The sequence below is a fragment of the Delphinus delphis genome, chromosome 1 (assembly GCF_949987515.2).
Source record: "Delphinus delphis chromosome 1, mDelDel1.2, whole genome shotgun sequence".
In the NCBI taxonomy this organism is placed as follows: Eukaryota; Metazoa; Chordata; class Mammalia; order Artiodactyla; family Delphinidae; genus Delphinus; species Delphinus delphis.
The window spans coordinates 17,167,469-17,292,856 of NC_082683.1; the positions used below are offsets into that span (position 1 = coordinate 17,167,469).

The following is a 125,388-nucleotide window of genomic DNA, read 5'->3' on the forward strand; positions in this document are numbered from 1 at the left end:
TGTCTATCATCCCCATTATACAGATGAGGAAACTGAGGCATAGGGAGTTTGGGTAACTACCAGCAGATGCCCGGCTCTTTAATACTGCATAAGCCATTCTGTCCCCCAGATGCTGGCGGTACCTAATGCAGCCCAGATGGACAAACCCCAAAGGGGGAATCTTGGGTCTGAAAGTTGAAAGCAATAGAGGCAAGGAGGCACAAATGCCTCCAGGCGTTCAGAACCAGGGTATTAGGGTGCCCAGGAAATGTTGCTGTTATTACTGTTATTCATAACATGCTCTATTATTATTGATGCTATGTAAGAATATACTATAAACTTACTTACATTGTCCTGCCATGTTATAGTTTTCAGAGCCCTTTTGCATGCACAACCAATTTTTCCTCACCAAAGTCCTTCAAGATATGCAAGGCAGGGGTTATTATCACAACCTTACAAAGCAAATAGCTTCGGAGGAGTTAGGCGAATACCCCCAAGGTCATATAGCTAGGAAGTGATCCTGGGTCCCAACCTACCTTTTTCTGACTTCTGATCTGTGCTGTTTCTCGCGTACCTGCAGCCTCTCTGAGACCCTGTGTTGTGTTGCAGGAGTATTGTTTAGTAGGTTGATGGGAGTGTCGGCAGAGGAGGATGGGAGGAGAGAAAGTAGGACGAATTGGGAGCTCAGAAGGGGGAGGCTCTGTCCTGCGCTGTGGCATCAGGACAAGACAGAACAGGACGAGACAGTCCAGGCCCCTCTGGACCCCTCCCCATGTCCCAGCCTCTGCTCAGAGCTGTATGCCAGACTGGCGATCCAGATGCTGCCACAAGATGGCGCCCTTGGTTAGGGAGCTGACTGGAGTGGTGTGGGGAGCAGGCTGGGGACCGGCAGGACAGCAGACAAGGTGACAGGCAGTTTCCACCCAGCCTCTGGTGAGGAAGGGCTGTCTTTCAGAGAGGCTCTTCCCAGTCTCCTCTACTGAAATCTTAGGCAAGTCCACTCAAATCCACAGACAATCGAGCCACACGCTTAATCAGGGGTGCACACTTACAAGCAGTCCAGTGCATCCAAACATTGGTGAATGCAGATTCTAACCACAGTCCAGGCGTCCTAAATGAGGCCCCAGAAGTGCAAGGCAGTGGGTTTCAGCAGAGATCTTTCTAAAGTTTACTGAGCACTTCCAAAGGGACAGGCACGATTCTAAGTGCTTCCTCTGCATGTAAGGTTGTCAGATAAAATGCAGGACACCCAGTTAAACTTGAATTCCAGATAAACAAGGAATAATTTATTAGGATAAGTATCTCTAATTTACTGTATGGGACATACTTATACTAAAAAATTATTCCTTGCTTTCCTGGAATTCTGATTTAATTGAGCATCCTGTATTTCTATTTGCCAAATCTGGCAACCCTAATCTGTATTATTTCATCCTTACAGCCCCTGAGGAGGAAAATTCTGCAACCATCTTCACTTTAACCTGCATTGTAACCAAGCTTCCAAGGAGTGAAAGAACTTGCCCACATTGCACAGCAGGTGAGCAGAGGGGCTGTAATTCCAATCCAGCTTCTGCCCAGTGCCTGAACCTGCACCCTCACCAGTTTCCTCTCTAATCAACACAAGGGACAGAGGGAAAAAAAGACTGAATTCCTGTGGGGCAGAGGGAAAAAAAGACTGAATTCCTGTGTTCTATCGGGGAAGTGGCCAGTTAAAGAGGTCTCTGAAGGCACCAAATGTGAATATCCTCAATGTGAGAATAATAGAGGTTCCATTGTAAAAACAAGAAAGGGTCGAATAAATCATCCACCTGAGAGGCAGTTGAGCTTTGGGGCTAAAGTGTGGTCTTTGGAAACACACTGTTGGGTAAAAGCCCAGCTCCATTCGTCACTTGCTGGAAGACTTTGGGAAAATGATTTTTTTTTTTAATAAATTTATTTATTTATTTTTTAGCTGCATTGGGTCTTCGGTGCTGTGCGCTGGCTTTCTCTAGTTGCGGCGAGCAGGGGCTAGTCTTTGTTGCAGTGCGCGGGCTTCTCATTGCAGTGGATTCTCTTATTGCAGAGCACAGGCTCTAGGCGCATGGGCTTCAATAGTTGTGGCACGCGGGCTCAGTAGTTGTGGCCCGCAGGGTCTAGAGTGTAGGCTCAGTAGTTGCAGCGCATGGGCTTACTTGCTCCGCGGCATGTGGGATCTTCCCGGACCAGGGCTCCAACCCGTGTCCCCTGCATTGGCAGGTGGATTCCTAACCACCGTGCCGCCAGCAAAGTCCCCACGGGTAAGTGATTTAACTTTTCTTTGCTTTGGTTTCCTCATTAAGAATATGAGGAAATACTAGGGTTGTTATAAGGATTAAATGAGGTGATACACGTACAGCACTTAGAACATTGCTGGGCACTTGCAAGCACCCAAAAAATATATATATCAGCTCTGTGTATGTAGTCCACCCACTTTACTTCATGAAGGACACCATCGAAGCCCAGAGAGGAAGATGCCTTGCTCAGGGCCACACAGCAGGTGAGTGGCCAAGCTGAGCCTCAATGCCAGGTCTCCACATTGAAGGTGGTGATGTTCGCCTCTGAAGAAGGGAAGAGAGGAATCGGCATCAGGTGGTAGGGAAGAGCCCAGTTCCAAGAGTGCCAGCAACAGGCACTCAAATCAGGCACTAGATCTTCCAATCCTAGTTTCTCCCATGACAGTTGGTACAAAGGAATCCTACTGTTTCTGAGGTCATTCACACAATTTAAATCTTCTGGTTCTTTTTCTCCGATACAATAGTGTAAATTCATTTCATTCCCTCCACAAACATTGAGTGAGTGGCTGCCACATGCCAGTCCCTGTGTTAGGCACACAGGATAGAAAAGCAAATAGATACCAAGAGACACTGGTGTGATTAGCACCAGGAGTGGGGAGCCCAAGGCCTGTGGAGGTCAGAGGAGGGCCACCTGGCCAGCAGGTGGGAGTGACGGAGAGACAAGTGATAGTTGATCTGGGCCCTTCAGGACAAAGGTGGTTGGCCAGGTAAAGAAGGGGCAGGAAAGGCCTTCCAGGGTGAAAGAACAGCCTATGCCAAAGCCTAGAGGCCAGACCCCAAAACATGCCATCCTCTGCGTGACCCATGACAAGGAGACTGGAGTTATATCCAAGTGAAGCAAACGCTCCCCACACTGCCCTGACCAGGCAGTGTAACAAGCTCCCTCCACTGGGATGGCTGCTCCATGGTGAAGAAGCAGCCAACACAAAGATGTTCTCATGTCATAAAGAAACCACTGCTCACCCAAACTGCTAAGCGGGACCCAAACCAATGGCCCTTAAGGAGAGACTCTGTCTTGGAGATGGGCTTGGGTTTGCCCTTTGTGGTGTTTTGAATATGAATTCATCCCCCCTTGGGTAAATGAACCTGGGATGGAGGCCAGGTATCACATCACATCTAAACAGTCATCAGAATAAAAGTTGGGTGTCAGCTGAAGGCAGATCTTCAGCAAATCTCTACTTACTTCATCTTGACATGCTCGATGCAGAAGAAATATTCTAATTGCTATCAGGTCAGAGAAGCGGGCAGCTTGGCACTTTGAAGTCGGTGTGGCTACAGCCCCCGGGGTCGCAGAGTTTCCTCCAAATGGCTTTGTGCTAACTTGGACCTTCCTCTGAATGTCATTACCACCAAGGTCATTGGCAGCATTGCATCCCTGAGGGGCCAGGGGTATTTGCTGGTTATTGGATGATATTTCTTCCAGGGTCCTAAGGGAGCCTCAATTGTGTGAATGCCAGGAAGTCTGAAATGCCTGCATTGCTAAAACCATTGCCCATAATCTATGCCCAGCAGCTCCCTCCCCTGCAGGTGCTCTCCCCTCTGCTGCTGGGAGTCATCCCCACCTCCGCTCCCTAGGAGAGAAGGAGGTGGATTTGAATGTGGAATCAGTCTTTACTTAGTCAGTGTCTTCTGGAGTCACCAGGGCGACCCCAACACCATTCCAGTGGGCTTGCGGTTTCATCTGCGGCTGAAGGCGGGTTTTAGCCACAAGTTGTAAATGGAGTCACAGCCAGCCAGTTGTCCAAGTCAAAACTATGGGGGCCATCTTTGACTCCTACCTGTCCCTCAGCGCCCCCTGGCCATCAAGTCTTGGAGCTACTTCCCTTCCAAACCTCTCTCTGCCCACTTTCTCCACCACCACTCACTACCACTCTGCTCAAAGCCACCATCGTCCCAAGCCTGTGCACCATCTTAGCCACCCAGCAGCCTGCCCAATGGCCTCCAGTCCTATCCCGTAGTGATCTATTTGCAGTTCTACGACTAGAGTGATGATTCTGATATTAGAATAGCATCCTCCTGCTTAAAACCCTCCCAGTCTTTCATTCATTCACTCAGTCAGTTATTCACTTCTTCAATAAATAATATTTGGTCCACCACAGGCCAAACATTATTTATTATATCATTTGGAGTATGTCAAGACAAAGGCCCTGCCTTCATAGCATTTACCTTCTAGTGCATGTATACAGAGAAATATACAAGTAAACATGTGATAGATGTCAAGTAGTGGTAAGTGCTAGGAAGAAAAATAAAGCAGAGAAGGAGATAGAGATTGATGGAGAAAATGGCCATTTTCTCTAGGATGGTCAGGAAGGCCTCTCTGAGGGATGTTTGAATAGAGACCTGAGTGAAGTAGGGGCTCAGAGCTACATGAGATGTGTCCTGGGTAAAGTCTGGTTAAAAAGAGCAACAACTTGAGTGCAAAATATCATAGTTAATGAAAAACAATATCACATAGGAAACAGTATAACATTTTCTGAGTGTATAAAGCTTAGCCAAAGAGAGTAGGTAGGTCATCCTTGCAAAAACCTAGGAGATGTTTAGAAAAGTTTCCATTAGCTATATAACCTTCCTCAGCTGACTGAGGCACTCTGCTTCTGTTTTATCATCTATAAAATGGAGATTCTATCATTAATACCTACTCATGAGGTTGTTGTAAAGATGAAATGAGTTAATGCCTATAACATGCTTTAGCATGGCCCCTGGTGCATGTCAGCTATGCCTGGGACCATCATACCATCACTTTTTAATGGGGATCAGGATTCCTTTGAGATGGATGAAAATGTGCATATGTACACACACAACTCAGCCCACAAATTTGGATGTTCACAGATTCCCTGAAGCACATCCACAACTCTCCCCAGTGAACAGAGCTTGGAACCCCCAACTCCAGATTCAGCTAGAGAAGCTCCATGTTCACCTATTTTACATATTTGCATATTGTATTTCTACACGTGATTTCATTGGAAGAAAGGAGCTTTTTTTTTTTTTTTTAATATGAAAAGTGCTCATCTTTCCCCTCTCATTTTGCAGATGAGGAAAATGAAGCTCAGTGAGGGGAAGACACACAGCCCAAGGTCACAGAGTAAATTAGGGGCAGAGTCAGAACTAGAATCTAGATCTCTTGTCTTCCAGGTTAGTGGGAAATATGAAAGGGAAGCTGGCAGAGCCCTCATTGGGTAAAAATGGTCCCACTGGACTGGGCACAGTTCAGTGGACGAGAACATGCGTTTGGGAGACAGACCTGGGTATGAATCCTGAATTGACCGCTTACTCACCTTGAATCAGTTTCTTAACCTCTCTGACCATCAATTTCCTTGTCTCTAAAATGATGTAAAAAATATTAAGGTGTCTCAAAAGTCCTTTCTCATGAAGGGGCAGTGCTGAGCATGGGATGGAAAAGGCAATTCATATAAACATGCTTGACATCACTTTCAAATATGTCTTAGAGCCCTCCTGACCATGCTTGTCTACGTTTCTTTTGGATAAAATCCTAGAGTGATAAGATAGTCACTAAATAAATCGGTGAGGTTGAAGGGAACAAGTGCTTGATGTGCAAAGAGCATCAAGTGCCCCTGGGGAACAGGTCGGGGGGGACTAGAAGTGGGGGGTCTCTGCAGGGGCTCGGCACCTGTCTCTTGTAGTGGTGCCTTGTATGCCACTCTCTGGAAACTTCTACCTGGGGCAAGATAATTCTGTTGTTTCATTTATTGCTTATAAACTGCATGCTTAGGGGAAAGAAATTTTGAGACACACTAATAACATCAACTTCATAGGATTGTTGTGACGTTTGAAAAAAATAATGGATGTAACGAAGTTCACTCTGTGCTTGGCATGGAGTAAACTTTTAGTAAGTGAATTCTGATTGAGGTCACTGTCATCATTGAAAGCAAAACCCAAAAACGATGGGGCATAGTCTGTGTCATTTGCCACAGATTCCCTCAGCACCTGGCACAGTACCTGGCACATAGTAAGAGCTCAATAAATTTTGGAAGAATGACTATATAGACAGGGTGGAAAGATGAACACCAGAAGGGAAAAATACTTATTGGATTCATTATAAAAAATATGCTGGACTCAATAGGAGCATAATAGAGAAGTTTTTACAAAACTCTTGAGAAAATTCCTCGTTTGTACAGTCAGTGGACAACTAATGAGGGCTCTCTCTGTTCCAGGCACTGTTCCCGGTGTTGGGTCAGAGCAATGAACAAAGGAGACAGGATCTCCTTTCTCATGGAGCTCACATTCAAGTGTGGGGAGACAGATAATAAATGAATAAACATATAATATGATATAGTAATAAGAGCTATGAAGAAAAATAAAGCAGAAGAAAGAATTTAGGGAGTAATGGAGATGCTGTTATAAATAGTGAAAGCCTTTCCAAAAAATGACATTTGAGCAGACACATGAGTGATGCCATGTGGGTATCTGAGGGAAGAGCTTTCCACACTTGGAAATAGTTGAAAAGAGAACAAATGCATTTCATCCAGTACCTAGGCCTCATTTTCAATCTACTGAAACAAAATAAAGACTCTTTGTAGTGCATCGCCTGAAAGTTGAACAGAAACTACTCCACATGAAAGGCAAACCTTTAGTTAATCTGTTTTCATTGTTATTGAAATCTTAAGTACCTCCTTTATCACAGATGGCTCAAAACCTGCAGGGAAATAGATGCTTTAGAAACACAATTCCAAATGAAAAACAAAACAAAAAACCCCAGCAATGATAATGGCCTCACAAGAAATAACTTGAAATTGTGGGTGTGCTGCTTGATAAGCTTAAACAGTTGGAGGCAAATGATGCAAGCTCCCAAAAGGAAGATATTCATATGAACCATTACGCAAATCCCATGTTGTAGCACATCAGACTCAGCAATTTTCTGTTTGGGAAATAGTCATCCATTCACTCAAGAAACATTATGGAATATCCGATTATTTGTAAAACTGAGTGATTGTTTTGTGGCTTGAAAGATTAGTTGAACCCAGATCTAGCTTACGGAGCTTTAATCTTGCCCCAGGTTGGCACATTTTTATTATTTATTTTAATTTTATTTATTATTATTTTTATTTTTCAATTTAATTTTTTCTTCCATTTCCAGTCCATTCCCATTTCCCCATAGCCACTGTTCTCAGGTTCTCTGCCCATTTTATTTATATTTATAAATTCATTTATATAAACAAGATATGATATTGCTATGCTTGCATATTTAATGTACATAAGTGATATATTGCTATATATCTCATTCTGCTTCTTTGAGATCTATTCATGCTGATTAATGTAGATCTAGTCCTCTACTTTTTGCCTGTTGCATTATATTCCATCATTTACACATATTTTATTTAGTAATTCCTTATATGGGAGTTTGAGATTAACATATACATGCTGCTGTATTTAACCATCAAGGACCTATGGTATAGCAGGGAACTCTGCTCAGTATTCTGTAATAACCTAAATGGGAAAAGAATTTGAAAAAGAATAGATACATATATATGTATAACTGAATCACTTTGCTGTATGCTTGAAACTAACACAACATTGTTAATCAACAATACTCCAATATAAAATAAAAATGTTTTAAAAGGCAAAAAATGAAATTTATTTCTAATTCTGTTATTATAAAGTAATGCTGCAATAAACATCCTTGAACATATATAGCCCTTTGCGCACTTAATCAAGAATTTCTCTGGGATTTATACACAAGACAGGATGTGCAGCATGAAGTAATATGCATTTTGTCCATATCACTAAATACCCCCAAATTGCTCTCCTAAATGACTGCACCAATTTTCACTCTCCCAACAATGTATAAAAGTTACATTTTCCCCACATCTTTGGCACTTTGATATTAGCCCATGTTTTTTCTTTGGCTGTAAAGTAGTTTCTGTTTATAGCTTTATTTTGTATTTCTCTGATCATTAATAAGGTTAAACATCTCTTTATCTGTTTATTAGCCATTCTGTTCTCTGGTTTCCTCTTCTGTGAATTGCTTGCCCATACCCTCTCCTTTTCACATTTTTATATAAAATTCTCCTCCTCCTTTTTTTTTTCCTAGGTTATACATTTCAGATATTAATGTCAGTCATATATGTTAAAAACATATTCTTCCAGTCTGTTAATTGCATTAACTCAGTCTCTGTGCTCAACTTTCCTTTCTTAATTTAAACAAACAAACTCTGATTTTAACTGGACACAAGGCTTCCTGGCATAAAGACTACATTTCCCAGCACACCTTGCAGGTGTGGCCATATGACTAAATTCGGCCAATAGGATATAAGAGAAAGTATTATGGGAAATTTGCAGAAAATATTCTTAAAGAGTAAGAGCTTCATTCTTTCTTTTTCTCCTTCTCACCATTTGGAGTATTGGATCATGAGTTGGGAGCCATGTGCTAAGGATGGGAAAACCATGATAGAAGGACTGGGTCCCTGATGCCAGCCCTGGACTTCTTACTTCTAGACTGCTTACTTCTCTCAGAGCTAAACTTAAATCTAACTAATATAAGCAAAAGTCTCATTAGTCAAATCCATCTGTTTTCTCCTTTAAGAAATTCTTGCTGATTCCAAAGTCACAGTGATATTTGCGTACACTTTTCTTCTAATACTTTTTATAGGTTTGCTTTCTCACATTTTTAATCCATCAGGAGGTATTCTGACATTTTTTAGGAGGCTACCTTCACTTTCTTTATATTATGAGTCAATTCTCTCACCACCACTTATTAAACAGTAATTCATTCTTTCCTCACCGTGTTGTGATACCATCTCCATTGTATACCAGGTTCCCAGTACTACATTGAACAATAGTGGTATTGGGACATATATGTGTGGTTTCCATATTAACTGGAAATCTATGGGTTTTTTCATTAAATATAGTATCTGCTATAAGTTTTTGATAGAGAATTTTTATCAGGTTAAGAAAGCTACTTTAATCACAAATAGATGCTTTTCCTGTATCTATTGAAATATTGATTCTTTTCCTTTAATCTGAAACACCTTGACAGACTCATCTGATGCTAAGCCATCTCTACATTCCTAAACTAAATTCTACTTGGGTTTTTTTGAATTAGGAATTTTGCATCGATAATTATAAGTAAAACTGGCCTGTAATTATTTTTTCTCATAGTGTTCACATCTGGTTATAATATCAAGGTTTAACTAGATTCCTTAACTGGTTGGGCAATTTTCCCTCCCCTCTTCTCTGAGAAAACTTGATATAATATAACTTAGTATAGAAACTAGCTGTTCTCTAAAAGTTTGATAGTATTTACCTGCAAAACCATCCTGGTCTGGTGATTTTTCTTATTGGATGTGGGAATTGGGGTGGGAGAGGGGGAGTGGTAGTGGCACTTACTATCACATTTTTCAACAGTGCCTAACACTTAATAGGCACTCCACAATTATTAATTGGATAAATGAATATTTTATTTAAATATTTTTCTTCTTCTTATACCATTTTGGGCATTTCTTATTTTTCCAAGAACATTTTGCTTAGGTTTTCAGTTTTTTGGCATAAAGTTGTTCATAACAAGAGCAGACACTATTGACCACCTCCCCAGTAGTCATTTCCCTACTCCTCCATTTTTCTCCACTCGGTCATATACTTCAGGAAAGTACAGTCCATCTCAGCCTTAGAGGGTGACTTGGACATTGACCCAGGTTTAGCCTATGCCAAACATTGTGGTCCCCTTTTCTTTGTCAGTGATTTGCTTAGATATGAGATTATAGTGTAATGGGGCAGAAGAGTACATAGTAGGGGATGAAGGTATATGGGGAAATATATTTTTTCTCTGACAGAATGGGAAACACAGAAAGAAACATTCTGCCTATGAATGTAGTTGTGATAGTGTGAAGCCTGGAGCTGCTACAGCTATCTTGTGTCCAGGAAGGGAGCTTGTCTATGCATGAGTCTGATGCACTCAGGATGGAAAAGTAGAAAGACAGAAAGAAACTTGACTTTGATGACTTAATGAAGGTGCAGTTAACCCATCCCTGAATTATCCTACTTTGGGGCTTCTTGTTATATAAAGTAATAAATTTCTTATTCTTGAAATCAGTTTAGATAGATTTCTTTTTTATTAATTGCAGCCCAAAGCATCCTGATACAATAAAAATCATCAACAGTTTTTTGGGTAGTTCTTTGGTTTTATTTTAATAGCTTTAAAATTAAAGTTTCTATTTCTGCTGTGGCTATACTAATTTATTCTTTTTTATTATGTATTTTGTTCATCTGTTCTGTCTTTCCTAAGTATTTGTCTATTTTAGTTTTAGAGATTTTTTTCCCTCAAAGACCAGCTTTTGGTTTTGTTAATTGCCCCCGTCCTCCCCTCATCACATTGATATTTGCTCTTATACATACTATTACCTTTATTCTTCAGGGAGATTTACTTTGCTGTTTTCATTTTTCAGCTTCTTTAATATTTACCTCATTTTATTTGCACTTCTTTGTTTTCTAAGAAATGTATTCAAAGCTATAATTTTCTCTATAAGAAATGTTTTAGTATCAGCTCACTGATTTTATATATCTTTGTCTTTAATATTAAATATTTCTTAATTTTCCTTGTCATATCATCTTTACCCCAAGGGTTATTCAGAGATATGATTTTTAATTTTCAGAAATATTTCAGTTCTCCATTTTGTTATTGATTTCTGCTTCTATTGCATTTGATTTAGATAACTGTTCAATATGATATCTGCCCTTAGGAATTTATTAATCATTGTAGCTTAGTATTATATATAATACATTTTTCCACATTTCATGTGATTTTGAGAATTGTATTCTGGCTTTGTGTGTGTGTGTATATATATATATATGTGTGTGTGTGTGTGTGTGTGTGTATGTATATATATGTGTGTGTGTGTGTATATATATATATATATATATATATATATATATTAGCTTAAGCTCATTAATTGTTCAAAAGTACGTTTACATGACTCAAACTTGAAATGATGTGTAAAGGTATACAGTGAGAAGTTGTGCTCCTACCCAGTTTCCATCCACTGTATGCCCGTCATCAATTTATCACCTCCCAGCTCTAAATTCACCCTCTTTATGTTGCTTTGTGATACTGGAACTAGACCCTGTCAACATTTCTCCTTTGGCAGATGGTATAATACTAGACCTTGTCAAGTAGAGGGGGCTGAAGGAAGCTGCAAGAGGAAGGGGCTAATCTTTTGATTCTGGTGCTTTTCTTTCTGGCTTCTATAGTGTGGTTGCCAGCAGATGGCTTCCTTGCTAGCAGGTGGCTTCTCTGTCAAAGGTGTGCAGGAAACCCAGTGGTACACACATTCCAGCATCCCATAGCCTATAGCCATACCTTCTCCAGTGAAGTGTGAATCTCAGCTTTGGGGTGAGGGACTCTTCAAAGTTTGTTCTTCCTTGAGTATACTTCCTCAGCCTTAGAGGTAACAGCTACTCCCTACATCTGTGTCCTATGTGGTAGACACTCTACAAATGTGGCTACTTAGATTCAAATATAAATTAATAAAGTCAGTTTTAAAATTCAGTTCCTCAGTCATTCTAGCTACATTTCAGTAGGCACATGTGGCTAGTGACTACTGCATTGGACAGTGCAGATGTAGAATATGTCCATCACTGCAGAATGTTCTATTGGACAGTGCTGCTTTGGCAGCCTCTCTATTTCTCTTAGGATTTAGTCTCCTTTATTAGTGAATAATTCTTTACATTGTATAAATTAATATACTAGTTACATTACTAGTTAATAATTCTTTATATTATTTCCTATTCTAATTTCCATGGTTTCTGTCTCCTGATTGACCTGTGAATGATACACATTCCATTTTTCATACGTATCTTTCCAATGTTTTTATGCAAGTATAAGCAAATACAAATATATATTCTTATCTCTACACCCCTGCCCCCGCCACAACACACACACTTATTTACACAAAAATAGCAAACTATGTATACAGAGCAGAAGTTTGACTAACTACTGCTAGCAGACCAAATATAGCTAAATCTGTCCACACCCATATGCTGTCTGATTGCTTTCATGCTACAATGGCAAGGTGAAGGTCAAGCAGTTGCAACAGAGACTGCATGGCTTGCAAAGCTGAAAATACTTACTGTCTGGTCTTTTACAAAAAAACATTTGTTGATCCCTGTTTTATATCTTGCTTTTTAAATTTAGCAATATATATAGGAGTTCTTTCCCTATAAGAATGTTAGCGCTTCCTCATTCTGCTTTTTTTTTTGAAGCTGTATAATATTCCATTGAATGGACACATCACAATATACTTAAGTTTGTTCCTTTGGTTTAAATTCCATTTTTTTTCCTATTTCAAGGATTATTTCAGTGAATAACCTTGTATATGTACCATTTTGTACACCTGCAGGTATATATACAAAATAAATACCTGGAAGTGAAATTATTGATCAAAGGGAAAAAGCATTTTTAAATTTTGATAAAAATTGTTAATCTACATAGGGATTGTACTAATTTACATTCCAATAAGCAATGGAGTGCCTGTTTCCCATCTCATTGTCAAACTTCCAAAATTTTTCGAAATTTGATAGGTTGAAGAAAAGATATTTCAGAGTAGTTTTAATTCACACTGCTCATATCATGAATGGATTGAGCATATTTTTGTGTGTTTATAGGTCATCTTCATGTCTTTTTTTTTTTTTTAAGTTTCTGGCCACACCCCACGGCATGTGGGATCTTGGTTCCCCAACCAGGGATTGAACCCATGCCTCCTGTAATGGAAGGCAGAGTTTTAACCACTGGACCACCGGGAAAGTCCTTTCATGCCTTTTTATGTGTGTGTGAACTGCCTCTTCATGTCTTTGCTCTTTTTTCTTTGATTTTCAGAAGACTTTTGGTCTTGTTCTTATTAATTTCTAGAAGCTTTTCATGTATTAGGGAAATTAGTCCTTTGTCTATAATATGTGTGGCAAATAAATCCTCCCAGGTTGCCATTTGTATTTAAACTTTGTTTATGAGTTTTAAATGTGGTTAAATTGATCAATCTTTTCTTTTTTGGTTTTTAGATTTTGAGTCAATTAGAAAGTCCTTCACCACCTCAAGGTTATAAAGAAATTTGCTCATTTTTTCCTAGTGCTTTAATGTCTACAGTTTTTTAGCTTTAGATCTTTGATCTATTTTTAGTTTATCCCAGCATAACATGTGAGGTATAGATAAAACTCCTTTTTCAAATGATTACCCAGTTATCCCCAAACCATTAATTATAAAGTTTATCTTTACTCTCACACCTTTAGAATATATTAAATTTCTGTATGAATTTTGGTCTATTCTTGGGCTTTCTATTTCATTCCATTGGTTTGTCTGTTTATGTGCTAATTACTCACTATTTTAATTGTTGAGGTTTTAGAATACAGTTTAATATCTGATAGGTCTGGTTCTCCGTATTCTTTGTTGTTTATTTTTCCATTTGAACTTTACAAATCAGCTTCTCCAGTTGCAGAAAAAATTCTGTTAGTGTGTTTGCTGAGAATTAACATTTTTATGATGTTTAGTCTTCTTGATATTTAAGAAATGATATATCTTTCCACTCAAGTTTTCTGTTGTGTTCTTCACCAATATTTTAAGTTTATACTTAAAATTTATTGATTATTTTTTGTTGCTATTGTATATATGGTCTTTTCTTCCATTATCTCCTCTACCCGGTTCCTGTATAAACTTTATACATTGGTGTATTACTCAAGTTCTCCAGAGAAACAGAACCAAAAGGATACATACAGCTACAAAAAAGGTTTATTATGGGAATTTGTGCTTGCAATTATAGATACAGATCTGCCATGATCTGCGATCTATAAGCTGAAGAACCAGGAAAGCCGATGGTATAATTCAGTCTGAATCCAAAGACATGAGAACTGGGGGAGTTGAGCTGGATCTCCCAGCCCAAGTCCTGGGGCCTTTCTATTCTAACTGCTTCCTGTATATTTGTTTAATTCCCTGGCACCACCTTGCTTTACCACCTTCTCCTCCCTCTCCCCACCATCCTTCTCTCTCTTCTTTCTCTCCTAATAGGTTATTCAATCAAATCTTTAGGGTTTTCCAGGTATATAATTCTATTATCTCTCTTTTCTCTTATCTTATTGTGTTGAGTAATATATCTAATTTAATGTTTAAAAAAAATAGTGGTGGAGCGGCCATGATTGTGTTGTTCCTAACTTTTAGAAGGAATATATCAGGGTTTCCCTGTTTAATAGATGCACCATGCTAATAGTTTTCCTCTTAAAAACCAATAAATTGGATTTCATGAAATTCAAAACTTCTGCTCTTTGAATGACACCACCAAGAAAACGAAAAGGCAAGCCATCGATTGAAATATTCATTGCCGAGGACCAGCTGGAGAAAGAGGATTTCACCGCCCAGGGTCAGAAGGGAAGGGGTAAGGAACTGAAGTAGCACCAACGAATGGGGTCAGAAAGACCAAGACAACTGATGGTTGCAAGGCAAATTTTATTATGCTACAGTTGCAGATTATATAGACTAGAAAAAGGAAGGTTGCCAATTGATGGTTTACATTATCTACAGACTGTCTCGGCTCAAGGTTAACATCCCTGGGAGAAAACCCATAAACCCAGAAGCATCAAAAATAACCTGCATGTGCAGGGGGGAGACAGCTTTGCTTGTCTCAGTTTCCATTCTTTCTGATCTCTGGGCCCTGGTCATTTATCTCCCATGGAATGAAACAAGGAGGGGAACAAGTAGGCACAGTCCCTTCGAGCAGCGGCGGCATGCCTGGCATGTCCGCAGCCTGCTCTCAAGGCTGACCGTTTCCCACAATTCATAATACATATATCTGATACAGGACTTGTATCCAAAATATATTTAAAAATTTTTATAACTCAATAATAAGAAGAAAACCAACTCAACCAAAAGCAATGGTAAAATATTCAGAAACTTCTCCCTCTCCCAAAATATTAATGGTCAATAAACATGCAAAGGGAAACGCAAAAGAAAATCAAAATAAGATACCACTTCACACTTGTTAAAGTGACTACATTTAAAATAACTGACATGGGCTTCCCTGGTGGCGCAGTGGTTGAGAGTCCGCCTGCCGATGCGGGGGACACGGGTTCGTGCCCCGGTCCGGAAAGATCCCACATGCGGCGGAGCGGCTGGGCCCGTGAGCCAGGGCCGCTGAGCCTGCGCGTCCGGAGACTGTGCTCCGCAACGGGAGAGGCCACAACAGTGAGAGGCCCGTGTACCTCAAAAAAAAAAAAAAAAGGATAAAATAACTGACAATACCAAATATTAATGAGGATGTAGAGCAGCTAGAACTCTCATTCACTGACGCTGGGAGCGTCAGTGGTACAACCACTTCGGAGAACTGTTTGGCAGTTTCTTATAAAGGTATGTAAATAGCCACCATATGACCCAGCTGTTGCATTCCTAAGAGAAATGAAAGCATATGTCCAAACAAAGACTTGCACACAAATATCTATAGCAACATTATTCCTGATATCCTAAATCTAAAAATATCCAAATTAACAGGTGAATTAACACACAAATTGTAGTATATCTATAACCATGGGCCCAGCAATGAAAAGGGATAAAGTACTGATAAATGCAACAACATGGATGAAACTCTACTACATTATGCTAAGTGAAAGAAGCCAGGCACAAAATATTACCTATTACATAATTCCAATATATGAAATTCTTGAACAGATAAAAAGTCATCTATACTGACAGAAAGTAGATCAGTGGTTGCTGGGGGACTGGGAGGGGGAGAAGGGGAGTTGAACTGGGAAGGGGCACAAGGGAACTTTTTCGGGTGATGAACATGTTCTAGAACTTCTGGTTTCTAGTCTGCCACGTAAGAAACTTGGAGGTCACCACTCCATTCTAACAAGAAGTAAAAGGCTGAACAAACTGAAAGATCAATAACTCTTCTTAGATCCATCAGAGAAGTGAGGTCACAGGTCAAACTGCTGCTCCCAAAATTGAAGAGACAGATAGGCTCATACACAGAATCACAACTCACCTAAGTAGAAATCCACCAACAGAAACCTCCATGGGAACCAGTACCAGAATAGGAAAACTAAACTGAAATAGATGCATTGCTAGAGGCTTAGTGTGGACAAGTCTGAGAGTTAAAAACTCCAGAGGGACCAAGTCATGGGGGGTGGGTGGTAAAGGAGGAAACACCACACTTTTGTGAGTTTTATCTCCTGGAGCTCTACTAGGTTCTCACAGTGAATAACAGAGAAAAATCCCCTAGTGCTTCTGGCAAGGGGAGGAGGAAAGGAACCATTCTGTAATACACCAGAGCATTCTATTCTTCTTAAGAATAAGGTCTTCCTTCACAGGAAACCATTTAACCGGAGTCTATCCTGCTGGCGTTTTGTCAGAGCCTAATTGACATGGGGGAAGGTAAATACCCAACTCCAGCCCACTCTAGCCATCCTGTCCCACCTAAGGTGTTTAGGGGATGAGAAGCACTGGTGAAGTTCATAGTCCAGAGACACAGGCTCGTCAAAAATCTGAGACCTAATCATAGGACTACAAAACACTTTCCCTCCCCCTATACCTTCCCACCCCATCTGTAAAGGCCTATTTGCAACAACTCCTTTACCTAGTACATCATGTCCACCTTTCAACAAAAAAATTACAAGGCATAATAAAAAGCAAAACCACAGTTTGAAGAGATAAGCAAGCATCAAAAACAGAGTTAGATACACCAAAGACATTGGAATTATCAGACTGAGAATTTGAAACAACTATGACTAACATGCTAAGGGCTCAATGAATAAAGTAGGCAGCATGCAAGAACAGATTAGCAATGCAAACAGAGAGATGGAAATTTTAAGAAAGAATGTCCAAAATGCTAGAGATCATAAACAATGTAACAGAAATGACTAATGCCTTTTTTATGGGCATATTAGTTGACTGGACATGGCTGAGGAAAGAATTTCTGAGCTTGAGGCTATCTCAATAGAAACCTCCAGAACTGAAAAGCAAAGAGAAAAAAAAAATTGAAAAAAATAGTCAGAATATCTAAGAACTGTGGGACAACCACAAAAGGGGTAACAGATATATAATAGAAATACCAGAAGGAGAAGAAACAGAGAAAGTAACAAAAGCAATATTTGAAGCTATAATGAGAGAACGTCCCCTAATTAATGACAAATACCAAACCACAGATCCAGGAATCTAAAAGAATGCCAAGCATGATAAATACTAAAAAAAAAAAAAAAAAAAAAAAAACCCTAGGTATATTATATTGAAACTTCAAAAAATTAAATATAAAGAAAAAAGTCTTGAAAGAAGTAAGAGGGGAAAAAACCCCACCTTACTTATAGAGGAGCAAAGATAAGAATTTCGTCATACTTCTCAGAAACCATGCAAGCAAAAAGAGAGTGGAGTGAAATATTTAAAGTGTTGACAGAAGAAACCCACCAAGCTAGAATTATGTACCTGAAAACTTATCCTTTGAAAGTGAAGAAGAAATAAAGATTTTCTCAGACAAGCAAAAATTTAAGGAATTGGTTGCCAGTAGACCTGCCTTGCAAGAAATGTTAAAAGTTCTTTAGAAAGGAGGAAAATTATATAGGTCAGAAAACTGGATATACATGAAAAAACAAAGAGCATCAAAGAAGAAATAAGTGAAGGTAAAATAAAAACTTTTATTTTTCTTATTCATACTGAGTTAACAGATAATGGTTTGTTCACAATAATAATGTCAACAATGTGTTTGATTATATAAGTATATAATATATATAAATATATATAAGTACATATATATTTATGTATGCTTATGTATAAATGAAGTTGATGACTGCAATGATACAAGGAACAGGAAGGAGGAATTAAGATTATTTTGTTATTATAAGGTACCGACACTACCTGTGAAGTGGTATAGTGTTATTTGAAAATGAACTTGGATTAGTTATAAACGTATATTACAAACCTAAGGCAACCACTAACAAAAGTACAATAAGAAGTATAACTGAGGGTTTCCCTGGTGGCGCAGTGGTTGAGAGTCCACCTGCCGATGCAGGGTACACGGGTTCGTGCCCTGGTCCAGGAAGATCCCACATGCTGCGGAGTGGCTGGGCCTGTTGAGCCATGGCCGCTGAGCCCGAACATCCGGAGCCTGTGCTCCGCAACAGGAGAGGCCAAAACAGTGAGACGCCCGTGTACCGCAAAAAAAAAAAAAAAAAAAAGAAGCATGACTGATATGCCAATAAATAAAAGAAAATGGAATAATATAAAATGCTCAGTTAAAACAACAAAAAAATGAAAAGGTGTAGAAGACAAAGTTAAGAAAAAAGAAAAATGACAACAAATAGAAAACAGTAACAGATATGAAAGATATTAATCCCACTACATAATAATCACTTTGAATATCAATGATTTAAATGCACCAACTAAAAGAGATCAAAACAACATACAAAAGTTAGTTGTGTTTCTAAACACTAACAAGAAACTATTCAAAAAGGAAATTAAGAAAACAATCTCATTTACAACAGCATCAAAAAGAATAAAATGCTTAGGAATAAACTTATTCAAGAAGGAAAAAACATATACACTGAAAACTATAAAACACTGATGAAAGAAATTAAAGCAGACACAAATAAATGGAAAGACATCTTGTGTTCATGGATTGGAAGAATTAATATTGTTAAAATGTCCATACTATTCAAGACAATCTATAGGTTCAATGTAACCCCTATAAAATCCTGCTGGCATTTTTTTCAGAAACAGAAAAACAATCCTAAAATTCATGTGAAACCACAAAAGTCCTCAAAGACCCAAAGCAATTTTGAGCAAAAAGAACAAAACTGGAGGCATCACACGTCCTGATTTCAAAATATATTACAAAGCTACAGTAACCAAAGAGGATGGTACTGGCATAAAAAAAGACATATAGACAAATGAAACAGAATTGAGAGCACAGAAATGAGAGTCTCTTCAATAAATGATTTTGGACAAACTGCATATTCACATGCAAAAGAATGAAATTGAATCCCGTCTTACACCTTACACAAAAACCAACTCAAAGTGAATTCAAGACTTACATACAAGACCTGAAACCATGAAGCTCCTAGAAAAAAAGAAAAACATAGGGAAAAAAATCTACTTGAAATTGGTCTTAGCAATGATTTCTTGGATACAACACCAAAAGCACAGACAACAAAAGTGAAGGTACACATGTGGGACTGCATCAAACTAAAAAGCTCTGTAGAGCAAAAGAAAAATTAACAGAGTGAAAGACAACCTACAGAATGGGAGAAAACATTTACAAACCATATATCTAATAAAGGGTTAATATGTAAAACATATAAGGAACTCCTACAACTCAATAGCAAAATAATAACGTAATTGTAAAATGAGAAAATATTTGCAAACTATATATCTGATAAGGGCTTAATATCTAAAATATGTAAGGAACTCCTACAACTCAATAGTAAAATAACAACAACAATAATAATAGTAATAGTGGCGGTAGTAGTAGTCATCATCATCATCTGATTTTAAAATGCGCAAAGGAAATGAACAGACATTTCTCCAAAGAAGATATAAAAATGGCCAACTGATACATGAAAAAGGTGCTCAACTCCACAATGAAATATCACCTCACACCTCTTGGGATAGCTATTATAAACAAAAACCAAAACAAAAAAAAACCAAGAGATAGCAAGTGTTGGTAAGGATGTGAAGAAAATGAAACCCCTGTGCATTCTTGGGAGGAATGTAAATTGGTGCAGCCGCTATGGAAAACAGTAGGGAGGTTCCTCAAAAAATTAAATAGAACTATCATATGATCCAGTAATCCCACTCTGGGTTTATATCCAAAGGAATTGAAATCAGGATTCTGAAGAGATACCTGCATTCCTCTGTACATTATATCATTATTCACAATAGCCAAGACGTGGAAGTAGAGCAAATGTCCATAAACAGGTAAATATTTGTATCAAACATTTAATTTGATACAAAATGTGGTATATACATACAATGAAATATTATTCAGCCTTTAAAACGAAAGAAATTCTGCCATTTGAAGCAACATGGATGAACCTAGAGGATATAAGGTAAGCGAAATAAGCTGGATGCAAAAAGACAAATGACATATGATTGCACTTATATGGGGAATCTAAATAGCCAAACTCAGAAGCAGAGAGTAGAGTGGTGGTTGCCAGGGACTGGAGGAAAAGGAAATAAGGGAGGATTGGTCAAAAGGTACAAAATTTCAGTTATGCAAGATTAATAACTCCTAGAGACCTACAGTACAGCATAGTAGTTATACTATAGTTAACAATATTGTATTGTATTCTTAAAAATTCACTAAGAGGATCGCTCTTATGTTAAGTATTCTTATCACAAAATAATAACAACAACAACAATAATAAAAGAGGGTAGAAGAAAACTTTTGTTAGTGATGCATGTGTGTATGGCATTGACTGTGGTGATGGTTTCACAGCTGTATACTTATCTCCAAACTCATCAAATCATATACATTAAATATGCACAGTTTTTGTGTCAACCATACCTCAAATAAGTGGTTTTTCTTAAAAACAGATTCTCAGAGTGTATCAAAAGACAAGGCATGACTATGTTGTCTGCAAAAAAACCACTTTAAATATAGACACATATAAATCAAAGTAAATGGATGGAGAAAGATATACCATGCTAACACTAGTTAAAAGTATGCAGAGGAAGCTATATTAATTTCAGACAGAGCAGACTTCAAAGTAAGGAAAATTATCAGTGATAAAGAGAGGCATTACATAATGAAAAAAGGGTCAATACTCCAAGAAGACATAATCATCCTAAATGTGTGCGCACCTAACAACAGAGCATCAAAATATGTAAGGCAAACTGAAAGAAATGCAAAGAGAAATAGATGAATTTATTATTATAGTCGGAGATTTTAAGCACCCCTCTATCACAAATGAACAGATCCAGCAGGCAGAAAATCAGTAGGGACATAGTTGAAATCAACAACACCATCAGTCAACTGGATATAATGGACATCTATAGACTACTTCATCCAACAGCAGCAGATGACACATTCTTCTCAAGTTTACATGGAACATTCACCAAGATAGACCACATTTCTGGGTCATAAAACAGACCCTAACAAATTGAAAAGGATAGAAATCATACAATCTCTGCTCTAAGATAACAATGGAATCAAAAAAGAAATCAATGACAAGAAAAAAAAAGATAGCTGGAAAATCCCCCAATACTAGGAGATTAAACAACACACTTCTAAATAACGCATAGGCCAAGGAAGAAATCTCTAGAGAAATGTAAAGACGTTTTAAACGAAATGAAAATGTAAATACAACTTATCAAAAATTTGGGGATGCAGTAAAAGTAGGGCTTAGAAGGAAATGTATAGCATTGAATGCATATATTAGAAAAGAAGAATGAGCTAAAAACCAATAATATAAGCTTCCACCTTGGAAAATTAGAAGAAGAAGAATAAATTAATTCCAAAGTAAGCAGGAGAAATGAAATAATAAAAATTAGAGTAGTAACCAATGCACCTGAAAAGAGGAAATCAATAGAGAAAATTAACAAAACCAAAAGCTGGTTCTTTGGGAAAAACGTTAATAAAATTGATAAGCTTCGAGCCAGGCTAAGACAGAAAGAGAGAGGACACAAATTTCTAATATCAAAAATGAAGGCGATCACTACAGGTCTCACGGACAATAAAAGGATAATAAAGGAATATTATGAACAACTTTATGCACAAAAATTTGATAACTTAAGTGAAATGGATCAATTCCTTGAAAGACACAATCTACCAAAACCCAAACAAGAAGAAATAGACAAAATGAATAGGTCTGTATCAATTAGAGAAATTGAATCAATACTTAGAAACCTTCCAAAAGAGAAAGCACCAGACCCAGATGGTTTCACTCATGAATTCTACCAGACATCTAAGGAAGAAATTATACCAAGTATCTACAATCTCTTCCAAAGATAGAAGCAGAGGGAATACTCCCTAATTTGTTCTTTAAGACCAGCATTACATTAATACCAAAAACAAAGACATTATAAGAAAAGAAAGCTACAGATCAATATCTCTCATGAACATAAATGCAAAAGTCCTTACTAAAATATTAGCAAATGAAATAAAACAATGAATAAAAATAATTATACACCATAACCAAGGGGGATTTATCCCAGGTATGCAGGGCTGGTTCAATATTTGAAAATCAATCAATGTAATCCATCACGTCAACAGGTTAAAGAAGAAAAATCCCATGATCACATCAATAGATGCAGGAGGGCTTCCCTGGTGGCACAATGGTTAAGAATCCGCCTGCCTATATAGGGGACATAGGTTCGAGCCCTGGTCCGGGAAGATCCCACATGCTGCGGAGCAACTAAGCCCATGTGCCACAACTACTGAAGCCCGTGTGCCTAAAGCCCGTGCTCTGCAACAACAGAAGCCACCACAATGAGAAACCAGTGCACTGTAATGAAGAGTAACCCCTGCTCGCTGCAACCAGAGAAAGCCTGCACGCAGCCACAAAGACCCAACACAGCCAAAGATAAATAAATTTTTTAAAAAAAGCTTATAAAAATAGATGCAGGAAAAGCATTTGACGAAATCTAACATCCATTTATGATAAAAACTCTCAGCAAACTAGGAACAGAGGGGAACTTCCTCAACTTGATAAAGAACATCAACAAAAATCTTACAGCTAACATCATAATTAATGGTGAGAAACTTGAAGATTTCCCACTAAGATCAGGAACAAAGCAAGGGTTTCCCCTCACACCAATGCTTTTCAACATAATACTGGAAATTCTAGCTATGCAATAAGACAAGAAAAGGGCATATAAGGTATAGTGATCAGGAAGGAAGAAATATAGCTGTCTTTGTTTAAAGATGGCATGATTGTCTATTCAGAAACTCTGAAAGAATCAACCAATAAAAACCTCCTAGGAGCTTCCCTGGTGGCACAGTGGTTGAGAGTCTGCCTGCCGATGCAGGGGACATGGGTTCGTGCCCCGGTCTGGGAAGATCCCACATGCCACGGAGCAGCTAGACCCGTGAGCCATGGCCGCTGAGCCTGTGCTTCTGGAGCCTGTGCTGTGCAACGGGAGACGCCACAACAGTGAGAGGCCCGTTACTGCAAAACAAGCAAACAAACAAACAAAAAAAACTCCTAGAACTAATAAGCAATTATATTAAGATTGCAGGATACAAAATTAATACAAAAATGTCAATACTTTTCAATATGCCATCAATGACAAGTAAATTTTGAAATTAAAAATGCAATATTATTTATCTTAACACCCCACAAAATGAAATACTTAAATATAAACCTAACAGAATATGTATAAGATCTATATGAAGAAAACTACAAGACTCTGGTAAAAGAAATCATAAAACTAAATAAATATATGATCTTATTTACAAAGCAGAAATAGAGACGCAGATGTAAAGAACAAACGTATGGATATCAAGGGGGAAGGGGAGGGGTGGGATGAATTGGGAGATTTGGATTTACATATATAAACTATTGATACTATGTATAAAATAGATAACTAATGAGAACCTACTGTATAGCACAGGGAACTCTACTCAATGTTCTGTGGTGACCTGAATGGGAAGGAAATCCAAAAAAGAGGGGATATATGTATATGTATAGCTGATTCACTTTGCTATACAGTGGAAACTACACAACATTGTAAAGCAATTGTACTCCAATAAAAATGAAAAAAAAAAAAATAAACTCACCCACTAATAGTGAATAAAAAAGTAAAAACTAAATAAATGGCGGGATATCCCATGTTCATGGATATGAAGATTTAATATTGTCAAGATATCAGTTCTTCCCAACTTATCTATATGTTCTATGTAATCCCAATGAAAATCCCAGCAAATAATTTTGTGGATTTTGACAAACTGATTCTAAAGTTTTTATGGAGAGGCAAAAGACCAAATAGCCAATGCAATATTGAAGGAGAAGAACAAAGTAGGAGGACTGATACTACCCAACTCCAAGACTTACCATAAAGCTACAGTAATTAATACTATGGTATTGGCAAAAGAATAGATCAATAGAACAGAATAAAGAGCCCAGAAATAAACCCACATAAAGTCGACTGATATTTGACTAAAGTAGCAAAGGCAATACAATGGAGTAAAGGTAGCTTCAACAAATGATGCTGGAACAACTGGACATTCACATGCAAATAAATGAATCTAGACACAGACCTTACTCTTCACAAAATTAATTCAAAATGGATCACAGACCCAAATGTAAAATGCAAAACATAGGAGAAAATCTAGATGCCCTTGGGCATGGTGGTGACTTTTTAGATACAACACCAAATGCAGAATCCCCGAAAGAAAGAATCAATAAGCTGGGCTCATTAAAATTAAACTTTCCTGCTCTGCAAAACACAAAGTCAAGACAATGAGAAGACAAGCCACAAACTGGGAGAAAACATTTGCACGAGACATATCTGATGAAGGACTATTATCCAAATTATACAAAGAATTCTTAAAACTCAACAATAAGAAAACAACCTAATTTTAAAATGGGCCAAAGACCTTAACAGACACCTCACCAAAGAGTATATACAGATGGCAAGTAAGCATACCAAAATATGCTCCACACCATACATCATCAGGGAAATGCATATTAAAATAATAAGATACTGATATACACCTATTAGAATGGCCAAAATCCAGAACACTGGCAACACCAAATGCTGGTGAGGATGTGAAGCCACAGGAACTCTCTTGCGTTGCTGCTGGGAATGCAAAATGGTACAGCTACTTTGGAAAATAGTTCAGCAGTTTCTTACAAAACTAAATATACTCTTACCATATGCTCCAGTAATTGTGCTCCTTGGTATTTACCCAAACAAATTGAAAAGCTATGCCTACACAAAAGCCTGCATACAGATGTTTATAGCACTTCTATTCATAATTTCCAAAACTTGGAAGCAACTAAGATGTTTTTCAGTAAGTGAATGGATGAATAAACTGTGGTATATTCAGAGGATGGAATATTATTCAGTGCTAAAAAGAAATGAGCTGCCAAGCCATGAAAAGACCAGGAAGAAATAAATGCATATTACTAAGTGAAATAAGCCAATCTCAAAAGGCTACATACTGTATGACTCCAACTATGTGACATTCTGGAAAAGGCAAAACTATGGAGACAGTCAAAAGGTCAGTGACCTCCAGGGATTTGGGTGTAGGGAGGATGAATAGGCAGAACACAGGGGATTTTTATTTATTTATTTTTTCAAGTGATTTTTTTAGCTTTAATTTTAAATTATAAACATAGCATGTGAACACATTTGTTAGAAAAATTCAAATATCACCAAATATATAGCAGAAAAGTGAAAAGCCATCCCCAAATCTCATTCTCTGCCTTATATATAGCATGTTAAGCGTTTGATGGGGTTATAATTTTTCATTTTTATAATAACTTTTAAATAGGAAATATATGCAAATAGTTCAAAATTCAAAAGTTACCAAGTAGTTTATAGGAAAAATTGTCTCTTTCCTTCCCTGTTTCCAGCAATTAAATTCCCTTCCCTTGAAGAAAATCCTATTAACAGTACATATATTTGTGGGTTCTTTTAACTTTTTATTTTACATTGGAGTATAGGTGATTAACAATGTTGTGTTAGTTTCAGGTGTACAGCAAAGGATTTTTAGAGCAGTGAAACTACTTTGTATAATGCTATAGTGATGGATACATATTGCACATTTGACCAAACCCACAGAATGTACACCACCAAGAGCGAACCCTAATATAAACTATGGACTTTGGGTGATAAGGATCTGTGAACGTAGGTATATCAATTGTAACAAATGTACCATTCTGGTGGGGACTGCTGGGGCAGGGGAACACAGGAAATCTATGTACCTTCCTCTCAATTTTGCTGTGAACCTAAAACTGCTCTAAAAAGTTAAAATATTCTATATCTTGCTATGGTGGTGGTTACATGGGTGTATGAATTTTCCAAAATGCACTTTAAATTAGTACATTTTCTTTTATGTAAATTATATTTAATAAAGTTGATTCTAAATGAGGTGAAAGATTACACTGGCCTGTTGTCTGCAGAACAAAGTAAAGGATAATTAAAGAGACTGCAGGAGGAGCATATACGGTAGGTGAGGGATAAAAGTCATTTGCACTTTGGCTGTGGAAATAGAGAGAGTATATTTAGAGGTAAAATCAACAAGACTTGGTGACTAGTCGAGGGCGAGTGACAGAAGTGTCAAGGACAGCTCCCAGCTGTGTAACTGCAGCAATCAGGCAGAGTGGTGGGTGGGCTGTCCTCTCTGAACTGAGGAGCTGGAGGGGAGGAGCAGGTTTGGCTGGAAAATTACAGCTTCTGTTTTGGATTAGATGGTTATGATGGGCTGTGAGCCATCTCCAAAGATGTTGATTTTGTCATTCTGAATGCAGCAGAGCCTTTTGTCTCAGGGGAAATTGGGGCAAGAGATTCATTCACAGTACAAGATATTGGTAGGACCAGACCCCAGGGAAGTACCCGAGACTCTCATTGGCTGGGAGCCCCTTTGGAGCGAGGCAGTCTCTCCCTTCTCCTGGTCTTTTGCCATCTCAGATGGATGAGCAAGCTGACCTTTCTGAGTCATTTGGCAAATTCTAACAGCACCCTCATCTGAGACTCTCTGGCCTCCACTGGGCAAGATCTGAAGACCAAGCTTCATTTGGATTGGAGAAAAGGGTAGGGAAAGTCTAACACTTAGAAAGCCAGGAAAAAGAATGCGAAGGCCCAGATACGTACTCTAGCAGATGAAAAGCATATGCTGAGCCTCTAGCAAACTTCACTTCTACAAATAACACCACCGCCTTGGGGAACAGCAGAGACATTTGACCAGGCAGCAGCTGTGCAGAGAGTGCTATTTAAAGACTCAGCTTTTGCAGCCCAAGGACTCCAGGCTTAGGATTTGATTGGAAGGCAGAGTGAAGATGGCAAAGACTGAGGAAAGAACCAGATTTGGGGAAAAACATCACCAGGTGGTTGGCTGCCGATATGAACACTGAATATGTTAAATGAGTTCATTTTAATAAAAATAGGTCTAACCATCTCTCTCTGAGTAAATTAAATGTGTTAATTCATAGAAAGCGCTTGGAACAGTGTCCAGCTCATAGTGCTTCTTGAAGGGAAACTGTCATTATTACCGTCATTATCTCCCAATCTACCTACCTACATATATTTGCCCAGAGATGGAGAAATGCTCATCTATAATGATATGTTACTGCTAAGTGGTTGGATTTATAGTGAGTATGTTTTTAACTCTCTTCTTTGTATTTTTCTTTAATCCTTGAATTCTTTATAATGAACACAAATATTTTGTAAAAACCACAAGTCATTATTCTGGGGGGAAAAAGTGAAGGCTCTGGAGTCAGACTTCCTAGGTTTCAACCCCAACTCCACTGATTAATAGCTGTGTGACCCTGAGCAAATTATTTACCTCCTCTGAGTCTGTTTTCTCCTGTATAGAAGGGGGTAATAATGTTACTTACCTCATTTGGTGGTTATGGGAATTAAATGAGATAATCTAGGTAGAGCTTGGCATGGTAACTGGCAGAGAGTGAGAGTGAGATAAATAATGACTGTTACTACTGGCAGTAGAAGTGGTCCTGGCTGTGTTATTTCCTTCTTGGGCAAGGATCATGTTCTATTTACTTCAGTGTTCTTGGAATGTAGTAGTCACTCTGGAAACAGTTGGTAGTTTAGCTGGGGCCACCTCAGGCATAAGCCTGGGAACATTCTTCGTCAAGGTAGAAAAAAGAGTGAAAAGACCTCAAGCACCTTCCCCCACATGGTCAAGGGTTGGGTCCTTCGTTTTGGTGATTGGGAAGCACAAGTTATTTCTCCAAAACTCTTGAGACTCTCCCAAGAGATGAGGTCCTTAGAGGGTCCATCATTGGTTTCTTTTTTTTTTCCTTCGATTTTTTTAAAACATCTTTATTGGAGTATAATTGCTTTACAATGGTGTGTTAGTTTCTGTTTTATAACAAAGTGAATCAGCTATACATATACATATATCCCCGTATCTCCTCCCTCTTGTGCCTCACCATTGGTTTCTTACTCTTCCATATGATGGCTAGCCAGAAGCCAGGGCCATTGCTCTCCATCACCTTATACTGTTCTTCATGGACTGTAGGCAAGTCATTTCCATGAGAATTTCTAATAATGTAAAACCTCAGGTGAACAATTACAAGGGAACTGCAGCCATTTTCCACTGACTATGTGTGAGTGTGTTGGGGAATGACATTCTTTGTTATGTCTAAAACAATCCCTCAACATACAGATAACTAATAGGCACATGAGATGCTTGCTCATCATCACTAATTATTAGAGAAATGCAAATCAAAACTATAATGAGGTATCACCTCACACCGGTCAGAATGGCCATCATTAAAAAGTCTACAAATAATAAATGCTGGAGAGGGTGTAGAGAAAAGGGGACCCTCCTACACTGTTGGTGGGAATGTATTGAATAAATTGGTGCAGCCACTATAGAAAACAGGATGGAGGTTCCTCAAAAACCTAGAAATAGAGTTGCCATATAATCCAGCAACCCCACTTATGGGCATATATCTAGAAAAAACAATAATTTGAAAAGATACATTGACCCTTATGTTCATAGCAGCGCTATTTACAATGGCCAGGACACGGAAGCAACCTAACTGTTCATCGACAGATGAATGGATAAAGAAGATGTGGCATATATATATATATATATATATATATATATATAATGGAATACTACTCAGCCATAAAAAAGAATGAAATAATGCCATTTGCAGCAACATGGATGGAACTAGAGATTAGCATACTAAGTGGAGTAAGTCAGAAAGAGAAAGACAAATACCATATGAGATCACTTATATGTGGAATCTAAAATATGACACAAATGAACTTATGTACAAAACAGAAACAGACTCACAGATGTAGAGAACAGATATGTGGTTGCCAAGGGGTGGGGTGGGGGTAGTGGAGGGACGGATTGGGAGTTTGGGATTACCAGATGCAAACTATTATGTGTAGAATGGATAAACAACAAGGTCCTACTGTATAGCACAGGAAACTATATTCAATATCCTGTAATAAACCATAATGGAAAAGAATATGAAAAAGAATATATATATATAACTGAATCTCTTTGCTGTATAGCAGAAATTAACACAACATTGTAAATCAACTACACTTCAATAAAATTAAAAAAAAATAAAATAATCCTTTAGAAGGAAAGAGTCCTTCCTATATTTTCTAAATACTCTACAACAAACATATATTCCTTTTAAAGTAAGGAATGAAAACTTTAAAAAACCATCCAATTCTTTATAACCATGGTCCCAGGAATTCAGCATATCCACATTTCTCCTGCTTTCTCCTTCTTGTCCCTATAAGATGCAGAGTCTTGTTAAGTTAAATAGGGAGGACAGATTGTGTCTGCACTTATTCCTGTTAAGAATGATAAGCATCAAGCCATCCACATTCCCATATAGTACATTGGCAATAATACTGCTTTTCAAAAATCCACTGATTAGATAAATATTTCCTGAGCACCTACTATGTGCCAAGCACCATTCTATGTGTTTGTTTGTTTGTTAAATGTGTCAAGCCGGTATTGAGGGCTCCCACTAAAGGACAATGCAGAGATGGTGGAAATGAGTGATTAGGAGACACAATAGCTGTAGGTGTGACTCTAGTGACTACATAAGTGACTGTTGTGGACAGGAAATTTGACCCTGAATGTGACAGTGACATGTGAGTATAATAGTGAAAGTGACTAAATGGTCAGTAACAAGGACAGCTGTTTACCCTGTTAGGGTCTACTAATATTGACTTGATTTTGTGGCAGTGAAAGTAGTTGAGTGATAATGATGGTGAAAACAACGGAAAGGGTGACAGCTGTGCACACATTCCAACTGCTATATTGTACAGAACTGTTTGAAGTTTGTGGTTATGGAGAGGGGTCGCATACTGGACAGTGACAGTAAAAAAAAAATGATGAACTGGATGACAGCAACAATGCAAATGACAGTTTTGCCCCGTAGATTGAATTTGTGATTAAAACGGTGATGGGAGTCAGTCCGACAATGACATCCCTCAGAACGACTCACTATCGACCCTGTGGATGCAACAGCTGTTACCAAAGAGGGAACTTGTCCTTGTACTGAGACAACTGGATTTGGGCGGCATGACTGTTAGTGACAGAAAAATTGCGTGTCAGGGACAGACAGACATTGTGAGGCTCAGGGGGCCAGAGCCGATGTGACTTAATTTGATACTGTATGGATATGACTTCATTTAATTGGCTGTGTGAAGGTGGCGAGAGGAATTCCAACATGGAACGTACAGGGTGAGACAGTGCGTAACAGAAAAACGGAGCACAAGCAAAACTAACGATTTTACCCACAAACCTCTACATCCCAAAATGGGGAGGAAGGAGAGGCGGGACCAAAATGCCTTCAAGACGCCACGATTGGTTGATACGGGTCTGTTAGCCTATTACGTCCGAGCCAAGCCTCTCCACCAATGAGAATGGGGCGCGGCTCACGTCACGTCTCCGCCTTGCACGTGAACTTGTTTTGGAAAAATGGAAAGAAATCTTTTGTGCTGTTGTTTGAGATAAGATCTCAAAGAAATCTTTTCTCTGCTGTTGTTTGAGATAAGATCTCAACTTTAGTGCTGCCCGGGCGAGGGATGGTAGAAACCCATTAGAACTTTCCTAAGGGAGTGTGGGGAGAAGAAGGAGTGGTCAAGGGTCAGAGGTCAGAGAAGCGGTTAGCAACGGGTTTCTCCCAGCGTGCTAGCATTGGTGGAGAGCGCGCGTCCCGCCCCCGTGAGGCCCGCCCCCCAGCACGTGACTGTGGCGCGCGGGGCAGGCCGGGCCGCTGCCTCCTTGCTTATAGCTCTTCCGCTCCGGCCTTAAAATGGCCGCCTGCTGGCGTCTCTGGCGCTGTTGAATGGAGAAAGCTTTATTGTTCCCTTCGGGCAGGAGTGTTCGTGTCCTTTATGGCGCTGTCAATAAAGAACCGCAGTTTGAATCGGTGCTGAACAGGTAACCATAGAAACGGGGCTGGGACTCAGCGTGGAGACCCCTTTTGCAGCTGTGGCCTAAGAGGCGCCCCGAATGAGGGGCGAACAGAGACCCCTCGGCGTGGCGAAGTCCGCTGCGCTCTGCCAAGTCCCGGCCGTCTCTCCCCGCCCCGGGACGTGGAGCCCCGGGGCGGCCTACACCCCGAGCGCAGGCTCCGCTGTCGTCTGTGGCGGGGAGAGGCCACGGGGTCCCGGCCGGGACGCTCGGCCGGGCCTACTCCCCGCTTGGGGCCTGTTCTCCGCCTGGGACCTGCCCTCAACCCTCGTCGCCTGCTACTCGGCGCGATCGGAGGCCACTCCTCGCAGCTGCTTCTCGCACTCTCACCCCTCCTCCCCTCCCGCCAAATCCCGACCCCGGGCCCCAGCAAGTTAGGGTCTTGGGCTAAATCCGCCCCTCCCCCTCCCCCGTTTTTGTCAGCCGGGAGCTAAGAAGGTTTTACATTTTTTTTAATGGCTGTGAAGAATATTTCACATAATTTGTGACAGTTGTATGAAATCAGATTCTCATGTCCGTAAATGAAGTTTTATTGGAACACAGCCGTGTTCATGGTTTATGTATTGCCTATGGCTGTTTTCCTTCTACGAGAGCAAAGTTGAGTAGTTGCAACAGATATCTGATGGCTTTGACCCCTTGGCGCACGAAGCCGAAAATGCTTTTGGCCTTTCACAGAAAAACTGTGGCGGCCCCAGCTCTAGACACAAGTAGACCGGGTCAGTGTTGTCTTTCAGGGATTCCTCAGGTCCCTTCTCACGGAGTGGGAAACTCGAGTTACAACTGCCCTATGCACCCAGAGCTCTTTATTTGACCAACCACTCTGGCTTCCATTACCTTTTCTGGTCTTATTGGTGTATTATTCAAAATGGAATTGTTTCTTCTACTTTGAATAACAATAATACCATTCTACCGAGCGCCTACGGTAAGCCAGTTGCTTATTTATATTCATACACAGCTTTTTTGTACCAATAACTTTTTAGAAGTGTCCGTGTCTGTTTTGCGTAAGAGGAGGAAGCCCAGGTTCTGAGAGGTTAAGCTGTCTAAGACTGTAATAGATTATAGGTCTGGCAAATTGAGCTCTTCCCTGGGAGCGCCCTGCCTGGGGACCCATGTCGTTCTGCTTGGACTTCATTCTTTCACATCTCTCAAACTGGGACTATTGGTTCTTCCTTGGAATCGAATCCAAATCTTTGTATGGCTTGTGGAGATTTAATTACAGCCTCAACTGAAAATTTTCTCTACTTGGCTAAATCATCAAACTTCTGCCACACCCCACTTCCTAATTTAGACGCTTTTATTTTTTATTTTTAACATCTTTATTGGAGTATAATTGCTTTACAATGGTGTGTTAGTTTCTGCTGTATCACAAAGTGAATCAGCTCTACGTATACATATGTCCCCATATCTCCTCCCTTTTGCATCTCCCTCCCACCCTCCCTATCCCACCCCTCTAGGTGGTCACAAAGCACCGAGCTGATCTCCCTGTGCTATGTGGCTGCTTCCCACTAGCTGTCTGTTTTACATTTGGTAGTGTATATATGTCCATGCCACTCTCTCACTTCGTCCCAGCTTACCCTTCCCCCTCCCGTGTCCTCAAGTCTGTTCTCTACATCTGCATCTTTATTCCTGTCCTGCCCCTAGGTTCTTCAGAACCATTTTTTTTTTTACATTCCATATATATGGGTTAGCATACGGTATTTGTTTTTCTCTTTCTGACTTACTTCACTCTGTATGACAGACTCTAGGTCCATCCACCTCACTACAAATAGTTCAATTTCATTTCTTTTTATGGCTGAGTAATATTCCATTGTATATATGTGCCATATCTTTTTTATCCATTCATCTGTCTATGGACACTTAGGTTGTTTCCATGTCCTGGTTATTGTAAATAGTGCTGCAGTGAACATTGTGGTACATGACCACAGTGTTTTGAATTATGGTTTTCTCAGGGTATATGCCCAGCAGTGGGATTGCTGGGTCATATGGTAGTTCTGTTTTTAATTTTTTAAGAAACCTCCATACGGTTCTCCATAGTGGCTGTATCAATTTACATTCCCACCAACAGTGCAAGAGGGTTCCCTTTTCTCCACACCCTCTCCAGCATTTATTGTTTGTAGATGTTTTGATGATGGCCATTCTGACCGGTGTGAGGTGATACATCATTGTAGTTTTGATTTGTATATCTCTAATGATTAACGATGTTGAGCATCCTTTCATGTGTTTGTTGGCAATCTGTATATCTTCTTCGGAGACATGTCTGTTTAGTAGACATTGTTCTTTTATAAGAGTTGTTCCCAAACCTAACTATTCGTCACTAGTTTAACTAACAAATAGATTCAGAACACCCATGCTTGCCTGCATACATTTGTTAATCATTCAGTATTTGTCGAGCACCTAGAACATACTAGCAATGATTCAAATCCCTGAAAGTACAGTGGTGAACAAGATCAACGTAATCTCTGCCCTTCCATGGAATTTAAATTCTGTAGGGGCTTGGACAGGTGGCATACAGGTAAACAAAGATAATTTCATATATAGCTGTCATTGCATCATAATAAAATCAGTAGTTAATATTTACTGAGTGATTCCTGTGTGCTAAGGACTTCACTATGTGCGTTATTTCCATGGCTTATCTTTTAATCCTCACACCAACACTATGACATAGGTAGTATTAATATTCCCATTTTAAAGATGAGGAAACAGAGTCAGGAGAGATGACCTTGGTCATAGCTAATGCATAAGGGAGCTGCGATCTGAACCTAAACTGATCACACTAACCACCCTGAATTATTCCATCTGTTTGTTATCTTTCCTGCTAACTTGGGAGGTCTTGAAGGGCAGGGACCACACTTCACCTCTTCTTGTATCAGCTGCTAGCCAGTGCCCACACCCTGGTATTTGGTAAATAGTAAATAAATCCAGGCCATTCACTGAACAAATATTTGAGTGTCTGCTATTTACCAGGCACCACTGTGGCTATGATTATCAGGGTGAAACATGGACCCAAAACCGAGTGTCTTAACACAGTAAAGAGGTACCAAAGTTACTCCAGATTGTGGCAACTGCTATAAAGCAAACAAAACAGTGTTGACCTGGGAGACCACCTATTATTACCAGGATAGTCCCCAAAGACCTCTCTTCTGTGTAGTTTAAGCTGAAACTTGTTGCGTGACCAGGATCCTGTCCAAAGGAAGGGAAAGGGGAGAGAATTAGAGAGGAAGAACTTTTCGGTAGGTTCAGAGACTGTGAGATGGCAAGAACTTGGAGAGTTACAGAAGAAAGAAGCCAGTGAATGTGTTGTGTTTCACAGTCTTGTGCTCTGAGTTCCGGCCCTGTACCCAGCTTTATTGCTGATAGAGCTGCATGGTCTTGGGCCAGTTACAGGTTATTGTCTAAGTTGTCAAATGTGGATAATGTTACCTTCTCAAAGGATTGTTGTGTGTTTTCTTTTTGTTACACACATATTGCTTAATTCCAATTAGAGAAAACTAACCCAATTTGACTCCAAATGGAAACTTACTTAAAGTGATAAATAATAACAAAAATTCAGAAGTATGTTACAGATGAGGGTGTGTGTGGGGTGTGTGTGTGCATGGGTATGTGTGTGTGTGTTTCTGTCTTTGGGGGGAGGAGAACAGATCTTATTTTTTTTCTTTATGTTTTTTTAAGAGAGGATCTTTTCCAATTAGGATTTAATTTTTTAAACAAAATTATACAACTGTCTGTGGAGAGCGTTTTTCATCATTTTAGTGTTTTAAGCTTGAAACTATTTGTATTCCTTCATTCTAAGAAAATGATAGGCTTCTTCTAGTTGGTAGTAATTTTAGAATTGGTTTGCAAATGATTTGGGGTTTTCTCTAAAAGTTTTCAAAATAATGTTGCATACTTTAAGCAGAATGTTGAATGCTTTAAAGCTGGTAGACTTTTTGAATAGGTAAAAATAAATGATGATGTTTGGGTTCATGAACATGAAAAATTACAGAGGCAGTAATAAATTGAGCAAACCATATAGGAAGATCAGCAATGTCAAGTTTTGTTTTAAACTGTATCCAGTAACCATATTGCACGTGTCATCAGAAGATGTAATCCAGCCCAGCAAATGGAGCAAGGAACTGGATGGAGAGTGGCATGTTAATGCAATGTTAACCAACAAGCCCTGAATTAAATTGCTATTTTAGATTTGGGTGGGGCCTTCACATTTAAAGTATTGCAGTTTTACTCTGTGATTTGGGTCTGTTGGATTCCAGTAAAGAGTAGGTGGTAACACTAGCTTTGAAGGATAATATAAAACTGCAGGAAGAGCCAGGGCATACCAATTTGTTTTTCAGTCTATTTTATTTCAGTTCAAAGCATCATTGCAGACAGGCAGCACAGGGAAACAAGCCACACTTTGGCAATACTCACCTGCTTTTGGAGATTGAGGAAGACTGGGTATAACCAAAGTGTGGCTTATTTTCCTGTACTATCTATCTGCAAAGGTGCTTTGAACTGAAATAAAACAGATTGAAAAACAAATTGGTGTGCCCTGTTGCCTCATACTGAGTATTTACATTACCCTTCTGGAGTACTGCCTGTACCAGCACCCTGGGGGGAAGCGGTGACCCTTCAGCCTCTTTCAACTCTTCAAGAGAGTGAGCTCTTTGATTTTCACAAGGAAACTGGATTGGGATATATTGTTTTCTGGATCTCCAATAGCCTGCCTTCTAAAGCCATCATCTTGATAATGTGGAGAAAGCAAGCTATAACCTGTAGAGGAAAGAATTAAATATTAAGGGCATTTAAATTCAGAGATGAGGTTGTCACTTTCTTTAAGTCATGCAGAGGGTGCGGTATTTCATTTGCAGAGAGTGTGCAGTTGTAAGACTCCTACAGCTCTCAAGGGAGAGAAAGGTAGGGAAAGAAAACTATCTTTCCTTACATTTCCCTAATGTTGTTATTTAACTCCATATTCTCAAAATCATGACATCAAGTATTTCATTTCCATAGATAAAGTAAATATGTTATTGCTGATCCACATTAGGTTGTTAATCTGGGGTAAATGGTCAAGTTGCAAGGGATCCATGAATCCTTTGAATTTGCCTGCAGATTTGTGTGAATGCCATTTTTTTTTCTGGGAAGAGAGCCCATTACAGGCATAGCTTGGAGATATGGTGGGTTCAGTTCCAGACCACTGCAGTAAAGTGAGTATTGTAATAAAGCGAGTCACATAGAAAATACTTTATTGCTAAAAAATGCTAACCATCATCTGACAATGCATGGTTGCCACAAACCTTTAATTTGTAAAAACTGTGCACTATCTTCAAAGCACAATAAAATGAGGTGTGCTTGTACTGTAGTCAGGTCTCAGAGGGGTCCTTGACCCTTCAAAAGGTACTGAGCCAACAATGAACATGTAACACCACTGAACCGAAACAGTGAGGAGAATCCCCCTAAAACTAGTACTTTCTATTGTTCTGGGACTTTGAACTCAAAGATGTAAAGTAAAAGTGTCTTTTCTTGCTTTGTTTCCTGTCTAAACTGGTCAAACATAGTTGAATGTTTGTGTATAATATAGGCATTCACCCAATGAGGTGCTTCAGGGATACCTTAGAGATCATTGTCATTATTTTACATGAGACTGGTGAAATGGGGACGTGTTGTCTCGACAACCTGGTTAGCAGATGAACGTATTTGTTTCTTCTGACAGGTGAAAGGAAGAGTAGTAGAAGCCCAGTACTTTGGCTCTAGGCATCAACTTTTTGCAGGTGGAGTCAGTTCCTCAGGGTTAGGAAAGTAGGGTTAAGAGGGAGAGAGGAGGAGAGGGATAGATTCAAGGAAGCAGAGACAGGAGGCAAGGATGCTTCCCCTGCATTTGTCCTGGAGACCCTCTGTATCTGTGACAGTAGAGCTGCTATTTTGAAACCAAACTTATCTCAGAACTTGTCTAATATTAGGACCTCTGAAAAAGTCAGTTCGTGATGTAATTTCTGGTTTTATTAGTACCTGAAAGGAAAAAAAAAAAAAAGGAAGGAAGTATCTTTTAAATCTTCATGTTAGAATATTTTGTGAAAATGGGACCTCAGTAGAAAATGGCTTAGGCCAGAGTTTGGCCCGTGTTGTGTTTACCAATTAGTTGCTTACATTTAAACATTTTACATCTGTCAGACCCCTGAAGGTGTTTGCATGAGTGACTTCTGCTATAAGCTCTAGAATCTGGTTCTGGGACATACAATAGGGCATGTTTTATGAAGGAAAGGGCCCAACTAGGTTGAGGGAGGTTAGAAACAAAGGATTGTAAGTGTGAATAATAGCTTTTGAGGCTCCAAGTACTGTTACTGTTACAAGTACTGGTTGGTTGACTTATTTTTTTAATACAAAAATGAACAGTATATGATTCTATTTCTGACTTTGAGAAAATTTTACAAGAGGTAATCTAACTCTGCAGTTTCATCTGTTTCTCAGCTTTCTAGGACTGTGGCCTGACAGTTGGGTCTTCCTTCTTGACTCCCTTGGCTCCCTGCCCCCACGAGGGGCTCTGGCAGTAGTGAACTTAGCAGTTTTCTTCCATATGGTACTTCTCTTGGGTTCCTGGTCTCAGTGGATGGCACCACGGAGCTGCCAGAGGCGGAAACCCAGGAGTCATCCAGTGTTCTTCCCCTTCTCTCAACTCTCCACCCCCTTCCACTCCCCACCCACAAATGGCACACATTTTTTAGACTGCAAGCCTGTTGATGTCCCCTTTCTCTTTGGGCTAAAGCCGCTGTAATCTCTTGTCTTGGATTACTGCGGCAGCAGTCTGTAGCTGGCCAGCCAGCTTTCCACCTTTGTTCCAATCCAATCTATTTTGTACATTGTTGCGAGTGATCTTTGTAAAGCACAGATCGGAACACGTTACTCTCCAGGCTAAAACTCCAAGATGGCTTGCCTGCCCTCTGTGTGGTTCCTTGGCATGGCTTGGGCTGCCCTCAAGCCCTGGCTGTGCCCACCTCAAGCCTCAACTCTTAGCGCTTTCTCCACTCCCTCTTACCCTTCTACTTGAGCGTCAGTCATTAACACTCAATGGGCAACGTGGAACTTCACCCTTCCTGGACTATGGGCCATGCTCTGGGGCTTTCGGGCTGTTCCTTCTCTCTGGATTTCCCTGGCCATGTTATTAACCCGGCAAGTAGCAATGCTGCTGTCTGTCCTGACCATTAGATTACTGAATGTTGTTTTAGTTTTCTTTGTGGTTCCTTTTGTCCTTAGAATATATGCTATTTGAGTTGTATAGTCAAACATTGTCCTAAAAGTCACTTCATGTAATTATTTTCTCTATGTGGTATGCCACCAACTTGATAAACAGACCCATTTGTTTTAAAACTTAAGAATTGATTATAAAAATCTAATTTTGTTTTTTTAACTATGAAAACCATTTACATGGTTCCAAAATCAAAACTATACAGCAAGGTATATTCATAGAAGTTTTTATTTCATGCCTGACCCTTCTTTTCTGTTTCTGTTGAGTCTTGATGCTAGAGTTTTGGAGTTTTGTCAGTCTGTTAGGTAAGAAATAATATTTCAGTATAGTTTAATTTTGTTTTCTCCTTTTATGAGTTACAGAATATCTGCCCAATGTCTGTGGTATAAGTTACAAAAATATTTTTTCCAGTTTGTCACATGTCTGACTTTACATATGTAATGTTATTGCTATACAAAAGTTTTACATCTTTACATAGTCATAATGATCAGTCTTTCAGTGTATTGCTTTAGATTTTGAGTCAGAGTTAGGAAGTTTGCGCCACTCTCAATTTATGAGGAATTCATTAATGTTTTCTTCTAGTACATATATGGTTTCACTTTTTTTTTCTTTTTTTTCCTTTTTTTTTAGTATCTAAGACTCAGATCCATTTGGAATTTATCTTGGCATTTGGTTTGAGGAAGGATCCAATTTTATCTTTTTTCCAATGAATGGCCAGCCAGGTGTCCCAGCACTACTTATTAAAAGCTCTTATCTTTGCTCCACTGATTTGAGATGCTGTCTTTAGCAGATACTAAACTCTTATGTGCATTTGGGTTTCCTACTGGATTTTGTTTTGTTCCATTGATTGTCAATTCATATGCCATTGCAAAACTATCTTAATTTTAGAGGCTTTGTAATTTGTTTTACTGTCTGGAGGGGCTAGTTTTTTCATATTGCTCCTTTTCAGAGTTTTCCTCACTGTTTTGCTTGTTTATTCTGCCATATGAGCTTTGTAATAAATTTGTCTAATTTCCGGATGAAACAACTTGATGGTATTTTTATTGAGATTATGCTAAATTTATAAATTAGCTTAGGGAGAACTGACATCTTCATGATGTTGAATATTTCTATCCAAGATCATGGTCTGTCTTTCCATTTGCTCAAGGCTACTTTTGTGATTTTTCAAGAGTATTTTGTGTTTTTCCTTATATAAAGTTTGTTTGCTTCTTGCTCAGTTTATTAGACTTTCATTCTTAACTTTTTAAAAAAAATAAATAATTCCTTTAAGAATCCCTCCAGAACTTCTCAGAGAAGTTATATACACCCACGTACTCAAAAATTTTTGCATATCGTTTCTGGTGGTTCATAGATACTCTCCTCCAAAAGCCCATCCCATTATATTGTCCCCTCAAAACCCCTTCTGTTGTCTGTCTTCCTCTCTTTCCCATTCTCAATACCTAGCTCTGTGTCCTGCATACTGTAGGCAGTCAGTACATATTTGTTGAATGGAATGAATAAAGCAGTAAGGGGAAAAAGTGAATAAAAGAGTGAGACCTGTAAGAGTATATTTGGGAAGGTTTTCCTTGCACAGTTGTTCCTCAGTTTGAAGTCTGTAGCCTTAATTCACTGGTTCATAGCATTTTGCTCTCCTCCTTATCCCCATCCCAGAACTTAAAAAAATACCATGTTGATAATAATAGTTAGCATTTAATGAACACCTAAAAAGTGCCACGCAGTGTACTAAGTGTTTTACACAATTTCTTGTAATCCTCACAGCAACTAAGCAATAGATACTATTATCCCCATTTAAAAAATTGTTATGGAAATTTCAAACATAAAAGTGAGAATAGCATTATGAGCTCCCATATACATGTTCACTCATTTTGCACTTGAGAAAACAGGTTTTGAAAGATTAAGTAACTCAAGGTTACAGAGCTAAAGTCAGGTGTAGAACCCAACTCTTTTTAGCTCCTTATTAAGATTGTTTTTAAAATTTTAAACTCCAGCTGGCCAGGGAAAAGCAGAAGCAAGGGAGATGGTCAAGAGCTACTCTTCTAAACTGTAACTGGTAGTAGTAGTATATTAGTCTTCCCTTCTAATTCACGTCACAAATATTTCCCTCACTTCTACTGTTTGCAAACAGTAAGCCCTCCTCTCTCTCCCTCTTTATTGCTTCTCTTATGTCCTCTGCTTTTGCTCTGCCTTCTCTTTATCTTAGAGTTTTGTTAGTGCAATCTGATCTTAGTTCATTTTTAAAGGCCTGTCACTGTTTTGAGTACCCAGCTCCTAACATGATGTTGGGAACGTAGTAAGAACTTATAAATTTAAACAACAGTGGAACTTGCTGCTCTTATTCATTTAGCCCGTAGGTTTGGTACGGTACTATAACTTCTGAATGACGCTCAGAAGCCCTGGCAGTCATTAAATTTGACCACCTAGACACAAGCTGCTCTTATAGCTGGTACTCTGCTGTCAACTGCCCTCAGTTCCAGTCAGATTTAAACCAGAGGGAGACTTTCTAAGGTCAAAGTCCAAGACAGCAGAATAATTGGCCCCTAAAGCTCCGGATTTTTTTTTTCCTGGGCAGCAGAAAATGAAGTTTTCCATGTATTTCTTTGAACATTTTTGAGCAAATACTATGGAGCCCCATAGGCTCTTTCCAAACGTTAAAGACAATAGAGAAGTTATCCTCTTTTGCTTTTTTTTTTTGGATGTTAGTTCCTTAAGTTAACCCTCTTGTCATAATCCCTGCTGATGGATGGGAGAAAGATAGAGATGAAAATAATTCCCACTTCTTCAAAGGCAAGAGAAAAAGCTTACAGTACTAAGGGGAGAGGAGAATGGAGTTCATGTATGAAATATACACAGAAGTGTCCTGAAGGCTGGGTGATCTGAGTAGGGTAATAGGACAGTCTCACAGGAAGTTGGGGCTCCATAGACTCTTCAGTGCTTCTGCTGCTTAACTACAATGTAGAAGAAAAGAAGAATTTTAAGCTGAAAGTGGTCTCTTCTTCCCAGCTGTGCCATAAACTCCTTGAGAGCAGGGAGTATGCTGATTTCTTCTCTGTGTAGTTCCAAGCCAGTTAAGGCCATTTGGCTGAGCTCAGTAAAGATCTGCTGGACAGACAAGCATACACTGTCCACTGACTAGGCTGGGAAATGGGTCTTGGAGGTTTGCTGGGACGGCATGGGCTCCACATCCCCCAGTGGCAATATTACCAGCTGTATGGCCTTGGACAAGTCAGGGGGCCAGAGTAATGTGTGTATGGTGCCTCATATAGCGGGGAATAAGTAGGCTCTAAATCAAGGTCATGTTCTTCCTTTAAAACTACTTCATTTACTGTGTATCTTTGCACTGCCTCTGAACAGAGAAGTTACCAAAAAAGTAGGAGAAAGACTCAAGGATCAAGCGCTTCACTGCTTTTTAAATTCTTAAGCTTGGGCAATATCCAGTGGTAAAGGTCCGGCTCCAGAGTCAGACAGCATGGGTTCATTTACTGACTCTACTGCTCACTGGCTTTATGATTTGGGGCAAGTCATTTAATCTCTCTAGGTCTCCACTTTCTCAGTTAAAGTGGAGTTAATAATAGTAACTACCTCCCAGGTTTTGCAAAAATTATATAAGAGCACCCATGCAAAATGCTCGTCACAGTGTCGGGGATATAATAAATCTTCATAAAATGTTAGCTCCCATTGTTAGGTTGCTACCGTAACTCTTCCAAACTATGTCTTTCTTTTCCCCCTTGCCATAATGTCTTCCTCATTGCTTTCCACTTAAAAAATATATATCTGAGTCATAGTTAACAGAAGAGTCTGATTTCTGTTATTAGTGAACTGGAAGATCTTAAAACACTTCTCAGGGCCTCAGTTTCTTCATCTACAAATAAGGGAATTGGAGCAGGTGATTTCGAAAGTTCTTTGTATCTCCTATTAATTTCAGTGAGTTAAAGGCTTTGTGTGAAATCTCTCAGATTATATAATCCAGCATGCTGTTATGAGAGGCCTAACCCTCTCCCTTTCCTAGCTTGACTCAGCTGTGAAACTTGCAATGTGATTGTCTATAAATTCTTTTTTAAAAATTATATAATATTTGACATACAGTATATAGAAGATATATATGTAACTTATATAAGTGATGAGGCAGAGTGATTAAAAACAAGTATATCGGACTTCCCTGGTGGTCAGTGGTTAAGAATCCGCCTGCCAATGCAGGGAACACGGGTTCGATCCCTGATCCAGGAAGATCCCACATGCTGCAGAGCAGCTAAGCCTGTGTGCCACAACTACTGAGCCTGTGCTCTAGAGCCCGCGAGCCCGTGTGCCACAACTACTGAAGGCCACGCACCTAGAGCCCGTGCTCCACAATGAGAAGCCGCTGCAATGAGAAGCCTGCGCACCGCAACAAAAAGTAGTCCCCACTCGCTGCAACTAGAGAAAGGCTATGTGCAGCAACGAAGACCCGACACAGTCATAAATAAATAAATATTTTAAAAAACGAAAAACAGTATATCTGTGAACTGATCACCAGCCAAAAACTGTAAAAACAAGTATTTTGGCAGGTGTATTTTTATGCTTCCTTTTAACATTTAATGAATATTTACAATGTTATAGGAAATGCCCTTCATGTGCATTGACTTACTAACAGAGGCTTATTAATGCTTACAGCTACCCCATGAGATAAAACTAATATTATCCCCATTTTACATATTAGGAAACTGAGGCCCAGAGAGTTAAGCAACTTGCCTCAAGTTGTATAGCTGGTAAGAGAGGCAGAGCTGTGATTCACCCGCGGGCGAGCTGTCTCTACAGCCTGTGCCCTAAACCTTTACTGTTAAACACACAGCCTCCGAAGTCACAAGGCCTGTTTTGGTATTCTGCAGTTGCTTGAGCTCTTTACTTTTACATTAGATGGGTATCTTTGATTTTGGAATTTGCTACTGTGTGGTTGAGATTTATTCCCCCGTGAAGAAAAGTGTATTATCATAATCAGATTGGTGAAAACGCAGAACTCGTCCACATTTTCAGGTCAGGACAAAAGTGTCAGTGATGAAGCCAAGGGTCTTTTGTAACACCTAAGAGGTTGAATGTGAAAGCACTGAAGTGATGATTGCTTGTTGAGAGTCTTGACTGCAGGATGGAAGAGTCGGCATTAGGTGTAATGCAGTCACAATCCCCAGCCACTCATTAGATGAATATGTTGCTCAGGAGATTTTGCAGTTTGGCCTGTGAAGAGTCATCGTTGATGAACTACTGGATCAGAGCAGCATGGCCCGGAAAGGCAGGGGAAAGGCAGATAAGTCTCTCAAAGCCTCCTTCCATTATAATAGCCTTGAAAAATTGCTTGTTTCTATGAATTAGACAAAAGATAAGAGGACACAAGCAGTTTGTTATGCCAAACAGTTTGATGTTTTGCCTCATTGTTTTGAACACCTCAAAAGAAGAGTTTCGTTAGAGATTGAGAGAATCTGGAAAAAGAAATTAGTTGAATGTAATAGTTATTATAGGCTTATCAAGAATCAGATGCTAGCTGCCAGTTTTGAGACGTGAAAAACAACCTTTCTAGTGGTCCTTAATCTCCTGTCTCTACCTCCTTGCGAATATGGTGGTGAGGTGGTGGTAGTGATGATCATGATGACGATGACGCTGATGCTGATGCTGGCAGCTAGCAGATAATCAGTTTATTGAGCACTTGCTGTGTCCCCAGCATATAATGCTGGTGCTTTAGCTGTGTTAATTCATTTACTCTTCCAACAACCCAGTGAGAGAGGTACTATTATTACCCCTATTTTGTAGATGAGGAAACTATGCCCCATGGAGTTTAGGCGATTTTTTCCAAGGTCACACTTTGTGATTGGGCATTCAAACTTCACACTCAGGTAGTCTGGCTCTAGCTCCGGCCTTTAACCACTGAGCTACACTGCTGCTCATGACCTGTCTCCCAGAAAGTGTGCAGTTGAATAACACTGTGTGTCCAGTAATTTAAAGAGCATTATAGATGCCTCTTCCCCTTCCCAGTCCATGGACTTGGGTTCAGACCCCACCCTGGAGTTATGTAAATTCCTTGTGGGCAGAGATTATATCTTATTTAACTTTGCTTGGTAGGAGCTAAATAAATGTCTTATGAGTGTATAGTATGTTGGAAATGACACTAGCTTTGAAGCCAGACAAACCTACCTGGGTTTTTTAATTTGGAGGTTATAAAAATAATGCATGTTTACTGTAGAAAAAATTTGAAATATATGAAGAAGAAAATAAGTCCCCCATAGTGATACTACCTAGGGATAACCACTATTAGCATTTTAATATATTTTCTGTCTTTTTCAATGCAAATGTATATATGCATGTACATATATTTTTAAACCAAGTTGGAATTATATATACGGTTGCATCCTGTGTTTAGTATGTTGAGAGCATTTCACCACATTATTAAAAATCTTCAAGAGCCTAATTAAAAATTTTTTATTTAGATATAATTCACATACTATACAATTTACTGTTTTAAAGTGTACAATTCAAAGTCTGTGTAACTATCACCACTTTCTAATTCTAGATCATTTTCATCACTCCAAAAAAGTACCCCATACTCATTAGCATTCACTCGCCAGTCCTCCTCCCAACCTCTAGCAATCACTAAGCTTTCTGTCTCTATGGATTTGCCTATTCTAGACATTTTATATAAAGGGGATCATACCCTATGTGGCCTTTTGTGTCTGGCTTCAACTTAGCATGTTTTCAAGGTATACCCGTGTTTGTAGCACTATCATTATTCCATTCCTTTTTATGACTGAATAATATTCCATTGTATGGATAAACACAATTTTACTTGTCCATTTATCAGTTGATGGCTGCTTGAGTTGTTTCCACTTTTTGGCTGTTATGTATAATGCTGCAGTGAACATTAGTGTACAAGTTTTTGTGTAGACATATGTTTTCATTTCTCTTGGGTATATACCTAGGAGGGGAATTGCTGGGTCTGTATTTAACTTTTTGAGGAACTGACAAACTATTTTTCACAGTGGGGCTACCATTTTACATTCCCACCAGCGACGTATAGGATTTCCAGTTTCTCCACATCCTCAGCAATGCTTGTATTTTTTGTTTGTTTGTTTGTTTTATTATAGCATCCTAGTAGGTGTGGAGTGATATCTCATTGTGGTTTTGATCTGCATTTCCCCAGTGACTACTGATGTTGAGCATTTTTCATGTGCTTATTTGCCATTTTTTATATCTTCTTTGGAGAGATATCTGTGCAGATCCTTTGCCCATTTTAAAATGGGCATATTTGTCCTTTTATTGTTGAGTTGTAAGAGTTCTGAATACCTTATATTCTGATACACTGTGTTTACATATTCTGGATACCAGACCCTTATCAGATATATGATTTGTGAATATTTGTACCCATTTTGTGGATTGTCTTTTTACTTTCATGATAGTGTCCCTTGATACACAGAAGTTTTTAAATTTGATGAAGTCCAACTTATTTTTTTTTTCCTTTGGTTATTTGTGCTGTAGGTACCATATAGAGAGCCTGATTTTTAATGGCTACATGATATTCTATAATATGTCCGTATACCATGTTTACTTTAAAAATCTCATATTATACATCTAAGTTTCCAGTTTTTTACCATTAAATCTATTGCTCTGAATACAGTGTGCATAAATATTTTATTATATCTCTAATTATTATCTCTTTATAGATAGATACTTAGAAGTGGGTCTAAAGGAATAAACATTAACAATTTTTTTCTTCTAATATCATAGGATTCTCATTCTTTTTTTAATTTGTAATTATGCAACTGATATATATTACAGATACATTCTGTAAAACACATCCTGGTAAAACATTCAAACAGGGCACGTAAAGTATATCCTCCTCAATCCCCCCAAATTCTCATGTCCCTCTCCAAGGACATTTTTTATAGCTCTACATGAGCAGATTATTTACTAGATTACTTCCCTGAATGATTTTTACCAGTGTACACTCCCATCAGCACTGTGCAGTGTCAAAGACAGATGCACCAGGCCACCACTGAATGTTGAGAGATGTAGTCTCTTCTGTGATTCCTAAAAGGCTTTCTGATCATACTTGACCTTGCTGCTGGAATTTTTTCACAGATGACTGCAGAGAGTAGGCACATTTCACTAATAAATGAACTAATAAATTGACTTTCTGATTTATATTTCTTCTCTTAAACAATTAGTTTAGACAGTACTATCCAAACTCCCCAAGTCTGATTAATTTTGAGACTTTTACAGGATAGGGTGTTTGTATCTATGAGGTTGATAACCAAACTAGACCTTTGGTAAATTAAGTTCAAGCCGTTGAGGGAAGTCTCTTGCCAGTCTCTTCCTGGCAAGCCAGCTGGCCTGTTCCAATAGACACATTTCCATCCATCTTTTAGCAGAGACCAGCAAAAGACATGGCATCTCAAATGCAGGTCATCCTGTCAGGGCATCTAGCCGCACATCTCTGTCTGTGAGAGGAGTTGAGGAATGATAGCACTGAGCCCCGAAATCCTCTCAAGACTAAGGTAGTAATTAAGAACAGGGAGCCAGGTAGATCTGCATTTGAGCTTTGCTCTAACTTAATACCTGTATGGTCTTGGGCAAGTTGCATAATCTTGTTGGACATTAGTTTCCTCATCTGTGTATTAGGGATAATAATGGTGTCTACCTCATAGGGATGTTTGGGGAATTAAGTGGGAAAATGTATGGACAGAGCTTAGAACAAATGCTGGACATCATTACCATCATAGAGTAGTTAATGACCTTGCCAAAGGCATTCAGGAGATTCAAGGATAGGAAAAAGAGCAGAGATCAGTGGATTGGGCAAAAAACGATGTTTTAATCACCTCCTCTTCACCTCGTTGATGAGGGAGGGATTCCTACCCTAGGGTTGTGGGGATGGCTAAGCACACAACACTGGACACTGGCAGATGAGACTGAAAGCAATTTATACTCACAGCCCCAGAGGAGGACACAGAGGGTGTACTCAGGAGCAGCATTAACAACCAGGGGCTGTGGGAGGCAGGCTTGCAGTATCAAGAAGGTGGGTGCTTTCTGGTTTATGCCAGAGGATGTGATTGACTTGTTTGAATAATTTTGGGGGCTGGCAGGGAACTGAAACCCACTACCCAGGAATAAACAGGAACAGTGCCTGGCCCCTTTGATAAGGAGGATTGTTTGACTAGGGGACCTTGTCCACGGGAGCAGAGTGGGTACTGGAATTTGTGGTTAGGACATTTGAGGCCTTCTTGATTTTACCAGCTGTCAAGGCAGCACGTAATATTAAGCCTTAATCTTTAGACTTTATACCACAAAAGAGAATATAGGCCTTGAAATGCTGTTCGATATGGCTTTTAGGGAATCTGGGTATGGAAGGCTATGGAAGACAAGCAGAGTTGTCCTGTTCTCTGTGGGAGAAGACAGATGGGCATAGTAGTTAGAATGGAAATGTCACAGTAGGTCATGTATGGTGCCATGAGCCCAGATCTCTTCACTGTGTCCAGTTCAGCATACATTTATTGATTGGCTGTACCATCCTAGAACCTGCCAGGGCTTAACCAGGTTCAGGTGACCAGTTTACTCTAGATCAGGAACAGTTTGACCTCCATTTACTTTAGTAGCAGCCAGGGAAGCTTATCTAGCCCTGGAAGTCCGGGTTGCTGGAATGCATTCTAAAGGAGTTTTGGTTGGTGCCAGGCCACAGAGCTATTCACCTAAGGCCTGGTTATTAGAATCCTCCGTATTTTGTAGGTTTTATTCTTAAAGCTGTTCTGACTGGAGCAAGGGTAGGTGCAAAAGGGAAGGTTTTGAGGATGACTTGGAACTTTTTAGAGGTGAAGGGTTGCTTAAAACATATTTGATAATAATTAGATGTGAAAAAATGTGATTTGAGAACAGGCAATGTTGTATAGTGCTTTGCTATTCAGAGAGGATTCCTTGGACTATCAACATCTGAGTCAACCCACAGCTTATTAGAAATGCAGAATTCAGATCCCACTGCAGACCTTCTGGATCAGAATCTTTTCTTTGACAAGATCCCCAGGTGATTTTCACGCACACTAAAGTACGAGAAACTGTTCTAGTGGGTAGAAGGGCATGAGCTTTAAAAGGCTCAGACTGGATTTTGTATGTGATCTTGGGCCTGTTCCTTAACCTCTCCACTATTGGGACTTAATTATAATTGGGTTTAACTGTCTTGCTGGGTTATTAGTATTAAAGGGGGTAACATGTAAAATGTGCTTATTAGTAGTTCTTATTTGTGATTATTTGATAAATAATATCCTTGATAGAATATGAAAAGAGAGAGCAGGATACCATTACGGCTAACTGTTCACGAGACATGAATTGGTAATTGAGAAAAGTACAGTCTCCTGAGCCGATGGGTCAGTGGATGTGGTTGGCTCACTAAACAGTTCCCCTCAGGGTGACACCGTAAGTGTACGTTAAGTAACCAAGAGTTGACAGCTATACTCTTTAATGGCTACTGAGCCCTTGGAAGGGAGAATAATCTGCAGAAGTGGTAGCTAAGTCTTGGACTCCAGTGAGGCCTTCATATTATGGAGAAAAGAACTATGGCTTGAGAATTGAGACATGGGCTCACTTATGCCCCTTGTTAGTTCTGTGGCCCTTAACAAGCCATTTAACATCCCTGAGCCTTAGTCTTCATCTGTAAAACAAAGTTAAATGGAAGGATGAGGTGTAAATCCCAGAATATAGCAAGGTATTATCCCTACTTGATACGTACCATAGAGCTCGGTAGACAGCCTCCCGAATCCCCAAAGGTGACTCTTAGGCCAATTCAGCTGCTTTTAGAATCTTCAGTACTGATATTCTTCAGAGCTGTTCTGGCTACCTGGATTTCCCAATGACCAGAACGTACCTTAGGAAAGCACACAGGCCGTTCAGGTATTACTACAAATCTCAAAGATTGGAACAGTAGTAGACTAGTATTTGGGATGGAATGATGATGATAGTGTTGATAATAATATTAGAAACAACAATGACAATACATATAAAAAGGTACTACCATGAACCCAGGACTATCAAATACAAAAATCTCCATCCCTTACACTATATATTGCTGCCTTTCAGGCCGGCAGTGTAAGAGAAGAAACCAAATGACAGCTGCTTTTGAACTTGAGCAATGTGGGCCTGCTAAAAGCTACGGTCACCCTTTTCTAACCTCACCAATCCTCCTTGCATTCTCAGAAATAATTGCTAGTGGTTCTCTTTTAACTTAGCTGATTCCTTAGATACGTTACATTTTAAATCATCTTTTTGTGTGTAGCAGATGCCCCATTTCTTGTCTCTGAGTGTGTGATCTTTGCTCTAATTATGTTGAGAGTGCCTGTTATTTCACCTGATTCTGGTTGGTTGTGAGATACTAAATAGCCATGGGGTTAAAGCTGACTCGGATCAAAGAGCAACTCAGCCTCTCAGGACCTCAGTTTCCTCTGTTAAAAAGGGGAGGGATTGGACTAAGGTCATTTGGTCATTGGACAAGAGTACGTGATAGAATAAAGTAATAAAGTAATGAACGTCTGTTTGCTGAAAGCAATGAATAGGGCTCTCCAAGGTCCCTTCCAGCTCTCTGGTTCCAGCAGAATCCAGAAATCAAGACAGAACTAAAGATTATATTCTGGAGATAGGGATTATCAATAGCAACAGTAAAAACAAAACAAACTTTAAGCAGATAAGGTTGCATTGAGCCAGGCCATATGAGAGATGTCTCAGACTATGAGATAGATGTGCCCAAAGGAGAGTGCAGAATTGTTAGGAGAACTGGAATGGAGGGCCCTTGATCAAGTATTAGGATGGCTTTTCTTTCTTGGGTATTGGGCTATAGAAATCTAGGCAGATGTGTGTCCAACTTCTGCTCCTACGGAGCTTTATTTATTATTAGACAATATATATAGGTTGCTTGTTCTTCCTTCCCATTGCTAGTCACTTTTCCGTATTAGACCATGCCATCTGTCACTGGAATAGCTCTGCTTTAATTGTGCTATATTTCAGAAACTCCTCCCTCAAAGCAGGTTAAGTTCCTCTGCTCATTTTCTGGCCTCCCTGACCTAGGCAGCCTAGTGTTCCACATTTCCTCTTAAGTGGGTATTTTTGGAGACCCACCCTAGCCAGCCCAGTGTCCATAATAATGATGGCAACAACTTACTGGAGGGCTTTCCAATGGGTCCAGTGCTAACTGCCTGTGCACATACATGATTCCAGAGCACTCTCCCTCTTCACCCTTACCTGTTGAAATTGTACCTAACTTGCATTTACCAACTCCAGTCCTACCCTTTTCCTTTCCACTCACTGGGATCAATCTGTTTTTTTCCTTTCTCTCGTCTTCCTTTCCCTCTTCTTGTCTCTTGAGTCCTTTTAAGACTTCTGTTTTCAGTCATTCCAGTTGAAATAAGTTGAATCAACTTTATTACAGGCTCTCTGTGAACAAGGACCTTGTTTTATATTTCACTTGGCTCCCACACAGCACCTAGCAGTGGGCTGAGTAATTGGTAGGCAATTGACCCATAAATAGTTGTTAGTTGACATATGTGTATTGCTGGCTGAAGACTTATGGGGAAATAAGTACAGTAAATTGGGGAATGGCAGGTCCAGTTCCTGAGGCCCAGAAAAGAGTCTCTTACCCTTCATCAGTGGCAGCAAAGTCTTTTATTTGAGTGTCTTGCTGAGGACATTGCCAGCAGTTGTGGATTTCAGAACATCTACTTTATTTAATTAACTGATGTATATAAGAGACTGTAAGTCTTTAGTGTTACTTTCCTTCTTGTTCATCAAAGGGATTCCATGTTTCTTACCAGCTCTGACTTAAGTTCTCACTTGTGCTTTTCCTGGTTTTTTGGGGTTTTTTTCCCCCCTGTGTGTAACTGTTATTTGTTTGTAGCTTAAAGAATCCTCAAACTTTCAGATTCTTTTTGGAAGTAGACAAAATAAAAATTTAAATAAATAAATAAAATCTTTGTGCTTCTTTTAGAAAGCTGGCCTAGTTTCCACTTTGTGTTGAATTCCCATTTGTGTTTTGGGTCATTATGCAGCACTAGGTTCAGCCAATTAAGTTTTTTCTAAGTATCTTTATTCTATATCAGTATAGTCTTTTCTTGAAGCTTTAATATTGTTGCTTTGAGGAACATGCATCCTTCTGGTGCTCTTTTGTTGCTTAAATGTCCTTCCCTTGGGACCTTTGACAATTTTCCCAAGCCTAGTGATTTCAGTTAAGTGCTTAATAACATAATTTAGGTTGCCTCTATACAGGAATCTACAGGACTTAAAGATTCCAACATGCTGTGTTCCACTATAGTTTCTTAGCTCTGAAAAGCATGCTTTCGTGCCATTATATTTAGCGCTATATTCTCTCCCCTCCATTTAACTTCCTTGCAAAGGGAGTTAGGGGGAAATAGTAAAATATATGTTAGAGGCTTTTACATTTTAGTTGTGCGATCAACAAAGTGTAGTTTAGCCTCTATAGTACATTTCAGTAGCCCCCAAGTCACTAATGTATCCCTCATGATTATATATTAGATTTATTTAATAACAGTATTCTGTACCTGAAAGTGGTCTACAAAGATTATATAGTTTAACTGTTTATTTACAGGTAGGTACTTCAGCTGTCATGTCAGATGGCTAGTTTCAAAACTATTTAATGAGGAAAATTCAGTCTTTCTTGGTAATAATAATACAGCTAACACATATAGTATTTACTACGTGCTGGGCACTGTTTTAAGTGTAAACACACCTACACATTAATTCTCTTATAAGTAGCATATGGCTGTTTTTTTAAGAATCCAATCAGAGAATCTCTGCCATTTAACAGGAACGTTTAATCTGCTTCTTTATTGTGATTACTAATACATTTGGACTTATTTATTTCTACCGTCTTAAGTTTTTTTCTATTTACCTTTGCCTTTACCTTCTTTGCCTTTCTTTTTCCCCTTTTCCACTTGCTATTGTATTAATCACATTTTCTTAATTCCCTTTTATACTTCTTGTTTGCAAATATTTGTTCAGTTTCTGTTCCCTTGTATCCTTACCTGTTAACATACATACTTTTCTTAGGCTAAAAGCTAAAGTTAATCATTATTTTTGTCATCCCCTTGACTCTTAGAACATCCTAACTCTAGTGCTCCTTCTCTCATCTTCCATGTTCTTGTTGATTTTTAATTTCAGAGAGGCAGTGGATTTTTAAGAATATAGACCTCAGAGCCAGACTGCCTGAGTTTGGAGCCCAGGTCTGCCACACACTAGTTGTGTGACCTTAGGTAAGTTGTATAACCTCTCTGTGCCACATTTTCTTATATGTAAAATGGGGATGATAAGAGTACCTACTTCACAGGGTTGTTGAAAAGATTAAATGAGTTAATAGATGCAAAGCATTTAGAACAGTCCCTGGCACATAGTAAGCATTAAATAAGTGGTAGCTACTATGGTTGTCATTATTCTACTTTGTTTTTAACCTCCCCTTCCCATATCCATTTTAAAATAGCCAGTGCATTTTAAAACACATTTCTTAATTTCTTTTTTATTAAGATATAATTAACATACAGTTCAATGAATTCTATTTGAAGAGTTTTGACAAATATCTAGTCTTCAACCACCATCCAAAATAAGGTACAGAACATTTCCATTCCCCGAGAAGGTTTCCTTGTGTCTCCTCCTGTTTAATTCCCTTCCCCCACACCACCCCACAACCTCCACAACCACTACAGTATTTGATCGCTATCACTGTAGATTAGTTTTTTCTGTATGTCTCTTTCCTGTAGATTTAGTCATATATATGTACTCTTTTGTGCCCGGCTTCTTTGACCTAACATACTGTTTTAGGGTTTATCCATGTTGTTGCTTGTATCAATGGTTAATCTTTTATTATAAGAAACCTCCACACAGTTCTTCAAAGTAGTTGTACCATTTTGCACTTTCCGCAGTAATGTATGCAAGTTCTAGTCATTCTGCATCCTCATCAACATTTGGTATTATCAGTTTTTCTGATTTTAACTTTTCTAGTGGATACGTTTAGCAGTTTCTTTGCTTGCTACTTGCTATTTTTTCTTACATTCTATCCTTTCTTTCTGGTTCAGTTTGCTTCTTATAGTAATTCTTTCAGTGACAGTCTCTGAGCCTCTTATCTTTGTTTGAAGGTGATTTTGTTTCAACTTGTATATAGATACATGGTTGATTGTTATTTTCCTTAATATTTGAAAACTGTTACTCCATTTTCTTATATCTATTGTTATTAATGAGAAGTCTGTACCAGTCAAACCGTCTTCTTTGATTAAGTAATAATCTTTTCTTTTGGTTTGCTTACAATTTCTTTTTCTCAGTGTTGTTGATACTTCAAAGTTTTTATTCTGAAGACTCATGTCTGACTTTAGTCCTAGAACATTCTCAGATATTATATCTTCAAATTGCTTCTGCCACATGTTCTTCATTATCTCTATCCGGAACACCTATTCAGATGCATGTGAAACCTTCATATTCTGTTTTCCATATCCTTTAACCTCTCTTTCATATTTCTGTTTTTGGGTTTTTTTTGTTTTGTTTTGTTTTTTACCTCTCTGCTACCTTCTGAGTAATTTTCTCAGACTTCTTTTCCTAATTACTCATTTTCTCTTTAGCTGTATCTAATCTGTTTAATTCATTGATAGATGAATTTCAGTGACTTAACTTTTATTCCTAGAAGTTCTTTTGGTTCTTTTTCACATCTGCCTATTCTTTTTTCATATTATCTTTTTCTTCCATTATGGCTTCCCTTCATTTTGCCTGTTTATTAAAATGAAACAATTAATTTGTAGCATTTTTTCATAGTATTCTATAATTTTTAGGGTTTTCAATTCTTGGAGATGCTATTTGTACTCTTCCTTGCATCTAATGTCTTTCCGTTGTGGTGATTCATTTCCTCATGTGACTTTTTGTTTTTACTGTTTGCCTTTTGGGGGTGGCACAGGAATCCTCCTCATCTGAGACACTCTAGCATCTATCTTGGCAAGGCCCTTCTCGTTTGATTTTTTTTCCTCCTTCACCTCCTACCGCTACTCCTATTTCCCTCCCCTTTATAGCACTTACTCTAATGTATTTGATAAAATGTCTTTTGCTACAATGTAACTTTACCTTACTGTTATTCATTGTTTTGTTTTTGTGTTTTTAACTTACGTAAGTGGAATTATGCTCTAGATCTCATTCTGGTTGTTATTGTTTCATTCAATTGGGTATTTAAGATCTGTTTCTGTCTGAATAGTCAGTTGTTGCTTCTTTCTAATGCACTATATTCCATAGGATACATTTTGCATATTTACTTAAATTCTTTTTGTGACTGACATCTAAATGACCTCTCATTTCCCTGCTACAGAAAACAATGGCCCAGTGATCTTTCTGGCCATGTGTCCTTATGAACCTATGTGAGAACTTTTCTGGGAAATGTACTCAGAAATATGATTCTTGGGCCACAAGGCATATATGCACAGAAAATTTCACTAAATATTACCAGAGTGTTTTTCCAGAATAGCTATATGAATTTATATACCACCAGTTTTACTCTAGATTCAAATTTATGCTCTACCACATGTTACTGTAAGACCTTAGAGAAATTACTTAACCTCTCTGGGCCTTAGTCTCCCCATCAGTAAAAGGGAATAATAACAGCATCTGCATCATCAGGTTGTTAAGAGAATGAAATGAATTAATATATGTAAAGCATATTCCTGAATATAATAAGCACTTCCTGAATATATAATAAATGTTAGCTGCTTTTACTGCTATTGTAACAACTACTCTTACTTGTTAGCCAGTTAAGTGAACTCCTTTTCTGAATTGCCATGTTACGTCATTTGCCCATTTTTCTCCCCATTGGATTTTTTTTCCCTAAGGTTTCCAGGAATTTCTCATGTATTCTAGATATTAACTCCTTGTCTTTAAACTGTATAAATATCTCCTGGTTCTACCATTTGTCCATTGTCTATTAATCATATCTATAGACTATAGAGTTCTTTGACAGAAACCTTTAATATCAGTATAATCATATTCATCTTTTCTTTTTTTAAGCTTTTGGGGCAATGTTTAAGAAGTTTCCCAACACCTGCTTCAAAGATACCCTCTGACATTTTCTACTGTTAACTTTTATAAATTTACCTTTCACATTCAGGTCTTCCTCATATGGTTTGTAATAGTGAGCTCATTTCTCTCTATGTTTTTCTTTTTTCCTGTGAGAGTCTCTGTGCCTTGGGTTTTGAAAGTATTCTGTTTTTTTTCTCCTGCATGTCAAAGACCAATTTTTATGTTAATTTCTCAGCCCAAGATTCTTATACGATATAATATATAAATTTGGATCCTTCACCTCTGTATGTCATAGGCCTACATTTTAGATTTCTTGTGGGTGCCATTTCTTCTACTCAAGGCCCAGATAATTAGCAACTTTTATTCTGTTTCCCTGAGCCAGTGAGCAGAGATTTTTCAGACTGCATATAAAGGAGGGATAGTTGTTTGAGGCTCTGTGCTTTGTGCAAGGGTCTCAGTTCCAACTCCCCCACCTTCTACCTGCCTGAAGCTATATTTCCAGTCTCCATGTGAGCATTAATGCCTTCTCCTCCAAGCCTAGGGCCTGTATTAGAGTTTGAAACCCCTTTGGGCCATCATGGTCTCAACTCCCACTTTACTGTTTCAGCTTTGATTTTGATGTCACTTCCATTTCAGGTACCTGGGAATTTCCTTTTTTCTTTTTCTTGCTTGACTATATATATAGATAGATATTTTTTAAATTTATTTTATTTATTTTTGGCTGCGTTAGGTCTTTGTTGCTGCCTGCGGGCTTTCTCTAGTTGTGGCGAGTGACTCTTCGTTGTGGTGCTCAGGCTTCTCATTGCGGTGGCTTCTCTCATTGCAGAGCACGGGCTCTAGGCGTGTGGGCTTCAGTAGTTGTGGCTCGCGGGCTCTAGAGCACAGGCTTAGTAGTTGTGGCGCACGGGCTTAGTTGCTCCGCAGCATGTGGGATCTTCTCAGACCAGGGCTCGAACCCATGTCCCTCGCATTGGCAGGCGGATTCTTCTTAACCACTGTGCCACCAGGGAAGCCCTAGCTTGAATATATATTTTTAAAGCATTTTTGTTACATTTTATCCAGTGTTTCTGTGTGTGAAGTGGGAGGAAAAGGTCCATTTACATCAGCTCAGTGTGCCATTTTGCCAAAAGTCTTTCCTTTAATTAGTATTCCTATTAATCTCAGTAAAATTTCAACTTTCAACTTTACCAGCTTACATTCATTAAGTAACCTTTGAATTTATTCTGCCTTAACTATCCCCATTCTCCTTTTATTGCTCAAGTTTATAACCATGGTTTTAGTATCTATATATTGGTAAGCCACATAATTTTGTTCAGTTTTTTTTTAACCTTGCTCAGTTGCTTATTCTGTTACAGTTATTCTATTATTTTCTTATCTAATTTAGTTGTCAACAAAAATGTGAAATAGCTCTGACCACAATCCTGTAGTTAATGCTCAAAGTACCTCCCTCTGCATCATTGGTGGCTCTTCGTATTTTTTAATCTGATGAAAGACTGACCAGAAATGACCCCAAAGCAACATTTTAAGTAAGTTTTAGTTTGTCCTAAAAATATAATCCCAATAATGTGTTCCTTATTAATAGGATTGTTTGAAAAGATTTATGTCCAGGTAAGTCTTTTGATTTACTGTAATCCATAGAGCCTATGTCTTGTCTTAGGAAGAAAATCATATTCTCCTGATATCATTTGTTCTTTAGAAAAACCACATCAGTGTCTGTTTAGTCGTTTTGTGTTATTTGCAAATTGAATTCTTGTTCTGATTTTTTTCTCAGATATTAAAATAAGTTAATTTACAAATTTTCAGACTTACCTCCTTTTTTTCTAAAGATAGCTCGTACTTTTGTCTGTTTTAAATCTTACAGAACTTTTTTTTCTGTTTTCCACAAGAACTGGGAGATATTCCAATCCTGCTCCTGTTGCTACTACTATTTCAGCAACAAGTCAGTTAGCTCCTAGGCCACAGTTTATCTTTAAAAAGTATGCATTTTTATAACACAGATATTAAAACAAGCTGTAGTGAAACAGTAAGGTTAGATGTTCTCAAAGCTACTCTTTGAGTAAGCTTTAAAAAAATTATATGAATTCATGAATGTTCTACAATCTATACCATAGTATAGATAGGGTTTGGGGTGATTAGTACTGAAAATTTACATTCCTAAAAGGAAAAATTTCTTAATAGATGAACTTTATTCTTTAGAGCAGTTTTAGGTTCACTGCAAAATTGAGAGTAAAGTGCAGAGTTCCCATTATAATCCTGTCCCCACACAACCTCACCCACTGTCCCACAACACAGTGATACATTTGTTACAATCAGTGAACCTACATGGATACGTAATTGTCACCCAAAGTCCATAGTTTTCATTAAGGTACACTTTTGGTTTCATACATTCTCTGGAACTTGACATGTATATGATACATGAATTCACCATTGTAGTTTTATACACAATAATTTCACTGCCCTAAAGATCCTCCGTGTTAAACCTATTCATCCCTCCTTACTCCCAACCACTGGCAACCACTGATCTTTTGACTATCTCCATCGTTTTGCCTTTTCCAGAATGTCATATGGTTATATTCATATAATATAGAGACTTTTTATATTGGATTCTTTCACTTACTAATATGCACTTAAGTGTCCTCCATGTCTTCCCATTGCTTGATAGCTCATTTCTTTTTGCACTAAATAATATTCTATTGTCTGGATGTACCACAGTTTGTTTATCCATTTATCTGGTGAAAGACAGTTTGGCAATTACGAATAGAGCTGCTGTAAACATCTGCGTGCAGGTTTTTGTGTGGACGTAAGTTTTCAGTTTTTTTAGGTAAATATCAAGGAGCACAATTGCAGGATCATATGATAAGGATATGCTTAGTTTTATAATAAACTCCTAATCTGTCTTACAAAGTGCTGTACCATTTTGCATTCTCACCAGCAATGAATAGCAGTTCCTGTTGCTATACATCCTCACCTGCATTTGGTGTTGTTAGTGATTTGGGTTTTGTCATTTCTAATAGGTTTTATTTGTAATTCCCATATGACATATGACGTTGAACATCTTTTTGTATGCTTACTTGCTATCTGCATCTCTTCCTTGGTGGGATGTCTGTTAAGGTCTTTGGTCCATTTTTTAATCAGGTTGTTTTCTTATTGTTGAGTTTCAAGAATTCCTTGTATGTTTTAGATAATAGTCATTTAACAGATATGTCTCTTGCAAATATTTTCTCCCAGTCTATGACTTGTCTTCTCAGTCTCTTGACATTATCATTCATAGAGCAGAAGTTCTTTAAGTTTAATGAAGTCCAGCTTATCCATTATTTCTTTCAGGGATCATGCCTTTGGAGGTGTATCTAAAAGGTCATTGCTATATCCAAGGTCACCTAGGTTTTTTCTTTGTATTTTCTAGAGGTTTTATAGTGTTGTGTTTTTACATTTAAGTCTGTGATCCAATTTGAGCTAAATTTGTGAAGGCTATGAGGTCTGCGTCTAGATTCATTTTTCTACATGTGGATGTTCAGTTGTTCCAGCACCATTTGTTGAAAATACTGTCTTTGCTCCATTATCAAAGATCAGTTGACTGTACTTTTGTGGGTCTATTTATCTATTCTTTCACCAGTACCACACGGTTTTGGTTACTGTAGCTTTGTAGGTAAGTATTGAAGTTGAGTATTGAGTAGTGTCAGTCTTCCTACTTCGTTCCTCTACCCTGATATTGAGTTGGCTATTCTGGATCTTTCGCCTCTCCATATAAACTTAAGAATCAGTTTGTCAGTATCCACAAAATAACTTGCTGGGATTTTGATTAGGATTGTGTTGAACTTATAGATCAATTTGGGAAGAACTGAAATTTTGACACTACAGAGTCTTCCTATCCATGAACATGGAATATCCCTCCATTTACTTATTTTTTCTTTGATATCTTTCATTAGAGTTTTGTAGTTTTTCTCATATACATCTTGTATGTATTTTGTTAGACTTATCCTCAAGTATTTTCACATTTTTAATTTCTTTTTTGGGGGTGCCAATTAAATGGTAATGTTTTCATTTCAAATTTGACATGTTCATTGCTGATAGACAGGAGAGTGATTAAGTTTTTTATATTTACCTTGTATCCTGCAGCCTTGCTGCTATTGCTTGTTATTATTATTATTAAATTTTTTGTCAGTTCTTTTGGATTTTCTACATACCTCATCACAGTCATATCATCTGTGAACAAAGACTGTTTCGCACCTTCCTTCCCAGTCTGTATACCTTTTAGCTGGGAATTCCAGAATGATACTGAAAAGCAGTGGTGAAATGAGACATCCCTGCCTTGTTCCTGATCTTAGGCAGAAAGCTTCGACTCTAATGTTAGCTGTTGGTTTTTGTAGCTGTTCTTTATCAGGTTGAGGAGGTTCCCCTCTATTCCTAGTTAGCTGAGAGTTTTTATCATGAATTTTGTGGATTTTTTCAAATGCTTTTTCTGCATCTATTGATATGAACATGCGATTTTTCTTTTTTAACCTGTTGTTATAATGGATTACATTTACTGATTTTCAAAGGTTGAACCAGCCTTGAATACCTGGGATAAATCCCACTTGGTCATGGTGTTAAATTATTTTTATTATTGTTGAATTTGATTTCCTAATATTTTGTTGAAGATTTTGGTCTTTGTTTTTCTTATAATGTCTTTGTCTGGTTTTGCTGTTAGTGTAATGCTAGGCTCATAGAATGAGTTAGGAAGTATTCCCTCTGTTTCTATTTTCTGGAAGAGATTGTGGATATTTGATATAATTTCTTCCTAAACTGTTTCGCAGAATTTACCAGTGAACCTATCTGGGCCTGCTGCTTCAAGTGTTGGAAAGTTATTAATTATTGACTCAGTATCTTTGATAGATTAGGCCTATTCAGATGTCTCGTTCTCCTTGTGTGAGTCTTGGCAGATTGTGTCTTTCAAGTAATTGATCCATTTCATTAAAGTTATCAAATTTGTGGGCATATTATTATATTATTCCTTTTTTATCCTTTTATTGTGCATGGGATCTGTACTGATGTCCCTTCTTTCATTTCTGATATTAGGAATCTGTGTTCTCTCTTTTTTCTTAGTTAGCCTGGTAGAGGCTTATTGTTTTATTGATCTTTTCAAAGAGCCAGCTTTTAGGTTTGTTTTTTTTTTCTCTTGATTTCCTTTTCTCAGTTTCATTTATTTGTCCACTATTTTCTTTTTCTCCTGCTTACTTTGGATTTACTTTGTTCTTCTTGTTTTAGTATCCCAAAGTGGAGGCTTAAATTATTGGTTTTAGATCTTTCTTCTTTTCTAATGTATGCATTCAGTGCTATAAGTTTCCCTCTAAGCACTGCTTTTGCTGCATCCTATAAATTTTGATAAGTTGTATTTACATTTTCATTTAGTTTAGAATATTTTTGAATTTGTCTTAAGATTTCTTCTTATGTGTTATTTAGAAGTGTGTTGTTTAATCTCCAAGTATTTGGAGATTTTTCCAGCTATCTTTTTGTCATTGATTTCTAGTTTAATTCCATCGTGGTCTGAGAACAGAGTGTATGGTTTCTATTCTTTTCAATTTGTGAAAGGTAACTTATGGCCCAGAATGTGGTCTATCTTGTTGAATGTTCCATGTGATATTAAGAAGAATATGTAGTATGCTGTAGATGAAGTAGTCTATAGTCAATTGCTTGATGGTGCCATTAACTTCACCGATGTCCTTACTGATTTTCTGCCTTCAGGCTCTATCCATTTCTGATAGAGAGGTGTTTAAAGTCTCCAACTATAATAGTGATGCACCTATTTCTCTTTGTATTTCTTTCAGCTTACCTTACATGTTTTGATGCTCTTGTGTTAGTTGCCTACACAATAAGGATTATTATGTCTTGTTAGAGTATTGACCCCTTTTTCATTAAGTAACTCCCCTTTATCCCTAATATCTTTCCTTACTTGAAGTTTGCTCTGTCTGAAATTAATATAGCTCCCCTGCTTTCTTTTGATTACTGTTAACATGGTATATCATTCTCCATGCATTTATTTTTAATCTATATGCAACTTTAAGTGAGTTTCTTGTAGACAGCATCAGAGTGGGTCTTGTTTTTTGATCCACTCTGACAATCTGTCTTTTAATTAGTATATTTAGAGCATTGATCTACCATATTTGTTAATGTTGTCTGTATGTTGCCCTTGTTCTTTGTTCCTACTTTTGTCTAACATACTTTTTCATTCTTTTGTAGTTTTAATTGAGCATTTGACGTGATTCCATTTTCACCTCTTTTTACCATATCAGTTATACTTCTTTTTAAAACTTATTTTAGTGGTGTCCTATAGTTTGCAATAGATTTACAACTAATCTAAATCCACTTTCAAATGACACTGTACCACTTCACATGTATTATAAGTACCTTATAATAATAATAACATAATCTTAATCTTTCCCTTCTCTCCCTTGTATTATTGCTGTCATTCATTTCATTTATACATAAGCATATAGAATTGACCCTTGAACAATGCAGGAGTTAGGGACACTGACCTCTGGCACAGGCAAAAATCTGCGTATAACTTTGTAGTGAGCCCTCTGTATCTGTGGATTCAACCAACTGCAGATTACGTGGTACTGTAGTATTTAGTGTTGAAAAAATCCACATGTAAGTGGATCTTCACAGCTCAAACCTGTGTTGTTCAAGGGTTACCTGTATAAACATAAGCATGCATAATCAAATACATTGTTGCTGTCATTATTTTGAACAAACTGCTATCTATGTCAGTTAAGAATAAAAAATAAAACTGCTATCTATGTCAGTTAAGAATAAAAAATAAAACTGCTATCTATGTCAATTTTTGTTTTACCTTCACCTATTCATTCTTCAGTGCTATTCATTAGTTTATGTAGATCCATATTTCTGTACTTTATCATTTCCTTCTCTCTGAATAACTTCTTTAACATTACTTGGAAGGCAGGTCTACTGGCAGGCAAGTCCCTCAACCTTGCTGGTCTGGAAAGTATTTTACATTCACTGTTAAAGGAAAAAATTTCAGGGTAGAATTCTAGGTTGGTAGTTTGTTTTCTTCTCTCAACATTTTAAATATTTCACTCCACTCTTCTCTTGCCTGCATGGTTGTTTGAGGAGAAATTAGATGTAATTCCTATCTGCTTCTCTGAAGGAAAGGTCCTTCTGGCTTTTTTCAAGATTTGTTTTTTAAACTTTGATTTTTCTATAGTTTGAATATGATGTGCTTAAGTATAGTTATTAAGAGCATTTATCCTGCTTGGGGTTCTGAGCTTCTTAGACCTGTGGTTTGGTGTCTAACATTAATTTGGGGAAATTCTTAGTCTTTATTGCTTCAAATATTGCTTCTGTTTCTTTTTCTCTTCTCCTTCAGATATTCCCATTGCACATATGTTTTACCTCTTGTGGTTGTCTCACAGTTCTTGGATATTGGTTCTGTTTTTTTCAGACCTTTTTCACTTTGCTTTTCAGTTTTGGAAGTTTCTTATTGTTATATCCTCAAGGTCAGAGATTCTTTACTCAACCATATCTAGTCTACTAGTAAGTGCATCAAAGGCATTCTTTATTTCTGTTACAGTGTTTTTAACCTCTAGCTTTTCTTTTTCATTCTTTCTTAGAATTTCCATCTCTCTGCTTACATTGCCATCTGTTTTTGCATGTTGTCTACTTTTTCCTTTAAATCCTTTATTAATCTTTTTTTTTTTAATTCCTTGTCTGATAATTCCTGACATATCTGACTGTGGTTCTGATGCTTGTTCAGTCTCTTTGAAGTGTGTTTTTTGCCTTTTAGTATGCCTGGTAGTTTTTTCTTGAAAGGGAGACATAAAGTACTGGGTAAAAGGAACTGTGGTAAGTATAACTATAGAGATGGGGTGGTAAGATGTGAAGGGAGGAAGTGTGTTTTATAGACCTATCATTAGGTCTCAGTCTTTTGGTAAGTCTGTGCCCCTGGACTGTGAACTTCACTGATACTTTTCAGTCTCCCCCTCCCCACCTCCTTAAGTGGTACAGGATGGCTAGAGTGGGCTGACGTTGGGTATTTCCTTTCCTCCAGTTAGGTTAGACTCTGGTAAAATAGTTTCTTCTGATACTAGGCCTTGTTGAGAAGAACAGAATCCTCTGTCATATTTTAAAATGGTTACTTTCTCCTTCCTCCTGCCAGAAGCAGAAGGGAATTTTCCCCCAGTATTCACTTGAGTACCCAGTAGAGCTCCTGGAGTTAAAACTCACAAAATTATGACTCTGTCCCTCTGGAGTTTTTAACTCTCAGACTTGTCCACCCTGAGCCTCCATCAGTTCGTTAACTTAGGTTTAGTTTTCCTATTCTGGCACTGCTTCCCATGGATTTCTCTTGGTGGGTTTCTGCTCTGAGAAGTTGTGATTCTCTGCCAGTCTCTCCAATTTTGGGAGCAGTAGTTTTGCCCTGTGACCTCACTTCTCTGACAGAGCTAAGAAGAGTTGTTGATTTTTCCGTCTGTTTGCCTTTTTACCTGCCAAGTTAGAATGGTGACTTTTAAGCTCCTTCCATGCCAGACCAGAAACCTGGAAACCAGAACCTGGAAATATTTTCATTTTTATTTTTATTTGTCAGTTTCAAATGTGGGAAAATAAGGAATAGTGGTGGAGTGGAAAGGTAACAAAGGCAACCAATGTTATTTTGACAAATGTCAAAGACCATGTGACTTTCCTGCTTAAAGCCCTTCAAACCCTTCATTGACTCCTCATTGTCTTTAGGATAAATCCAAGCTCCTAAGCATGGCCCATGTATCTTTCTGTGGCCAGAACCTCTGCCTGCCTCTCCAGATTCGTCTCCTGACACTCCCTGTCCCTTTCTATATGTTCAGTATCACTGAACTCCTTATAATCCCCTCCTAAACCTCCTTCCTGCCATGTGATGTTTTCTTATTTGTGTGCCTCACGCAGGCTTCCCTGCTTGGAGTGCCTTTTTCTCCCACTCTTTTCACCTCATCAGTGCCTGCTCACTTACTAAGGCAGGTTAGCTGTTAGCTCCTCCACAAAAACCTTACTGTAACTCTTGGATATCCCTATTCCCCAAACTGGGCTTCTAAGTACAAATCTCTGTCATTACATTTCCTGCCATTCATTTATTCATTCCACCAACTAACCAACAGTGTTTGTGTTAGGCAGAATTTTAAGCACTGGGATGCAGCAGATGATGAAAAAAAAAAGTTCCTTCCCTAATGGAGTTTATATTTCTAGTGAAGGGGGGTACATGATAAGTAAGTAAAAATATGTGTCAGTAGGCTATGATAAAAAATAGAGTAAGAGGGATGGAATGTTCTGTGGTTGGAGAGGAGGTTGCTATTTAAAGAACATGGTCAGATTTGATTAAATGTTCTAAATCATTAAAAAATAAATAAAATAAAGAACATGGTCAGGGAAGACCTCGTTGATCATGTGGCCATTGAGCAGAGTCCTGATGGGAGTGAGAGAGTGAGCCATGCACACATGTGAAGAAACCTACAGGTGAATATGCTTAGGGTGTTCCACAATCAGCAAGGAAGGCGTGGTGCTTACAGCAGAATGGGTGAGGGGGAGCGAGGCAGAAGATGAGGTTTTAGAGCTAATGACAGCCAGAGTAAGAATTTTGGCTTTTGGCTTTTACTCTGAGACCAGGAACCATGGAGGCGTTTGTGCAAAGTGACATATATGGCTATGTGCTAAAAAGATCTCTCTGACTACTGGGTTGAAGATAGAGTAGGGTAGGGGTAGGGCTAGGAAGGGGTGGAGGCATGGGGGACCAGTTAGGACATTGTTGCAATATCCAAATAAAAGGTGATGGCGGCTTGGGCTGACCAGAGTAGAACCAGTGGAGGTAGTAATAAGTGATTGGATTTTGGATATATTTTGAAGGTAGAGCCAACAGGATTTATAAAGGATTGGGTAAGGGATATGAGAAAAAACAGGAGTTAAGGATGATTTCTAGGTTTTTGGTCTGAACAACTAGAAGGGACAGAATTGCTGTGAAGTGGGGAAGATGGCAGGGGAGTTTGGATTTAAGTTTAAGAAACCTAACAGGCCTCCAATTAGAGATGTTCAATAGGTAGTTGCAAGTGTGCGTCTGCAGTTCAGAGGAAAGGGCTGAGCTGGAAATACAAATCTAAAAGCTCTCAACATTTAGCTATTTCAAAGGTATGGAATCAGATGAGAGAGAAGAAGTGAGATGACAGTCCTGGAGCACAGCAAACTTTAGAGGCCAAAGTGATGCAGAGAACCCAGCAAAGGAACCAGAGAGTGCAGGATCAAGTGAAAAATGCATTTTAAAGGGGAGGGAATGACGACCTGTATTCAGGGCTGCAGATAGGTCAAGTAATATGAGGACATTGTATTATAAATATGTTTATATATATATATATATATATGTCTCCTTCATTTGGCTGAGAACTTGAGAGCAGAATGCATTTAGCAATATAGTCACTTACAGCTTTGAAATCAGTGAGACATGGGTATGCCACTTAATGGCTGTTTTTCCTTAAGCTGGTTCTCTCAGTCTCTTTGAGCTTCAGTCTTATGTATAAAATGGGGAGGATACAGTACTTTTCCAGTGAGTTTTTGTGAGGATCAAATGAGATCATCCAGATGACACACTAAGCATAGTCCTGTTCATGCAGTTAAACCCATGCCAGTTATTATCATGATTAATTCAGTATACCTGGCACAGTACCCCTTCCTGTTCAGCAGCATTTGCTGAATGAACCAGTGAATTGACTGTTCATTTTCATATTTCATTCAGGGCATTTCCCTGTGTGCTTATGAAGTATTAACATGGCATTTTTGGGGTTTTTCCAGGATCTAGTGCTGATCCTCACAAAGTGATTCTGGAAGAAGAGAGTAAAGGAAGTCCTCAGACAGAGCTGATGCGATGGAGCTTCCCAACTATAGCCGGCAGCTGCTGCAGCAGCTCTACACGCTGTGCAAGGAGCAGCAGTTCTGTGACTGCACCATTTCCATTGGTACCATTTACTTCAGGGCCCACAAACTTGTCCTGGCTGCTGCCAGCCTCCTGTTCAAAACCCTGCTGGACAACACAGACACCATCTCCATCGATGCATCTGTCGTGAGCCCTGAGGAGTTTGCCCTCTTGTTAGAAATGATGTACACTGGCAAACTACCTGTGGGCAAACACAACTTCTCCAAAATCATCTCCTTAGCCGACAGCCTACAGATGTTTGATGTGGCTGTTAGTTGTAAAAATCTTCTAGCTAGCCTTGTAAACTGCTCTGTTCAGGGTCAGGTGGTGAGGGATGTCTCCACACCATCCTCAGAGTCATCCAGGAAGGAGCTGGAGAAGCCTGAAGTAGAAATCCTTTCCTCCGAGGGTGCTGGAGAGCTTCATTCTTCCCCGGATGTTTCCACCCCTCCAGGGGGCCCTGTGAAAGCCGAGGTGGGGGAAGTGATCCAGACGGTTGTGCAAGAGATGAGTGTGGATCCTTCCGCTGCCCAGGGGATTCAGGGGAATGCAGACACCCCAGTGGAGACTCCTCTGACAGCTGAAGATTTTTCCCCTTCTCCTGTTGTACAAACCTTTAGTGAGGCAAAGGAAGCAAGCCCAGAATCAGGTAATATTCATTTAATAGTTGTTTTGTAATCTGTCCTTCTGTTGTCAGTTACTAGATTCAGTGATCTTTATGATTTTTTTGTTTGTTTGTTTGTTTCATTGATAAATTTATCAAAGATCACTGTTAGATTGGAAACCAAAATCCAATGCAATACTTGTACTAGGGTATTCTTCTTTTAAAAGTGTCTGTGGTTTTGAGTGTTGCAAGCCTGAAGATGAACCACAGAGCAGAAAAGCAGTATTGAAATAACCATGTACCATCTTTGATTCTTACCCGTTATTTTAACTAGGATGATGATGGCACAAAGGAGGAAGCTATTAGAGATGCTGTTTGCTATTACTCATAACTGATACATTAGCTGTTTTGTTTACAAATGCAGTACATGACCTAAAGGTTCTCAGACAGCTTAAACTTTTAAAAATTATTTCAAGTAATCAATCACTGATTTTTTAAATTTTGTTTTGTTTTACATTCAGAGTATGAGGGGAAGCATTACCAGCTGAATTTTCTTCTAGAAAATGAAAAAATCTTCTCAGATGCACTCTTGATTACCCAGGATGTTTTAAAAAGACTAGAAGAATGTTCAGAAATTAAAGGTGCACAGAAGGAGGTAGGTACCATGAGTTTTATTTGTTTGCTGGTTTAGTGTTCTCAGGATAGCAGATCAGTTATCAGGATCTCAATTTTTTTCAAACTTTAAATTTTTTTTTTTTGACATTTATCCCCTAAAGGATAGTCATGCAAAAGTGCTAGGCAAGAGACTTTCAAAACGAAGTTATATTTTGATCACTAGGTGGATCCCAGCTTACAACCGGTTTTGATCCAGGATACTTAACTGAGCTTACCATTTCCTCCTGATTAATCAGGAATAAAATGGGGCAGAAGGTAGTTATGGATAACCCCAAATCAGAGATGAAGTAATAAAAACAAAAAACCAAACAACAATAAATACTCAAAACATGGTACGAAAAGGATTTAATATGGACTTACACAGTAAATTGCATCGTGTTTAGGAATACAGTGGTCATTTTCAGACATAAAAACAATAATGGTGAACATTTATTGAATTCTTACCTTGATACACTTGGTATCAATACATATGTTATCTCATCTAATCCTCACAAAAATCATTGAGGTGGATACTATTTTATTATTTTTTATCACTGTTTTATGGATGAGAAGAACTGTCTCAAAGAGGTGATGTAACTCGGCCAAGGTTGCAGAGCTCATAAAACTAAGCTCTGAGCAAGAATTCAAACCTAAGCATTCTGACTTTAGAGCTCTCCTCTTACACATTGAGTTACTGCCTCCCAAAGGGATAAAAATGATGCGTGTATGTCACGTATGTATAAAGGTACATAGGCATCACCTGACAGAAAACTGTCAAATGGTTATCATGCTCTATTTCTTAGCTGACGTTTTCTGTTTTTTCATTATCTCAGTGAGGTGCATCCCCACCTGTGGGCTCCCTCACTACCCAGTTCCTCACACCTGGTGCTGTAGGGTTGACTGCACTGCCACTTTAGGACTCCCTTGCTTCCCCTTTCTTCCGGCCATGTTTCCCATTCTGAGAGGTGCTGGCAGAGTGAGCGGGCACTGCCCCTGTAGTCTTGCTCATCTGACTGGGGGGTTAGTGTGGGGAGGCCTCCCATGTTGCTGTAGACAATTTAGTGTCTGTTAGTTACTTTTTTTTTTTTAAAGGGAGGTTGCAATTTTAATTTTTTTATTATTTATTTATGGCTGTGTTGGGTCTTCGTTTCTGTGCGAGGGCTTCCTCTAGTTGTGGCAAGCGGGGGCCACTCTTCATTGCAGTGCGCAGGCCTCTTACTATCGTGGCCTCGCTTGTTGCAGAGCACAGGCTCTAGACGCGCAGGCTCAGTAATTGTGGCTCGCGGGCTCAGTTGCTCCGCAGCACGTGGGATCTTCCCAGACCAGGGCTCGAACCCATGTCCCCTGCATTGGCAGGCAGACTCTCAACCACTGCACCACCAGGGGAGCCCTGTTAGTTACTATTAATCCAAGCAATAAATGCCTTCTACTATTTAAATAGTTCCCTGATTCATAGCAAGTTACTTTTTAAAAAACAAATTCAAGATCAAGTATTTACTTTAACCATGGTTTATCGACAGTTGGCTCTAAATTGTTTTTTTGAGAGATAAGCTGTTTACAAGACTGGGCTGACCCTGATGACTCTCTTAGGGGAGGTTTCAAGTGGTAAATCCTTGATACTCTTTGTACTGATTATGCTGAAGGACATTATGGTTTTGTATTTTTGCACTTGGATGTTCTCTTAGCTGTTCAATCCATCATTTTGTCACTAGTTTGTTACCTCGATAGCTTATAGACACACCTCTTCATTTTCTCTCTTAAGACTTCCTCTCCACTTAACTTTGGTTACAGAGGAGCAACATCATTCCTTAGATCAGCAATACTCAAATTATTAGTGTCACCTCTGTACTAACTTAAACTGTGCCTTATGCATTTTTTTCCCAACACGTGTACCTAAAAGTGTCTGGCACATACAGGTGTTCAAGAAATGTTTGCTGTACAGGGATTCATTCAACATTTCCCCCCCACTGCTTGTCCTAATCATTTGATGGCAATAACGTTAATAGTACTTTGCAATAACACTGATTCACTGTTGGTGATCATTATAGGCTTATGTTATTTCTTCCTCGGTTTTAGAGGTCAGAGTAAGAGCACTACAAATCACTTGGTAGCTATATTTAAAACTGATTCTGTTTTATTCTATAATAAATTGTTCAGCTACAGAAAGAAAAAAGGAAAAATACTTTAAGAACATAAGATTAAATTCAATATAGAGTTGGGGAGGTACTGCTTTGTATGTAGGCCCTGTACTTCTCTCTTTCTCTCTCACTTTATTTTAGACAGTTTGAGGTATGATTGATGTACAGCAAATTGTACATATTTAAAGGTTATAGTTTGCTAAGTTTTGAAACCTGAAATCATCATCACAATCAAGATAGTGAACATAATCATCACCCCTAAAAATCTTGTCACATCCCTTTGCAATCCGTCCATCCTGCCCCTTTCCACTTGCTATTTTCCAGGTAACACTTGTCTGTTTTCTCTCTCTCTAGATGAATGTGCATTTTCTAGAGTATTTTATAAATGGAATCATATAATCTGTATTCCTTTTGGTCTGGCTTCTTGCATTCAGCATAACTATTTTGAGGTTCACCCAAGTTGTTGCATGTTCATTCCTTTTTATTGCTGAGCAGGGTCCCATTGTATGGACATACCATTTATTTATCCAGCTCTACCATTTACTAGTATTGTTAGCTTCAGCAGCTTAATACCTGAAAGCCTTAATTTCCTAATTTGTAAAATTTGGTAGTGTTATCACCTACATCATAGGGTCATTGTGAAATTAATTAAGATTTATGTAAAACTCACACTAAAACGGCAGGCACATAGAAGGAGCTCAGTAGGTGACGACTGCTTTTGTTTGCTGATACATTAACTCAGTATTTTTTTAAAATTTTTTATTTATTTATTTTTAACATCTTTGTTGGCGTATAATTGCTTTACAATGGTGTGTTAGTTTCTGCTTTATAACAAAGTGAATCAGCTATATGTATACATATATCCCCATATCCCCTCCCTCTTGCGTCTCCCTCCCACCCTCCCTATCCCACCCCTCTGGGTGGTCACAGAGCACTGAGGTGATCTCCCTGTGCTATGTGGCTGCTTCCCACTAGCTATCTATTTTACATTTGGTAGTGTATATATGTCCATGCCACTCTCTTACTTCATCCCAGCCTACCCTTCCCCCTCCCTGTGTCCTCAAGTCCATTCTCTATGCCTGCATCTTTATTCCTGTCTTGCCTGTAAGTTCTTCAGAACCATTTTTTTTTAGATTCCATATTTATGTGTTACCATACGGTATTTGCTTTTCTCTTTTGGACTTACTTCACTCTGCATGACAGTCTCTAAGTCCATCCACCTCACTACAAATAACTCAATTTTGTTTCTTTTTATGGCTGAGTAATATTCCATTGAATATATGTGCCATATCTTCTTTATCCATTCATCTGTCAATGGACATTTAGGTTGCTTCCATGTCCTGACTATTGTAAATAGAGTTGCAATGAACATTGTGGTACATGTCTCTTTTTGAATTATGGTTTTCTCAGGGTATATGCCCAGTAGTGGGATTGCTGGGTCATATGGTAGTTCTGATTTTAGTTTTTGAAGGAACCTTCATGCTGTTCTCCATAGTGGCTGTATCAATTTACGTTCCCACCAACAGTGCAAGAGGGTTTCCTTTTCTCCACACCCTCTCCAGCATTTATTGTTTGTAGATTTTTTTGATGATGGCCATTCTGACTGGTGTGAGGTGATACCTCATTGTAGTTTTGATTTACATTTCTCTAATGATTAGTGATGTTGAGCATCCTTTCATGTGTTTGTTGGCAATCTGTATATCTCCTTTGGAGAAATGTCTGTTTAGGTCTTCTGCCCATTTTTGGATTGGGTTATTTGTTTCTTTGATATTGAGCTGTATGAGCTGCTTGTATATTGCAGAGATTAATCCTTTGTCAGTTGCTTCGTTTGCAAATATTTTCTCCCATTCTGAGGATTGTCTTTTCGTCTTGTTTATGGTTTCCTTTGCTGTGCAAAAGCTTTTAAGTTTCATTAGGTCCCATTTGTTTATTTTTGTTTTTATTTCCATTACTCTAGGAGGTGGATCAAAAAGGATTTTGCTGTGATTTATGTCATAGAGTGTTCTACCTATGTTTTCCTCTAAGAGTCTTATAGTGTCTGGTCTTACATTTAGGTCTTTTATCCATTTTGAGTTTATTTTTGTGTATGGTGTTAGGGAGTGTTCTAATTTCATTCTTCTACATGTAGCTGTCCAGTTTTCCCAGCACCACTTATCGAAAGGCTATCTTTTCTCCATTGTATATTCTTGCCTCCTTTATCAAAGATAAGGTGACCATATGTGCGTGGGTTTATCTCTGGGCTTTCTGTCTGTTCCATTGATCTATATTTCTGTTTTTGTGCCAGTACCATACTGTCTTGATTACTGTAGCTTTGTAGTATAGTCTGAAGTCAGGGAGCCTGATTACTCCAGCTCCATTTTTCTTTCTCAAGGTTGCTTTGGCGATGCGGGGTGTTTTGTGTTTCCATACAAATTGTGAAATTTTTTGTTCTAGTTCTGTGAAAAATGCCATTGGTAGTTTGATAGAGATTGCATTGAATCTGTAGATTGCTTTGGATAGTAGAGTCATTTTCACAATGTTGATTCTTCCAATCCAAGAACATGGTATATCTCTCCATCTGTTTATATCATCTTTAATTTCTTTCATCAGTGTCTTATAGTTTTCTGCATATAGGTCTTTTGTCTCCTTAGATAGGTTTATTCCTAGGTGTTTTATTCTTTTTGTTGCATTGGTAAATGGGAGTGTTCCCTTAATTTCTCTTTCAGATTTTTCATCATTAGTGTATAGGCATGCAAGAGATTTCTGTGCATTAATTTTGTATCCTGCTACTTTACCAGATTCATTGATTAGCTCTAGTAGTTTTCTGGCAGCATCTTTAGGATTTTCTATGTATAGTATCATGTCATCTGCAAACAGTGACAGCTTTACTTCTTCTTTTCCAATTTGGATTCCTTTTATTTCTTTTTCTTCTCTGATTGCTGTGGCTAAAACTTCCAAAACTATGTTGAATAATAGTGGTGAGCGTGGACAACCTTGTCTTGTTCCTGATCTTCGTGGAAATGTTTTCAGGTTTTCATCATTGAGAATGATGCTGGCTGTGGGTTTGTCATATGTGGCCTTTATTATGTTGATGTAAGTTCCCTCTATGCCTACTTTCTGGAGGGTTTTTTATCATAAATGGGTGTTGAATTTTGTCAAAAGCTTTCTCTGCATCTGTTGAGATGATCATATGATTTTTATCTTTCACTCTGTTAATATGGCTTATCACATTGATTGATTTGCGTATATTGAAGAATCCTTGCATTCCTGAGATAAACCCCACTTGATCATGGTGTATGATCCTTTTAATGTGCTGTTGGATTCTGTTTGCTAGTATTTTGTTGAGGATTTTTGCATCTATGTTCATCAGTGATATTAGCCTGTAGTTTTCTTTTTTTGTGACATCTTTGTCTGGTTTTGGTATGAAGGTGATGGTGGCCTCGTAGAATGAGTTTGGGAGTGTTCCTCACTCTGCTTTATTTTGGAAGAGTTTGAGAAGGATAGGTGTTAGCTCTTCCCTAAATGTTTGATAGAATTCACCTGTGAAGCCATCTGGTCCTGGGCTTTTGTTTGTTGGAAGATTTTTAATCACAGTTTCAATTTCAGTGTTTGTGATTCATCTGTTTGTATTTTCTGTTTCTTCCTGGTTCAGTCTCTGAAGGTTGTGCTTTTCTAAGAATTTGTCCATTTCTTCCAGGTTGTCCATTTTATTGGCATATAGTTGCTTGTAGTAATCTCTCATGATCCTTTGTTTTTCTGCACTGTCAGTTGTTACTTCTCCATTTTCATTTCTAATTCTGTTGATTTGAGACTTCTCCCTTTTTTTCTTGATGAGTCTGGCTAATGGTTTATCAATTTTGTTCATCTTCTCAAAAAACCAGCTTTTAGTTTTATTGGTCTTTGCTATCATTTCCTTCATTTCTTTTTCATTTATTTCTGATCTGATCTTTATGATTTCTTTCCTTCTGCTAACTTTGGGGGTTTTTTGTTCTTCTTTCTCTAATTGCTTTAGGTGTAAGTTTAGGTTGTTTATTTGAGATGTTTCTTGTTTCTTGCGGTAGGATTTTATTGCTATAAATTTCCCTCTTAGAACTGCTTTTGCTGCATCCCATAGGTTTTGGGTCATCGTGTTTTCATTGTCATTTGTTTCTAGGTATTTTTTGATTTCCTCTTTGACTTTTTCAGTGATCTCTTGGTTATTTAGTAGTGTACTGTTTAGCCTCCATGTGTTTGTATTTTTTACAGATTTTTCCCTGTAATTGATATCTAGTCTCATAGCACTGTGGTCAGAAAAGATACTTGTTACAATTTCAATTTTCTTAATTTTACGAAGGCTTGATTTGTGACCCAAGATATGATCTATCCTGGAGAATGTTCCATGAGCACTTGAGAAGAAAGTGTATTCTGTTGTTTTTGGCTGGAATGTCCTATAAATATCAATTAAGTCCATCTTGTTGAATATGTCATTTAAAGCTTCTATTTCCTTATTTATTTTCATTTTGGATGATCTGTCCATTGGTGAAAGTAGGGTGTTACTATTGTTGTGTTACTTTCGATTTCCCCTTTTATGGCTGTTAGCATTTGCCTTATGTATTGAGGTGCTCCTATGTTGGGTGCATAAATATTTACAATTGTTGTGTCTTCTTCTTGGATTGATCCCTTGATCATTATGTGTGTCCTTCTTTGTCTCTTGTAATGGTCTTTGTTTTTGTTTTTTGTTTTTTTGCGGTACGCGGGCCTCTAACTGTTGTGGCCTCTCCCGTTGCGGAGCACAGACTCCGGACGCGCAGGCTCAGCGGCCATGGCTCACGGACCCAGCCGCTCCGCGGCTTGCAGGATCTTCCCGGACCAGGGCACGAACCCATGTCCCCTGCATCAGCAGGCAGACTCTTAACCACTGCGCCACCAGGGAAGCCCTGGTCTTTGTTTTAAAGTCTATTTTTTCTGGTAAGAGGATTGCTACTCCAGCTTTCTTTTGATTTCCATTTGCATGGAATATCTTTTTCCATCCCCTCACTTTCAGTCTGTATGTGTCCCTAGGCCTGAAGTGGGTCTCTTGTAGACAACATATATACGGGTCTTGTTTTTGTATCCATTCAGCCAGTCTGTGTCTTTTGGTTGGAGCATTTAATCCATTTACATTTAAGGTAATTATTGATATGTATGTTCCTATTACCATTTTCTTAAATGTTTTGGGTTTATTATTGTAGGTCTTTTCCTTCTCTTGTGTTTCCTGTCTAGAGAAGTTCCTTTAGCATTTGTTGTAAAGCTGATTTGGTGGTGCTGAATTCTCTTAATTTTTGCTTGTCTGTAAAGGTTTTAATTTCTCCGTCAAATCTGAATGAGATCTTTGCTGGGTAGAGTAATCTTGGTTGTAGGTTTTTCCCTTTCATCACTTTAAATATGTCTTGCCACTCCCTTCTGGCTTGCAGAGTTTCTGCTGAAAGATCAGCTGTTAACCTTATGGGTATTCCTTTGTATGTTATTTGTTGCTTTTCCCTTGCTGCTTTTAATATTTTTTATTTGTATTTAATTTTTGATAGTTTGATGAATATGTGTCTCAGCATGTTTCTCCTTGGATTTATCCTGTATGGGACTCTGTGTGCTTTCTGGACTTGATTGATTATTTCCTTTCCCATATTAGGGACGTTTTCAACTATAATCTTGTGAAATATTTTCTCAGTCCCTTTCTTTTTCTCTTCTTCTTCTGGGACCCCTATAATTCGAATGTTGGTGCATTTAATGTTGCCCCAGAGGTCTCTGAGACTGTCCTCAATTCTTTTCAATCTTTTTTCTTTATTCTGCTCTGTGGTAGTTATTTCCACTCTTTTATCTTCCATGTCACTTACCTGTTCTTCTGCCTCAGTTATTCTGCTATTGATTCCTTGTGGAGAATTTTTAATTTCATTTATTGTGTTGTTCATCATTGTTTTATGCTCTTTAGTTCTTCTAGGTCCTTGTTAAACGTTTCTTGTATTTTCTCCATTGTATTTCCAAGATTTTGGATCATCTTTACTATCATTACTCTGAATTCTTTTTCAGGTAGACTGCCTGTTTCCTCTTCATTTGTTTGGTCTGGTGGGTTTTTACCTTGCTCCTTCATCTGCTGTATGTTTCTCTGTCTTCTCATTTTGATTGACTTACTCTGTTTGGGGTCTCCTTGTCGCAGGCTGCAGGTTTGTAGTTCCCGTTGTTTTTGGTGTCTGTCCCCAGTGGCTAAGGTTGGTTCAGTGGTTGTGTAGGCTTCCTGGGGGAGGGGACTAGTGCCTGTGTTCTGGTGGATGAAGCTGGATCTTTCTGGTGGGCAGGACTGTGTCTGGTGATGTGTTTTGGGGTGTCTGTGACTGTATTATGATTTTAGGCAGCCTCTCTGCTAATGGGCGGGGTTGTGTTCCTGTCTTGCTAGTTGTTTGGCATAGGGTGTCCAGCACTGTACTTGCTGGTCGTTGAGTGGAGCTGCGTCTTAGCATTGAGATGGAGATCTCTGGGGGAGCTTTTGCCGTTTGCTATTACGTGGGGCCAGGAGGTCTCTGGTGGTCCAATATCCTGAACTCAGCTCTCCCACCTAAGAGGCTCGGGCCTGACACCCGGCTGGAGCACCAAGACCCTGTCAGCCACACGGCTCAGAAGAAAAGGGAGAAAAGAGAGAAAGAAAAAAATAATAAAATAAAGTGATTAAAATTTAAAAAAATATTAAAAATTAAAAAGTCATTTAAAAAAAAGTCATTTTTAGACTCAGTCAGTCTTGAAACTCCTTTTTCACTTAATGCCTTATAATATCCTAGTGCCGTGGTCACTTACTCTGACATGAGATGGTTTGCTGTTGATGTTTTAAGCTTAGTTTGCTTAAGTCATGCTTTCAGATAGATACCATTACCCTTGGAAGTAGCTTCCTGAACTGCAGGTGTAGTGTCTCATACAAAGCCATCAGTCTCTAGAACAGCAGTTCAGTATATATAAAAATGATGCACTTGTTAAAACGGTGGATTTGTTAAAATGTACACCTCCAGACCGCATTTCCAGAGTCTGATTCTTACGTTGTGGTAGAGCTTGGGAATCTCCATCTTTAACAAGTTCCCCGTGGACTGCTTTTTTGGTATCTCTAGACTACATTTTGAGAAGCATTGCTGGAGAAGTTAATGGCTTAACAAAATTCTTAATGTATGATGGCAGATGTCACAGTGTCTATGCTGACAGCTCTCAGTGTTTTGAGTAGCTGCTGAATACGCATTTCCCAAGTGTTATTCTTTGCTTTCTCCTTGATTCAGCAAATATTTACTGAGCAACTGGTATGTGCCAGGCATTGAGCTGGTTGCTAGGAAAATAAACATAAATAAGACTGGATCCCTATCCTTACAGAATGTCTTGACAGCAAAGAAATCCTGCCACGTATGTAATTTTTTGAGAAGTGTATACAGAAGTCACCCAACTACAGGAATCCCCAAAAGACTTCAGTGTCGAACGTTATTTATTAGAACTGTTCACTTGGAACATCATTCTGCATTTTAGCTACAGTTGTAAAGGTTGTTTGGGGGTTTTGTTTGTCACTGTTCTGTTTATACATCTTTAGCTCCCAGAGAGCTTTGAATGTTTTTTGTTGTTGTTGGCTGTTATTTGGTTCATCATCATAAATTAAAAAGATGGCTCAACGTTAACTATAATCTACACTTAGGTGTGTAATTTTGAGGCCTGTTAAGGCTTGTGAGTGATGTTCTGATTGAGATGGACCAGCCTGTTCCTTTTCTTAAAAACAGATATGAGGTATGTACCTGACCTGGATTGCGTTAAGGGAGGACATCATGAACCAGTGTCCTGATTATTTTATTTCCTGAGATAAATGATGAAAGGTGGCAAAGCCATTCCCTGAGCAGTGATTGCAGCAATATGAGAAGAATCTGGGCAGCTTGAATTGCGTGAAACCAAAGCCAAAACTGATTAAGGAGAAATCTCTTGGGTGCCGGGATGGGAAAGTGGCTTCCCCTTGTCTCTATCTCAGTGTAGTATCTCTTACCATTAGAAAAAGCTGATACTAACCTAAGAGGCTTTCTGGCTGAGCTGAGTAAAACCTGTATTTAAAGGCAAACTTATACTTTTTTACACCTTTTATGTTAGAACTTTTAATTGTCTACTTGCTTTATTCCTAGCCGTGTCCCTGCTTTTAATTAATTGTGTAGATAGCAAGGTGAGTGTTTGACTAGAATAAGGAGATAACTTTTTCTACTATTGATTTCCTTGCTGTTTGATCCACTTTTCACCTAAAGTTCTAGAAAGACTCCCAAAGCTGAAGACCTGGTAGCATCCTTTTTTCCTTCAACTTTGTTTCAAAGGCAAACAACAGTGAAGGCTCTTATGTGAATCTGATGTTTTCATCTGTGTTACTACTTCAGAGGTTTGTCAAGACCTGTAGGTCTGTGTTTTGTGGACTGTGTTCACTGACACAGTATAGGGTAACCTTCTTGAGAAGTGAGTGGATAGGGTTCACTTTACAGGTCTATGAGAGATGAACTTAAGTTGTTTTTTTCAGATCTCCTCTCTGCTAATTATTAAATCTAAGATATGCAGCTATAGCTAGAAGGGCTAGTGGTCTTATGGGAAGGGAATTTCATTCAGTTAAACAAACATTTATTAAGCACCTATTGTATACCAGTCTCTTCACTAATCAGTGAGACCAGGAGGAATGGTACAGATTGTCTAGATGCTACCCAGTGTTCAAGTGATGTTGATTCTAGTAAGTCCAATAAAATCCAGTGAAATGGATTTGGTTACACTCGAAGTTTGGGAGGTGGAACTGGGTGAAAGGTGTGCCAGATCATTGGAATGAGCTCAGTGTTTCATCAGGGTATTCTGCTCACTAGCCATGCAAACTTGGGCAAGTTACTTCACCTCTCTGACTCTCCTTTAAGTAGTCGTAGTAATGCCTCCAGGGTCTGATGTAAGTAGTAAAGTAGATGGCAGGTATGCACGGTATCTGGGATGGTATTGAGCTGTTGTGGTCTGTCTCATTATTGCCATTGCCTGGCCCTCAGCATTCAGGAAGGCATGAGCGAACAAGAACATAGTGTAACAAAGACAAATCCGAAGGCAGTAGGCAAATGGTTGGGAAAATAAGTAAATTCAATTAAAAGATCTGAGCGTAAGGGAAAGATTAAATGGTTTTTTCACATATAACAGAGAGAAAGAAAACTGTCCCATCTTTAAACATATTGACCTATATTTCACTCATAGATAAAAGTACTTTGAGTACTTCTGTGACCATGAATTGATACAAATTTATTGAAGTACCTTTAACTCTAAGAATCAAAGGAGTTCCAAATGTCTGGTTAAAGAATAAAACTCTGTTTTGGTCCATTTCTTAGAGTTCTGTTATGTGATAGCAATCAGTGAATTCCAGCCTATTGCAATATGTGACACCCTTCTGTTTAGTCAGATCCCCTATTTCAGAAAAGGGCTCACTCCACTGTGGAACCTCAGGCAGCTTAGGGGGCTGGTGGAGTAAGCTACAGCACTGGCTCTGGTGCAGGTCCCCAGTAGGTACTGGAAGAAAGAGCAGAGAGCAGGGCTTTCCAGGCAGCTGTCTGCTCCCTTCTGGCCTTTTCATCAGCCTACCCCCGCTTCTCTTCCCAGATGGTCACCCTGGTGTCACTGCTGAGCAATGAAGTTAACAAATGTTTTAATTTCACTGCTGAACAGTTCTGCAGAGGAGGAAACAGCAGAGAGGATAATGAGAAGCGCATCAGATGCCACCATTGATGAAAGCTTCTCTTCCCCACTGGCTCAAATGATAATGCCAGACAAATTGGATACTGAGAGAGGTGGATCTGGGGTATTCAGAGAGCTTCGGGGGGAAGAAAACTGGCCTAGGATAGAATGAGATAGCTGTATGTTGTATCAGTTAAGTGCACAAGAGGGAGGGAGGGAGGGAGGATAGAAATGGAGAATAAAGAGGAAGAAACAGGTTTAAAACTAAGGGCATTAGCAATAGTGGGTCTTTATAAGATACCTACTCCTGTGTTGAACAAATTAGTCTTAAAATTTAGCAGCTTAAAAGAACAAACGTTTATGACCTTACAGTTTCTGTGGGTCGGAAATCCAGGCATAGCTTACCTGAGTCCCTGGCTCAGGGTCTGTCACAGGGCTGTACTCAGGGTGTCAGCCTGGGCTGCAGACATGTCGATGCTCAGCTGGGGAGTGTCTCTTTCTAAGCTCACTCACTGACTGTTGACCGGGGATGTGAGTTTCTTGCCACATGGGCCTCTCTATAGGGTACCTCTCAACATGGCAGCTTGCATCCCATAGAGGAAAGACACTGAGGGAGTCCACACATGGGCAAGATGGAAGTCACAGTAACCTAGCCTCACAAGTGGTGTCCCATTACATTTGCCATATTCTTTTCCTTAGAAGCAAGTCATTAGGTTCAGCTCAAGGGCATGAAAACCTGGAGGCATACTGGGAACCCCAGGCTGCCTACTCAGGTCCCTACTGCTGTCAGGGAAGAGGCATTCTAAAGAGATTTTAGGCCAACTAATAAAAGCAAGAAAGGATGAATAAATGCGACCAAAGAGAATTAAGCATTCAACTTACATTTTTATCTCATTTGTTTATTATTTTTAAAATAGAGACAAAATGAGTTTATCTTATGTTCATGGAAGTTACTTATTCCAATAAAAACTTAATAAGGATTATTAAATTGTGTTTTATCTATGTTTACTTTTGGAGATGACCAAAATTCATAGGAACCTTTTTTTTTAAGTTTAACTTAGCTCTCTGATCAGGAAACAAGCTAGAACAAACTCAAGAAATACGAAGTCTAACTCATTTATAATCCTGTTTATTTGGGAGGAGAGAAGGAGATAAAGTTCCTCTAAACAACAATTTTAAACATATAATTACTGTCAGAATATATAATAACTGTCTAGGTGAACTTTGCCAGTGTACATGTTCAAGAGATCCTTTTGTGTTGTGTATGTGGCTGTGTGTGCATGTGTGTGTCTAGAAAACCTTTTTGCTCTCTAAAGACTCTCATGAGAAAATATTTTCTTTTATAGTATCGACACTAAAAAACATCAGAGGTAAGTTGTAGTTTTGCCAAGTAGAAATATAAAGATTATACATAAGACTATACTCATGAAATTAAGTTTCAATTACCAGATTTTTCATTATTGCTGAAATAGAGATATTAATTCTGCCTTCCAGTTGGCATTCCTTCCATTTGTGTGAGAGATGCTCTGTCAGACCGAAGAAAGGAATGCTAATGTTGTTTATTTTACCCCTGGAGTTGATATTTTAATGCTCTAGGTTTTGAAAAGTCATGAAGGGAGTTGGGTTTTAGGCATATGGTGCTGAGACCCATGAAGGATAAGGCACATCTAACAGACACTGTGGCTCTGGATTGAGACAGAGTTCAAGATTAGTGCACTGGTTTTCAGGGTTGTCTTCATAAAGGTGATAGTTAAAGCTATATGTGTGAGAGCTTTTCAAAAGGAGAGTATATAAAGTGAGAAAAAATAAAGAGTTGAAGCCAGTCTTAGGTACTGCTTTTGCTTATGGATTTGGAAGAAGAGCCAGTGAGGAAGGCAGAAAAAGAGTGGTCAGAAAGGTGAGTTCTTACCCAAAATGCTTCAGTGTCAAGAAGTCAGAGGAGAATTGTGCTGTAGAGGTGATAGTACCGTCAAATGCCATAGAAAGGTCAAGTAGGTGGGGATCAAACTGTTGAGGGCCCACTTGCCAAATCCAAGGAGCATGGAGTTCTTGTGGCTGGCTAATCTGTCTTTCTGGGCACTTGTGTTCTACAGACCATAATGGGATGTCTTGTGGGTGAAGAAGGACAGTCAGCATTCCAGAGAATCCTGGATAAAGTAAGAAGTGAGAGCCTGGATGTTCAGACTGTCGTGTCCCTGTTGAGGCTGTTCCAAGATTCTAATCCTGCGGTAAAGACAACACTGTTAGGCAGACAGCCAGAGGCTGTAGAAGCAGTGCAGCCAAAAGGTACGAGAAACCTTATCCACCTGAGTGACTGAATTTTATTCTGGGCAGATGCTGTAAAGCTTGCTCCAGTGATACATTTCTTCAATGGCTTAGTTATTGTTAAAGTGATTTTCACATAAATTCTACCTGTAGTTCCAGAGACTGCATGTTAATATATACAAACTGAATTTCAGTCTTCATTTCTACCCCCTAGTTAAGTAATCTGACACCTTGGAGTTGGAGAATACCATCAGTGTTCTCCTGCCCTTCAGAAAGCCACACATCCAAATCAGTGTTTTGAGTGCCCACAGTGAACTGGTTTGCTGACAGCACTTAAAGGCTGAAGTTTCTCTCGTTTGGGTTAGATACGAAGCAGTGGCCTTGCTAACCAGAGGTTAACCTCTGGCTGGCTTTACAGCTTTGTGTTTCGACAGATACATGAAACATTTTTCCTTTCATAGAGTTTAAACAGAATAATAAAGCATTTTCCTCTCCAAAAGGAGATTCTGCATTCGGGTGCTCAGAATTGGCTGAGAATCACTTTACTATTCTGTTAGATCTCTCTTGACAAACCATGCTGTCATTTTCTTCAAATTGACGAGCTTCTCTTGTTCATCTCTAGCTCTTTCTCCCCCAGGGAGCACAGAGGAGGGAAAGACCTTGTCTGTTCTGTTACTAGAACACAAAGAGGACCTGATCCGGTGTGTAACACAGCTGAGACCTATTTTGGAGTTCCTGGAAACAGGCGAGGAGGAATTCCTGACTGGCTCTGAGAAAAGGGTAACTGTCGAGTATCTCTTCCTCCTTTCTGCAGCACTTGTTTTAAACCTCTTTTGTGACACCGAGCACTTTTTACCTTGCAGTATTTCTTCACATACTACATAGTAAGCACCTTGAAGCTCAGGTTCTTGCTTCATACCTCCGTGTATCCGCTACACCAGCTTGCTGAGTGCCTTGCGTACTATAGTCAAACATTACATCTTTAGATGCGTGGATGGTTGGATATTCCTGCTCTGACTCCGTGGGATTTTGATATAAAACATTTGTCCCAAGAGTTAAAGTGTTTAGGCACATTTCTAATTGTTATGACACTTTTTACAGAAATGATACACTGTTCATCTTTAGAAAATTGGGAAAACAAGCAGAAAGAAAAAAGTCCAAATCTTCCACCATCTCACCACCCAGAGATGATCACTACTAACATTTTGGAACATGTGCTCCCACTTTTTCTCATTTGAATCATCCTGGGATGGGATTATCATATAGCTTTGTAACTTTATGTTTTAATTGAATATATTGTGAATATATTTCCATACCTACATAAGGATTTTGGTAGCTGCATTGTATTGTCTAATGGATATACCATAATTCATTAATTATTTTGGGGCATTTGTTTCTTAGTTTTTGCTATTCAATATTTTGCTATTATAAATAATGTTACAGGGGAACATTTTACACACAAATTGTTGCATACTTCTCAGATTATTTTCTCAGGATAATTTCTAAGAAGTGAGATTTTGGAATAGAGAGTAAAATTTTTCAAGTGTTTGATATATATTGCCAAATTGCCCTTCAGGAAGGTTGTACCAATTTACACTCCCACCAGCCAGCTGCTAAAATCCTCATAAAACTGCTAGCATGACTTCTCAAATCAACTAGATAACTGTATTTGTTGGTGTTATGATTTCAACTTTGTGCTAAAAATATTTTTATATCTGGAAGGAAGGAACAGGGACAGAGAACTTTTGTGGTATCAAACTGTGGGAAGTGGCTTAAATGTTCAGGAGAGAAAATGTTTAGAAACCACTGGTGTGATTGCTGCGTACTGGATTGATAGTGAGGACTGGATCCTAGATTTTCTTCTTCTCGATCTTATATTGCTCTTTTTTTCATATAAAATGGGAAAACCTTTAATCTCAAAATTGTATTTTGCAAATTATGTTTTTAAAAGTTTAACTCCTTTGCACTTCTTGAGAAAGATAATATATGAACAGAATAAGATTAAACCCCTGTTTTCTCCTTAGACTTCAGATTAAGTTTAATTTCAGGCACTCAGTTTAAGTAAGTTGCTTATAGCTCTAGAAATATCTCATTCCTCGTTTAGCGATTTCATTCAATTACTCATTCAAACTTTTTCCTTATTAGCTAGATTGAATGTGTCCTTTGAACTGTTTCATTATCTTGATAAAAATAGCATTTATAGGTAGAGCCCAAACTCAGCCCCATTCCCTGCAGCCAGGCAGACCATGCTGTCATTTTCTTCTGTCACTTTCAGTTTACTTGACAGAAAGGGCTGAAGCAGAAGAACTTAAATTAGTTGTAAATCACAAAAACACTTCTTAGGATTGGGGTTCCACCAGAGCTTCGTTAGGCTACTCTTTCTCATGAAAATTGAAGCAAAATAATAAAGCAGGAGTGTAGAGGTGAATGTTGATCGCATAGGCACAGGGTTTTTACACCATGTGGAACATGCTCTCAGGCCTTCTGGAACTTTTTCTCTCTTATGGAATGATGCTAATCATAGGTACCATGGCCCTTCTGTAAACATACCTTGGGTTCTGGGGGTAAATAGGCATTTTTTCACTTCAGGATTGGAAACAGATACAAGAATAGTAATTGCTATAGCTGCCATTTATTTATTTATTTATTGTTTACTGTGTGCCAAGTAATGTACTGAGGACCTTTAAAGCATTACTAAATTCTACCCCCGCAGCAACTTTATGAAGTTATGGTTAATACCCTAACTTTAAAGATGAAGAAACAGAAGCTAAGAATGGTAAGCAGCGTACCCAAAGGCACAGCTGCTTGGGGCCAGCATTGGAACCCAGACTTCTAAACAAAGCACATCTCTTACCCACTGTGCATCCTGCTTCCTAATGATATCAGTAACCACTATCATTTATTAACAATCACATATGTCCCAGGAGTTTTGCTCAGCTCTACAAATGGCAACTTCATTTTAGAGAATTGTCATACTGACAGTGCAAGAGTTGGTATTGTTATCTTCTTTTGCAGATGAGAAGAATAAGGTTTAAAGACTTAATTGCCCAAGGTCACACAGGCCATACATTTTAGAACTGGATTTCAAACTAGGCCTGTCCGGCTTTAAAGTTCATACCCACTCTTTACAGTATCTGGCTGCCTCGTTTTGTATCAGATTATTGTTTACGAGCTAAGACATAGCACAAAAATCAGTATGATTTTTAGATACAAGCCCTTAAGTTTTAAATTTTAGCTCATTTAGTAGAAATCTAATATATATTAGACCTTAAACAAAGAGAAAGACTATATTCTGTATGGACAAGGTATGTGACAACTTAATTTATAATATACACATGCCTTTCATATATGTAATATAGATATTTCTTTTACATATATAAAACCAATTTGGTTTTATAGCTAAATTTATTATTTTAAAACAGAAGTAATTTGATAATACCGTCCTCTGGCATGCTACTGTGACCATCTGCTTGACTCTTTCTCCGGAGAGCTGGCATTTTCCCAAAGGAAAGTTCAAAATTCAGTTACTGTAGATTACATGTATTGAAATAATCCCCTGCATTATCCACAAGAGCCAAGTTATACATATTTAATTGCAGTCCATTAAGGCTAGTTCTATTGTGATTGGAAAATATCTTTAAAATAACTGTCAGGTGTTTGATTTTTCAACCTTTTGCTGGAGGCCTGTGCCCTCTTGACTCAGAAAACCCTCTAGCATACCAGGGAAGAACAAGTGGGTAGAACTGTGGGATGGTGACTGGAGCTGGTGCATGTGGCCACTGGGGAGGAGAGGACTGGATAATGAGGAATCTGCTAGAAAAATTATCCTGAAGTGCACTTTAAATCTATTATTTTGGAGGCCACAGACAAATGTATGAAGTATCCGGGTATTCAAATTGCAATGCAAATAAAGTAAAAGGAAGTAAAGTAATAGAATTGCTCTGAACTCGCAGCCTCTGCCACTGTCATGTACTTGACTGAACAGAGATGAAAAACACTGTAACTGTATTTATTAATTGCCAGTCAGTTTTGCAATCTTAGTGTCTGAACAAACTCAATCTAAAGCTTAGATGTAAGCTGCTTGCTCTATCATATAGGCCTAGCGTAAGAATATTTTCACAAAATGCAAACTGTCAGAGGCAAAGAATATGCACAGACCGGCAATTGAGAAAGAAAGATTTTCATGGAGCTGTTTGTTTGGAGAATGTTTTGGATTTTTATTGAAACAGAATAAGGAAGAGACTATGACAAAACTAGCGCTAGAGACGAGCAGAAGAGGACCTGGAGTCGGGGCGGTTTGTAATGCTGTCTTGCTGGTCTTTCCAGTGGTGTGTCAAATGCACTTAGAATTTCCAGTAACTGGTGTCGGGTTGATTGCTTGCCACTGCAGGTGATTCTGAATTGCTGTGAGGGTGGAACACCCAAGGAGACAATAGAAAATTTGTTGCACAGAATGACTGAAGAGAAGACCCTGAGCGCTGAGAGTTTGGTAAAACTCCTTCAGGCTGTGAAGATGACATTCCCAAACTTGGGCCTTCTGCTGGAGAATTTGCAGAAATTAGCTGCTTTGCCGAGCACCACAGGTATTAGTTAATTATTGACTCTCTGGACTGGAACCACTCCTACAGAAAATTATAGCTTAAAACACCCTTTTGGCTCCTTGCTGGCGGGGGAGATAAGACAATGTTAAGAAAGGCCGTTGTGAAAGAGAAACTAGCTGTCACAAATCAGTGATTCTCGATATCTCTGGAGTTAGGATCGGAAATCTAAGAATTTCTTCTCCATTAAGCTCCCCCGTGATGTTCCCGTGGTTCAGGGTCTAGAAGTGTGGCTTTCCCGGGGCTGTCACGTGCCACCTGTGAACGCCTGTGGAGCAGATGGACTCACACGTGTGAGCAGCAGGAACTCAGGTCCTGACGTCCCCACTCCCACTGGAGTGCTGTTCGGTCCCAGCAGTGCCCAGAATTAACCACCCCTTGTGTCCAGCCAGTTTGCGACTATCCCTTTGAAAAACAACCCAACTCTAGCCAATCATCCCCCGTCCCAGAACGTTTGAGAATGAAATGGTTTTCAGAAGAAGGCTATTTGGGAAATGAGAGAACTTTCTAACTAGCTTGTAAGAATAATATATACTTATACAAACTTGAACAGTTTAAAAAATAAGAAAACTTCAAATCCCACCACGTGATAATTTCAGTATTAAACACATTGACATATTTTATCTATCACATTATTTTTACAATGTTGAGATACTCTACCATATTTTACCATTTCCCCCACTTATCAATATAACATAAACATTCTCCTCCACATTTCAGAACACTCCCTAGAATTCTATTTTTTTTAAGGCTATGTAGTTTCTATCATACGTATACTTATGCTGTCTTACTCATGCCCATGTCTAGGGGCACATGTAGCATAATGGTTAAGACTATCAAGATTACTGGGATTTGCATCCTGACTTCTTCGGTAGCTCTGTGACCCTGAGTAAGTGACTTAACCCTTTTGCACCTCATTGTCTGCCCTGTGAGATGGTGGTAAGAATGGTACCTTCCACCTTCATTTTTGTGGCTACTTTGAGATGATATATGTAAACATGGAGCACAGTGCTCAGCACATAATATAATACGCACTCAGTAAATATTAGTTGTTATCATCATCATCATCACAAGCTTCTCAGTGGCAAGTATCTTTGTACACAGATTTTTTTTTTGCCTTCAGATCATTTCTTAAGGCTAGATTCCCAGAAGTGGAGTTACTGGGCCAGAGAGGAAAATAAATTTTTAAATATCTACAAAGCTAATGGGAATGCCTGATAGTTTTGATTTTTCTTTACTTTCAAATAAATATAACCTTTCTTAAAAGAGAGTAACTAACAGATTGGCTGAGAGGGCATATAAACAGAAGAACAATGGGTCAGCTTTGCTACCGCCGTCCTGACTCGTGCCTGCCTGTACTTTGGATCGCTGCATGGATCCTTTACCTCAGGCCTGGTAGATAACATCCCTTGAATCTCTACATCTGCACCTCTTACAAGTGCAGCCTTCTAATTACCCCCGGTTGAGCAATCACTAGCTTCTACCACTGGGCGCTAACTTTCAAAGTATTGGTGGTTTTGTGACCCTGCAACACTGAGTGATTAAGTGTAGACCAGAGGAGACGTGAGCATACATGTGTGAGGCCCCAAGCCACGAGCTGCACTTATGCTCCAGAAGAGACAGAGCTGCTGTGCTAATCTGTTCTTCTGTCCGCATTTGTAACTCCCCTCATGTCGTGTAGAAAAGGCGTTAAGGAGGTTTTGTTGTTGTGCTAATATCCTTACAGTCCAAGCAAGCCCTGATGATTATGGGATTGAACTATTGAGGCGGTATCACGAAAACCTCTCAGAGATTTTCACAGACAACCAGATGTTACAAAAAATGATCCCACATGTGAAGAGTTTAGCCCCTGGAGAAAGAGAGGTAAGAGAGAGGGAGGAAGGGTGGGCAAAATTGAGAAAGAAGGAAAAAAGATTAACATATATATATTTTTAATGTATTTCTATTTTATATAAACATACACACATGCAGCCATGTTGAGAAATGCTAAGGGGTCAGCAGAGAAGGAGATAGTAGGTGATTCAATTTCTAAGAGTGACAAGTAGGATAGTTGTAATTTCTGCAGTGATAAGGAAAAGCATTCAAAAGGAGGAATGAAGAACCTTCTCGTGTATAAACATCTCTCAGGTTGAAAGAAGTGAAGGATGTTGAAAAACTCCTCCCCAGAAATACGTTCACTACGACCCAGTGCTCAGACTTGCAGCTCTGCAGCTGGGCCAGTGGCTAGAAAGTCCCTTATGTGTATGTTTGTGCCGCATCTTGAAGGTCATGGAGAAGCTTGTGAAACGTGACTCTGGTTCAGGTGGTTTCAGTGCTCTGATGTCAGCAGTTCTAGAAGAGCAGACTCTCTCTGCAGCAGCCATTTGGCGACTGCTGCTTGTGGCTCAGGAGACAAAGGCCTGCCCATTGAACCTGCTCACGGAGGAAATACGAAGGGAGCCTGGCGCAGACGCTTACTTCCGGGCAGGTAGGTTGCCTGGCCTCTGTGCTGGCTTTGCCCCCACCAGAGATTATTGTCAGTCTTTGCAGGAAACAGCTCTCTTACGGTAGTCTTCCACATCCTGACCAGTAGAAGTAAGGACTGGCAATTTTGTTCAAGGACATGGGAGTCTGTAAACCTTTCAAAGTAAAATGTGCAGCAATTCTTCTAAGCTTATATTAATTATACTCTGATTACAGTGATGTTTGCCATCTTCTTCACTCCCAACTCCAGGTGGGAGATAGATGAAGTATATTCTCATTATGATGAACTGAGTTGAGAAAAGATGAAAGGGAAAAATGGTGCTCATAGTTTTACTAATGAGTTTTCAATCCCTCTTTGTTCAGTGATGACCCCAGAAAGTGCTGCCTTCGAAACCATCCTGAGGCATCACAGGTTGATCCTAGAGGCCATCCAGCAAAGGGCTGAACTCAAGTGCTTGGCCTCAGAGGAAGAGCGCCTGGCAGAGACTGTGAAAGAGGTGTGGTGGGGATAACAACACAGTGTTTGGGGGAGTTTTACAGCATTGATGCCCGGGACTGTCTTCACTCCTAAGGGAGGAACCAGCTCCTTGGAGCACCTGCTGTGGGCAGGCCCAGGCTAAGCAACACTTGTCATGCTTTTGCTCTTATAATCCTCCCAACTCTGGGTGACAGGTGATGCCACCCACATTTTACAGATAAGGGAGCTCGTGCTCTGAGAGGTCAGTGATGTTTCTAGGATGTACCAGCTAGTCATAGAAGCAGCCAGGACTGGAACTCAGGTTCAAGTGACTCAAACCCAGATTTATTCCATTTGTTTAAACCTAGGAAAACTCAAAGGGAACCATGATACTGGTCTCTCACATGTTGTAAGAAGCAACTTTTTTCAGAGGAAGAAAAGTAAAATTGGTCTTATTACATGCTCTATTCTGGCTTCTAGAAAGAGCCAAAATAAACATAGAAAGAACAAAGCTTTTGCCCATATGGGATAACAAATAGTGCCAACTCATTTTCTGTAAGGCTTCTCACGGTGTGGCCAGCATCCCAGAAAAACCAGGTGGGGATTGCAGGGGGAATTCACGGATGTTCATCCCAGGATCATGTGCATCTTGAGTGGGAAAGAATTATAAAGGAGCATAAAATTAAATTACAGATTCACCTGTCGTGCTTTTTGATCCGAGTAGGCATGGAAGGTGTGTAGAAAGGCTGTCCTAACTCTGTCTACACAGGTGACAGCCCCACCTTGGTCTGACTCTCAGATGGGCAGAAGATGGCACACATTTCTGTGGGGCTTCAGAGGAGAGATTCATCTGCTAGACTCTCTCCAGCATGCCTCGCACTTCAGAGATGGGGCTTCTGCCGTTGATCAGTTTTAGCCTCACTAATTAGTCTCAAGCCTGCCTCCAGGGACATCAGGTTTATTTAGATAGACTTGAAAAGAGCAGAAATAAAATATCTTCCAAAATGAAAATTCCATTTGGCCATCTGTGGATGGTTTAGCTTTATTTTCTCAGTGTACTGACTCTTTTCTGCTGATAGCTGTAACATTCTGAGAGGATGGCTTTGAAATAATTTTCTTGGCTTCTTTAAAGCCCCTATTTGAACCTTCTTTAAAAACCTGAGTTTCGGGCTTCCCTGGTGGCACAGTGGTTAAGAATCTGCCTGCTAATGCAGGGGACACGGGTTCGAGCCCTGGTCTGGGAGAATCCCACATGCCACGAAGCAACTAGGCCCGTGAGCCACAACTACTGAGCCTGCGCGTCTGGAGCCTGTGCTCCAACAGAGGCCGCGATAGTGAGAGGCCCGCGCACCGCGATGAAGAGTGGCCCCTGCTTGCCACAGCTAGAGAAAGCCCTCGCACAGAAACGAAGACCCAACACAGCAAAAATTAATTAATAAACTAAAAAAAAAAAAAAAAAAAAGAAAGAAAAATCTGTTTAAAAAAAAAAAAAACCTGAGTTTCGGGCTTCCCTGGTGCGCAGTGGTTGAGAGTCTGCCTGCCGATGCAGGGGACACGGGTTCGTGCCCCAGTCCAGGAAGATCCCACATGCCGCAGAGCGGCTGGGCCCGTGAGCCATGGCCACTGAGCCTGTGCGTCCAGAGCCTGTGCTCCGCAAGGGGAGGGGCCACAGCAGTGAGAGGCCCACGTACCGCAAAAAAAAAAAACAAAAAACAACCTGAGTTTCTTTATGAAAGAAAATGATGTTTAAAAGGGTACACCTAAGTATCTAAAAACGTGAAGCCACTGATCGTGCAGAATTACTTCCCAACATTGAAACAGTTATATATTACGAAAAATTATCTTGATCATCAAGACAGAAATGCCAACAACCAAGTCCTATAGCTTTCCAAGCATATAATACTAAGCTCTAGAAAAGTTCTTTGGGAGACTCCTGGTGTCTGAGAAGATACTTCTCACAGAAAATCCTCAATGCTTCCTTGCTTGCACCTTTATATTTGCACATTTGTCTTCATATGTGCCTCCTTGTTAAAATTTTGTTAATTTCCCTATTCTTGGAGAAAGAGGGCTCTCCACTATATTTATGGCACGAAATGTATACTTGTTACAGATGGAGCAATGCCTCCCTGAAATTAGCTTTGTTTTCTACGTTGAAAACCATGGAGAAAATCTGCTGATATTAACCGCAAACCTTTGTCTCATGGTATTCATTTAGATTCTGAGCATTTCCTCTGAGACAGCCAGCCCTGAAGCTTCCCTGAGAGCATTGCTGAGCAAAGCCATGGAAAAAACCACCTCGGCCATTGAAATATGTCAGCTTCTGTGCAGCATCCACAGATCTTTCCCAGGCCTGCAGCCTGTCATGCAGGAGTTGGCGTATGCCGGTAAGAAACAGGGTGGGTGGGGTCCTGTTAGGCCCCCAGGTTGTTTCCTTATTGGAGAGAAGAGGCAGCAGTTCATTTAGGAGTTCACCCATCGCTGCTTTATTTTATATGCTCTCAAATACTTAGAAAAGTCATAGACATAGATGTAAAATGATGCTATCTGTGTTTATCAGAGAGTAAAGATGACAGTCCCAAGTAGTCTCCATTCTCCCCTAAGAAGGAAAGTTAGAAAGCAAAGTAGAAACATAGGAAATTCCCAGAGCCATCAGATCTCTCTCCTGTGCAGGTTTCCTTACTGAGGAAAAGGGAGAGAAGGAAAGGTGGATGGTGAGTAATAAATTTCACCTTGAAGCCAAGGACAAAGCAGATGAAAAGGCGGCTGAGCCAGCTGAAGAAAACTGCCAGCCTGGGAAACAGAACGGTCAAGGAGAGACTGGTTCCTTGCCAGAAGAACAAGAGAAAGATACTTCTGCCTCCCCAGACTCTGCCAAGAAGAGCTTCGTCTGTAAGGCCTGCGACAAGAGCTTCCATTTCTACTGCCGCCTCAAGGTGCACATGAAGCGCTGTCGGGTGGCCAAGAGCAAACAGGTGCAGTGTAAGGAGTGTAACGAGACCAAGGACTCTAAGAAAGAGCTGGAGAAACATCAGCTGGAGGCCCATGGTACAGGTGGAGAGGCTGACGTCCCCAAGAAGAAGAAGAAGAGGCTTCCAGTGACGTGTGACCTCTGTGGAAGAGAATTTGCTCATGCCTCAGGTACATTCAAGAAGGCGAAGTAATAGAGGATGATAATTCAGATATTGTAGTTTGGATTCCAGGCCTTTCCTCCAGTATGCGATAAGGGCTGTGGAAAGGCTTAGAAAATAGAGCAGAGGCAGGGTAATGTTTTGAGAAGAGCATGAGCTTTGGAATCAGCTCCCTGAGCCTTAATTTCCCCCTGTTATATAGGCACCCTGATACCACCTACTTTTTTGAATTGCTATGAAGATTTAAGATAATATAGCTGAACACCTAGTACAGTGCCTTCAATAGAGTTAGTACTCAGTAAATTGTGGCTATGATTATTCATAATAATAATACCTATTAATAATAATAGTCAGCTATTTCACACCTGACTCTTAGGTTTCTATGTATCACTTGTTTCTTGATAGTAAACGAGTCCTAGAAACCAGGGGATGTAGAATTTGAATTGTTTTCCCTTGCCCCAAACCTAATGAAACAGAAAAGTGAGTTTTGTTTCACTCTTTCTGGGTGACTGGGTCCTATTTAAGAGAGAGAGGAGATAGACAAGATAAACCCAGAACACTTGGTGCCTGACCCAGCCAGGAACGGACCAAGGCGGCTTGGAGCGCTGGGTGGTGGGCTGATGAGCAGCATGGCCTGGCGTCCTGTGGCTCACGCTGTGCTTCCTCTCGAGGCCTGGCCTGAGACAGTGCTCGGGTGTATCCTCCTGCTGAATTCATAACATTGATCACTAGCATCTCTGGCCCCTGGTATGGCTTCCCTAGGCATGCAGTACCACAAACTGACGGAGCATTTTGACGAGAAGCCGTTCTCCTGTGAGGAGTGTGGGGCAAAGTTTGCGGCCAATTCTACCCTGAAGAACCACCTTCGCCTTCACACTGGGGACCGTCCATTCATGTGCAAGCACTGCCTCATGACCTTCACCCAGGCCTCTGCCCTGGCCTACCACACCAAGAAGAAGCACTCAGAAGGTAAGGCCTGGAGAATTTCTTCACTTTTCCTGCAAACTTTAACACTGTGAGCTGCCTAAAAACCCATTTGGGATTAGGCGTGATATATATCTCAAAGAGATCAAAAACAGAAACAGACATGGACTCTCTAGGTGCACAGTTGCTGGGAAATACATATGTGCAAAGACATGTAAAATGCTTTTGGTGAGCGTTTCTGAAGAGAAGCTGGTTAACATAATAATATGACTTTCTAGTTATAGAATTTACATAAAGCCAGGAATTCTTTGGGCTTTGAGGTGGAGTTCAAGCATAAGAAAACCCTTGGTTGAGCATCTGCTGTGGACTAGGCAATGGCAGACACTACGTGACTTACCTGGAATACCTGGGATCACAGAGCTGACGGTCCAGCGTGTCTCTAGTATAGAGACAGTTACCGTGCAGGGTCAGGGTCATCCATCAGAGGTGTGATATGGAATAATACCATTACAGGGAGATACGGAAGAATGAAGTAGGGGTTTCTAGTCCAGTTGGAGTGGGGGGCGGTGTGTTGTCAGGGAAGGCTTCTCGGAGGATTCTGTACATCATTTGGAGCATTTATGTGTGAGTACAAATGCCACCATCATCTCGCCTGGCGTGTTGTTGTAGCCTCCTAACTGGTCTCCTCCTCTCACCCTTTCTCTGGACAGTGTTCTCAGTACACAGGCCCAAGTGATCCTTCTAAAGCTAAACCACGTTAGGTCACTTCTCTGCTCAAAACCCTGCAAAAGCTTTTCACTTCATTCAGTGTAAAATCTGAAGGGTAGCCTGCCAGGCCCCGCATGATCAAGTCCCCGATACCTCTCCAACCTTATCTCTTACTGCTCTCCCCTTCACTTGCCCTGTTCTACGCGTTGCAGCTTCCTTGCAAGGCCTCTGACCTGCAGGCCTCTGACCTCTGACCTCTGCTTGGAATGCTTTCCCTTCAGACACCTCGAGGCTTCACTTCCTCACCGCCTTCAAGTCTTTACACAAACCTCACGTTCTCCTTTAGGCCTTTGCTGACCACCCTGTGTAAAGTCTCAGTGCCCCAGCCCCAGTTCCCCTGCATTATTTTTCTCCCTCTCACTTATCATAGGATCTATCATCTACGTATTAATTTATTTTGTTTATAGTTAGTCTCCCCCTGTTAGAATACAAGCTCCATGAGGGTAAAGCTCTTAGTCTTTTTTTTTTCCTTCCCTCTGATGTATCTGTGGAACTTAGAATAGTACTTAGCAATAGGAGGTCCTCAATAAACATTTACTGAGTGAATGAATTTCTTGAGCATTATTCCAGGCACTAGGGATAGTGTAACTATACACAAGCCCGCGGAGCTAACATTCCAGTGGGTAAAACAGACCATGCATATATGTGTAATATAAATTCAGATAGTAGTCACTGCAATGAGGAAAAATAAAGCAGAATAAGCAGCAGGGGTGGGGATTGGGAACTATTTATTAATATTTGTATCATCAGAGAGAGCAGAGGAGATTTGAGTAGAAACCTGAACACAATGAGAGACAGAACCAATGGAAGATCTAGGAGAAGAACATCAGGAGTGCAGAGCACCCCCTCTCCAAGTGGGAACGAATGAGACTTACCTGTTTGAGGGACCGAAGAAAAGTAGAAGGGGCTAAAGCACAGTAAGTGAGGGAAAAGTGTTGAGAGATAAGGTCAGAGAGGTCACCAAAGGGCAGAACTTGGGACTTCCCTGGTGGCGCAGTGGTTAAGAATCCGCCTGCCAATGCAGGGGACACGGCTTCGAGCCCTGGTCCAGGAAGATCCCACACGCTGCGGGGCAACTAAGCCCGTGCGCCACAACTACTGAGCTTGCGCTCTAGAGCCCGCAAGTCACAACTACTGAGCCCACATGCCACAACTACTGAAGCCCACGTGCCTAGAGCCCATGCTCTGCAACAAGAGAAGTCATCTGCAACAAGAGATGCCACCGCAGTGAGAAGCCCGTGCACCACAATGAAGAGTAGCCCCCGCTCGCCGCAACTAGAGGAAGCCCGCGCTCAGCAACAAAGACCCAAAAATAAATAAAAATAAATAAATTTATTTTAAAAAAAAAAGAAACCAAAAGGCCAGATCTTATAGGATCTTCTAAGCCAAGGTAAGGACTTTGGTTTTCATGTGAGGTGTGTTCGTTTCTATTGCTGCTGTAAAAAATTACCAGGAGCAGTGGCTTAAAACATCGCAAATGTATTGTCTCATCACTTTGGAGGTTAAAAATCCAGAATGGGTCTTACGAAGCTGTGTTGGAGGAGTTGTAAAAAAATGTTCAAGTTTGGGGATATGTTGTTGAAAGTGGAAGTGACAGGACTGATAATGGATTAGATGTGGGATATGAGGGAAAGAGAGGAATTAAGGGTGGCTTTGGGGGTTTTGACATGAGCAGCCAGGTAAATGATGCTGCCATTTACTGAAACGGGGGAACTGGAGTGTGTGTGTGTATTTATAGGTGGGTGGGTTGCGGGGGTGGTGGCGGTGGACTCAGGAACTCTGTTTTGGCATGGTGGTAAATTTGAGCTACTCGGACCTCCAGCTGGACAACTAGGCTGATAGGCAGTGGATATAAGTCTGAAGTTCTAGGGACAGCTGGGAGATAGAGAAGTAAATGTGGGAGCTAGAGAGAATGTGGGAGCTAGCAATGTACAGGTAGAATGTAAGGCTCTGAGATAAGATCATCTAAAAAGTGGAGACAGAGAAGAAGGCCAAAGGCTGAGTCCTGGGCTTCTCAATAATTTCAACTCTTGATTCAAGAAACCCTATTTTTCTTTTTTTTTTTTTCCCTGCTGTACTGCTACTTTATTTTTTACATCTTAGAGTATAATTGCTTTACAATATTGTGTTAGTTTCTGCTGTATAACAACGCGAATCAGCTCTACGTATACATATATCCCCATATCCCCTCCCTCTTGCGTCTCCCTCCCTCCCACCCTCCCTTTCCCACCCCTCTAGGTAGTCAGAGAGCACTGAGCTGATCTCCCTATGCTATGTGGCTACTTCCCACTAGCTAGCTATTTTACATCTGGTAGTGTATATATGTCCATTGCCACTCTCTCACTTCGTCCCAGCTTCCCCTCCCAGCCCCCTGGTGTCCTCAAGTCCATTCTCTACGTCTGTGTCTTTATTCCTGTCCTGCCCCTAGGTTCATCAGAACCATTTTTTTTTTAGATTCCATATATATGTGTTACCATATGGTATTTGTTTTTTCCTTCTGACTTACTTCACTCTGTATGACAGACTCTAGGTCCATCCACCTCACTACAAATAACTCAGTTTTGTTTCTTTTTATGGCTCAGTAATATTCCATTGTATATATGTGCCACATCTTCTTTATCCATTCATCTGTTGATGGACACTTAGGTTGCTTCCATGTCCTGGCTATTGTAAATAGTGCTGCAATGAACACTGTGGGACATGACTCTTTTTGAACTATGGTTTTCTCAGGGTATATGCCCAATAGTGGGATTGCTGGGGCATACGGTAGTTCTGTTTTTAGTTTTTGAAGAAACCTCCATACGGTTCTCCATAGTGGCTGTATCAATTTACATTCCCACCAACAGTGCAAGAGGGTTTCCTTTTCTCCACACCCTCTCCAGCATTTTTTGTTTGTAGATGTTTTGATGATGGCCATTCTGACTGGTGTGAGGTGATACCTCGGTGCGGTTTTGATTTGCATTTCTTTAATGATTAGTGATGTTGAGCATCCTTGCATGTGTTCGTTGGCAATCTGTATATCTTCTTTGGAGAAATGTCTATTTAGGTCTTCTGCCAGTTTTTGGAGTGGGTTGTTTGTTTTTTTTGATACTGAGCTGCATGAGCTGCTTGTGTATTTGGGAGATTAATCCTTTGTCAGTTGCTTCGTTTGCAAATATTTTCTCCCATTCTGAGGGTTGTCTTTTCGTCTTGTTTGTGGTTTCCTTTGCTGTGCAAAAGCTTTTAAGTTTCATTAGGTCCCATTTGTTTATTTTTGTTTTTATTTCCATTACGCTAGAAGGTGGGTCAAAAAGGATCTTGCTGTGATTTATGTCATAGAGTGTTCTGCCTATGTTTTCCTCTAAGAGTTTTATAGTGTCTGGCCTTACATTTAGGTCTTTAAACCATTTTGAGTTTATTTTTGTATATGGTGTTAGGGGGTGTTCTAATTTCATTCTTTAACATGTTGCTGTACAGTTTTCCCAGCACCACTTACTGAAGAGGCTGTCTTTTCTCCTTTGTATATTCTTGCCTCCTTTATCAAAGATAAGGTGACCATATGTGGGTGGGTTTATCTCTGGGCTTTCTGTCCTGTTCCATTGATCTATATTTCTGTTTCTGTGCCAGTACCATACTGTCTTGATCACTGTAGCTTTGTAGTATAGTCTGAAGTCAGGGAGCCTGATTCCTCCAGCTCCGTTTTTCTTTCTCAGGGTTGCTTTGGCTATTCAGGGTCTTTTGTGTTTCCATACAAATTGTAAAATTTTTTGTTCTAGTTCTGTGAAAAATGCCATTGGTAGTTTGAAAGGGATTGCACTGAATCTGTAGATTGCTTTGGGTAGTATAGTCATTTTCACAATGTTGATTCTTCTATCCAAGAACATGGTACATCTCTCCATCTATTTGTATCATCTTTGATTTCTTTCATCAGTGTCTTATAGTTTTCTGAATACAGATCTTTTGTCTCCTTAGGTAGGTCTATTCCTAGGTATTTTATTCTCTTTGTTTCAATGGTAAATGGGAGTGTTTCCTTAATTTCTCTTTCAGATTTTTCGTTGTTAGTGTATAGGAATGCAAGAGAATTCTGTGCGTTAATTTTTTATCCCTTACCAAGTTCATTGATTAGCTCTAGTAGTTTTCTGGTAGCATCTTCAGGATTCTCTATGTATTGTATCATGTCATCTGCAAACAGTGACAGTTTTACTTCTTTTCCAATTTGGATTCCTTATTTCTTTTTCTTCTCTGATTGCCATGGCTAAAACTTTCAAAACTATGTTGAATAATAGTGGTGAGAGTGGGCACCCTTGTCTTGTTCTGATCTTAGAGGAAATGGTAAGAAACCCTTTTTTTCTTAACAAAATCTTATTCCAAAGTGTAACAATATAAAAAATGAAAATGAGGTGGATTGCCCTAGTTGAAGTCACCCCTAGGATCTGGGCTGTCTGGACCCTCACCTTATTGATTTTCCCATTTCTCTATTAGCCCATAAGGGAGACTGAAGGTACATTTGGTCTAGCATTGTTTTACAAATGCTGATTTTCCAGACTTGCTCTTTACCGGTATTTTCTAATGCTCTCTGGCAGTCTGGTCATTGTATTTTCATTAGTGCATGAGAAAATAGAGGAGCCAAGAAAATCTTTATAGCAAGTCGCCGGCAGAAAGCTGTCATTCTTTTCTGAGTCCATGTGTGTCATTTTTATGTGCAGTTGCATTTCTGCCCTGTATGTTTTTTAAGGGATCCAGGCTCACGTCTTTCTGGGCTCAAGGATATATCTGTTTCCTGGGAATGGAATGAGCTCTTACATACTTGTAGTGGCCAGATTAACAGATGGCTAGTCTTGTGTGATGAGAACTCTGTCCTTATCCCTCAGGGTAGGGAGACACTGATACCCTCCCTGTGTGATCAACTGTGTTTGTGAGGTACCATCTGATAGGATGGCTCAGACCTCTCACCCAGTGTATTACAAATTGCCTCGTGTTTTACTGTCATCTCCCAGATTATATTTCCCTGCTGTGTGCCTTAGAATGTGATTTTGTTTTTATGAATGCCCTAAATGCTTAGTGCTGCCTCTAATAAACTCACGTATATTTCCAGGAAAAATGTATGCGTGCCAGTACTGCGATGCTGTGTTTGCCCAGTCCATCGAGCTGTCCCGCCACGTGAGGACCCACACCGGGGACAAGCCATACGTCTGCAGAGATTGTGGCAAGGGCTTCCGGCAAGCCAATGGCCTCTCCATCCACCTGCACACCTTTCACAGTATGTACTGAGATTGTGGATATTAGGCACTCAGCACCAGGCCTGGCGCTGGGAAGGCACGCAGCAGTCATAACAGAAGTCATCACTCCACCAGAGCTGGGCCCCGTTCAGTGCCTTCCCCTCTCCTATTCTGCTGCAAAAGCCAGAGTCCCTCATTCCTATTTCAAGAAGAATCCCATTTTAACGTGTCATTGTGTGATTCTCTGTCCAGGCTGTTTCCTTGTCTTCCGTTTTAGCCCACCTGGCTCTTTTTGGCTGACAGAGGCCCATTATGTTTGAAGGAAAGGGTCTCTATAACAGACAGGCTCGCAGAGCACCAGAATATTTCCATTTGTCCGCTGAGCTTCATTTTCCTACTCCCACTCTCATCTTATGGTCATAACGTGCCTTTCCCCATAGGAGCAGCCTGGACGCTTTCTGAGTTAATGTGTACCACTGTGAGTGGTCCCTAGTCATGTTCCCTTAAAAGCCTTCTGCCCAGCATTCTCTTCCAAATGCCTTGTATTTACCCAGTTAGTAGGGTCTGCCCCCATCTTTGTCCCCTTCTACTAGAACTGATACAGACAAAAACACACTTCCATTCAACACACACAGGGGAGGAAGAGGAGATTTTGTGATTCCTTATCACATCATCAGGAAATCGCCAAGGAGGCATCCGCTGGTCACGTCACATCATCTTCAGCTGCTCTTGTTGTAGTAGTCATGTGATCAGCACAGCCCAGCAGGGTGGTTAAGAGCTTGGGCTCTGAAATCACACGGGCCTGGGCTTGAATCTTGACTACTCTGCCATTTACTTCTTTTAGGCCTTAGACAAATTTCTTTACCTTTTTAAGCCTCTTATGCCCCTTCTGTAAGGTAGAGAAAATAGTAACACTACCACATTGGGCTGTTGTGAGAATAAAAGAGATATCACACGTAAAGCATGAAGCTCCATGCCTGCCACATAGAGAATGCTCAGTAAATGCTAGAGAGTATTGGTGACGAGAGCAGCCTTCTCCAGGGCCACCTGTCACCATAAGAGCCTGCCTTTTTTTTCATGCCATGCACCTTGCATACCCTTCTTCCCTTTTCCCCTCCCTACCTTTGTTTCCCACACACCAGTTTCTAACTGTTGGCAAATACAGTATCTCACAAACATGTGCTTTCTGTCAACACATTCAAGTCTGTTGTCAGCCAGCCAACAAGGCACTTCGCCAGAGCTTGTATGTGCCCAGCATGTGGCTGGGCACTGGGCAATACAGGAAAACATAAAGTGCTGCCCCCCACTCCCCCCAAGGAGTTTACAAGGTTGTCCAGCAAATCCAGTTGCAGTAGACTTCCAGGTGAGTGGGATTTGGCTTGGATCCAGTGCCACAACTTTGAAGTCCTCTCAATCTCTTTAAACGACATTCCGCTTTAGTCTCCTTTTCCCAGTAGCATCACATGAAGTCAGGAAAGGGGAAGACATTATCAATTTTCAGAATAGAGAAGACCCGAAAAACTTTGCCATGACTTGGAGCGGATCACCCCAAGCAGGCCCAGCATCCAGGCCCCTCTCTCATTGACTGTTCCTTGCCTGTTTCATAGGATCACATCATTGCTTACGGAGAATTCCTTCCGAGTATCTTAAAAGATAGTGTGAAACTGAGATCTCAAGAGCTCACGTCCACAGGGATACTAGTTAATGATGCCGAGTGCTGCTGCGTGTCAGAATCCCTGAATTAGCCTGGATCAGCACACACATAAGATTGGCTGATGGGCTGGGCCTTTCTGTGGGCAAAGGATTTTATTATTCAAACGTTTTACTTTCTGTTACCTTCAGAAAAAGACTGAACTTTCCTGCCACAGGGATGGCAAATGTATTCTTCATCAGTGCTAGTTCTTACTTTTGAGGTCCCACTGAGGAGTTGCCTTGTCCAATTCAGCATGCAGCTCAGAGCATGACCTTGGGAGTGAAAGCTGGGATTGTTACCCAGCTCAGCAATATCATACTTGTGCCATTGGGCACTCTCTAAACCTTGATTTTCCTAATCTATAAAATAGGACTGGTAGTAGAACCTACACGTAGGGTTATTGGAAGTTTTAAGTGATTTAATATATGTAGGCACTTAAAACACGCATGTCATGTAGCACTTAATAAACATTACTTATGAAAATGTTTTTGTTGTTGAATCTAAAGTGGGGATCAAGGAAGCATTCATCCTCTGCATTGTACTACTGACAAAAAAGGAAATAGTGATGCTCTGGGGAGTGTGTGGGAAATCTCTACAGAGAATTAGAAAACCCCAAAACACCCACTGCAGGTAGGGGAAGAGCAAAGGTGATACTCCCTGGAAAGTAGTAAGATGGAATTTAACTTGTAAGATGAGGAATTGAGGTAAACTCATGCTCAGAGGTGGTTAATCCAGAAGCCTCAGAGGAACCCCACCTCCTAGGATGAAAGTAGGAGGTAGTTAGGTGATGGATGCAGTGATTTCTGGTCCTTCGAGTCTGTCACCCTGCGTGACCTCTAAACAGTCTGGCTTCTGGAGCTGCACACAGAAAACCACGTGTCACTGATTGTTGCCTGTGGTGTCTCCCTCCCTCCCCTCATGGAACCAGACATAGAAGATCCATATGACTGCAAGAAATGCAGGATGAGCTTCCCCACTCTGCAGGATCACCGAAAGCACATCCACGAGGTGCACTCCAAGGAGTACCACCCCTGCCCCACGTGTGGGAAGATCTTCAGCGCCCCTTCGATGCTGGAGCGGCACATGGTGACCCACGTCGGAGGGAAGCCCTTCAGCTGTGGGATCTGCAACAAGGCCTACCAGGTGAGCTCAGCTTCTGCGGGCACCTTTCCCGGGCCCTCATCCACTCTCCCTTTGGTCTCCCTTGGCCCCCGTGTTTGTGGCTTGCAGAACACCTCTTGTCTCCAGGATATGACCATTTGGCCGGTTCTCATGAAGAATGCAGCTGATAGGTTATTCAGATCCTCTGTGGTGACCTGGTCAGAGTGGGGTCAGTGGGGGAGCTTTAATTGGAGCCAAGAGTTCCTGCACGTCTTCTCTTAGATTTCAGCCTCGTCCTGAACTGAATCCTGCATTTTCCCTGGATATTTACATTCTTTAGAACCTGTTGATCCCACGTGTTGAGGGATGTGAGAATGACACTGGGGTGTGTAACACTACCTGGAATTATCTTGTTTAGCACAATTATTGGTGTTTTTTGGAGGATTTTTTAACTCCTGGGGAAGAGCTCTGCTTTTTTACCTTAGAATTTGCTATGTAATTGAAGGGAAACCCCATACAGATCTGAAAAGAAACCACTTCTTTGAGAAACTCTAAGACCACAGAGAAAAGAATGGCCCTCGCTGGCATCTATAGCATTTGGGTACAGAGAGAGAAACCCAGCAGCTAATTTCAGCTCAACAGAAATTGAGAGCTAACTTTGTTCCAAGCCTTGTGCTGTGACGTTAGGGTTACAGAGCTGGGTAAAACCTGGGCTTGGTCTCTAGGAAACCATGGAATTGTACGGAGAGTGTCGCAGCGCTGCTCTGGAACCCGGGAAGAAGGGGGCACTGGCTTACGGAGTAGGGATAGCACCTGCCCCTCTCCAGCAGGTTTCCCTGCTGCGCCCTGGGCCTCTGACAGGCAGCAAGACAGCTCGGTGGTGAAGCACAGATTCTCCATTCAGAAGGCCAGGGTGTGAATCCTGGTCCTCCTGTTTACTGATCATGTGACCTTGGGCAAGTCACTTCACCCCTCTGTGCCTCAGCTTCCACGTCACTGGAAAGAGCCTAACACCTCCCTCCTAAGCTTGTGAGGAATGGGTTTCTGAAGGCCCCGGCCCTGCCCTGTGGTGACCTCAGTGGATACACAGGTGCCTTGTTCCCATGAGCACCAGCGTCCCCTCGCATGTCAGCACTCACTGTGGTGGGTAAGAGTGTGACTCCAGGTCCATAAGCTTCCCTGGGAGCGCTTTTCTCTCATGAGGCTTTGTGAACTCTCCAGCTTGCTGGAACATCCAAGACCTAACATTTGCCACATTCCTTTTAGCAATTGTCTGGTTTGTGGTACCACAATCGGACCCACCACCCTGACGTGTTTGCTGCTCAGAACCATCGATCTTCCAAGTTCTCGTCACTCCAGTGCAGCTCCTGTGACAAAACCTTTCCCAACACCATTGAACACAAGAAGCACATCAAAGCAGAGCACGCAGGTGAATTGGGGTGCCCTGGACTGGGAGTGGGGGCTGAGGAGTGGAAGGGGCTTGGTGACGTAGCATCCTGGGTTCCAGCCCTAAATCCCGACTTCTAGTGCTAGAGTGTGGTGTGCTGCAGTGACACCCTCTTCCTCCCCAGCACACCGGCAGGTGCCATGTCAGTCCATCAGTAACACTAGCTTGAGTAGCAGTAGTTCTTGCAACTGGAGACCTAGAGCAGTGTGACTCCTGCCAGCCTCGGTGGTGATTGGTCGTGGCACATGGGAAGGGTGGCACACAGGCCAGGGTGGGAATCCTAACTCTAGCTGTGTGACCTTGGCAAGTGACATCTCTTTCTGAACCTGTTTCCTTTTCTTCAGAAAGTCAATTATTCACACCTGTGTTACAGATAAATTGGGGGATAATCACAACAGCTCGCAGTTATGAAGTGTCTCCTGAGTGCACGGCACTGTGCTCAGCACCCACGTGTGTTTTCTCCTTTAATTCTCACAACAACCCTCTTTGCATCCGGGTACTTGGATCCGGATCTGGTGCTCTTTACCACAGATTGCACTAATGTAGCATAGGCATCAGGTTCCTGGCACTTCGTAGATGCTCACTAAGTGTGAGCCGTCATCCCGCCCTCAGCCCTGTTACTCCCCAGGCTCAGAGAATCTTCCTTTTGTTCTCTTCCACCACTTCTTTCCTCGTGTGCTTCTCAGATATGAAGTTCCATGAATGTGGCCAGTGTAAGGAGCTCTTCCCCACGCCAGCTTTGCTGCAGGTTCACATCAAGTGCCAGCATTCAGGTCAGTGCCCCTTCCAAGATGCTCCTGAGCTGCACTGCCCAGGGATGGGTCTCGTCTCCACCACCCACAGCTGCGCGACCCAGGCTAAGTAGCAGCTAACTTGTGCCTCAGTTTCTTCATCTACAAAACAGGGACGGTTGCAGTACCTACGTCATAGGGGAACCGTGAGAGTTGAATACGTTAATACACAGAAAACACTTAAGGCCTGGCACCAGTAAGCATCTCGTAAGCGTTACCCATGATTATCATTGTTCCTGCTATACCTTATCAAATCTAAAATGCCAGTTCTATAAGAGGCACCATTTTTAATGAACCATTAAGAAAGGAAAACTGCTGCCAGTTAAACTATGCTTTCTTGTCACTTAGAGTTTGCAGGTTATCCTAAGTGCTGCTTTGGACTTAATTTGATGTAGATTGTATGCACTCTTGTATGCATACATAAAAAAAGGAAACGTAAGGAATAAGTTGATCAACGTAAGAATTCAGCTTCCCAGAGTAGCTCTCAGTTCAGATTGTTGGCGTGAGTGTTATTCCACGTGGTGTTGCCCTCCACCGTCAAGAGCATTGGTGATGGAGAGCACGGTAAGGTGGTTTTGGTCTCTCGAGCATTAGCAAAACTAGTCTTCTGATTCCTGCTTTGGGAATGTAGCTGAACATCCAACCCTTACCTCCTCCCTCTAAACCATTTGTTTCCTGTGAGTTTAAAACATGCACTGCTCCTGTCTTAGGGCTTTTCTTTCAGACTGTGGACATGCATTCTGCAAGTCTTGATGCTGCCCCTTTAGATGTCCGTGCAAGTGCACTTGTTGACAATTACACCCACCTCCATGGCCTGTAACAGTAGTAAGATGCCATTGATCCCATTTCAGAGACGTTAAAAGGTGCTTCTTAGAATTGACGAAATAAACATTGTCAGCATCATTACAGTTGAATGAATAATGGACTTTGGCAGAGGCAGATTTCGCCTGAATCTGATGCTAATGAAGCTGTGCCTTGGAGCCTTGCACTTGGTGGGACCCTTCCAAAGATCTGCCCCTGATCCTGTGTGTGTAATTCTGTATCAGTCTTCCTAGAGAGGGCTCCCCAAATTGTACACGCTCCAGGCCCCACAGGAGCTGAAGAGCTGCCTCTGGACCTGCCTGTGCTCCTTGCCCCCGCTTGCACCTTCCTCTCCCCTCCCTCCTCTCGTTTCCCTCAGTCACTCCCTCTGTCCCCTTCCTCCAGGGTCACAACCGTTCCGGTGTCTGTACTGTGCAGCCACTTTCCGCTTTCCCGGGGCGCTGCAGCACCACGTCACCACTGAGCACTTCAAGCAGTCGGAGAGCACCTTCCCCTGTGAGCTCTGCGGGGAGCTCTTCACCTCCCAGGCCCAGCTGGACTGTCACTTGGAGTCTGAACACCCAAAGGTGACGGGCACTGAAAGCCAAGTGGCTGCCTCGCAGATGGTGCAGGTGATTCTGGGGCCATCAGATATGAGGGTGCTGACACGGGGTCCCTGAGGCTTCTCTGGAGGCAGTCCCATCACGACACCTAGCCTTTCTCCCCGGGGCTCTGAAAGGGCCCCGTGAGTGATGCATTCATGACCAAGAGGATCTTGCAGAAGAGTCTCTCTGGACCTCTTACCAAACAGAACAGAAAATTCTAGCCTCCTGGTGACCACATGTGAAATGGCCCCTGAGTAGAGGGAAGCTGGAACAAGAATTTTCAAAAGCAGAATGACATTGACCTCTCCTCCCAATTCACACACTCCCTCACCTTCTGCAGAACACCATGGGATGTGGTGAGAGTTGCAGGAAACCTTGGAGGAGCGTAGATGAGCTCTTTGTTGAGACCACCTTCAGCTGAAATGCTTTGGTAACTCCTCTGGGCTGGGCACAGGGCACATTTGAACGTCTGGGCTTCTCACCTTTACCTGGGTGTAAAGCCCCCCCTCTTCTGATATTTCAAGGCTACGCTTGCTCCAGCCCCTCTTTGTGTCTCTAGTTCTATTACTGCCTTCCCGTCTTCTCCAGAGAGGGTGGGCAGGAAGGGAGAAGAAACTCCATTCTGTTGATTGACAGTAATTTGTGAATGGACGGGAGAGGAACTGTGAGCTGGCTGGGCCGCCCCCCGTCCTGTCCCTTAGAGCAGCCCCTTATAGCCGTGTTCTTACAGGCCTCTGTGGGGAGCAGAGGGCAAGTCAGGCGGCCAGGCCTCTGGGTGCCAATCCTGCTGCCATTTCAATGAGAACAGCGCTGCTATTATCTTTTTTATATATTAGGATTCTGGGTAAGATGTCCTTTGGGGCAAAAAAAATATTCCATTGCTAAAAGAAAAAGAAAAACAGTTTGAAAACTGCTGTCCTAGATGATTTTTTATGGAACATCACAATTGGTCTCTTCACTCCTACAGCAGAGACATGGCTGAGCTTGGCATCTCCATTTCTGCCCACTCAGGTCTAGTGGAAAGCACTTTCTGCTCTCGGCAGCTCTCAAGATCCAGGGTTGCTGTGCCCTCTGCGGGCGCTCAGTATTGAAAACATCCAGCTGTTCCGAGCTCCATGGCTCAGAAACATCAACTCGGAGGTTCAGGCAAGAACTGGGTGTACTTAACCAGACTAGTTCTCCCTGAGATGGGAAAGTCATCTTTAACAGATGCTGCAGATTTGGAAGGTGTGTGTGTGGCCTGTGGAGGAGAGAAGCCAGTGCCCTCCAGCCTGGTGAGCTGCGTGAGGGAGCTGACAGAAGCCACATTTTGTCTACCCGTTCTTCTTCCTGTAGCCATTAGCTCTGTAGCCACGTAGCCTCCAAGTAAGGCTCTTAGCCTGATCAAGGTCCAGACATGCCACCTTTGGCAACCCGAGGCTTCTGGTAAACCACTCCCATTTCCATGGTTCAAGCATGACACGAACCACTTTGATTCAGTAGCATTCCTTTCACACGGCACTTACTTCTGCAGTGTAATCCTCAAGACAGGAAAACCCAGTGTGAGAAACTGAGCCCGCGTTCACTGGTGTGTAGTCAGAGTCCAGGCACCCTGAGGTGGCGTACGGAGCTAAATTAGAGCAATTTGGCACAGAGTTACTTAACTTGTTTGCCTGCCTTCTCTTTTGCATCACTGGTGTGTTAGACTTGCCTCTTCCCATTAAGCACATGTAACTGCTCTCCTCTGGTGAAAACATAAATATCATCATTACAGCGTGAGATGAAAACCATGTAAGTTCTGGGGAGCCAACTGTGGACACTGCCCAGAGCAGCCTCACGGTCTTTCCCTTTCAGGTGATCCAAACCCCAGAGCCGGTGGCCCAGACGGAGCAGGTGATCACTTTGGAGGAGACCCAGCTTGCTGGTTCACAGGTGTTTGTGACGTTGCCAGATTCGCAGACATCCCAGACCAGCTCTGAGCTTGTGGCAGTGACCGTGGAGGACTTGCTAGACGGTACCGTGACCCTAATCTGTGGGGAGGCCAAGTGAGTGGCTGCTCATCGTGGAGGGTCCTACGTTTGCAATAGAGAGAATGCTCCACACTTGCCTTTTGCCCTTCCTCCCTCGATGTCCTGAGTATTGAGCATCTTAGCTTAGCACCAACCTAAGTGGTCTCACTTGGGAAACGGACAGAAGCATCATGGTTCTCATAAAACCAAGTCTGAGTCATCAACACCAACGCGACCACCCTCAGTAGCAGGCAGGCCTGTTCCTCACAGGCCTGCTGCTGTGGCCTCTCTGACACTGTCTATCCCCAAGTGGAGTATAGCTTCTGAAATAGAGCCTGAAAGAGCAGTGGGATAGGAGCTGGTGACCAGAGTAACCAGAGCGGTGTGATGTGCTGGCAGCCCTCAGCATGCAGAGCAGCAGTTCAGTGCAGGACAGTGGCCCACAGAGTGGGGCTGCAGGTGCTGCCAGTGCCTTCTGGCCATTTAAAACTGAGAGAAAATAGGGGGCTTCCCTGGGGGCGCAGTGGTTGAGAGTCCGCCTGCCGATGCAGGGGACACGGGTTCGTGCCCCGGTCCGGGAAGATCCCACATGCCGCGGAGCGGCTGGGCCCGTGAGCCATGGCCGCTGAGCCTGCGCGTCTGGAGCCTGTGCCCCGCAACGGGAGAGGCCACAACAGTGAGAGGCCCACGTACCGCAAAAAAAAAAAAAGAGAGAGAAAAGCACCATCAGACCATCTGGGGATTCCTAGCCTTGAGCACACTCAGCACCTCCTCACGTCTGTCATCCTTCCAGCCTCCTCTCATGGTGGCAGTAGGACAGGTAGCAGCATGCTGACACAGGAAGGCTTCATTTCCATGCTGAGTCCCACCTTGTCAGTATAATCAGCCATTCCCAAAACAAAGCCTTTGGAGTGTTTCTTCTGGGAATGTTCAGTGTGAGGCCATCTAGCTGCAAACCGTCTCTGCCTTACCAGGAAACTCTTCATGGTATTCTGCACCTGAGGCTGGTTCCCATAGCTTTTCTGTGGTGTCCTCAATCCCCTTTCCCTAATCAAAGCCTAAAGCTTCTACCCAACCTGGAGGCCTCATCCCCTCCCTGAGGAGCACGTGATACATGTAACGTAGCAGTGAACCAGCGCCAGGTGGAGTGGCTCCTGAGTCTTCCTCCTGCCAGGGTCTTCCCTGCCTGTGAGTAGCCTGTTGTCTGAGCTCTTTCCAGCTGCCACTGTGACTGCAGGTCAGTGATCCTTTGGAGTCTGAATTTTACAAAGCTTTTTCATCTTCAATTCCTAAAATATAATCTGATAATTAATGGTTTATGGAATCCATTATGAAGTGCAATTAGATGGAAGGAATGACTAGCATTTATCTTCCTTTCCCTGATGGCAGAAGGTTGAAGTCTGCTAGGGCAGTGTTTACACACCCAGCACGGCTCCCTGCCACCTTGTGTGGTTGACCTCCTGCGGAAGGTACTGCCCAGTTTGATCACTCACCCTCAAAATACAGGCTGGCAGAAGACAAGGCCATCCCTTCTTTCTAAGCACATTTCACATCACCAGGTACCAGCAGGGGAGGGGTCGATCTGGGTCATGGTCGCTGCTTCTGTCGCCATCACACGTTGCCGGAAGGGCAGAAGGTGGGACCTTAACACTGCCAGTGTGTCTGCTGGCATCCATCCTGCTCTGTGCAGGCAGCTGGGCCAGCTCACCCCGCCTCCAGTTGTGTGCTCATTTTATGTGCAAATCACTTGAGCTTGTCGGCTCAGGGATCGTCCCATTCTGAAGTAAATGAAGTTTTCAGAGGCCAATAACTGACCAGAAGATGGTGCTCAAACCTTTAAGACTTTGCCTCCCTGTGAGGCCCTCACTGCTTCTGCCGAGGCCGTCTCTGTCTTCTTAAGGGTTTTCAGTTCTGTGAGCTGTCGGACCGGGATTGCTCTTGATCAGCAAGTGATGAGATGGCACCGAATCTCCCCTTAGCACCAGATAAAACCCATTGAAAGAGTGGAGCAGCCCTTCTTACAGGGCACGGAGGCCAAGCCCGGCAGATAAGAGTGCATGGGTGGGTGGGAATCGCAGCGTTATCAAAACTTCTTCCAGCCAAGAAAAACAAAATAAATTTAAAAATTAATTGCTGAGGACCTGTAGGGGAAAGTGATTTTTCTTTTTAAAAAGTCTTCTGAATAAAGAAAGCTATAAGCTTTAAACCCAACTTCCAGATCCTTTCAAGTACTGAGGCACCCTTTCTCAGGTTGCTGGTGGAGACCCAGATCGTGGCAGGACACTCGTTTTCTTCAGAATCACCAGACTCACAACTCACTTTGCCAAGAGCAGACAGAGCAGTGGGCTATGCTGCCGGCTGCACCCTCACCCTGTGGCACAGCCAGCAGGAGCACGAGGCCTGTGCTGGTTCTGGTCAACATGAGCGAAAGGTCCGCCCCGAATTTCGTCTCTGCTCCGAGTGGGCCTCGGCAAGCTGCTGCGCCAACAGCGCTTTCACAGCGCTGCTGCCTAGAGACGCCCAAGCCTGGACTTTATCGTAGGAAGACTTTTTCTAGCCCTACTTGGCCACTTTATTCTTTTCTCCCACTTCTGCCCAAGAGACCTTCTGCATTGCTGCCACGGAGGACATGTTACCGGGGTCCCCTTGTCCACATCACCTGCTCTCATGTGGCAGTGGTGGTCTCTGCCTTATTGCCGTGGTGCTGCCCTTGTGGCCTCAGGGCTGAACCCTGGGGGCACTGGCAGTGGTGTAGAGGAGTCTGTGGACTGCTTGGAATGCATATTTATTCAGTAAGACCCCAACTCTTCTCTGCCTCCAGAGCTTATGAAACACCTGGTGAGGAGGAAAGGGCAGACAGATTCCAAGCTGGAGTCTGATTCCGTGCGGATCACTTACGGAACGGCATTTGCCCATCCCTGGTGAGTGAGACAGACAGCAGATAGATGGCTCAAGAGCGAGGATCGCTCTGGGAAGATGGGACTGTGCAGTGTGTGAGCAGAGCCTGAGGGGCAGCAAAGGGGCAGAGACTTGTTTATTTTATAAAGCCTGAGTCCAGCAAGTGCCGCAGTCTACTGTGTGAATGCCAGGTTCCCTGGTCATTCATGTCCTCTGAGGAAGCTGTCTGACTCTCCCCTCCCACCAGCCATGGAGTGTATTTCAGCTTCATCCCCCAGGGAAGAGCCCTGATAGTCGCGGACTGAGGGTGAAATAGATCCAGTCAAACAGGGGTAAATGGGGAGACAAGGGCCCTGTTCTCTGCTCATGGTGTAAATCGAGGAGAAAGATGAGATGGGCCCAAAGAGTTTCTCTACCCCAGGTGATGTTGCAGTCACCATAGGCTGATTACTTATTAATAATATGGGGTGGGGGATTTAACTCTCATGTGCCTGAGATCTAAGAATTGACTAAGGGTTGGAGGAGCTGCAAGCCTTACCTAGCATGGTTCTAGGGAACAAGCAATATTTCTATTAAATTGGGACTAGGAAGTTGGACAGTGGTGGAGAAAATCCTGGGATGCTTTAACCAGTCCTCCCAAAGGAAGACTTCAGCAGCCCCTGCCCTGCTCCGCTTGGCCTAGTGTATTGCAGGGATACTTGGGAAGTAGGGAGAAAGTGGGAGTGAAAGAAAAATTAGGGGTTGAAGGGAGTATTTTGTCGCCATGGAAAACCTTGGGGCTGGTAGGACTTGGGCCAGAAGCACAGCCAGAACTCAGAAACTTGCTATACCTGTGACTTGGCCTGTAAGGAAGGGAGAAGTTGCTGTGCTTCGGGGATTACATTGTTGGGAAAAAAAAAAAAAAAAAATTATCCCATCAACTAATTTAGATTGCTTCCAAATCATGGAAATGTTGCATCATTTCCCTTACAAAGGCCAGTCACACCTGCTACCACCCACGGTCAGGACAGGGTGCACATGTCAGGCCAGGTCAGCCAGCACACTATGGCTGTTTAAATTGGATTACAAACCATTGTTCGTGTTCAACTTGCACTACTCTATGTAAATAAAATATGTACTTTGAAAAAAATTATGCTGCATGAGTTTCAAATGGACTGTGATGCTATAAACCTGTTTTCTCTTTGGTTCTGGGCAGCTGTCAAATGAGACGAGGCTTGATAGGCCTGGTTTCCTAGGGGCTATTGTGTACCTGCGGGCCTTGTTAGCATGGCCTGGGAAGGACAAAAAGCTCTCCTGTCGTGTGGAGCCTCATTTTTCTAAACCCTCGTTCCCAGGGAGCAAGTGTGGTGCAGGGTTTCAGAGACAGGCTTTGGTGTCCAACCTGGGTACATCCCAGCTATGCCACTTTATGACTGTGTGACCTTGGTGAGATACTTATCCTCTCTGAGCTCCCTCCTTCCAGCTCCCGTTCACAAAAGGAGGAAATTATTGTATTTAGCCCACAGAATTGTAGTACTAATCAAAAGCCTAGATTTAACGTTTGGTGTTTGAAATTTGGTGTTGAAAATTTTAGTTGTAATTAATAAAGTCCTTCACATACAGGTCAGCCATTCCCTACCTTTCTAGCACTGGGAAGATTGTTCATTCCTGCACCTTTACGTGTCTTGTTCATTCCTATACCTTTACGTGTCTCTCATCTTCCTCTCTCTGTCTGCATCCTTAGGGATCTTTATAACAGCACTTTTCGTTTATCTCTTGAATCTCAACTGCCCCCAAAGCACAAAGTGCTCAGCAGATAACTGTAAAATAAGCAGAAACTTTTCATGGTGAACAGCTGAAAATGTCATGTTGCTGACAGCCAACAAAGAGACAAGAGAGGCAGACACACGGATAGGATGTGCGTAATTTCTGCAGTAAGAGTCCTGCAGGTAAGGCCAGGGGCGGGGGCGTCATATACTGCAGCCCCTAAGCTCAGGTCCGCCCTGAGGCAGGGCTGGGGGTGACTCTGCTCACTTCTCCTGGGACAGTCCTAACCCTTGCCCAGAGCCCACAGGGCCTTTAGGAAGTATGCCTTTCTGCCTAAGTGATGTCTTTGGAGAGGGGCTGGAGTGTCGTATCTGGAGCAATAATCCTGAGTGTCCCAGGCAGCTGGGCTCCGGCCATGAAAGTGTGTGTGTACAGAGGTGAAGTGCTGCTGTGGGTCAGGAGTGATTGAGCAGAGGTAGGAAATGGGCCGAGCGATTCCCTGGTGGTGTAGTTACCTTAAGCCTGGGCCAGGGGGCTGGCTGCAAGAGGCAGAGCAGCGTGGTGCAAAGTGCACGGGCTGGGGAGCTTCCCAGCCCCCCCTCTAAACAGACTGTGACCTTGGGATAGTCATCCCTAATGATGACAGTGAGGAGGACAGGCAACATTTGTAAAATGGCTAACAGTATAGATGCTTTGTGGATGGTGTGTGTTAGTGTTTCTAACACTTGAAAAGACCCTGAGGGAAGAGGGCAGAGAAGGGCAGGAAAGGAGGATGCCTGATGTATCCTAAGATAGAGGGCCTGGGGTGGAGGCTAGGGGAGCCCCAGACCAAGGTCAGATGGAGCTCTCCGGGCTGCATTATATATAATAATCCAGAGCCTCTGTCCCAGGCCAGGGTGGATGGTGATAAGAGGGGGCACAGGACCTCCTGGGTTGGAGCCAGACTCTCAGAGCTCCTTGGTGCCACAGCTGAGGGGTCATGTCCGAGGAAAGACACAGACTGGATGTCAGGCGGGAGCACATCCAGTGAGAGCGAGGGAAATGGAAGCACTACGTTTGTGATGATTTCCGGCCTTCCTACCTTGCCTCTGGAGTTTTCAGATTCATTGTTTATCTTCCCCTCCATGAGCTGGTACTCGGGCGCGTGTTTGGGTGAAGAAAGAGAAATAGCTTATGGCTCAATGTGGACTCGTCCTAGACCTTTGTTGGGAAACACTCCAGGACTCAAGCTTTCACTGAGAAGAGAGGATCTAGGACATGGGCTTGGAAGCTGCGCTCACCTTCTGGTGAATGTTCTCCAGGCTTTTCCTTGTGCATCTGTCCCGTCCTCTGCTCTGTCACACAGTGCTACCAGAGCAGAGGTCCCACGTCCACTAGTCGCTTGTCTCCCTGACATACCTGGCACCAGACAGTGAGCCTGGGGAGCTTGGCGGGTGTTGCTGCCGTGCGGCCAGGAGCGGGCAGTGCTGCTCCCGCCAGCCCTCATGCGCTTAGGCAGAGCCCAGCTTCCACCTCTCACCCTGGCCAGCGAGCAGGTTCCCAGGTTCCCTGTGGGCTGGTCCATCAGAACATCCTCCTTTCTTTGTGCTCTGAGGAGAGCGTAGCAGAAGGCTAACAGCAGCTAGCTGGGCCCAGAGCCTCCCAGCTTTTCTGATCAAACACCACTCCTGCCGGCTCTTCTTGCACTGGTTCCCCCAGCGCAGACCAGAAACAGCTGGTCAAACACATCAGTCCAGGGACCCACAGCCCTCTCCAGGGGAGATTTCATAGACCTGCCATCAGGAGGGTCTGGTAAAAATGTGCAGGGGGTGGGGAAGGGGACCCATGAGGCTGGCACAGGGCCAAACGGCTTTTCACTCCATTTAAGGTTGAAACCTCTGTGCTCCACGCAGGGTCCAGACCAAAGCTAGCATTTCCAGAGAGGCCAGGGCTAGAGCTGCCTGTGAGCCCAGGGAACTGAGGGGAAATGTGCATGCATGCATGACTCTGGCGGGGTGAGAGAGATGTCAGGTAAGAGTGCGTGTGGGTTTGGGAGCATGGGATTATTAGATTGTCACAGGATGATTTAAGATCCTTCCTCGCTAAACTGTGACCCTTTCAAGGGCAAGAACCGTGCGTTATCCTTTTAGTTAACACACACACACACACACACACACACACACACAGACACACACACACACACACACACACACACACACACACAGTTAGCCCGGCACAGAAGGTGTCTTTTAGTCCTGAAGTTCTGGAGTCTCTGAGGTCCTATTATGTGCATGGACCCATGCCCAATGCTGTAGAGGTTGGGGCCGTATCGGGCTAAAATAGTGTGTGATGTCTGCTTCTAGGGGACTGTTAACCTGGTTGGCTAGGCAAGGGTTGTCTATGAGAAACAAGTACCAAAAACACCATTCCAGGGACTTCCCTGGTGGCACAATGGATAAGACTCTGTGCTCCCAATGCAGGGGACCCAGGTTCAATCCTAGTCAGGGAACTAGATCCCACATGCAAGCCACGACTAAGAGTTCGCATGCCACAACTAAGGAGCCCGTGTGCCGCAACTAAGGAGCCTGCCTAACGCAACTAAGACCTGGCACAACCAAATAAATAAATATTTTAAAAAAAAAAGCACCATGCCAGTCCAAACGCACAACCTAAATACCTATAAATGCTGTGTTTCTTTTTTATTTTTGTCTTTTTTTGGGGGGGGAGGATTAATAGTTTTGAGAAACAGTCTCATAATTAATAATTACTGTTATTAGGTGCTTACTACGTGTTGGATACTGGGCAAAGAGCTTTATGTAATTTTTATTTCACCAACACCATGATGTAGGTACTGTTACCCCACGTTACAGGCAAGGAAACCTACACCAGAAAAGCCACTTGACAGTTAAGTGGCCAGTGAGCTGCACAGCTGGGATGTGATCCAGGCTGCCTGACTCCAGAGCTTGCTCTTAAACACCAAGCTACATTCAAGCATTTCTTGCTTAATACCCAGGTAGCCAGAAAATACCTAGGCAGCCATACTTCCCAGTCCTTCAGCCACGGGTCTGTGCCACCTGGGCTGTTGTCATGGACCTACCACGTCTCCCAGCCTCCTCTCTCCTTCCTCTTCCCCTCTATCCATCCTGCCTGAGACAGCCCGCCAGGCCTGAAACTCTGCTTTTCTCAGCTGGAAATGTGTCCAGTAGCAGCAAGAGTCGTGTTCTTTGCCTTGTTTGGGGACTAGATTGTTTGTGGCCTGGGAACTGTCACTTTTGGGGGCCCCACTGCCCCTCACAGTGTCACCCATCCTCAGTCGACCCTTGACGGCTCGGGCGGGGCTCTTCCTTAGAGTCAGAGGACAGCTACAGGTCCTGCCTCGGCTCCCACTGAGCCCAGCACTGGGCCTGGCCCAAGTGGGTGAGGGTGGTTCCCCACCAGGCAGCTCAGGGAAGTATCTTGGCCTCTCTGCCTTCCCCGTCTCTCCTTTTATCCTGGGCTCCTGAAGGAAAAAACGTTTTCTAGAAGAGTAATCATTTCATTGGAGAATACAGGATCAGAAGACAATATAAAATGCAGTGGTTCAGGGTCCTGTTTTAGAGTATTCAGATCTGAGTTCAAATCCCTGCTCTGTCCGTTGTTAGATGTGTGCTTTGGGCACGTTAACAGATAAGAAAAGGCACGTTAACAGATAAGAAAAAAAAAATCCTTGATTTTTTTTTTCTTATCTGTAAATTGGAGGTAATAAAAACTCTAAGAATTGTGGAAATTAAAAAGAACACGTGTAAGACTCTGGTGTAGATCATAGCATGTAGGAAGTGCTCAATAAAAATGATACCACTTGGGCTTCCCTGGTGGCGCAGTGGTTGAGAGTCCGCCTGCTGAAGCAGGGGACACAGGTTCGTGCCCCGGTCCGGGAAGATCCCACATGCCGCAGGGCGGCTGGGCCCATGAGCCATGGCCGCTGAGCCTGCGCGTCCGGAGCCTGTGCTCTGCAACGGGAGAGGCCACAACAGTGAGAGGCCCACATACCGCAAAAAAAAAAAAAAAAAAATGATACCACTCATGTTATCAAGGGACCCAAAGCCTCGGGTGGTCCCTGTCCCAGTGTAGAGACCCCACTGGGTGCTTCTGAAGCTCAGGTAGGGTGGACTTCTGTGAGGGAGTGGAAGCTGAAAAAGAGGGCCAGCCAGCCAGAGTCCCTGGAGGGCAGGGCCCGGTATTAGCCGTCTCTCCATCCCCCATTTCCTTGGTGTCTGGCACCTGTCTGGTGTCCAGGGAACACCTGCTTTATGACTGCTGAGCAGCAAACCCAGGAGCAGCGCTGGGCTCTGGAGGCCTGGGACCTCGGAGCCACCTGGAGCAAGATCCTGCAGCCCAAGGGACACGCCACAGATGGAAGCAGACTTCCTAGATGTGACCTAGCCGTGTGGCCCAAGCGGGCTTGGTGTCTGTTTCTGGCATCAGCAGAACAGGCTTTCTTGACCCACTTGGTGCTCCCATTTCTGTCCCAACCTGGTCTCTTGGCTTGGAGCAGGAGACGTTTCACCTGGTGGGAGCAGGGCTCTCCGGCAAGTGGAGCACAGAGAGGAGTGGAGGTGGCAGGTGCTTGGCTCAGCTGGGCCTCCCTCGTTTTGTACAGGAGCAGTGGTCCCGTAATGCCTTGCTCTTGAGTAGCACTCTGCTGCTTTCAGATACATCATTGATCCTCTCAGTAATGTGAAAGTTTACAGTATCTTCACTGTTACCCTTTTACAGTGAAGGCGTTTAGACGCGGCCTCCTCTGAAGACTTAAGGGTCCTCAGCTAGTGATAGGTGGGATTGCAGTCCGGTTTTGACAGCAGATGGAGGCTTTCCCCATCTCACTGTGCTGTCCCTGCGACTCTATAGTCCGCACGCTTCAGAGCACTTGCAATCATTTACTTGCTTGACCGGCACCATTGCTCTGAGACTGGAGGGGTATGGATTATTAGTTTGCAAATGAAGAAATTGAAGTTCCAGGAGGCGACGTCACTTGGTCACGTGGTAAGTCAGTAGCAGAAATGCAGTCAGAGCAGCTGGGCCCAGCATTACATCCACGCTGCAAGAAAGAGCACAACTGAGGCCAGGTGAGGGAGGAGACTCGGCTCAGCCAGAGTGCGCGCAGCAGGGACGGGCTGAGCGCCCCTTGTGGCCCTCTGCCCCGCCAGGCCATGTGTGCAGCATCCCCCGTGCAGGCGCCACGTCCACGTTCAGGGCACAGGTGAGCACTGTCCAGGAGGACTCCCTGTGATGAGGGAAGCGGTCTACCCTGCACCGTGCCATGCGGGAGCCACTAGTCAGATGTGGCTTTGAGCACTTGAAACATGGCCAGTGTGACTGAGAAGCCGAATTTTACGTTTTAATTTAAATAGTCGCGTGTGGCTAGTGGTGATCGTCTGGATGGCATAGAACTAGCTGGAGGGCCGGGGATGAACGTCATATGGCAAGTGGCTGAGCCTAAATTCAAACCCAGGTCTGTCAGACTCCGAAAACCATGACCTTTCCCCAGTGCCGTGTCAGGAGGGAGGTGCACGTGAGTGAGTGGTAGACATTGGCTGCGGGGCTCAGAACACTTAGTTTCGTTCAATAAGGCTGTCCCTTGCTTTACACTCATATGGTTAGTGCCATCGCTGCTCTGTGCCCCCCCATCTTCATCCTCGTCGTCGTCTCCACCGTTTATTGTACCAGGGGCTCTACTCCATCGTGACTGATGCTGCTAATTCCTCCACAGTGACGTTACTGTTACCCCATTCCACAGACGAGCACGTTGATGCTCAAAAGGGTTGAGAAACTTGTCCAAGCTGGGTAACCTCTTGCTGGAAGAGTCACGCTGGCATAATAAATACAGAATGCCCAGTTCTTACTCCTGTTTCTCTCCAGCTCTAGACCAGAGCTAAACTGAAGTTAGAAGGTGCCACGGAGGCAGCCAGGAAGCCCTCTCCCTGTCCTGTCCTTGAGAAGACATTGCACTGAGCACGCTGCCTGGGCACCAGCCACTGTCCACACAGGAGGGGGGCGCCAGGGGCCACGCATGCTTTGGGGGGACAGGCTCACCTTTGTGTGTCTGTGGCTTTCTGACAACTATTGTAGTGGAAGGCACTGGCCTCAAAACACATTTTTTTAAAAGCCTACCACAATCTTAAATGCAAGTTTTGTTTCTCTTGGAGCTAATAAGATATGTGGCAACGTGCCAGCACGTTTATAATGAGAGTCATGGGAAAACTAAGTTCCTTGTCACTCACGAGCTGCGTGACCTTGGACAGGTCTCTTCAGCCCCACCCACCCCACCGAGTGGATTAGGTGATCTCTAAGCGCCCTTCTCCAGTGTCCTATGATTCCCACAAGTAGTAGAGAAATCAGGATCTCGGCCTGACCCTACTGCTTTCACATTGTGTGACTTACCTCTGAACCTCTGGTTCCTCACCTGTCCTGGTGCTGCCCGCACAGCGCCGTGAGGCCTGAGCTGGGCAAGGGGCTGCCACGTGGCGAGTGCGCAGGGAAGGCCCTGATGGGCTTCGGGGCTGCGTGCACAACACCCAGCAGTACCTTGTCACCCTGCTCTCAAGGAAGAGAAGTTGGAAGAAGGGGAACGTGTCCTCTTTGGGCCAAGACGCTGGCACAGGTGCCAAGAGCTATACCAAAGAGAGCCTCCTGTGGCACCATCCAGCTGGTACAGCCCTGCCTCTCCTCACCGTAGGAGGGACCGCCAGCACAGCGGGGAGGAGCGGGCAGGGACAGGCGACAAAAGCATCTAGGCCTGGGAGAGGGAAGCTTCCTGGAGCTTGTGGGGAGGAGCTGCCCCAGGATTAGAGGGCCATCAGCACAGTGGCCCTGCGAGCCCTGGTCTGAAGCAAGCCTAGGGCCTGGGGTAGCCCAAGGGCTGAGAGTCAGGGCTGTGGAGTCATGTGGTCTAACGTCAGCCCTGCCACTGCCCAGCTCTCTGGCTCTGGGCAAAGCACTTAACCTCTCTGAGCCTTACTGTCCTTATCTATGAAATGGGAAGGATGATAGTCCTTGCCTGCCTCTTAGGATTATAAAATTACACCCGTGAAGGCCCTTATGTGCCAGGCAGAGAAGGGACTCCATAAGTGGTTATTATTAGCTTCCCTGGACCCGACCCCAGAAAGGCCAGCTGTTGCAGGAGGAGACTGTGCTTCATAGTCTGGACTCTGATGCCCACAGGGTAACAGGAGGAGGGAGTCCTGCTAGGAGTTCCACCCCTGACCTTAGTTAGGCTGTGACCTTAGCACTAACAGGGAGAGGCCTGGCTGGCTGGCTGGGCAATCGAGACCAGAACCCCAGGTTTATGGGGGGTTCCTCAACCCACCACTAAGGAGGCCTGAGGAGATAGGACCCCCTGGATTCCACAGGTTGCCCCCATCTTCTGGTCAGAAGCTTCCCCACAAGCCTTCCTGGGGGCTCACGAGCAGGCTGCCAGGTGGAAGGGAGAAGTGACAGGGATCCAAGATTCCCGGCATGGAGCCCTGTGTGCCCCAGCCGAGCACACACACTCAGGGGCCAGCTTACCTCCAGGCCTTGGCCCACGCTGCCCCCATCACCCACCCCTGCCCCCTGCCAGCCTTTTCCACCCAGCTTTTCCCTATCCTTCAAGGCCCAGCCCAAATGTCTCTCACTCCAGAAAGTTTCCTTCAGTTACCTCAGCCAAAATTGTCTTCCCCTGGACTTTTCTGATACGCTTTGTGACCCACAATATTGATCATATGGTAATTTGTGTTCATGTCTTTTTTTTTTTAACTTTTTTTTTGTAGCAAAATATACATAACACTTAGAATTTTAGCCTTTTTTTTTTTTTGGCGGTAGGTGGGCCTCTCACTGTTGTGACCTCTCCTGTTGTGGAGCACAGGCTCCGGACGCACAGGCTCAGTGGCCATGGCTGATGGGCCCAGCCGCTCCGCGGCATGCGGGATCTTCCCGGACCGGGGCACGAACCCGAGTCCCCAGCATCAGCAGGCGGACTCTCAACCACTGCGCCACCAGGGAAGCCCCATTTTAGCCATTTTTAAGTGTAACGTTCAGTGTGAACTACATTCACATTGTTGTGCAACCATCACCACTGTCCATCTCCAGAACTTTCTCATCATTTCATACTGAAACTGTGTCCCCATTGAACATTTTCATCACCCCTGAAGGAAGCCCCATTCCTGTTAGCGTCCCCCCCCATTCCCCACTCCTCCTGGAAGCCACCATTCTATTCTGCTTCCTGTCTCTGACTCTGGCTAGTCTAAGTTTCTCACAGAAGTGGAATTATGCAGCATCTGTCTGTGTTCATGTCTTAACCCTCCATAGAGCCCTGTGCCTCTACTGAGCGACTGAGTAAAAGCGGCAAATGAAGGAGCAAAAGAACAAAGGTGATGCCTAAGGCTTCCTGAGACAGGCCTGGTCCCCTGCCACGCCCCTCACATCACTAACCTCCTAGAATTCAGTCATTTGATGACAGGCATCTATTAAGCACGCACTGTGGCTGAGACAGACTTCTAGGTGCTGGAGACACCACAGTGGACAGAACAGAATAAAATCCCTGCTCTCGTGGAGCTCATATTTTAGTAGAAGAGACAGACAATAGATGAGTATATATGTAGTCTGCTGGGCATTGCTGAGCGTCCAAGAGAAAAATTAAATTGGCAGTGGGGCAGGAGGCATGGCAGAGGTTTAGATAGGGGGGCTGGGAAAGGCCTCACTTATTAAATGATTCCAGCAGAGACCTGATGGCTTTGAGAGCCTGGCCATGTGAATGTCTAGGGGAGAGCATCCCCAGCAGTGGGAACAGCCCATGCAAGGGCTCTGAGGCGAGTGCATGCGGCCAGTGTGAGGGGTACAGAGGAGGCCAGTGGGCTGGAGCAGAGTGGGCCAGGGAGAGGGTAGTAGGAGATCAAGTTAGAAAAATAGTCAGGCCCAGATTACACAGGACCTTCTAGGGCATTGTGAGGGTTTGGTCAGTGGAGGGTTTGATCGAGTGCTGTGGCTGCCGTGTAGAGAATAAACATAGGGAGAAAGGGTGGGTGCTGGGAGATGACTTAGGGGTTACTGCAATATTGCATCACAGAAGAATTTCATAAAGATAAAAAATTAAAATGAGGCTGCAACCTAAATAAGTTTCTGAGTGGCTCATTTGTTAGCCAAGCAAGGTAAATGTTGGCTTGGACCAGGGTGCTGGTGAGGAGTGGTCAGATGCTGAAAGTAGAGAAGACAGGGTTTGCTGATGGATTAGACGTGGGATCTGAGGAAAAAAAGAGGGCAGAAGGATGATTCCCAAGATTTTGTGTCTGAAAGTGGGAGCATGAAGTTGCCATATGCTGTGGAGGGGAGAAGAGTGAGGGGCAGGTTTTGGAGGAAAAATAAGGAATTCACTTGGGGACATGTTAAGTTTGAGATTTCAGTTAAACACCCAAGGAGAGTTGTAGAGTAGGCAGTTGAAACATGGGTCTGGGGTCAGGGACGTTAGCGATCACCTTGTCCAGCGTTCCTATTTTGTTTCCTGAGGCCCAGGTGGCCCCTGGCATCACCAGAGCTTTCCAGAGACCCAGGTGTCACAATCTGCCCTTCCTTTGTGCATCTTTCCACCTGTCTGTCCATCCATCCATCCGTGCATCCGTCCATCCACCCGTTCATCCATCCATCCGTCCGTCCACCCGTTCACCTGTTTATCCACCATGCCCTGCACATCTAACCTGTGTCAGACATGGTGGCAGGTGCTGGGGATACAGAAATTAGTAAGACATGTCCCCCCCTCCTCAGGCTCACAGTCTGGTTATAAATTCTCCAGGCCTCCCACTCCCCCATGCCTCCCTTGGCCTCAATCTCTCCTTTGGTAAAATGAGTTCAGACCAGACAATCTTGAAGCGCTCAGCCAACTCAGACCTCCCATAACTCATGAGGCCAACTTTCCCTCGGCCTCCCCTGAGCTGGGCCCCACAGCTGGGGTGGATGGAGCTGGGGTTGGGGTCCACGTTGGCTTCCTGTTCCCATAACACCCATCTGACCAGCAAATGGGCCCTAACCTAAATTTTGCTGTGTTCATCTTCCACCAAGAAGTGATTAACTGTGGTGAAGCAATTAAGTCAACCTAGCCAGTGTGGTTTGCAGTCCACAGGACTCACGAGTGACATGGGTTAAGGTTAAGGGGGATGATAATTGGCAACTGGAGAGTGAAAAAAACCTTACTCTTTTTTATGTATAAAGTGCAGATATGTGAAAATTACATACACAAATCTACAGATACAGTGTATCTGTGGTATTAAAATTTCATGAGCATGGAGATTAGGGGAGAGGATGTCTTAAAAGGCTCCTTGGGGAGCAACAATGAAAAAAAGAGTTAGGGGAGGTCCCTGGCAGCTCAGTGGTTAGGACACGGCACTTTCACTGCCGTGGCCTGCGTTCAATCCCCAGTCAGGGAACTAAGGTCCCACAAGCCACATGGCACAGCCAAAAGACCAGCGTACCCCTCACGCTGGTTAAGAGAGGGAGGGAGGGAGGGAGGGTCAGGGCTTGGAGCACACACTCATTTGGCCACACAATAACAGGGCTCAGTCCTGGTGCTGGGGACAGAGGTGACCAAGCTCAGAGACACTGCCCTTAAGCTACGATCTAGTGTAGGACAGGCAGGAAACTAGGCAATCATCATACACAATGACAAGTGCCGTGCTGGGGCCGGGAGTAGGAGTGGGGATGGGGCTGTAGCATCAGGAAGGCTCCAAAGACAGGGCCAAGCAGGGCTGGGCAGGTGACTAGGCAGCTCTGGGCAAGGGCAGCCTGCTGGATCCCAGCTCCCCATCCAGGGGCCGAGTGAGCAGATGCCGAGTGAGCAGGGTAAACGGGGTGAAGAGTGGGTTGAGGGGAGGCTGAGAATTTCCTTCTTTCAGACCCTCAGCTCAAAAATAACATCACCACTGGAAGATACCTGGAATCCTCCCACTAGAGCTCCATCCCTCAACTTGAAATACTGCTCTTGATGGCAAGCAGATATGGTGGAAAGAATTCCAGACCAGGTGCCAAAATACCTGACTCTTGGTCCCAGCAGTGCCCCTGATGTACTGAGTCAGCATCCTCTATCTCTAAAACGGGAGATAAGTACAGTCTCTTCCCCCGCCTACTTCACAAGGGCAATGGATATGGGAAAACACGCAGGAGCCGCCAGTCTCAGCCTACAGACACATGAGCTCATCTACTCACATACACCCCCCGGTGATGAGGAGATTCCTCCCCATTTTATAGGTGAGGAGACTGAGGCACAGAGAAGTTAGTCACTTGCCAAGGCCACACAGGTAGTTAGTGGGGGAGCCAAGATTTGAACCCACTGGCTGAAAACAGGCATGGGTGGGGTGTGAGAAGACACAGACAGGGGTGGGTTTAGGGAGGCAGATGCACTGGATGCGCAGCCAGGGCGGCCCTGGGATGTCCGTCTGAGAGCCACGATCCCTCACTCTCTGGGCGCCGTTTACAAGCAGAGCACACGCTGAAGAGGTGGGCTTGGGGCAGCCGGAGGCCCTGGAGATCCCAGGCTGGAAAAAGGAAGGCCCATGGGGCCAACAGCTGTCTTCACAGACCTGCAACTGTCAGAGGGATCTGCTTAGGACATGGATGGGGTCACATCGTGCCCTGGCTCCAACCCCCCAGAGAGCCCAAGATGAAGTCCTGGCGACTCAGCTGGGCAGACAGGGCTCTCTGCAACCTGACCTTGGCCAGCCTCTCCAGCCTCATCACTCACGATTCCCCGCCTCAAACCTCACTCTCCACGTTTTCAAACTGCCAGTAGCCCCGCACGCACTGTGCCTGACCCCGCTACTGGGGCGAGAAGGAAGAGCGGCCCCCCGCTCCCTGAGCCTCTGCTCGTGCTGTCCCGAAGGCCAGAGTGCCTGTCCTTCCCTTTTCCCTGGCCGACTCCTGCTTCCACTGGAAGGCATTCCGAGCTGTGACTCAGATGGCAGCTTTTTCAGGAAGCCCTCCTTCATGCCTCTGTTGCAACCTAGCCTTTCCCTGACCCCAGGGGCCGCTGTCTCTGGGTCTGCCTTGCCGGACAGGGCCGGGCCAGAGTCGGGATCTGCAGGTGGACCAACTGCCTCGCTGGCTCTCACAGGAGGCCAGCGCAGCCTCGTTCTGTGTTATCATCCCCATTGCACAGGGGAAGAAATGGAGACACTTAGCCAAGGTCACACAGCTACTAGGAGGTGGAACTGGGGTTGTAACCCAGAAGTCCAATGCCAGAGCTGCCATCTCAGCTGTGCAGGAAGAGCACCCCTTCCTGGTGGGGGCAGGGGGAGCCCCGTAGCCTTTGTGGACCTTCCCAGCACCAGGGTTCTTGGATTCTAATAATATTAATTGTAGCTCAGTGTCACCTTCCCAGAGAGCCTCCCCTGTCCACACTGCCTAAAACGGTCCCATATCACTCTCCATCCTTTCACTCTCCTTTAGTCGTTTTCATCGCACTTGTCTCCATCTACATTTTTATAAATGTCTCTACTCATTGGTCTGTCTCCTCACCTACACTGTAGGCAGCATAGGGGCAGGGACCTGGCCTGTGTAGCTCACTGTTGGATTCCCAGCACCTATGACACGGCAGGAGCCCAGAAAGCGCTTGCTGAGCGAATGAATACTTCCCGTGCCCATCTGCCCAGAGGGCCTGAGCCCTTCACGCCTGCCACCCACCCATCCTCCCAGCAATCCTTGAAGTTAGGAGCTAGGCACATTTTTTCAGAGAGGAAGTGGGGCCTCAGAGTCGTTAAGTAGTAATTTGCTCAGGGCTTCTGATAGGGTAACCCGTGTCCAGGTCCATGGGATTCCAAAGGCTGCACTCTCGGACACTAGGCCAGAAATGAGGAAGCTGGCACCAGAGAGGCTAACGGACTGGCCCCGGTCTCCTGCCTGAAGACACTGGCTTTGTTCTCTGCACAGCCCTCT

The 125,388-nt window shown here is 41.9% G+C and overlaps 1 protein-coding gene across 4 annotated transcripts; it reads left to right on the top strand.

Annotated features, from left to right (window-relative positions):
* Positions 1 to 31,187: 31,187 nt before the first annotated feature.
* On the top strand, positions 31,188 to 112,536 carry ZBTB40 (zinc finger and BTB domain containing 40). 4 transcript variants are annotated; one of them, XM_060015767.1, is made up of 19 exons: positions 31,188 to 31,315; positions 52,731 to 52,822; positions 66,411 to 67,180; positions 67,657 to 67,790; positions 81,699 to 81,891; positions 82,508 to 82,650; positions 86,261 to 86,453; positions 88,195 to 88,331; positions 88,734 to 88,935; positions 89,295 to 89,428; positions 91,604 to 91,772; positions 92,059 to 92,526; positions 93,279 to 93,485; positions 99,283 to 99,447; positions 102,028 to 102,242; positions 103,467 to 103,629; positions 104,334 to 104,420; positions 105,645 to 105,871; positions 107,678 to 112,536. In XM_060015767.1, exons 3-19 carry the CDS (start codon positions 66,484 to 66,486, stop codon positions 107,870 to 107,872), a joined length of 3,729 nt encoding a protein of 1,242 aa, XP_059871750.1. In that variant the 5' UTR covers positions 31,188 to 31,315; positions 52,731 to 52,822; positions 66,411 to 66,483; the 3' UTR covers positions 107,873 to 112,536. The 4 variants fall into 4 exon arrangements, with proteins under 4 accessions (XP_059871750.1, XP_059871730.1, XP_059871736.1 ...); XM_060015747.1 differs by having other exon boundaries at positions 82,493 to 82,650; positions 107,678 to 112,535; XM_060015753.1 differs by lacking the exon at positions 52,731 to 52,822 and having other exon boundaries at positions 82,493 to 82,650; positions 107,678 to 112,535.
* Positions 112,537 to 125,388: the final 12,852 nt, after the last annotated feature.

Excerpts from the sequence above, each read along its gene's own strand:
- ZBTB40 (XM_060015747.1), top strand. The coding sequence starts at position 66,484 with ATGGAGCTTCCCAACTATAGCCGGCAGCTGCTGCAGCAGCTCTACACG. Across the intron at positions 89,429-91,603 it reads TGGCAGAGACTGTGAAAGAG|ATTCTGAGCATTTCCTCTGA; the intron begins GTGTGGTGGGGA and ends GTATTCATTTAG. Across the intron at positions 92,527-93,278 it reads AGAATTTGCTCATGCCTCAG|GCATGCAGTACCACAAACTG; the intron begins GTACATTCAAGA and ends TGGCTTCCCTAG.